Source organism: Ovis canadensis, chromosome 14, assembly GCF_042477335.2.
Source record: "Ovis canadensis isolate MfBH-ARS-UI-01 breed Bighorn chromosome 14, ARS-UI_OviCan_v2, whole genome shotgun sequence".
Lineage (NCBI taxonomy): Eukaryota > Metazoa > Chordata > Mammalia > Artiodactyla > Bovidae > Ovis > Ovis canadensis.
Window position 1 is genome coordinate 26581131 of NC_091258.1, and position 141877 is coordinate 26723007.

The window sequence follows — 141877 nt, forward strand, 5'->3', positions numbered from 1 at the left end:
GCAGAAACCAGCACAACATTGTAAAGTAATTATCATCCAATTAAAAATATATTTAAAAAATAGATCACAGATCTAAATGCAAATTCAAAGCTATGAAATTCCTAGCAGGAGGTAACATGGGAGAAAATCTAGATGACCTTGGACTTGATGATGATGCTGATGACTTTTTAGGTACAATATCCATGAAGGAAATAACCAACAAGCTGTCTTTTGTGTAACATCATATAGTTAGGGATTTTTAGGGCAGTGAAACTACTCTGTATGAGACTATAAAGGGGGACACACGTCATTGCATGTTTGTCCAGATCCATAGATTGCAGGACACCAACAGTGAGTCCTGATGTAGACTCAGGACTCCAGGCAGTGATGGTGTGTCTATGCAGGGTCATCAACTGTAACAAATATACCACTCTGGCTCTGGAAGGAATGCTGATATCAGGGGGAGGTTGGGGATGTGGCAGAGGGTATATGGGGAATCTGTACTTTTCTGTTCAATTTTGCTGTGAACTGAGAGCTTCCCTAAAAAATAAAGTTTAGTAATTAAAAAAAAAAGGAGGGATGCACTGACACAGGCTACAAGGATGAACCTTGAACACATTGTGCTGAATGGAAGAAACCAGTCAAAAAAGGCCACATACGTACGATGCTGTTTATATGAAACATCCAGACAGACAGCTGCCAGGAGCTGGGGGAGGAGGGGGGAGGGAGGCAGGTAACGGGGAAAGGTGATGAAAACATTCAGGAACCAGTCACAGACAGTTGCATACCACCGTGAATAATGCACTTGGTGCCACTGGGTTGTACACCTTTGAATGGTTAATGGTTAATTTTACGTTAAGCGAATTTTTACTGATGATACTTCCTTAAATTTCTTCATGGCTCAGAACACGCGGCAGTTGCCTGTCCTGGGTTGGGTGGAATTCCCCACCAGGTGGGGGTGGAGCTACAGGGCATGCTGGATCCTGCTCCTTCCCACTCCCCTGGATCGTCTCTGAGCTCTGTTCCCAGGACCCCAGTTCACCCCAAACCAGGTCTCTTCTTGCCAATGTCTGGCGAGGGGGAGGAACTACAGAAGGGGCCCCAGGGTGGCACTGCCCCGGGCAGGCTCCAGGAACAGCACAGCCATCCATCAAGTCTCACATCTGCAGGTCCAGGTGGCATTGAGCGCTCTACCCCCCTACCCTCACCCACCCGAGGGTCAGATCTGTGCTTGTGTCCTGTTGAATCACCCCTTGGAATCTTCTGATTCTGTCCCCCCTGCTTCTCTACCACCACTGTGACCGCCCTAGTCCAAGTCTCCATCATCTCTTGCCTGGACCCCTAATACAGCCTCCACTGCTCTCCCCAAGTCCACTCAGGACCCCTCTTCCCCACCCCAAACTCATTTTCCAGCACTCTAGCCAGAGTGAGTTTTGAAAATGCAAATCTCATCATACTCACCCTTGTCCCAAAATCTTATAAAGGCTTCGAGTTATCTTAGGACAAAGACAAAACTTGTCCCTTGGCAAGTTTTGACAGGGACCTCCACATCCCACATCCTAAGTACCTTTCCTGCCACAGCTCGCAAGCTTCCTCCTCGAAGCAATAGCACTGCCACGCTACGGTTAAGAATGTTGCTTAACCTCTCTGAAATTCACGTCCTGCACAATGAAATGGGATTATAATCATGTGCCTGGCCTAGGGGAGGTAACTCAACACACAGTAATATGCCCGTTTCCTGAGACAGACCCTCCGCTAAACCCTTGACAAACTCTGCTTCCCTGAATCCTCCCAACATGCCCGTGAGCTGTGGGTTTGAAATGCCATTTCCCAGAGGAGGCGGCTGACTTGTCACAGGAGAGCGAGGACTCCAAGCCCAGGTCGAGCCTGCTCTCACAGCCCTGCTCTGTGGACTTTATACTCTCTTCTAGGCTTTTCCTGGGTGACTGATAGCTTCATAAACAACTTACTTTTCTCCCTGATGGGTGCATCTTCAGGAACAGGATGCTTCCAAGGATTCCAGGGTGTGCCTGAAGTGGACCCTGCACAGTTTCAAACAAGGGAGATATTTGCAAACGCCTGGCACGTGTGCATTCACATGGGCCCCCATCTCTGGGGCCATCCAGGCCAGCGTGCACCTCCCTATCTTTCTGTAAAGCTCCCATCAATCTGTCTTCAGCCTAGTTAACTCTGGAAACTTGGATTGGATTCTTTCTATTTTACTTATTTATTTTTGGCCGAGAGACTTGTGGGATCTTAGTTTCCCAAACAGGAATTGAACCCTGGCCCCTGGCAGTGAAAGTTTGGAGTTCTAACCACTGGGCGGCCGGGTCGGGGGGAGTCCCTGGATCATTTTCTAGTAAGGCTTGATGGCAAGGAGAAGGGTCCCTTATGGTAGGGAAGTGAATTTCATTGGTAGGCAGTGGTCTTTGCTGATTTCTAGCTATTTGGTTTTTTAAAAACCATGGTAAATCAGTTAGGTGTCAATACTGCACACCTCTGTTTGTCTCAGTTCCCGGGCAGCAAGTGAAAATGAAAGTGAAAGTAGCTCAGCTCTGTCTGACTCATTGTGACCCCAAGGACCATAGAGTCCATGGAATTCTCCAGGCCAGAATACTGGAGTGGGTAGCCTTTTCCTTCTCCAGGGGATCTTCCCAACCCAGGAATCGAACCCAGGTCTCCCACATTGCAGATGGATTCTTTACCAGCTGAGGCACAAGGGAAGCCCAAGAATACTGGAGTGGGTAGCCTATCCCTTCTCCAGGGAATCTTCCTGACCCACGAATCGAACCAGTGTCTCCTGCATTGCAGGCAGATTCTTTACCAACTGAGCTATCAAGGAAGCCCAAATAAAAGTAAATGAAACAGAAACATCAAAAATAGAAAAGAGAAGTCTATCACTCCAGCCTAAGGACAATTACTGTTTTGCTCCACTTAAAAGTGACTCAGGATGACTGAGCAGTTTCCTGGAAAGGAAGGAGAAGGTAAGCCCACACCTGAAAGGGGGCTGCAGATGAGGACTTGGTGATATTTTAAAACAGTGGGAAAAAAATCATCTTACATTCATCTGCTTTCTAGTCAGATATACAAGTATCCTTGCAAGAATTTTAGAGTTAAGTGTTCAGGCTGGTTGTGACTGAAGAAGAGGTGGGGACAGAAGGCACAGCTCTCTTGGGATTTTTGTGGTTGGCTTCAGAAACCCTTTCCCCACTGTGAGCAGACCCTGGACTCCAGATTCAAGTGCTGTGGATTCAGGACCCTACTTTCATCTTTCCTCAGCTCTGTAACCTTGCAGAGCAACTTTCCAATCTCTTTGGACTCTTCCTCACTTCTGAATAGGACAGATCTCATTTCAATACCACGATCTTCCCTGCTCTAACTTTCTTTGGAATTTCTTGAGGGCACTTTTCCTGCAGAGGAATCTGGTGACCAGTCTCAGAAGATCCCTGAGGGCTAATTCTGGAAGAGCCCCAACAAGGTTGCCCAAGGCTCCAGAGCTGGTTACTGCCTTGAGTAGCGTTTTATTATCGGCAAAAGAGAGGTGGGCAGGAAACTCACAGTAAATCGTTTCTTTTCTGGAAAAAAAAATTAAAAAAATAGCGCCACCATTTCATGTTTGGAGGATCCAAGGAATTTTAGCTCTTTGTAAACATTACTTTGCCAACAAAGGTCCATCTAGTCAAGGCTATGGTTTTTTCCGTGGTCATGTATGGATGTGAAAGTTGGACTATGAAGAAAGGTTAGTGCTGAAGAATTGATGCTTTTGAATTGTGATGTTGGAGAAGACTCTTGAGAGTCCTTTGGACTGCAAGGAGATCCAATCAGTCCATTCTAAAGGAGATCAGTCCTGGGTGTTCATTGGAAGGACTGATGCTGAAGCTGGAACTCCAATACTTTGGCCACCTGATGTGAAGAGCTGACTCATTTGAAAAGACCCTGAGGCTGAGAAAGATTGAGGGCAGGAGGAGAAGGAGGTGACAGAGGATGAGATGGTTGGATGGCATCATTGACTTGATGGACATGGGTTTGGGTGTACTCCGGGAGTTGGTGATGGACAGGGAGGCCTGGTGTGCTGCAGTTCATGGGGTTGCAAAGAGTCAGACATGACTGAGCGACAGAACTGAACTGAACTGCAACAACTCAGGACACAGAGGCAAGCGTAAAGAAGAAAAATGAAAAGCAGTGATATTCCCAGCAATACCAGTAAGCAGGAATAACATTCCTGAGAATTGTCTATAGTTTGGGACTGATAGTACCCACAAACATGCTTTTATGCTCTTTAAATACAATACAACCATATTTATATTGTGTTTATAATCATATATAAATAACATTGCATCATTACATATGGACATTCTATACACAATACATTGTTGTTCAATGGCTCGTCCCGTCCAGCTCACTGCGACCCCATGGACTGCGGCACGCCAGGCTTCCCTGTCCATCACCATCTCCTGGCGCTTGCTCAAACTCACGTCCATTGAGTCAGTGATGCCATCCAACCATCTCGTTCTTGTCATCCCCTTCTCTTCCTGCCTTCAATATTTCCCAGGACCAGGGTCTTTTCCAATGAGTCAGGACTTTGCATCAGGTGGCCAAAGTATTGGAGCTTCAGCTTCAACACCAGTCCTTCCAGTGAATATTCAGGATTGATTTCCTTTAGGATTGACTGGTTTGATCTCCTTGCAGTCTGAGGGACTCTCACCAGTCTTCTCCAACACCAAAGTTCAAAAGCATCAGTTCTTCAGGGCTCAGCCTTCTTTATATCTAACTCTCACATCCACATATGACTACTGGAAAAACCATAGCTTTGACTAGACAGACCTTTGTTGGCAAAGTGATGTCTCTGCTTTTCAATATGCTGCCTAGGTTTGTCATAGCTTTTCTTTCAAGGCACAACTGTCTTTCAATTTCATGGCTACAATCACCATCTGCAGTGATTTTGGAGCCCAAGAAAATAGAATCTGTCACTGTTTCGATTGTTTTCCCATCTATATGCCATGAAGTGATGAGACTAGAGGACATGATCCTTTCTTGAATGCTGACTTTTAAGCCAGCTTTTTCACTTTCCTCTTTCACTTTCATCAAGAGGCTCTTTAGTTCCTCTTTGCTTTCTGCCATAAAGGTGGTGTCACCTACATGTCTGAAGTTATTGATATTTCTCCCAGGAATCTTGATTCCCACTTGTGCTTCATCCAGCCCAGCGTTTTGCACTATGTACTCTACATGTAAGTTAAATAAGCAGGGTAACAATATACAGGATTGACCACACTCCTTTCCAAATTTGGAACCAGTCCCATTGTTCCATGTCCTGTTCTAACTGTTGCTTCTTGATCTGCATATAGGTTTCTGAGGAGGCAGGTAAGTTGGTCTGGTATTTCCATCTCTTTAATAAGAATTTTATTGACCACTCTCCCCTTCCCTCTCTCTTTCGTCTCCTTAACCCTTCCTATCCTTCCCTGTTTTTCTACTCCCCCGGGCCTGGACACAGGAATCTGGTCAAAGGGCCCTCAGCCTGAGCTGAGGATTGGCGACTGATCACCCCCTCTTGGCAGAGAACTCGAATTCTGGTTCTGGTCTGGTCTGATTTCTGGTAGGGTCGAGTTTCAGTCCTCCCTTCTCTGGAGGCCAGGGAAAAGTCCCATAATACCTGGGCATCTGTAGGTGGCAGGAGATGTCTGTAAGGCCACCCCTTTCGTCCCCCCCTCTCCTGCCTCCTCCCCCTTCTTCTTTCAACCTGGCTTCCTTTCCTCCCTTGAAATCTTTGATGTTAGTACTTGGATCTGAAGTTCTGTGTCTCTATAGGAGGTTTTCTGAGAGACTGTATTCTTGTATTTAAGGGCTTCCCTGGTGGTGCAGAGGTTAAAGCGTCTACCGGCAATGTGGGAGAGCTGGGTTTCATCCCTGGGTTGGGAAGATCCCCTGGAGAAGGAAATGGCAACCCACTCCAGTATTCTTGCCTGGAGAATCCCATGGACGGAGGAGCTTGGTGGGCTACAGTCCACGGGTTGCAAAGAGTCGGACACGACTGAGGGACTTCACTGTCACTTAATAAGAATTTTCCAGTTTGTTGTGATCCACACAGTCAAAAGTTTTAGCATAGACAATGAAGGAGAAGTAGATATTCTTCTGGAATTCTCTTGCTTTTTGTATGATCCAACAGATGTTGGCAATTTGATCTCTGGTTCCTCTCTGCCTTTTCTAAGGATACATAACAAACATCACAATACATAACATCAATTACACATAAAATATATATCACATATAATTAATATATATTTTTCTAGGAGCGTGTCTTTGAACCTGTGACGAACCTGGGAACCCCTGAGCTCGCCTGCTACTCAGGGGAACCCCGCTGCAGCAGTGGCCAGAGCCGCGCCCGGTGCAGCGGCCTTGCACACCTCAACTACAAGTCCCAGCATTCCATGCGCTGGCACGGGTCGGGGGGGATGGGACCACAAGTACCAGCAGGCTTCGCGCAGACGCAGGAACCACGAGTCCCAGAATGCACTGCTCGAGGCTTGCGCAGGGCCCTCCGGGACATGTAGTCGTCTATGGCGCTAATTCCTATTCATTAGGCCTCAAAGAAAATGCAAATTCCCCGAACGGTCCACCAACGCGACTTTTCAGGGGCTAGTGAGAAGCCTGAACGCGTGACAGAGAAGTAAGAAGTTTGGAGGCCAATCTGTGGCGAGGATGCAGGACCCGTGCGCATGCCCGGCGGTCGTCGGCGCCAGCCCAGCGCGGGCGGGAGATTCCGAGCAGCAGGCCCCGCCCTCGCGCCCTGCCCCGTCCCCGTTCCTCCTCCCGGTGAGCCTGCGCAGATGGTGCAGGGCGGAGGGCCGCGGGGAGGGACTCGCGGCGCCTGCGCAGAGCGGCGGCTTCTCTCGCGAGGACGGACGCCATTATCGCATCTCCCCGACAAACACCACGAGAATTCCGCAGCCCACACGGTAATTGCAGCTCCCGCAGCCGGTCGCGTCTCCACCTCCCCCTTCCCGCGGGGCGAGAGCGAGAGCGAGATCTCCCCTCCTCCCTCCTCCCTGCGCCCTCCTCCGGCCGCGGCGCCCGCGCCGCCGCCCCCGCCCCCCCGACACGGCCACCGGCCCCAACGGCCCGCCGTCCTGTGCGCCCCCGTCTCAGCCCTGTCAAGCCGCCTGCCCGCCGCGCCTCAGCGCACCCGCACCTGGCTCCGGCCGCCCATCCCCCGGCCCGCCGCCCCCGCCGTCGCGGTGCGCGGGGTCCGTCGCGGAGCGGGCCTCCCTTCCGGGACCAGGCCCGCAAGAGCAGCGTCCGGCCGCGGGCGGGCGGGGTGGGGTCGCGCTGCTGTTGCTGCGGTGTAGCCGCTCCGGGTCGTGAGGCCACGGGCTGGCAGGCGGCTAGGCGGCTCCCCCCCGGGAGGCCGGCGGCCGCGGACGCGGGGACAGCGGCTGCGGGCGGAAGTGCGGGAGGCGGCTGTTCTCGCTGGGCGGGCGGCGGGCCCGAGTGAGGAGCGGCCCTGGGGACCCCTGCCCGGTGCTCGGAATCTTCGAGCCGCCGGTAACGTTAACTCCGTGTGTTTAAAGCTCCTTTGCCCCCCCTTGTCTGGCGATTAAAATAAGCGTTTACTCCTGGGACGTCGGGTCCTGTCACGGCTCCAATTTTGAGAAAGCTGATGCCGTGTGTGGGTCCAGTGCTGCGGCCAGTCCCGCCGGCGTTTCCAGCGCTTCTCATCGCGGCGGTCGGGTCAGGGGGACAGGGAGGTGGCTGCGGCCCACGGAGGGAAGGGGCTTCCCTGGGTCACACGGCCAGGTTTGAATGCGATCTGTCCCAAGTCCATGTTCTGAAAAAACTGCACACGTTTGATACTTTAATAAAGTAATGCCGCAAAGTGTCAATGGAAGACTATAAAACAACAGCCCCCACCCCACCTCCCAGTTCCACTCCTCCAAGACTTTATATTTTTGCTGTTTCATGAGGAAGTTCTTCGTAGCTATAAATAATAAGCTGGCACTTTACTGGTTTTATACATTCCTGACTTGCTGTTAACAGGATGACTGACTTTTTCATATCGCATCTCACCTCTATCCCCTGATCACTATGTTCAGTTCAGATTGTTTATAACTAAGCAGATATTCACAGCTAGGTAGTCTGTTTCCCCTGTTATACGGGTTTTTGCTTTTTTCTGTTGTTTGTGATGGCCTTTCTTTTTCTTTGCACTTTTTGTTCCTGTTGACTCTTTACCTTTTATTATTTTTTTAACTATTCCCCGAGGCATGTGGGATCTTAGTTCTCTGGGGATTGAACCTGTTCCCCCTGCAATGGAAGCATGGAGTCTCAACCACTGGACTGCTAGGGAAGTCCCACTTGACCTTGTTTTAGATTCTGAAGGATGGCACTAAATCTCTCTTACCATCCCCCTCTCCCCAGCCTTGTGGTGGTCTTTTTCTAATCTGGATTGTTTACTCCTTAGACCAGCACCAGTATCATCTTGACATTTTTTTTTTACTATATACAACTGAGTTTGTTCAGGTCTCGTGTTTTAATCTTGACTTCTTTATTTCAGTGAGAACCTACTGCCAAGTAGCCTTATTCCTTTTGGATAACTCTTCAGGATCCTCTTTGGTATTAAGACGTTTCCGGAATTCCCGAAAACTGTATAGAGTCCTACTCTGACTACTTTCTGACTCTGGGGACTTGTCCTTCAGCTCTGGAATCTGAAAGTCTTGTGTCATTTGAGAATGTCTTCTGCTCTGCTTTTGGTGGTGGTTTAGTCGCTAAGTTGTCCAACTCTTGTGACCCCACGGACTGTAGCCTACCAGGCTTCTCTGTCCGTGGGACTCTCCAGGCAAGAATACTGGAGTGGGTTGCTATTTCCTTCTCCAGCTCTGCTTTTACTCTTCTGTTTTAGGAGTTTCTGTTAGTTTGATGATGGACATCTTGGATTAACCCTCTGAATCTTCTGTCATTATCTTCTTCCTGTGTCATCTTATTCTTGTTTCTGGGATAGAAACATTTATCCTCCAGTCCTACTTAAAAATTTTTCATTTCCACAATCAAAGTTTAATTTCTAAGGATTTATAATGTTCTTTTTTCATAATAATGTATTGTTTGATGAATGCATTTTTCTCCTTGACTTTGGGGATACTAGTAAGGGTTTTTTCGGTTCCCTTTTGTTCTCTGATTTCTTGTGTTCTGTTGTGTCACTGTTCTTTTCCTCTTTTTAAAAAGACGGGCTTCTTGCTTTGTGTGGCAAGTACTCTTCAAATACTGGAATTATTGTTGTCTAAGGCCAGAGGAAGCAGGCAGAGAACTCATGAGTTTGGGGGGCTGATTTTTTGGTCACACTCACATGGTGGCTTATGGAATTTTTGTTCCTCAACCAGGGATTGAACCTGGGCCCACAGCAGTGAAAGCATGGTGTCCTGACCTCTGGACCACCAGGGAATTCCCCCGTGGGACTGCTTTTGAAAATGTGCAGGTTTCCTATTGGGTTTTGGGGAACTTTTTGTTGTGCTGGGACCTCAAATGCCAGAAGGCAGATTTTCTCTGGGCCTCTCTGCTTAAGGAAGATGCCTTTGACTGGGGCATGCTCCACTTGGTCTAGGGACGGCCCTTGTACAGCTCTTCGTACAGGGACCTGACTTCCATGTGCAGGCACAAACCTCACCCTCTCCTGGTTTGGAGTCCTAGCCTTTATAGGCTTGGAGGCCCCGTTTGTTGTGTCCACTCCTGTGTGCTCCGGTTACTGTTTCCTCTTCCCCCATTAATCCTCCTGGTCTGCCAGAAATTTGCAGAATCTCTTGCACATCTTATGTTCTTTCTTATGGATTTATTATATGATACTAAAAGTCACTTTAATGGGGTGAGCAGAGTTCACCTCTGAGGCCAGTCGCTCTGTGTGAGTAGCTATTCCAGCATCCCTTCTCATCACCCTGCTGTCTTGCCTCCCATTGACTGTGGTAACGGATGCCCAGTGGCAGCGGGATGACTGGCCAAATCTTGGTCCCCTTGGGCTCCTCCGCATTGCACTTGTGGGCGGATGGTGTGTGTTCCCACTGGATTTTCTCCTGGCTCCAGAGCCATGGAAGGGTGCCAGGCTTAGCTGGGGAATGCCAACCACAGACGGTGTTAGAGCAAAGATTGTGGTTTTAGCCTCTGCGGGGGGCTTGTCTTGTATCACTGGGCCAGAGTTTAAGGATTGCCTCTAGGCAAGCGGTGATTACTGTGCTTGAAGTGTAACCTTGATGCATTTTAGTTGGTTGTCCTTCGAAAGCTGTGAATAGTGAAATACACCAGTTGTGTTTGCCAGGGCCTTGCTAGTGGAGGCATTGCCATCGCTGGGCATTTGTGAGAAACATGGACTCTCAAGCCCTGTCCAGATGTATGGAATCAATCTGCAGCTTTATAAACTTACCCTTTTGAAGGAACTTTACAGAAAAGTCACAAGAATAGTTCAGGAGCTTCCCTGTGCCCTTTACCCACGTCTCTTTTAACATTGACGCCTTACATTATCAGATATTCTCATGAAAATCAGAAACTTAACATTGTCACAGTACCTTTAGCTGAAATGTGGACTTTGCTGAACTTCATCAGTTTTCTACTAATGTCCTTTTTCTGTTTCAGGATCTAATCCAGGATCTCACTCTGCATTTAGTTGTCATGTCTCCTTTAGTCTCTTCCAATTTGGGATGTTTACACATCTCTCCCCAAATGTTTATAAATTACAAAGGAAGAATTATAACCTCACAGTGGGAAAACCTGGCATCTCCAGTGATAAGACATAATGATATCACATTCCCTGATGATATGCATTGAGACAGAAATGCATACATGAAGTCTAATCATGAGAAAACCCAAATTGAGGCACGTGCGCCAGAATCTTGACTAGTGTGCCTCAGAAACGTTCCAGGTGTGGAAAGATAGCGAAAGATTCAGAATTTGCAAGTTAACAGATCGTCAGGTATAGTACATGCACTTGCTGAAGAAATACTCCTGTGCTCGATGGCCCACAAGGAGCTAAGAGAGAAAGACCCACCAGCCTTGTTTGGTGGGTGCTGAATGAGCCTGCTGCCGTCTATGGGGTCGCACAGAGTCGGACACAACAGCAGCAGCGCAGGCTCTAGGTGAGTCTGTGTAAACAGCTCATTGATAACACCCTTATAGCTTACTAGCCTTAGCTTTCCCTTATGATCTCATCTACACTATAAATCCTGAAGACTTTAGCTGTACAGTTAAATACATGATGTCATAATGCCAGACTGACTTTAAAATGTCCTGTGACTTTACCACTTTTAACTATTTAAATCTGGAAAAAATAAGCATTTTCTTATTTTAAAGAAAGGAGTTCTGTGGGTAATGTGTTTTAAGGTTCTTATTGAGAATGTCTTAGAAAAATGTGTAAAAAGCCCTCCCTTTCCAAGAGGAGGATAAAGATCATTATTGTGTCCTCTGATTTCACATACTTGATGGTCAGAAATACAAAAGCACATAGTGAATTGTTCACTGGAGGTGCCCTGAACTATTCTGAAATGTTCATGGGTGTTCAAAGGAATTGGACAGCAGCTGTTGGGTCCTGTGGTTGCAAGTTGCTTTTAAAAAGTGACATGTGCTTCTTATTTGGGGATAGAACCTGGAGCTCACTTAACTGCTCAGAAGAATAGACTCCTAGCATCAACCCTCCTTTCAGAGTACTTTTAAGAATTCTCAGCCCTTTGGTTTCTCAGTTTTGTGTAGTTTGTGAAACCAGTTTAAAATGAGAACTTTAGCTAATCATCTCATCTCATGCCATCTGCCTTTCTGTCGGCTCTGTCTGCCTGGCCTACCTCCTGGGAAGATGGGGCTGTCTTCAGATCTAGAGGGCGTGCTCTTGATCCCGTCTCATCCCCCACCCTGCTGCCCCAGCCAAGCGTCCCTTCACCATGATAGTACGTCTTCCGGGTATGTCTAAGAGGAGGCTGAGCTTGGGATGACCACCCAGAGCCTGCCCCTGCTTGAAACCTGTGGATGCTTTTGAATTAAACCACGATGGAAACCTTAATTTCCCAAGCAGATAGCACACCCGAAGCATTGTGGAAGTCACCTGAAATGATTCCATTTTTGAATTAAATTCTTTGTGTTTTTCACATCTACCCATTGTCAAGGACCGTCCAATTTGATTTTATGTTTTGGACCACCTGCCTTCATGGTGGGGTGAATAGTAAGATGGCCTTGTCTTTATAGTGACCCTCATACTGGGGTAGGGGGATGGTGATGGTGCTGACCACTGCCCCAGACAGGTGACCCATAAGTTTGGATTGCTGACAGTACATAGGTGGTGGACGAATGAAATCCATCAGCAAAGGCCAGAGAAAGTGAAGAGATGAGAACAGGTAGAGAGGTGAGGGGAGTGTCTGTGGAAGGTGACTACTTGCCTTGCGCTGAGTCTTTCTGTGTTAGCGTTTAGAGTAGTTGAGTGCGGGGAATGCTCTGAGTGGGCAGGAAGAGCCCAGGTAGGAGGGGTGGGTTGGGGTGGAGTGGTGTCAAGAAGCTGGGGACTGCGCTGAGTGGCTTGGGGCAGAGCCCTGTACTGACAAACCTTTTGTAATAAAGATTTACATTGTGTGCTGCAAAGAATGCCGCTTCTGGTCTCTAGTGATTTTTCCTTCCTCTTCACGATGGAAAGTCATCAAATAACTTGAAGCAGAATTACACTTTTCTAAAGTAGCAGTGGGTTTGGATAAACTGGCAGGGAAAACTTGGTGCTGGTATTTCCTTGTTGGTGTGAACTGTGTGTCCCTTGAGTGTGGCAAGAGCCCCGGGCACCTTGATCTTCCTGGATGGAGCGGGGACAACTCAGGCTGGGTGCCAGCTGTCACCGCCAGGTACACCCTGTGGTTGCACTGGCAGGTGGGCTGCAGGACGGGACTGCCTGCTGCTACACCGTCCTGGAAGTGCTCACGGCTGGAGCCAGGGTGGACCTCAGGATCAGGTGCTGTGGCAAGCTGCCTTCTCTGCTGGGATCTTCTGCAAACACACCGCGTAATTCACGACCTCTCCAACCACCATTTTGACTGAATCCGTCCTAGAAGGCTAGGTGTCCTGTTCACCAGCGAAGAGGTGCAAACACAGTTTGTAGTTATGTGGCCTTCTGGTTTTGAAATGAAACACTTGATGGATTTTTTTAAGGTTTGTGGGATTCAACTAACAACACTTTTTTTTGTTGAAAGAAAAAGGGCTTTAATATTTTTTACATTATTTTAAACTTGTGTGATTTAAGTCTGTGTAATTCAGATGTGTATAAAGTGCAGTCCTACTGTGTTAGGAGAGCAGAGGCTGAAGGGGTACAGGAGGATGAAAGCAGAGTGTTGCCTGGGCGCCCTCCATGCCAAGTGTCAGTAAAACACTCCAGTCCCCTGGTTTCACTGGTCCTCCCTGCTTCTCCTGGGATCATTCAAGAGCTCAGGAAGCCTGCTTTGCCTCCTTGGGATTTCTGTAGATGTGCTGTAAGCTGAAGCAGAAATCGCTCCTTCCAGCCAGTAGTAGGTGAAGCAGGCAGAGTCAGCTCAGGGTGGAGCACCCTCAGGAGGCCACCATCATTTTTCTGCTTCTCAGTAAAAGTTCCTGTTTGTTTATACCCCGTCTCAGTCTCCAGGCAGTTTCAAGAGTCTAGAGGTGCCACTGCTGATGTTAAACGCTCTGCTCCAGAGAAGTCCACAAACTTTCTGTAAGGGACTGGATGAGTAAACAGTTCTGGCTTTGGGGTCTATCCCAACCGCTCACCTCTGCCTTTGTAGAAGCCAAAGTAGACGTGGCTGTTTTCCAATAAAACTTTTCTACAAAAACTAACTGCTGGTGGGGGCCTGCCTCTCAGACTGTGGTCTGTGACTCCAGACACCGTGCTAATGCAAGTGGAAAATGTCCAGGTGGGGAGCCAGCAACACCGAGCTGATGGTGAAGGGTGCTCCCGCTGGGCCCCTCTCTGCACAGGCCACTCCTCCAGCAGCTGTGCCCGTCACCATTGACTTGGAGGGCCTGGAGGTTTTATTTTGGAAAAATCTACATGGAGAGGAAAGTCAGAGGCAGCCCTGTTGAAGTATAATTGGTGTCAGATGAGAATGCATCTTTCTGTCCTTAGCACTGTTCTTAAAAAAAAAAAAAAGCCTTAGCAACTCTTCATAGGAACTGGGTTTGGATTTTTTTCAGGCTTGAAAGCTGTAAGAATAGTACAAATGATTCTGATGTAGTCTTCTCTGAGGGCCTCAGATGCTACTACTTTATATTTGCCCTATCCTTTCTCTTCTCTGCAACTCTTCTGTGTTTGTGTGTGAGTGTTTTCCTTTTTTTCCCAAAACAGTTTAAGCTATAATGTCCCATTAACCTTAAACATTTAAGTGGTTGTTTCCTGCAAACAAGGACATTCTCTTATATAACCACAGTACAGTGTTCAAGGCTAACAGAGTCCTATCAAGAGAACGTGCTGGTCATAGTTAACACCCTTTTCCAAAAACCCAAGAGCGACTACACATAGACATCACCAGATGGTCAGTACCAAAATCAGATTGATTATGTTCTTTGGAACCGAAGATGGAGAAGCTCTATATGGTCAGTAAAAACAAGACCTGGAGCTGACTGTGGCTCAGATCATGAGCTCCTTATTGCAAAATTCAGGCTTAAATTGAAGTAGGGAAAACCACTAGGCCATTCGGATATGACCTAACTCAGATAGATTCAAGGGATTAGATCTGATAGAGTGCCTGAAGAACTATGGACAGAAGTATGTAACGTTGTACAGGAAGCAGATACGAAACCATCCCAAAGAAAAAGAAGTGCAACAAGGCAAAATGGTTGTCTGAGGAAGCCTTACAAATAGCTGAGGAAAGACGAGAAGCGAAAGGCAAGGGAGAAAGGGAAAGATAGAGGCATCTGAATGCAGAGTTCCAGAGAATAGCAAGGAGAGATAAGAAGTCCTTAAATGAACAATGCAAAGAAATACAGGAAAAACAGTAGGATGGAAAAGACTGGAGATCTCTTCAAGAAAACTAGAGATACCAAGGGAACATTTCATGCGAGGATGGGCACAGTAAAGGACAGAAATGGCAAGGACCTAACAGAAGCAGAAGAGATTAAGAAGAGGGGGTGAGAATACACAAGAACTATATAAAAAATGTCTTAATGACCTGGGTAATCACAATGGAGGTTAGACATCCTGGAGTGCAAAGTCAAGTGAGCCTTAGGAAGCATCACTATGAACAAAGCTAGTGGAGGTGATGAAATTCCAGCTGAGCTATTTCAAATCCTAAAAGATGATGCTGTTAAAGTGCTGCACTCAATATGCCAGCAAATTTGGGAAACTCATCAGTGGCCACAGGACTGGAGAAGGTCAGTTTTCATTCCAATCCCAAAGAAGAGCAATGCCAAAGAATTCTGACTACTCTGCGTTGGTGCTCATTTCACATCTAGCAAGATAATGCTCAAAATTCTCCACACTACATGAACTGAGAAATTCCAAATATACAGGCTGGGTTTATAAAAGGCAGAGGAGACAGATCAAATTGCCAACATTCATTGGATCATAGAGAAAGAAAGGGAATTCCAGAAAAACATCTACTTTTGTTTCATTGACTACATTAAAGCTTTAGACTGTGTGGATCACAACAAACTGTGGAGAATTCTTAAAGAGATAGGAGTACCAGACCACCTAACCTGTCTCCTGAAAAACCTGTATGCAGGTCAAGAAGCGATAGTTAGAACCAGACATGAAACAACAGAATGGTTCAAAATTGGGAAAGGAGTGCATCAAGGCTGTATATTGTCACCCTGCTTATGGAACTTATATGCAGGGTACATCGTGTGAAATGCTGGGCTGGATGAATCAACAAGCTGGAATCAAGATTGCCGAGAGAAATATCAATAACCTCAGATATGCTGATGATACTACTCTAATGGCAGAAAGTGAAGAACTTAGGAGCCTCTTGATGAGGGTGAAAGAGGAGAGTGAAAGAGCTGGTTGAAAACTCAGCATTCAAAATACTAAGATCATGGCATCCGATCCCATCACTTCATGGCAAATAGAAGGGGAAAGAGTGGAAACAGTGACAGATTTTGTTTTCTTGAGCTCCAGAGTCACTGCGGATGGTGACTGCAGCCACGAAATTAAGACACCTCTCGGAAGAAAAACTATGATAAACCTAGACAGCGAATTAAAAAAACAAAAAATCACTTGGCCGACAAAGGTCTGTATAGTCAAAGCTATGGTTTTTCCAGTAGTCATGTACAAATGTGAGAGTTGGACCATAAAGAAGGCTGAGCGCCAAAGAATTGATGCTTTGAGTCGTGCTGGAGAAGACTCTCGAGAGTTTCTTGGAGTGCGTGGAGATCAAGCCAGTCAGCCCTGAAGGAAATCAACTCTGAATATTCTTTGGAAAGACTGATGCTGAAGCTGATGTTGGGCACGACTTAGTGACTGAACAACAGCAACGGTTTTCAAAATTAGGAGCCTCATCGATGCAGCTGTGTTACCTAAACAACAGGTCTAGTTCAGATTTTGCTTTTTGTTAATTATCCCAGTAATGTCCACTCCTTTTTTTGTTGGCTGCACAGTGCAGCCCGTGGGATCTTATTTCCCCAACGGGGGGTAGAACCTGTGCCCCTTGACTGGGAGTGCACAGCCTTAACTGGACCACCAGGGATGTCCTGTTATGTCCTTTTTTTTTTTTTCCTTTTTAGCAAAGTTCTTTAGTAACTTCGGATATATTTTCCCCAAGAATATTTGCCCTGGCCAGTATGATCACAAATTAGGCACCATACTCCTTAGAAACTGCAAATTTACTGGCATCAAAAGTTTGCATGTTTATTGTTGACAGAAATCGCCTTGAATCATTTCCACCTGCTGCTCTGTTTGAGAGAGGGAGGGGAGACTGTGAGTAGAGGTAAGAGGCAGAATGCCAGGCTGTTTCTAAGGTCTCCACAGGCCACTGGTTGCACATGCATATGTGGTGGGATTGTGAAGTGCTAGAGTTGTGGACCCAGAGAAAAACAGTACCTTACTTGGGGGCATTTGCTAGGTTTATGAGAAGTTCTCTGAGGTCACTCACTAGTATATATAGTCCTGTTGGCTCGGGTAAGGGTTATTTTGGGGGGCTGCTTCTGTTCAGTGGTGGATCCTTGTATTTATCAAAGTGTGGTTGACCCTTAAACAATGTGCGGTTGGGGAGCCAGCCTCCATGTAGTGGAAAATCAGAGTGTAGCTTGCAGTAGGCTGTCCATATCCATGCCTCTACATCCTCGGATTCAACCACCTGCAGCTCCTGCAGTGCCGTAGGGTTTACTGTTGAAAAAAGTCATGAGGTTCAGGTGCTTAAGCCTGCAGATTCGGTATGTTGATACAGTCCTGCATCTTTGGCTGATGTCATATTTTATGTTATCAGAGTAATACTTCACAGTGTAAGCTGTTCAGTAGCTACCAGGGAAGAATTAAAATTTTAGGGCATTACGTATGTAGAAGCCAAAGCTTTTATTGCAAGATATGTGTAGACTTCTGTGGTGTATTTACATTTATTGTTGGCAGTTAGTGAATCAAGTAAGCGTTGCTTTTATGGTTTCCATTTTATAGCAGACATTACCTGAAATTCACTGTAACGTGTGTGTGGTTCTTAGGCTTTCTTTTTAGAGCTGTAATTCCTGAAGGCAGTAGTTGACAGAGTGTGGGCCCCAGAACCCTGGGGATGTCCTGGAGACCTTCCCAGCTGTGAGAGTAGTTTTCATAATGATTGTCAAGAGGTCATTTGCCTTTTTTTGCTGACATTTAGACCAAGTCGCCGAGCTGCAGGGATTCTTCACTGCTGTGCAATTCGGAAAAGCCATTCTCACCTAAGAATGTCCTTGATGAAGCAATAAAAATCATTCATTTTGTTCAGTCTCAACCCTGAGTAGAGCCCCTTTCAGTACTCTGTAACAAAACAGGGTGTGTGTGGAGAGTGCTTCTGTGTTTTGGAGTTGGAAAGTTGCTTGGAGGACAGGCCCTTCTGCCTGGGTTGTTAGCTGCACCGGCCGCTCTTTTTCATGGACCACTGGAACAGACTAGTTGACATGTTACCAGTATTTCTTACTAAATAGCCAGTTAGCCTGTGACTGCAAGGAAAGCAGCTAAGCCTACTGCCAGTGGTAACATTTGCGCTTCCAAGTGGAACTGGAATTTCGGAAAGCTTTGTCTGTCACTATGAGCCTGCAGCTTCCTAATATGTCAAGACTTTTCTGATGAGATCAGTGCTGATACTAAGGAATGTGATGCGTTAGATAATCTGTCATAAACAACATTTGGAAGATCTGCCTAACTCAGTGAGCCAGTATTTTCCAGATGACCAAATCAGACCTGGGTCAGTGTCCATTTCAAGTGCAAGACAGATCAGTGGATTTTGAAGTAATAACATAAAGAAAAGTTCACCAGTAAGGTTTTAGATTCCTCGCTGCAGCTTGCCTTCAGGGAGAAATAAAGCCCTTGATGAGTGTGTTGGGGTTGATTACAGAGCGTTTCTGCAGCTACCTGAACACGCTGCTCAGGTGCACCACCCTCTCCCAGCTGCGCCTCTGGTGGGGCCGGCTCTTTCTCTGCAGCAACAGATGGGAGAACCTAGTTGTTTTCCAGTAAGTCTGACATCGAAGAAATTTGTAGAAATGCAAAACTGGGTCTCTCTTCTTGCTAAGGTTTTGCTTTTATTATTTTGGGAACTCTAGTAATTTTTGGTTTAAAAAAAAAGTTTTTTGTGTTAAAATGTATTGATTTTTGTAATTTTTAGATGAATAAAGTGTTCACACATTTTCTGTTCCAATCTCTGAGATGGGGATGTTGTTAGACACACGTCCATGAGCACGAGCTCACCAGCTTTCAGAGGGGAGGGCCTGCTGAGAGCAGTGCGTCTTGACCGAGGACAGTGGTGCTGTGGGAGCAGCTTAAAGCCGGCCGCTTCCTTTCTTGCATTAGTGGTTTGTATTTGAGGAGGTTTATCCATTTTGGGAAGTGTGACTAGAAGTGGCCAGTTTAATAAAATATAATTGTAGGGGGAAGGACCTGCTGTCTGAGGCTAGTTTGACCTTCTTCTAATTTCAAACTTAAACATCTCTAGAGGGCCTATTTTGAAGAGCTAGTGTGGCCTGGATGTTCCTGTGAATCAGTGCTTCTTCCTGATGACCTAGTACCCGACTGGTCGTTTATAGTCACATTTTCTCTTTCTTCCCTACTTCTCCTTTGCGTCTTCCCCCTGCCAAAGCTGAGTCTTCTTCACATGTTTTGGTTTAATAAGAGTTGATTTCTTTGCTTACTTCATTCTGGTTTTTAATTAATTTTTATTACTACATCTGTATTCAGACAGGTCTGACTGAGTGGAATGGTCTTTATTCTCTTGGAGGGGCCCTATTTCTGAGCTTGTGGTTTTTAACTGGGCACCGCTGGGCCACTTTCTGGAGGAGATGGAGGTTGTTGCTCCGGTCTTCATGGCATGTGAACTTGGCCTTGCTGCTCAGGTGGGCAGAGCAGAGCTGGTGCCAGGGTGGGACAGTGGCTGGGGGACTGGGACCTGGGGGTGGGCTCGCTGTCGAGCCTGGGGGCTGGCGGATCCCACGACTCCTCCTCTCCAAGACTTGTCTTTGGGGTCTTCTGTCTCTTATACTCATCAGGGACACTCTTGCACCTCTGAGGATTGTTGTCCAAGTATTTGGCATCTGTAAAGGGAGGTCGGACTGGCATGGCGACTCCAGGGCCTCGCCAAGGGTACCCCACTTCCACCTGTGACTTCAGGGCATGCGGGCCGTGTCTCTTCACGGTTGTTCTGCAGGGAGCTGATGGCTGGGAAATGGTTCTGGTGGAGCAGGGCCAGGTCACCACCCAGGGGTCACAGCAGCTGCCTTGCGCGCCTCCCCAGATGTAGCCTCCTACGGACAGGATCCGCAGGTGCTTGTTAGGGACCAGTGGGAGAAACAGCTCTGCACAGTGTCTGCCCTAAAAACCCCAGATGTTGTGATGTCCCTGTTGGGATGACTGTGTGATGTAGTTCTCGTGGTGACTGGGGAAACCCAGGGTGGACGCAGCAGGCTCTGCCTGGCTGCTTTTTCTTGATGCCTTTTTGTCATGTGGCAAGTGCTGCTGGGCTGCAGACTTGCCTTTTCTCACCTTTACGCCTGACGCTCAGTCACGTGTTCAATGACAGTAGCTCTTCTTTTTTTCCCTGTTTCAGTGGCCTTGATGTTTTATTTTATACAGGTGTCCAAAATATTTAAAAACTAGAAAAATTGAAACTAAATGTACCATTCTGTGTTTCTGCTAATGAACAACTGCTCCTGTCTATTGCTGACAACCCGCGAGCAGCTTGTATTTCCACTCTGAAACCTAACATGTCGTTCGTGTGCAATTCACTGTTATAGCTAAACAGGTCTGTGACTTAGTTACACTTCAGTCATTGGAATGAGAGCCTAATGCCGAGAACTCTGCAGACCTTACTGCATGGTTTGTCAGCAGACATGCCGCCCTCCAGAGTTTTGTGCTGGGTGGGCAGCGGGGTGTCTCCCCAGGGCTCCCCCGCAGCCCCACCACACTGATGTACATGGCGGGCCAGGCCCCATCGGGGCACTGAGTAGGGTGGTGAGGTTCCTGCCCAGAGGAGCTTGTCTTCAGCAGGGGAGACAGATGCCAAACCAGACGGATGCCTCGCCGGTGTTGCAGGTTAGATGGCAGGGCTTTGTGATGAAGCAGGAACGGGCAGCTGGGAGATGGGTGCTGCTGGTAGGCGCGGCGGGTGGGGTGTGACTGGGCAGAAGGATAGGCAGACAGTGGAGGGTGAGGGCTGGGCTGGTGTGTGCCCACCCGGCTGGGGCAGCCTCCTCAGATGGCAGAGTGAGGAACCTCGGGTGGAGCCTGCGGGCACAGAGGGAGCCTAGCTGGTGCCAGGCACACACCTTGAATGAACAGGAAACCTTTGTTGGGCTTTGAGCAGACAGGGACGCTGAGATGGGCTTTCACGTGACCCATAGCCTTTAAACAGGTACTGGTGGCGATTCTGGGCGAAGGCAGAGCAGGGAGACCCAGGGAGGGCCAGCATGTGGGTCCAGATATGCGCTGGTGAGGCTGGAGCGAGGGCAGCGGGAAGTTCTGCCTGCAGGTCCGATGAGAGGAGGAGAACCACGCATGGGTGGGCAGTCTGGAGGTGTTGGCAGGGGCGGGTTCAGTTTGGCCTCTTCACACTGAGACTAGAGACCCAGAGGAGATGGCCCGGAGGCCATTTGGCACGAGGATGCAAAGTTCCAGGACAGGTTGGAGGTGAAGTTGATTGTGTGCTGTGGGCAGGGAGATGGTGTTTCAGCGCCAGTGAGAAGAGGCCCAGGGCCAAGCTGGAGGGAGAGAGAGCCTGACCTCCTAGCCTGGGAGGAGGAGTGCCCGCAGGGCAGGGGCAGGGGCACCAGCGGTCATGGCTGCAGAGGCACATGCGTGCAGGCCGGGAGGGGGATTTGAGGCAGGGTGGAAGAACGCGCCCTTGTTTTTATCCAGATTTGATGTGGTTGGCTTCATCTGTGTAGTTACTGCTTTGTTTTAGAGAAACTATTTCCAGTGTAATAAGCACAATAAATAGTATGTGCTTGTAGCAGGCTCAGCAGTCCAGAGGATAAAGGTTGAAGGTCAGCTGGTATTACCTGCCCTTCTTCCCTCGTGGGTTGCTTTGGTTCAATATGTGTCATCCCAGAGCATCTCGTGTGCATTCACACAGACAGACGCATGACTGTACATACCTGTGGTTTTCCTTTGATCCTTTTTTTCTGTTAGTGTTATGCTCTGGAGACCGTCCCATCCACATGGATGGCTGTGGTGCTCACGTCACTTACTGTACAGTCCCTGGTGACTGAGTGCTGGGCTGTTGACTTGGCTGGTGTGCACCCTGGAGGATGCTCTCTTCTCGTTGCCATTAGAGACGTTATTGAACATTAATCACAGTCCAGCTGCTTTATGATATTAAGACTGGACTATCTCCAGGACTTCTGAGAAATGGCAAATTTAATTTGCCAAAATGGCAACTGCATGCATTGTTCTGTTCCAGTTTTCTTGGGCTTGTTGCCGTAGTTTTTTTTTTTTTTTTTCTGTTGAAACCATCACAGTTAGCAGAATTTTAAATGACTCTATCCTGGCAGCAGAATCATTTTGAGTAAACACCCTGGATCATGTGTGGTGTCCTCATTTGGATGAGGGTCGGGTTCAGCATTTTATGGTTAATTTGGAGTGTTAAGCCACTCAGAGAGCCCCCAGAAACCAGGGAAGGCTCAAATCTGGCACGTGAACACTTTCCACTAGCTCTTTGTGAGAGACAGGTATTTAACCTGGGACCTGAGGCACCAGGCCATCGTGAATGAGCTTCAGGGTGGATCTCAGAGGTTAAGCCTGGCTGCATGCCACAGATTCCAGAATATGTTGTTTTTAGAGCAGGTGACTGGCAATTTTCCTTCAGATCAGGAAAGTCCTGGAGGCAAGTGGTCAGGGAGGCAGCAGCGGGAGGGCACGCGGAAAGGGTCTAGGGGCTGCCCCTGCACTGGCTCGCTCACGCTCCATTGGCCGGGGGCGGTCACGTGGCCGTGGCGCGCTACAGGAGGTGGCCACGTGCCCTTTGAATTCGCATTCCTACAGCACTGAGTGTAGTGGAGAAGCAGGTACTGGTTGGCTACCAGCTGTCTCTGTGATGTGACTGTGAGTTTCAGGAACTTGGCAGTGTCTGTGCTTTTTTCTTGGAAGAGGATCTGTAATTTAAAAAAAAAATTGATTCTGAAAGCAGTGTGTGACCCTAAAACATTTTAAACCCATCAGTTCAAAGACTGAGGTGAGAGGGTGTTACCTAATTGAGGACCACTGCCTGCTTGAAGGGGGCTCAGTGCATCCCTGACCGAGTCGACAGCATGAGTGGCTTTGGTGTTCGTGCTGACCAGTTAATCTGCTTAGAAATCCCTTTCAGCGGACACAGGTTCAGGGAGACAGACCCTGGTGGGCCCGCCAGGTCTCCCAGCTTGTTCCTTTGAGGCCTGGGGCTGCTGGTGAGGCAGCAGCGGTATGCACGAGGGGGTTGGAGTGACGGTTTCCCTGTGACAGATGCCTCAGTATTTAGTTGTCTGATCATTTTAAAAAGTACTTTTTGAGAAGGTGATACGTGTACATGGTAAAAGCAAATAGAATTTCCTTTTATCTTTATACCCCAGAGATAGTCTGTGCACATATAGCATATTTCTTGAAAAAAGCAAATTGAATGCATCCTCCTCCTACAAATGGTTGTGCCTAAGAAATTCTGGAGCTGCTGCCATTTAAGCTATAGAGTTTAAATCAGAATTAATAGGGTTTAAGAACATGTGTGGAACCTATGAATTTAATTTTATGCCTGTTGGAACTTGGCCACTTAAAGGAGCTGTCAGTAGACTCCTGGTTGGAAGTGGATGACCTAAGACTCTTGATTTGGCTACTCCTGCCTGGAGTCAGGGTAGACTTGCCTCAGGGCTGTGTGTCTGTGTGTGTGTGTCTATGTGTGTTGTTGTGTGTGTGTGTCTGTGGTATGTGGTGTGTGTGGTGTGTGTGTCTGTGTGTGGTGTGTGTTGTGTGGTGTGTGTGTCTGTGTGTGCGTGTCTGTGTGTGTTGTGTTGTGTGTTGTGTGTGTGTCTGTGTGTGTTGTGTGGTGTGTGGTGTGTGTGTGTGTGTTGTTTGGGTGTGTGTATGTGTGTGTGTGTGTGTGTGGCTGGGGCGGGGGGTGATGCTGTCCTGGAGAGTTGGGTGCTCAGTGTCCGCCCTAGGGAACGAGAAGTCTAGCTGGGCAGGATAGATTGCTTGTGTCATAAGCGTTTACTTACAGGTGATTAAAATACAAAGTGTAGGATGATACAAGTATTCCAGTGGCATTGGTTCCTGACCTCCAGGCACCCAGTGTGCAAGTACCTCATTTAGACCTGTGTCAGTGGGTTGTATCTGGAGTGGCATGGCCTCGTTTCTCTTTAGGGAAAGGTGTGTCCGGGCCTAATCGGAGAGTTTCAGGGCAGGAAAAAAGGAATGGACTGTGTTGCACACGCGATGCTGTCTCGGGGTGACAGCGGTGGGGCAGGCCCCGGCCCGGGCAGGGTGCTGGTGCCGCGGTCAGTCCTCCCAGGCACTGGCCCTCTGCTCTGCCTGCCTGAGGGGAGGGTGTGTGAGGAGTGGGAACCAGCAAGGGGACAGCTTTGATGGACAGGTCTGCTTGGGTAGGATCTGGAGGTGTGTTTGCCATGATTTTTGGAGTGTGGTGTATGTAGTGGAGCTGAGAGCTGGTAGGGGCAGGTGAGGGACAGGACGTGTTCTGTGGGCAGGAAGAGGGTCTGGGGACATCTGGCTTGGGGGTGACGTGTTGAGGCTGTCTTAGGAAGGTGACTTGGAAGGGGGTATGGGAAGGGGCTGGCTGGGTAGGGGCTCGTCTAGTAACAAGGGACATTTTGATGGTTTGAGGCAAGAAGAGCCTCATACTGGACATGTCCACAGGCTCCTGGTGAACCTGTAGACGCAGAGCATGGCCTAAGTTTCCATCATTTCAAGATCACGGTCATTCATCTCCCGCTTGGCTGTCTTGCTCTTGTTTCTAGGTGGCAGGAACGTCGTCCTACACGAGTCTGATTCCGGCTCAACCACCGGCCACTCTGCTCGCGTCCTGGATGATGTCAGAACAGGACCTGGCTGACGTGGTGCAGATCGCCGTCGAGGAGCTGAGTCCCGGCCACCCAGGTACAGAGTTGAGGGCAGTCTGGGGGAAAAACCCAAAGGATCTTCCACAAGCTTCCCTTCCTTTCCTTCAGTAAAGCAAGAGAAACATGAGGGCATCCTCAGAGCACGTGAGCCCGTCAGCCCCACGCCCGTCTCCGTGGTCCCTCAGCACCCCCCAAGTCCCCATGGTCCCGTCCGCGCCTCTTCTGCAGCTGCAGAGCATCTGTCGCGTGTGTGCACGCCTTCGAGGTGTCCCGTGCATGCTGCTCCCGCCTGCATCCGCTTCTTCCCTGGGAACGGCGTTCGCATGGTTTGCACTGTTTTTCTTCCGTGTACACCCTGCAGTAAAGGTCTTGCTGTGTATCGTGGCAGATATTAATATTTTTGTAGGGTGAGTTCCCAGAAGCAGAGCTGCTGTGTTTATTCAGAGTTTTGATACGATGTTGATGGGCGTCCCAGAAACACTACGCGGTTATTCTGAGAGAGGACTTTTTCCTGCACTTTCGCCAGTGCTGGTGATCTTCCTTAGTGACGGTCAAGGCGCTCAGCTACTTTGGAATCTTAACTAGATACTAGACCCTTTATAAGGGGAACTCTTGATTTCAAGAACTTTATGAAACACTTTGTCAGCACTTTTATTTTGTAAAAAGGTTTCTTAGCATTCTTTTCTTTTCCATAAAGTTTTATGTGTTTAATATGTCTGTTAAGTTTAAAACAATAAGCATACATAATTAAATCACAGAAATTGTTTTGGTTGCCCGGTTATTCTTCGTGGAATTGTTTAGTCATTAAGTCATGTCCGGCTCTTTTGTTGGACGTGGATTATAGCCTGCCAGGCTCCTCCGTCTGTGGATTTTCCAGGCAAGAGTCCTGGAGTGGGTTGCCGTTTCCTTCTCCAGGGGATCTTCCCGACCCAGGGCTTGAACCCGAGTCTCCGGCATTGGTGTGCACGCTCTTTACCACTGAGCACCTGGGAAGCCCTCTTCGTGGAATAGCAGTATCGAAATGCTGCCTGTTTTCCCTACAGAAAAGAAGATTTTCAGGGATCTCAAAGTGTGACGATGTCTATCTTGTATGATCTCTTAGTTGAAGAAGCTTAGTTGGGAAATTAGTTATGTATGGACGATGGGCAGCGCATGTAATTTTAGGTTTTAACAAGCAATCATGAAGATATGGAGGTACTCCTTCAGAAATGCTACTCTTTAGTCAGTTTTTTGGGTGATGGACAGGGAGGCCTGGTGTGCTGTGATTCATGGGGTCGCAAAGAGTCGGACACGACTGAGCGACTGAACTGAGTCCGTTTTTTTTCCCTAATTTTGCTTCTGAATTGTTTATAAGAAGTACTGTCACCTGGTAACTGAAACAGTCAAAAACTTGGCAGATCCTTGAGCAAAGTCAGGGCATCTGAAGTTAGCTGTTAACCCCAGATTTCTCTGTAAAAGGCGAACTGGTTTGTTTGGAGCAAGAACGTGAAGCCTTGACCTCATTTGTTGCTCTCCTCATATACCAGTGAACCGAAAACACAGCAGCACTGTCTCCAGGCATCACAGTTTTAATAACAGTTGGTCACATTTTGTTGGGTAGACAGTTTCTTTAGAAAGCACTCACACTGCAATACAATAATAAAAGAAAAATGGTCCAGTTATATAAATTTTAAGTGTTTTTAGAAACTACTAAAATTTTAACAGTTTACTTCCCAAGTAAATTCTCCCTCTGTTTAAAAAAAATTTTTTTTCTCCCTGTGTAGATTTCAGTCCAGAGAAGGATTAGAGGAGTCATTTTTGATCCTGGTTTTGTTCCATGTAGCTTCCTTAAATGGCTGCGAACTACAGCTCATGGCTGTGTAATGGGTACCTACTGTGTGCAGGGAGGGCTCTCTGAGGACAGGGGACCTGCCATCTCTGACCCCAGGGCCCCCTCTGCACCAGCAGGCACTGTGTTGTACCCCCACATTTACGTCTGGAGGGAGTTTAAGACTGATATATATTTTTTTCATCTCTGAAATGTAAACTTTGTAAAATTAAAAAATACTGTCAAGCAACTAGAAGTAGAAGTTTCCCATAACTCTAGCAAGAGAACTGCTTTTGAGTTTTTGGCGTATGCATCCTTCCATGTTTTCTTGGTTTCCTGTTGAAATCAGCGTGCTCAGTTAGGTTCCTGTGACTGTGTGTGTACCCCGTAGCCAGTCTATTTGCCCATCTGCATACACAGACACGATGGTAACCTTTGTTGGGTCTGCCATTCCAGGTGACCGTGATGGCTTTAAAATGAACATTGAGTTTTTTTGTTTAATTTCAAAAGAAGTGCATGCAGAATTGTAAAACTCAAGGACAAAGAAGAGAATGAACTAGGAGCCCCACGGCTCATAGAAAGTGGAACCGAGGTGTGTGCCCCTTTTGTCACCGCAGGCTTGTCTCCTTGTCCTCATGTGCTTTGCTGCCCCCAGCTTGTCACCTTGAGGTGCTTCACTCTGCCAAGGAAGAGGAAACCTGCTGTGTCCCTGGTCAAGTCACTTAACTTCTCTGGACTTGATGTCAGCAAATTAAAAGGATTAGATTAGTGGTTTCCAGAGCCTTTTCATCCTCCCAGTCCTGTTTTAATCACCAGCTTCCAGTGGGAGTAATCAGGCTTCAGCGAAGGTTTAAGAACCTGTGTTGCTACCACAACACGTGTAGGCTTGGATTTTTCCTTTCTCTTAACTTAATTAAGTGAGAGCTTGTTCCTGCATATCTTACGGAGGCGTGTGAGGTGTGAAGGCACAATACGAGGCGCAGAGCCCTCTGGCAAGCAGGTTGCTTCTGGCCTTGCGGGCCTGTGGCTGGTCTCTGTCAGGTAGAGCTTTAGGTGTAACTCCACCTCTGGAGAGCAGCTTAGTGCTCTCCCTGGGACTCCTGAAGGGTTCCTGCTAGTGTCTCAGGTCTGTTCAGTATCTTTACATTTTAGAGTTTTGAGACAAATCACCTGGTAAGTATAGATGTAAAGACATCAGGATTGGGACCATATTGTGTCAGCCCTGAACCTGGGCCAAGTGACTTATCAGTGGAGAAGTCGTGAAGCCCCCTGGGAAGGTGCTGGTGGGAGACCTCCATTTCAGACACACTTCGGGGGAGTGGCTTTCCCTGAAACTTAGTGTGTTACATTTGAGACTAGTTGGATGACCAACACTTGAGAAGATGTAGTATTCTGAGAGTGGTTTTGCTTTTGGAATGAGGTGGCTGGCTGACAAGACCTTATTTTAAAGTTGGGAAGAAGTCGTTATTAGCAATTGGTTTCTGTCGCAAAGGGTAGCTGGATAGAGCCTTGAGTAAGAAGCCTGCAGTCTCAGTGTTAGTATCAACTCATTGGCACATTAGGGAGATAATTTATCCAATATCTCAGTTTTTCTTGAGATTAAGGAGAGAGCCTATTTTCTGCCTGACTGATAATTTTAAGTTAAATCTGTAAATAGTAAAATATGAAACAGGTTGTGCTAATTCTCATTTAACCTTAGGTGACACCTTTATGTTTAAGGTGTTGGAATGGTTTACTGTCTTAACATGAAACAGCTCTGTTAAACCTTTAGTACTGAAGTGTTTTTTGTCTCTGATTTTCAGTTGTATTGGAGAATCATGTAGTGACAGATGAAGATGAACCAGCTTTGAAACGCCAGCGACTAGAGCTCAATTGCCAGGACCCTTCTATAAAGGTGAGAGTATTAATATATGTGGCTTTTTATATCTGACATGGTGCTGCCGTAACATTTTCACAATTTGGGGTGAGGAGGAGCTTAAATCAATACCAATTTACTTTCTCACGGTTCTGGAAGTCAGAAGTCTGAAATCAGGATTTCCCCAGGGCTGAGTTCCCTTCAGAGGCTCCGAGGAAGGGTCCCTCCTGCCTCTTCCAGCTCCGGGGGGGCCCAGGCATCTGTGGGCTCGAGGCCATGTCCCTCCAGTCTCCACCTCCATCTTCAATGGCCTCCTCCAAGTCTCCGTTGCTTTTCTGCTTCTTACAAGGACAGGGCCACCCTCATCTAGGATGACCTCATCTTATCTTGATTACATCTGCCCAGATCCTGTTTCCAAGAAAGACTTCATTTACAGGTCCTCAGGCTGAGGATGTGGACATATCGTTTCTCTGAGTCACTGTTCAATCCCCCACAAGGCGCGAACAGCCATGAATGTTTCCCCTTGAAGACTCACAGGGAATAAACCAGGACTGTGGCCTCTTCCTACACAGACCCATGGACCTCGCATGCTCGGAGGGAATGCACACCATTCCCCCAGTGATGAAGCACTTGTGTGTCTGTTGTTTAGGGTACCTAAACTCTACGATTTGCTAGATGGGGCCTTGGAAACCACTGGCTCAGTCAGTGGGCGATCGCTGTTTCTTGGCTTAATTTGTTGGGTCTGCTGTTTGCAGAGCCACAGAGATGAACGCCAGCTCCTGTGAGAAGTTAGGATTGTAGTGCAGAGGAAAACCCAAGGAACTTTTAGCTGATTTATGCAATATTGTGTTTGTTTCTGCTGTACAGCAAAGCGTACACATACATGTATCCACTTTTTTTTAGATTCTTTTTCCGTACAGCTCATTATGGAGTATTGAGTAAAGTTCCCTGTGCTGTACAGCTGTATTCTCTGTTTACCTGGGCCTTCTGTGTAAAAACGTCTGGGTCATCTTGTTAACATGGAGAAGCAGCATGACCTTAACCTAGTGGGTGAAGACACATCCGCTTAAAATTCTATTTCAGATAAATGTATAGAGGACCACTGGTTCAGTAACCCTACATTATATAGTTAAAAATAAAATGCAGTGAGAATCTCATCGCAGAAGAGGCTTGTGTGGTGAATAGCATACCAGTCAGACGTGGACAAGGTCAAGTGAGAGCGGTCCTGCCGCGTCCCTGGCCGGTGAGCAGGGCCTCGGGCTGCAGCTGGAACCTGCCCTCACGTCCTTGGGAAAGTGTGCTCGCCAGGTTGCCAGAGCTCTGCTAAAAGGATAGATTTGGATGATTCTTGGTTAATCTCACTTGTATCTAGAAGACTTATTTAAAAGTGCTATTCTCGGCCTTTCTTTGCTTTATTGATTTGTGAAGTTGTGTTACTGGTATGTAATAACTGATGTTCATCCAAACTCCAGGCGGAATCATTTCTAATTCAGGATTAAGACGATGAAGTTTTACTGTTTAGAGAATTGGGGAGCCGCACGGTTGATGTCTTCAAATTGTAAAAAATAGGGGGGTCATTAGTGATTTGACCTTGGGACTTCGGCTACCGGTGAGTGGTTGTCACGATGCTTACATCAGAGGAGCCTTGGACACTGCCTCTCTGCTGAGCTGAGCTGAGCCATCACGGGCTGGCTCCCGCCTGGCAGCCTCGTCCCTGTGTCAGCTGCGAGGCCAGCAGGGGCACACCCCACGTCGCTCCGTGTCCCTGTTGACCCACGGCAGGAGTGGCTGCTGGGGGAGGCGGCAGCTTCCCACCTGGTGTTTGAGCCGGTCCTTGGTCCCAGGCGGGACTTGGGTGACAGCGCTGGAAGGTGCGGCGGCTCTTCGAACAGCCACTAGGTGGCAGCTGTGCCGCTCTACACGCGGGAGCTGCGGCACCACCCCTCACCTTGGGGCGGTGGGTGTCCCGGGAGCAGGCAGGTTTCTGGGCTCTTTTGATGTTGGGTGTAATCTGTTTTCATAGATGCATTTGACTAGTTTTACGTGTAGGTTTACTGATTAATAAACTCACGTCATAAAGCCCACTTAGGTTCTGTGTTCTGTGGATCTCAGTGTAACTGAGAGTTGCAGCTGCTCCCAGCAGAGTCAGTCATGCTATGAGTGGACAGGGTCCAGCTTGTTTCCTGAGACGCTGCTGCTCACAAGTGGAGCTGGAGTGCCGGGCTCGTCCTGTGGGGACAGATGCAGCCGAGTGTGGGAGAGAGCTGCTCGGTGTTCTTGGAACTGTCTGCCTGGACTTCCAGAGGCCCTTCCTGAAGCTCTTCTGTTTTTCTCTTGCAGTCATTCCTGTATTCCATTAACCAGACAATCTGCTTGCGATTGGATAGCATTGAAGCCAAGCTGCAGGCTCTGGAGGCCACGTGTAAATCCCTGGAAGAGAAGCTGGACCTGGTTACCAACAAGCAGCACAGCCCCATCCAGGTGCCCATGGTGGCTGGCTCACCCCTCGGCGCCACTCAGACCTGCAACAAAGTGCGATGGTGAGAGCCCCCTCCCCAGGCTGTGCCCTCGGCATTCAGGGTGGGACGCTAGTCAGACCTGGACGAGACACGGCCTTTTCCGAGCAGCTGGGCCGTCCTCACAGCCTCTTCGTGGCATGAGCTGGGCATCTCTGCTTTGGAAGTGGCCCGCCAGGCTTTGAAGCTGGACGTGTGTTTCTTCTCTTTTCCTGTTCCATCTGGCTAGTCTTGAGAGATTGTTTTTCTTCAGAGATAGCTTTTTATAAATTTCACTTGAGAGTATCAGACTTTCCAGTCAAGCCTGTATTTTTTATTGTGCCTCTTAGTTTTCTTCTGTTTAGAGCCTAACTGTAGTGGGATGTGCAGTAGTTCAGGTACTGTTGGAATCAGAGACTTGGGAGCGTGTGGGCCGATGTGGGGGTGTCCCTGCCTTTGATCGGGGTGCCTGTGCTTGGTCCCGGGCACCATCAAGCCGCGGAGACGAGTGGAAGCCCCGGCCGGAGTGGCTGCATCCGTCCATCCTGCTGGTGTTGCTGTCCTTTCCCACGAGGGGCTGCGGAGAGGTCTTGTGGTGGTGGTGGTGACACCTGTCTGTGCTTGATGAGAGCTGGGACCTTTATCAAGAGTCTCTGGGCCACCTGCTGCCTCCCGCTGAGTGCGGAAGAGGCGGCGGGGGGGGAGCTGCTCAGGAGTAGGGGCCCCGGCCAGGGTTCTGCCTTGTCTGCGGGTCCCCCATCTGCCCCCTGGGGAAGGGGCAGTGCTTTTTGGGGCACGTGGGATTGGGGAAGGGCATTCATGGACGGGCCAGCGTCCAGTGGCTGCCTGTTGGTTTGCCTGGGATGGCTGTGGACAACACCTGCAGTGTGGGCCCTTGTAACTCTCAGAAGTGTCATGGTGTGTTGGGGACACAGAATGGCCCCGACACCTGCTCTCCAGCCAGGGTTGGGGAGGCCCCAGGGGTCTCTGTCCCCAGAGGAAGGCCAGGTGGTCTGTGCTGTTTCACCCAGTGTTTATACCATGTCCTGATGGTCAGTCGTGTCTTTTCTCCCCATGGACACTTGATGGAGCGTGTTTTCTCTGCAGAGAGACTCAGACTTGCCAGGACCAGTGCCGTTTTAAAGGAAAATTTTTTGTAATGACCCCTTACCCTAAGATGTAATGTCTAGAAAATAGAACTCGTAATTTAAAAAACTAAAGGATGGGAGCGTATAACGTATAATAATGTACCACATGTCATAATGCATAGAAGGCTGGGGGCTATGTCGGGAGGCCGTGGATAGGCCCACGTCAGCTGACGGCCGGGAGGCTGTCGCCCTGGAACTGGGATGCCAGTTGGTGGTGGAATATTACAGAAAGGGTGGTTCCTGTTAAAGTGACAAGTAAAACAACGTACAGTTCTTTCTAGACTCAAATGATAGTAAAATTTCTGGAAAATTCACATTATGTTAAAATTATACAGAAATATTTTGTGTGTGAATGTGAAACATGGTGAGTCTGGGCTCAGCGAGTTATAAGCCGGATTCTCGATCTGAATGTCTGGGATGTTGGCAGTGGGTGTGGGGAGAGAGGTGGTGTTAGGCTTCTCGTCTTCACAGGCTGTCAGCCCCTCGGTCTCTGCCCCTCAGGCCCCCCTTCAAGGATAGCTGCTCTGAGAGCTGAGGCAAGAGTGAAGGCAAGTTTCCTGCCCTGAGTGAGGACAGCCTGGTGGCTTGTCGCTTTGTCACCGTGTGGGGAAAGGTTGTCCCTGGGGACAGGGGCACGATGTTCAGGCTCCCCGTCTCTGGTCTGTGTGGTCCCATGGGACGGGACGGGGACGAGTCTGCGGGGTTGTAGGTACCACTGCGGCTGTGTGTGGATCCCGAGGCCACTGGTTTGGGCTGCCCTGGTCTCAGGTCCTGGGAGGAGGACAGGGCACCCCCCTCCACTTGCCATGGGCGACACAGGGGTGGCGGGGCGTGTTGTACAGTTGTGCTGAGTTGTGCTCGGCGTCCACACTGCCCAGCCTGGAAAGGAGGACTGCCCGCCCTGGCCCCTCCCACAGGCCAGTGAGGGACCGCCGTGGCCACGCCCGCCAGACTCGGGGAGGCATTTCCAGGCTTCTCTCCCCAGCGTTCCAGGAGACCCGCGAGCAGCCTTCCTGGTCAGAGCCTCCCGTGCTTTGCTCTGCGGGGAGGAGCTTTGATTGTGCAGAGGCCTGTGAGCTGCTCTCTGTGTGCATTCACAGTAACAAAAGAGTAGTTTCCTCATGCGGACTCAGGTGTGTAATCTAGTTCACACAACTCAGCTTTTCTTGTTTTAAAGAATCATATTGTCACATTAGCATATTATTGAATATACTTATTGGCAGGTCTATTAATATCATTAATACAACCATTACTTATACCTATTAATGTGAGATTGACAGAAGGAAAGGTCATTTCTCTGTTTTCTTAGGTATAGTTTAAAATAGGTTGCATATGAATGATTTTTTAAAGAATACATTAAATCTGGCACTTCCCTCCATGTAAGTTCTAAAAAGGAAAGAAAAAAAGAAAAAAAAAAAACTGCCAGTAGTTGAAAGCTGTTAACAAGAAAATTTGGAGAGAAGTAAAAGACAAGAGTTTAATCCTAGTACATCAATGAAAAAGAATAAATTTAAATTAGAGAGTGACTAATTTATAAACACATGAGTAAATGAGAAATGTAGTCTTAAGTGTGGGTAGTGGAGCGCAGAGAAGGAAGTCTCCAAAACCAATTAAAAATTGTTTAATGTTCTGAGTAATGAAGTACTTCTCCAAGTACTCTGGGCCTCAGATATTTAAAATAAAAGAAGTATGTAAATCCTGGATTATTTTATATCCAGATCGTGTATTTTAAAACATATCTGAAGTTTCCTTAGGCCCCTTGGCATGGTGGAGAGTGTGGCTGCGCAGGTCACCATCTTCCAGGACAAGTGAGGACACCCTGAGGAGTTGGGGGCAGGCTCTGGGTGGTGGGTGAGGAGGCGTCCACTGCAGTTGCACCGGCCCGTCCTCTTCGAGAGGCACGTGGGCCCAGAACAGCCCCAGGCCCACTCACCTGTGGGCTACTTCTAATGTAAGTGGGCCCAGACTAGACTGGTATCAGCTCTGAGAAGTATTTTTTTATTCTTTTGGGTCCCCGGAGCATAGAAACCAGTGGACTGCTGCCAACTCAGTTGGCATTTTTAGATTCAGATTTTTCAGATTCTATACCTGAATGAGATTCTTTAAATAAATTCAAGAAAAAAAGACAAAGAAAGAAAACCTTTTTCTTTGATGCTCAAGCTTAATATAAGAAACCCGCCTGTGAGGTTGCCTGGATGGTGTGTCATCCAGCAGTGCTGTTCTGTGAGGGAGAAGGAAAGTGGACTTGAATTCTTAGGTGGGTGCCTGTTTTCCTTTCTTGCGAGTGTACCACACATTGGGATTTTACTCATCGTGATTCTAGGCATAGCAGTGTGAGGCTTTAACACTGAGGCCGTGTTGTGCTGGCTTTGGAAGTGCTGGACCTGAGGCTTCCTTTGCTGAGCTGCGTGACTCAGTATGTGACAACTTATCCGTCCTTCACGTGCTGCCATGAGCATTTCAAGATTGGCCTCCGTTATGCTGTGAGACCTGGAGGGGTCAAGGGTGTGTTCAAGGATGTTTATGTGGACTAGTGTAAAACAACCTTTCTGCACTTGTTTGAAGCCAGACTTTGGGCTTCCTCTGTTGCTCAGATGGTAAAGAATCTGCCAGCAATGCAGAAGACCCATATTTGATCCCTGGGTCAGGAAGATCCCCTGGAGAAGGGAATGGCTGCCCACTCCAGTATTCTTGCCTGGAGAAACTCATGGACAGAGGAGCCTGGTGGACTGTATAGTCCGTGAGAGTTGCAAAGAGTCGGGCACAACTCAGTGACTTTGACTTAATGCCAGACACAGCCACTTGAAGGATGTGCAGTAGTTAGGACTGAGCTGAGCCTGGGGTGCAGGCCCACTTCGGGTGCTGTCCTGGTGGGTGCCCACTGAGGGGCCAGCATGAGTGCCCCTGTGCAGTACAGAACCCAGGGAGCATCCCTGGTGCCCAGCGATGTCCTGTGGAGCCAGACTCCTCGAGAATGACCCAAAGCCAGCTGGTTAGTGCTAGTCTGTTCTCTTGAACTGAACATACTGATTAACTAGAAAAATGCTTGTGTTTCCTTTAAAAGCAACCAACTTTTATTCTTTATTTCTTAATGTATAAATGGTTTATTTATGTTTATTGAGATGTAATGGACACATACCAGGTTTTTATTTTTAAAAGCTTAAGCATTTCTTATAAAGCTTTAATGTATTCCTCTAATTTTGAAACAATTGTAATGAATCAGAGGTTTCTTTGCATACTCAAAACTAAAAATAGAAGTGTTTTGTTTTTCTTTTTGCCACACTGCGTGGGTTGCAGGATCTTAGTTCCCAATCAGGGATTGAACTGGATGAGTGATTATTTTGAATTGCAGAAGGATCAGTGTCAGCAGAGTATAATGTAGATGGGAGGGAGGCAAGCACTGTTCCGGATATTTTTCAAGATTCTGCTGTAACTCCCCCCATCACAGTTGACAAAGTTGGGCATCACCGTGTGAGCAGAAATAATGCCTGACTTGACCGCCTCACCCGGGTGCTGATCACGATAATCAATCGACAATCTATAATAGGAAGAAAAGAAATCTTATCTGAACCAAACTGAGGACTGTAGCCCAGAAGACAGCCTCTCAGATTACTCTGAGGAACTGCTCTGAAGAAGAAAAGCGCAGTTTTAAATCTTATCAGAGCAGAGAGCATCAGACAAGTCAGGGATTCGCTCCTTCAAGGTTTTGGAGCAGCAGACCAGCATGCACACACACTCTGGCACTTGGGGGAGGAGGGAAGGTGGGCTTATCATGGAAGGAGACCTCTCGTCTTCAACATAGGTGTTCTCTACTGGCAGTCAGGGTGCCCTTTTATGAAGGATTAAAGCAGGCTGCTGCTGCTAAGTCGCTTCAGTCCTGTCCGACTCTGTATGACCCCATAGACTGCAGCCCACCAGGCTCCTCTGTCCTTGGGATTCTCCAGGCAAGAATACTGGAGTGGGTTGCCATTGCCTTCTCCAAGGCATGCACGCATGCTAAGTTGCTTCAGTCGTGTCCGACTGTGTGACCCCGTGGACAGCAGCCCACCAGGCTCTTCTGTCCACGGAATTCTCTAGGTAAGAGTACTGGAGTGGGCTGCCATTTCCTTCTCCAATTAAAGCAGGCAGTGGGCCACACACAGGCTAGTCACAGTGACTCGGGTATAAGCCAGAACAATTCCCGCAGCTGAGTGCGTGAGTGTTGCTTTCACCCCAGGCCGAGGGCAGCAGGTCCCTGCGAACCTTGGTGCCGAGTGTGGTTTCGGTCCTGAAGGTAGGGGGTGGGGTTTGAGGCAGACACTGCAGCCTGGGCTCCCCAGGCCTGTGTGGTGAGGACTCTCTGGAGGACTTGGCCTTTGGACACTGAAGTTACCTAGCTTATCTGTGGGAGGTATGAAGCTTCTGCCCAAACAGCAGTGCCCTCGGCCTGTGTGGAGGCGCAGCTGTGGACACTTGAGGATAGCCGCCTGTCCTGGGACTCAGCCCCACCCTAGAGCATCTGCTGTGGGTAGCAGCTGGACTCCTCTCCTGAGTGTTTGCTTGGAGAACGCGTTGTCAGGGCCTGCCTACTTTCTCCTCGCTCCCTGGAGACTGGAAATAAGGGGCAACTGTGCTGCTCACATAGACCTGATCTTCCCAGGGACCCCTAAGGAACGCTGGTGGGTTTAACCCCTGCCTCCCAACCCCAGCCATGCCCATGGCTGCTTGTCCCCTGATGGTGGCCACAGTGTCCATTCAAACGGTGGTCACTTGGTGGGACTGATGAGTTGTTTTAGGACAGCAGCTCAGGACCTTCTGACCTGCTCACAGAGCAGTTTCCTGACACTGAGGGAAAGTTGGGGGCCACTTTGTAAGTGTAATTGGAAAATGCTTGCCAGTACACCTCTGAAAGCTGAAGACATTTGGTTTCAAATCCATCAAAGCAAAGTGATTAAAATCCCCAATACTGCAAGGTGAGTGGTAGCAGTCATTGAAACGATTATTTCTCTTCTCCACCAGCAAGTGGCAAAGGACAGGAGAGATTCTCGGTTTTGAATCCGGGCTCCATTGCCTGTGAATGGTGAGACCTCGGGCAGGTTCTACCCTTTCTAAACATCAATTTCTTCAACAGTAAAAGGGGAATAAAAATCATAAGGGAGGGTTGCTATGAGGAGTAACCCAGGAGGCGAGAAGTCACTAGTATTAATGCTCGTCGTTCGGTGAGTGTCCCGCGTCAGCCAGCCTCACACTTGCTGAGGTGCCAGCTCAGGGCGCAGGCTGCCCTGAGTGAGGACAGTGTCCTGGCCTGTGCTGCAAGCCCTGCATCTCTGGACGCCTGCTCTGTTCTTTCCACTGTGCAGACCAGCCGCGTGAGCCTGGGAACACCACTGGGATCTGAGGGTGCCCCTCGACCACACAGGACTGCCGGTGTCCTGGGCGTCCCTCTGGGCGGCTGGGATAGTCACTGAACAGAGCAGACGCACAGCACGGAGGCTGTGGGGAGGCCCCGGCGGCCGCAGCAGGACCAGGGCTGTTGTGCTTGGGGTTGTTTGAAACCTGCACACCCATCAGAATCACCCAGAGAAGCTGTTAAAAAACGAGAATCTGAGGTTCAGGGAGTTGTGGGGTACAGTTCCCACTCCACAGACTTTGGTCAGGAAGGTTGGCTCTGCTGCTCAAGGACTTGGACTCGAACCTGACTTTACCACTAAGTAATCATGTGACCTTGGACTGGATGTCGGCCTGTGTGTGCATGGAAGGTACTGCAGTGTCTGCTGCTCGTCGAGGGTGAGGGTGAGGCCTCCTTTCGGGCGGGGTTCTGGGCCTCTCCTGCCCATGAGGTGCAGCCCTCGTGTGACTGCCCTGAAGAGCAGCGGGGGTCCTGCACTCACAGTCACTCTCCGGCAGGGTGGCGGCCTTCGGTCACATGCTGTGGGATGAATGAGAGTATACTTAGGCAAGAGTACTCAACTAGTAACTAGTGTAATCTTAAAACTGGGCGAGAATGTCCAGCTTGCAAATTAGCCTAATCTTAGAATTAAAACAATCAGGGTGGTCTTTGGGTCTAGCCATTTCCCTTTTGGTTAAGTTTTCATTTAACAGGAACTTTAAAGCAGACATACAGTTCTAGGTAAACATGTAGTAATGGTTTAAGACTGTGAGGGAATGAATTGAACACATAAAGATTTAAAACCAGAATAACCCAGGGACAGATAAATTGATCAATGAAACTGACTTGAGAGCCCAGAGTTAGACCAACACAAATATACCAGCTAGATTTTGACAAAGCTGCACAAGCAGTTTGATGGAGGAAGGACAGCTTTTTGAATAAATGGTATTGGAGCAGTTGGCGTCCACAGGAAAGATGAAAGAAATGTACCTTGGTGGAAACCTCACCGTGAACAAAAATTAATTCAGAGTGGGTTATAGCTTTCAAGGTAAAATGTAAAGCTCCAAAACTTTGGGATAAAGACACAGGAGGAAACCTTTGAGACCTGGGCCTGGGCAGAGAACTCTTGAGACTTCACCAAAAGAACCATCCATGAAAAAAAGAAGATAAATTAGATTTGATCAAGATTAAAAGTTTATGTTCCATGAAGGACCTGTTGGGAGCTGAAAAGACAGGCTACCAATTAGGAGAAGGTATTTTTAAACCACACATCTTATAAAAGATTAGTGGAATGTCCAGGGTAAAGACCTCTTGAAACTCCACAGTGAAAAGCCAGCCAATCCAGTTTGACAGTCGGGCAAAAAGCAGAAACCGGCATCTCACTAAAGAGGAGGTGTGGATGGTGAGTAAGCACATGGAGAGCCGCTGCGCAGTGTCTGCCAGCAGGGAAACGTGGCGAGGAGACCGCAGAGCTCCCCAGGGGCCCTCCCGACGCCAGTGAGTACAGCGCCCCTGGGCCTCCCACTGCCGCTGTGGGCATGTGGACGTGGCCACCACTCTGCTGCAGGGCGGCGGCGGGGGGGGTGTTCCACCAAGCTAACCTGTCCTCACCAAGTAGCCCAGCAAGCACATCCTCGGGTGCTTAGGCCAGGGAAGTGGAAACTCGTGTTCACGCAGAACCTCCACACAAGTGTCCATGGCAACTTATGTGTAATAACCAAGTCTGCGAAAGGTTAAACAAGCGTGCATGCCCTAGGCACACACTCGGGCCCAGGCTTATGCCCTACACGGCATTGGCTGACACAGCCATGGGGGTGGCCAGGCACGTGTGTGTGCAGTCTGGGGCAGGAGGACGGGGAAGGGGTTCATCTCCAGCAGGGACTCTGCGAGCAGGAGCTGTTTGGCATCTCCAAGACCAGGGAAAGCCTGAACTTCCTTTTATAGGTCTCTCCTGATCAGGGCAGGCCCACCCACGATGATCTGTTCCTTGGTTAATCTAATGCCAACAAGCTGGGCCTTTTAATCACCTCTGCAGCCCCCTTCCCAGTAGCCCCCCAGGTTGTGTCTGACTTGGTCTCTGGGGCTGTGACTCCTTGGCAGGACATTCACGTGCTGTGACACTCACTCCTCAGGATAACTACTGCTTCCTTGGTGTCATGTGGATGTTGCATAGTTTCTGAAAACCAAAGTATTATTTTGTACAACTTGAGGTTGACATAACTCCGTTAGTGGAAAGGGTATATTGTCTGGCATGTTAATGTTGATATTTAAAAACAGACTGATTCATTGCTTTCTTAAATGTTTCCATTATAATCTAAGTACAGTCATCCTTAAAAAAAAAAATCCCATGAATAACCTTTAGACAGTCAAATTTTACATTGTCCCTTTTGCTTTTTTGGACTTTCATTCCCATTTCATTTTCTTCACAAAATTTTATCCCGTGAACCAGGTTGTTACACGCCTTAGTAATGGAAATACAGATAGAACTTGAAGCTGAGAAATGTATTTCTTGTAACCATAAGTCCTGAGGGTTTTTTTTTTTAATCTCTTCTGGATTGAGAACTCTTTATAGTTATTAGTACCCAGTTGAGGAAAACCATGCAAGTTACTACTAGTTTACAACTAATTCTTAACAATGCAGTATTGTGAATGTACCCCCCACTGCCCCCCCCCCACCCCCCCCGAGATGGATGGGGCTTTAGTGTGAGTTAATTCCTGAATCTCTGGCTAGTGTGAGTAATCCGTCACTTACAATGAAGCAGGGCTCAGCACCGCTTCGGTTTCTGTCCTCAGATTTGACAGTTCTGAGTCCTAAGGAGCTTTGTTTGTGTAGATCAGGGTGTGGGGGGTGAAGGGCTCCTCACTGCCTCCCGTGCGTGCCGGCAGCCTCAGCAGTCCGTCACCACAGATTACGTTCAACTGTCTGGGCACTGAAACCCGCAGTCGTGGTTTCATGTGCACTTCGTGGAAGGCAGGTGGTGAGGAGTGTCCCCCGCAGGGCGCTTCCTATCTCACGTCTGGGTGGACAGGGCTTCTTGGTGTGGTTGAGGGGAGGCTTTGTGAGAGGGAGCAACCACGTTGGCCAGAGGTGCTGTCCTAGGGGTCATCTTTAGGACGCCGTACCTTCTGGAAGGAGGGCCTCAGGGGGTTGAGTCACTGAGGGCCCTGCACACCTACGGAGCCAGGTGCCCCTGGGCTGCCTCTGCTCCAGCTTGAAGCGGTTGCCTCAGACTAGTGTTCCCTCTACCTTGAGGTCTTGTGGGAAGCAGAGGCCCGTTTAGTAAACGATTCTACCAGACATTGGTGTGAGCCCGTTTTAACCTGTTGTTTGTGGCTCACCTCTCAGCCCGTGAAAGGGCTCACACGCCACTGGGGTGAGGAGATGGGTGTCTCTGTGTGGGGACCTGGGTGATAGCAGCCTTCCGGGAACACACTTGGGAAAATCCCATCTCCTGTTAGGACACATGCGTTGCTGAGGCCGTCACATAGGAGCCCGTACATGTCACCTCGGTACCTGGCCACCTATGATGCTGACCTGTGGGTGGGTTGTCAGGGCCTGGGGGATTACCTGGGTGTCACTGACAACTGAGTAGAATAACTGAGAAGATGGTAACGGCTGTGAATGGAGCACAGTGACTGTGGTTTATTTTAGGAAAACACCCCATGGTCCTGTGATTCATTGCGTCAAGTGGCAGGAAATGGCACCATCTGTACCTCTGATTTTGGGAGTGTTGACAGTATGTGTCTGGGACTGTGGGGTGGGGTTCTCATGGATGCTTTGGGGTATGTGAGTGCTCCGCCTGTAAAAACAGGGTCTTCCCAGCGCTGATCTTTTGGGGTGAGGTCTAGGGATGTCTTTCTTCCCGGGTGACATAGCTGTGCATCCTGACCACCTGTTCTTTCTGCACAAGGCGTGGCCAGAAGCACCGAGGATTGGAGGTCTCAGGAGCAAGAAGTCTCGACGACTGTGTCTCCCACGTGTTTAAACACACATTTCCCCTGAGGAACAGCCCCTGTCAGGGCACAGTTCTTTGAGCACGATTTTCTTCAAAGCACAGTCTCCAGCCTTGGGCTGTGGGTCCTGCACTGGCCTGGCAGAACCCTGTGGTCAGTGCTGTGCAGTCACCCGTGGCCCCTGCTACAAAGGTTTGTCCCTTTGCGCACAGCACTCTCACCTGGCAAGGGACTGAAAGCCTAGATTTCAGAAGGGAATTCCCTGACTGTAGAGTGACAGCTGTGACACCTGTCTCTTCTCCGTAAAGATGTGAACGTTCCTAAGCCACTTCTCCTGCTGGTACCAACTAGGAGCAGGCTTAGACTCTGTTAAGAAGCCCCCACCGCCCCAGCTGGCCCTCTGCCGGTGTTGCTCATGTACGTCGGGAGCCCTGCTGGGCCTCCCCTGCTTGGAGCAGGGCAGGGGCGCTGACTGTTGATGACTCTGCTCTCCATGAACGCTGTCGTGTTAAGGTCTTCTTTTCTCTGTGATTCTTTTGTTCCCTAGCGTCGTCCCCCAGACTACAGTAATTCTCAACAGTGATCGGCAGAACGCCGTTGTAGCCAAGATGGAAGACCCCCTGAGCGGCAGGGCACCGGAGCCCCTGGAAAATGTCGTTAGCAAGTCAGTAGCACGACCCCCACCTCTCACCACCACTGCCGGGCCCCGGGGACGGGGCGGCGTCCAGGTCGCCCATGTCTTCGGGCCCTGTGTGCTCACTGTGGTCCGCGCGCCCTGTCCTCTCACCTCACTCCCATCTGTCTGTCTGTCTGTCCGAGCATGTCGGGTCGGCGGACACCCCGTCTCATTGGCAAAGTGGTGGAGGCATGTAGAGGTGGTGCCTTCTCCACTCCTTTCTCTGGAGACGCTTTGGCTGTAACCTGAAGCTGAGGCGAGGGTGTGTGGCGGGCATCTTTGCCCCTCATGTACGGGGCCCCCCCTCCCCGTGGCATTGGCCCCGCCATGCTGCTTCCCAGCGAGTCTCGCAGGCCCTCCTGCAGCAGTCCTGCTGCTTCCTTGTGGCCCAGGCCCCCAGGAGCCCGGCCAAGGGAGGTGGGTGCAGACACGGGGCCAAGGCCACAGAGCAGACAGCCCATGAGACGGGCCTGGCGAGGGTGGCGGTCATGGCAGGTCCAGAGCATTTAGTGAGGTCCAGCCCCGGGATGGAGCCCCGACCCCCACCCCCGGGATGGAGCCCCCTCGAGCAGGGACCTCTCACTGCTTCCCCTCCCTGGGTGCAGCCGTCTCTTGAAGGAAGTCGAAGGGTCACATGTCTCCAGATAAATTTTTTTTTTATTTTGAGCATGTTTTGGAGCTGTGGTGGTCTGGTTTCCTGGTGGTGTCTCACTGCTCCACATCAGGGTCCCTTGTGGTGGTGAGAGGGTCCCCCAGGAGGCTCTTGACTGGCTTTGTTAGCCCGCTCGAGCGGCTTCTGTCAGCGGGGGACAGTTGGGAGCAAGAGCTGCGTCCTCCCGGGCCGTCTTGTTCAGAATGTCCCGGGACGGAGCAGTTCGGGGCTGTCATCTGAGTCTGCAGACGCTTTCCCAGAAGTCTCTATGACCCCGACAGCAGTGCTGTGCAGGGCCCGCTCCGTGATGGGAGGCCCGGCCTCAAGTCACAGCCTGTTGCGATTTCACTTCTTTAAACGTTTCAAGTTTCGTGCAGTTTCTTGGAGCCGCAGACTGCTTCCTGCTGTTACCGTGAGCAGGAAGAGCTGCGGGAAGGCTGGTGGCGCGGCGCGCGTGCCGGGATACGCCTCTCTGGGATGCGAGGGGGAGCGTGCGTGCAGAACTGTCTCCGCGTGCTGCCGTGCGTGCTCTCACCACGCTGCTGGTGTCTCTGTTTCCGCGCAGCGCGGTGCCCGGGCGTCGGCAGAACACCATCGTGGTGAAGGTGCCGGGTCAGGAGGACAGCCACAATGAGGACGGGGAGAGCGGGTCTGAGGCCAGCGACTCCGTCTCCAACTGCGGGCAGTCAGGAAGCCAGAACATCGGCAACAACGTCACCCTCATCACCCTGAACTCGGAAGGTGCGTCCTCTCCACACGTGAGGTAACGGGTGTGCAGTGGCCCTTGAACAGCATGGGCTGGAGCCGCAGGGCCCATGACACGTGGACTGCTCACTGGCGACCACGGAGAGGGATGACTGGCAGTGATGTGTGAATTTCTGACCACGTGGAGAGTGAAATGCCCACAGGGCTCAGGCTTTTTCCCCCCCGTTGTTTAGAAAAGTAATAGATATTTATTGCTTTTGAAAGATGATAAAATATAAAAATGACGAAGGAAGTGAGAATAACTGGAAACATTTCTGGCCCAGAGAGCTCTACAAATCACATGCTGTATTTACCATCCTATAACTTGCTTCTCCTCACTGCATGGTAGAAATCTCTCCATGTTAATACTGATTTACATAATCGTTTTCAATCAGTTTCACTAGCTGAATCTGGTTCTGGTGATGGGCAGTTGTGACTTGATAGCTGGTGGTCGGCTCACCTGTCTTACCACAGCTCTGTCCTGTGTCTCTGACAAGGGTCAGGCTTCCATTCAGAGGGACTGTGTGTCCAGGTCGAGGCCATGCTGGGAGCTGTGCCGCCCCTGCCCAATGTGATGTAGGGGGACCGTCCTCTCTCCTGTGGGGTCTGGGGTCCACTGTCACTTGGCCCTGGGTCTGGGAGGTGGCCTGGTTGTGCTCCAGAGAGTTCCTGCCGCCTGGCAGCTCTATCCTGCTCTCGAAGGTTGAGTTAATGTTTCCCAAACAGGCCTTATGACAGCGCCTGGAAAGAGATGTGATTACTCGGCAGATGTAGCATCGTGTCACCAAGTTCTTAAGTTGTAGTTTGTTAACTAGAGAGGGCTAGTGGGGTGTTTCTGCTCCTCTGTCCAAATTGTTGATTTTTTCCTAAAAGTGTAGATTTTTCTACAGACAAAGATTGTCCCATTTGAAAGACTTGTTACCACATTAAAATGTTGAAAACAAAGTTCTTTTTAACTCTAACAGAAGTTGCAGGATTGAGATGTCAGAGTGGGCACGGGCAGAAGGTTTCCATTCCATGAAACTGACCATCTTAAAGCAGACGTGCTGGCAGGCTTTAGTCCGTTCACAGAGTGCACAGCACCACGGTCTAAGTCCGGGGTGTTTTCCCCAGAGAGACCGCATGGCAGGACCCCGTGCCCCGTCCTCCGTCCCGCCGCCTCTGACCAGCCTCTTGTCTCGGGTTGCTGGTCGTGCAGGCTTCGCCTGAGGGAAGCACTGGCACCCTCCTGTGGCGCGCACCGGTGCTCCATTCTTCTTTTTGGCCGCATGACGGCCCATCACGGAGGCACGTGCTGTTTGTCCATCACCCGTCAGTGGGCACCGGGGCTGTGCCCACTTTCTGAGTGTCGTGAGCAGTGCTGCTTTGCACATCTGTGTGCAGGTTTTTGCGTGTGTTTTCATTTTTCTGGGGCTGATACCTGGGAGTGGAATTGCTGGGTCAGGGGTGCTACTCTATGACTTACTGAATGTGAGGAAGAGAGGTGCTCCTGACTTCATCCTGGTGGACGGCGAATGAAAATTACACTTGCAACAGCTGCAGAGAAAGTTCTTATTCTTCATCCATGTGGGTTTTGGGTAAATTAACCTCCCTAGATCTGGCTACTTACTTTAGACCTGATTTGTTTGGTTTAAATGGCATCGGCTCCAAACATGACATGGGGTCATTTGGGGGAGTCTGGGATTATCATAAAAACAGAAGATATTTTCTTTTGTTTCTTAATGTGGTATGATTAATGTGAGTCAGATGTGAATGTACATAAAAGAATCACAGTTTGAGCTTCTTAGTATTACTATCTATAGGGAAAAAGTACAGGTTTTCTGGGGGTCTGAGTAGGAGGTTACCACTGTCCTCTGGAAGGTCCCCCCGCAGTTGCAGTGTCCTGAGTGTCAGGTTGAGTGTCCTCGGTTGGCCTGGGGTTTGTGAAGACGGAGCAGAGATGGCGCGTGCGCCTAAGTGGCCGCCGTGCACGAGGACACAAAGAGAGGAGCTAACGCGAGGACGAGTCCTGTGGAGCTGCCACGGGCTGTCTGGTCAACATCCTGAGCGATTCAGATGCCCTGAGCAGGGGATTAGCTGTTTCCCTGCCACACCCTCCCTGGACTGACCCGCCAGGCCTGGAGAGTGCCTATCGGAGAAGTGGCATTAGCTCGTAGGCGCTGAGGGGCCAGAGTCCTCTTCCTTCTGATAAGAGCCCAGGGCTGCACTGGACATATGCTCTGATTTCTTACCAGAGTACTTCTGTGCCTCACTGCAGACAGCCACGGATTTTCATAATGGTTATTTCTTAGAAATCCCACGTGGTCTGTGTGGATTGGCATGCCGTGCTGTTCCCTGATAGATCTGGAGGTGTCAGGGGTCTCAGTTCAGTTCAGTTCAGTTCAGTCGCTCAGTCGTGTCCGACTCTTTGCGACCCCATGAATCACAGCACGCCTCCCTGTTCATCACCATTTCCCGGAGTTCACTGAGACTCACATTCATCGAGTCTGTGATGCCATCCAGCCATCTCATCCTCAGTCGTCCCCTTCTCCTCCTGCCCCCAATCCCTCCCAGCATCACAGTCTTTTCCAGTGAGTCAGCTCTTCTCATGAGGTGGCCAAAGTACTGGAGTTTCAGCTTCAGCATCATTCCTTCCAAAGAAATCCCAGGGTTGATCTCTTTGCAGTCCAAGGGACTCTCAAGAGTCTTCTCCAACACCACAGTTCAAACGCATCAATTCTTCGGCGCTCAGCCTTCTTCACAGTCCAACTCTCACATCTGTACATGACCACAGGAAAAACCATAGCCTTAACTAGACAGACCTTAGTCGGCAAAGTAATGTCTCTGCTTTTGAATATGCTATCTAGGTTGGTCATAACTTTTCTTCCAAGGAGTAAGCGTCTTTTAATTTCATGGCTGCAGTCACCATCTGCAGTGATTTTGGAGCCCCCCAAAATAAAGTCTGACACTGTTTCCACTGTTTCCCATCTATTTCCCATGAAGTGATGGGACCGGATGCCATGATCTTCATTTTCTGAATATTGAGCTTTAAGCCAACTTTTTTGCTCTCCTCTTTCACTTTCATCAAGAGATTTTTTAGCTCCTCTTCACTTTCTGCCATAAGGGTGGTGTCATCTTCATGTCTGAGGTTATTGATATTTCTCCCGGCAATCTTGATTCCAGCTTGTGTTTCTTCCAGTCCAGCGTTTCTCATGATGTACTCTGCATAGAAGTTAAATAAGCAGGGTGACAATATAGAGCCTTGACGTACTCCTTTTCCTATTTGGAACCATCTATTGTTGCATGTCCAGTTCTAACTGTTGCTTCCTGACCTGCATACAGATTTCTCAAGAGGTAGGTTAGGTGGTCTGGTATTCCCATCTCTTTCAGAATTTTCCACAGTTTATTGTGATCCACACAGTCAAAGGCTTTGGCATAGTCAATAAAGCAGAAGTAGATGTTTTTCTGGAACTCTCTTGCCTTTTCCATGATCCAGCGGATGTTGACAATTTGATCTCTGGTTCCTGTGCCTTTTCTAAAACCAGCTTGAACATCAGGAAGTTCACAGTTCACGTATTGCTGAAGCCTGGCTTGGAGAATTTTGAGCATTACTTTACTAGCATGTGAGATGAGTGCAATTGTGTGGTAGTTTGAGCATTCTTTGGCATTGCCTTTCTTTGGAATTGGAATGAAAACTGAACTTTTCCAGTCCTGTGGCCACTGCTGAGTTTTCCACATTTGCTGGCATATTGAGTGCAGCACTTTCACAGCATCATCTTTCAGGGTTTGAAACAGCTCAACTGGAATTCCATCACCTCCACTGCCTTTGTTCGTAGTGATGCTTTCCAAGGCCCGCCTGACTTCACTTTCCAAGATGTCTGGCTCTAGATTAGTGATCACACCATCGTGATTATCTAGGTCGTGAAGATCTTTTTTGTACAGTTCTTCTGTGTATTCTTGCCACCTCTTCTTAATATCTTCTGCTTCTGTTAGGTCCATACCATTTCTGTCCTTTATCGAGCCCATCTTTGCATGAAATGTTCCCTTGGTATCTCTAATTTTCTTGAAGAGATCTCTAATCTTTCCCATTCTGTTGTTTTCCTCGATTTCTTTGCATTGATCACTGAAGAAGGCTTTCTTGATCTCTTCTTGCTATTCTTTGGAACTCTTTATTCAGTCGCTTATATCTTTCTTTTTCTCCTTTGCTTTTCACCTCTCTTCTTTTCATAGCTATTTGTAAGGCCTCCCCAGACAGCCATTTTGCTTTTTTGCATTTCTTTTCCATGGGGATGGTCTTGATCCCTGTCTCCTGTACAATGTCACGAAGTCAGGGGTCTACTGTGTCTTAATTTGGCACTTCTGGCTGCCGCAGCTCCGGCTCCATTTGAATCAGAGGGAAGTGCTAGATGGGAAAGGGGTGGTGAGCGGTAGGCTTACTCCTTAGCTCCTGCCCTCCACCACCCCCCTGGCAGAGAGGTGTTCCCTCCTGTCTTTGGTTAAGTACTGACAGTGCGTGTACAGGTTTAGGTCTCTTAGTTCACAGACGAAGCAGGTGAGCTGAGGTAGGGAAACAGACTAGCCAGCATGGACTGAAAATGGGATCTCTTCTTTAATGAAGGGATTTCATTAGGTTCGTAATGATGAGTTTTAATTCTTGTTGTTTATGCATTTGATAATTCTTACAGAGCTGGACTAATCCTGCATATAAGATATTTGGAACTTGCTTTCAGTAGGGAAGTAGCTTGATGAAAACTGAATTATTGTCAGAAATCAGCCTGTGCATGTCGCAAAGCCCCAAGTCAGTGAAATGATTTTATGCACCTTCCTGGGGTATGCTGGGGCAGGGGTGTGGCAAGGAAATGAAGCCTGGGAGGAGCAGGTGGTTCGGGACCCTTGAAGAAAGGTGTAATACCTTCACTCAGAAGGACTTGGGTCGGCATAGGATACGAAGGGTAGTGTGTGGTTGTGCTGGGAAGCAGCCCATGAAGCAGGTTCTGGAAACCTCTCTGAGCCCCTTCCCAGGCCCCTCAGTGCCCCCACAGCCTACATGTAACACACAGAGAAATTCACAAGCAGCTGGGGCAGCCTGTCTGAAAGCCTGGTGGAAGTGCAGCCCAGCACCCACTCATGACACAGGGCGTCCTCTGAGGCTGGCCTGGAGAGGCGAGAGGCCTGCCTTGAGGACCTGACCTGCTGTGACCTTCCCCAGGTCCCACATGGGCACCCATGCACCCCGAAGCCTGTGGCGAATGGGGAAGGTTGCCCCCTCTCAGCTAGTTCACCATCGTTTAACTGGAGACTGAAATGTGTCCCTGGTCCCCTCTTGTGGCTGTAGAAGTTTGAGCCAGTCATCAGTGAGGGTTGAGGGGGACTGGAACCCAGGGTGTCTGGGGGATCTTGCTGTCTCATCACAGCCGCCTGCACAGGACTTAGAGGCTTCTGCAACCCCATGGGTGAACCCCTGGCGTCTTTGGAGAGAGTTCGGGCGACAGGCTGGGTTTGGCTGGGAGATGGCATCTGGAGTGGCTGGTGGCCTCCCAGCCTGCATGAGACATGGGAAGGGCATGCAGGTCACGGTCCACAGATTCGGGGGTGGCCCTTTGCTTTCGAGGCGGGGTGGCGCCTTGTGGGGCATTTTCTTGGAGTCCCTGAGTTGCAATAATGCATGTGAAGTCCTGGCTTGCAGGAGGCACAGGTTAGAGACCATCCTGTCCACCCCACGTGATCAGCTGTACACTTGAAGAAGAGGGATGCAGGGGTGTGCACGCCTCGGTCCAGGGACAGCCGGGCGGCTTGGAGTCACGTCTCCCTGGTGTTGGCAGACGTGTCGGGGTGTGCGCCACCGCCTCAGGAGGTGGGCCTTTGTATTCACATGATGTACACACGTGTATGCGTGAATATACACATGTATGTGTGCACGTCAGTGGGTGGGGACGTGGGGACACAGCTGGCTGCTTTCTCTGCTTCCACTTGATGCCCTTGAGAATGCAGTCATCCTCTTTATTTCATCACTTTCTCCTCATTTCATTTTCCTGGAACTAAAATAGAGCCTCGAAACACATATTTGTATTCTCAACTATTTGAGTGGTTAGAAAGTTCAAATTACTGCTGAAGGGTTTTCTTCAAATAGGTTTTTCAGATGTGTCAGTTAATTTAATTAAAGATTTAAATGATTGGAGTAGAAAGCAAGTTTATTTTTCTTAAAATCCAACTGGTAGTTTTTAAATAGAGCTACTAGAATCTATTGTTTCAGCTGCCAAAACTGGACCAAGCTATTTTAGCAAAATAAATATATTCTTTTTGAATTGTCAAAAGGCAGATTTCTCACATATTTATGTGGGCAGGTGCTCCATCTTGTTTTACATTTAAAAGGCACGGTTCACTGCCACTGTCAGGCTAGGGTCTGGCCTCGTGTCGGGCCAGAGGTGAGACAGGGCTGGGTCGACAGTTGTGACGGGTGACCCCGGGTGAGCACAGAGCATCTGGGCCAGGGAACGTGGAGGGTGCTGTGCACTCTACTCGTGGAGGAGCTTGGAGTGACGTCTTTCATCCTCCAGAGTGTGCTGGTAACTGCCCTGCGGCCCATGTGCCACCTCCGGGGCTGGGGCCACGTGTCAGCAGGGAGCTGGATGAGGAAACAGCCCTCGTGGGTCCGAGCATGCGGCCTCACGCCTGCGCTCACGGTGGCCGTTCGGTCACTTCCTCGCCATGTCCTCCCGTGCTCGCGTCGGCCACAGGGTTCCCAGAGCTCATCTGTGAAGCCTGGGTAGTTTCCATCAGGCAGTATGATGGGTGATTATTGTTTACATAGAAAACCAGGATTAGTTTTGGTTTGTAAATTTGTTCATTCACTGGACGTGGTGTTTTGCCTTCCTGAGAATTCAGTTTAATAGATGAGGTCACGTCCTCGTTTCTCCCTCTCAGGTCAGCTGGACAGTGTCTGCCTCTTGCCCTCTGTGTCCTGTGTCTGTGTGTGTGGGGGACGGTGTGGTGTGGCCCTGGCCTGTTTTCTCCGTCATCACTGGAGCCTGGTGGCTCCTGGTGGGTGGCGTCTGGAAGGAGGATGGCCCTTCCTCTGCTGCATCCCCACTGAGGCAGCAGGGCCAGGTCCGGGGCTTGGACAGGTGGGCGCTCCTAGCACCGGCCCAGGGCACCAGCGGACCTCTCGCTGGGGGCTTTCAGGACTGGTCCTCTCCCTTCCCCAGCCTCTGGTCTGCGGGTCCAGCAGGGACGTACACGGCGCGCACACAGGCTCTGGGGAGCCAAGTAGGGGTGTGTGTGCAGGCAGCCCCCAGGGAAGCTGATGTCATTTGGAGTCTGTGACGGAGAAGCTGAGTCAGAACCCCCCTGCCAGCGCCCCCTTCCAACTCCCCTGCTGTCCTGCCTCCTCTGTGCACAGGCGCAGCATCACTTTGACATGATGTTGACTCCGTTTGGAAAATGACACTGACATCTTGTCCAGTGTCTACTTTGCTTTAAAAATACTGTCTAAACATAGGAGCTGGCTACACAGAGTTCATAATACTTGTTCCTGAGAAAAACTGCAGGGTCTTTGGCGGTGTGGAGGTTGGGGTTGAAGCCTGCAGCCCGATGTCCTTGCACCGGCCTGCAGGGCGCCCTCTTGCAGTGACCCCTCCAGTTCTCTCCCCGCTTCCTTCCCCCGTCCTGCCCCTACTTGCTTTGTGGCTGGATGGCTGTGGGTGGAGGACAGTCCTGCTCTGGTGTTGTTAAGCCTGTCATTCTAGGTTCACTGAGGGTTTAAATCTTGAGCATTAGACCCAGTGCTGGGCATAGAGTTGCCACTCTCTGTAGATAAGTTAATAAACTCGCTAGGAGCTGGTGCCTTTTGGGCATTCCAGCAGTGCCTGAGCCAGTGCCTCTAGAAGTCCCTTCGCATCACATTTGGATCATGTGTCCACTTGCTTCTTCTGTGGTCAGGTAAATGCCGCAGGTGGCTGATGGCAGAAAGCTGCTCTTGGCTCCCCATCTTTGCCTCCAAACCAGCCTGTTCCTGAGAAGTGGTTCTTCTTACTCATCTCTTACTCTGAGTTCCAAAAGTCAGACATGTGATTTGTTTTCTGTCCTTAGCCATAGTCAAGAGCCAGCCTCCCTCACCCCTCTAGTGGCCGGCTGGCCCAGGGGTGACATGGTCGTCATGATGGGGCTGCTGAGCCTTGCCTGGTGTTGGAGGAAATTGCGTGATTCAGGAGCCTGGCCTGGAGAGGCCGCCCTCGCAGAGCAGAGCGTGCGAGTCCCAGACAGCCGGCCTCTTGGCCTGTGCTCTGTTCCAGGCCTGTGGCAAAGCCAGGCGAGCTGGCTGCCCTTTGTGGGGCCTTTTTTTGTGCATAGAGGCCAGAATGTAAATATCAGGACATTTCAAAATAAATCTCATGAGAAATCTTAAAACAGTGACAACCCTGGCTAGAACATGACTTAAAGGCCCCTGGCCTGGCGACCCTTTGCAGGAAGCCGGGTCCCCTGTGAGGTTTAACTCCCCCTCCTTTCACTCTGCCCCCAAGTGCGGGTGCTTTCAGGGGCCGCCTTGCGCCTCAACTTGCTTCCACATGAGGATCAGAAGGAGTGCTTGGAAAGTGGCCACCATGCGAGCAGCATCGAGCGTTCTCTTGATTTGCGTTCCCAAGTGGAGTTTCCTTCGGCCAGAAGATGAGGCTTTTTAAAGTTGATGTTTGTTTGACAGCGTTAAGCCCTTTCCCACACTTAGTCAATCCTGCAGCTCCCAGGAGGCTGTGACAGACAGGGGGAGGCGTGTTGGGGACACCGGCCCCTGTCAGGGTGTAGCGTCGTCCCTCATCACTGACGGAGCTGGTGGGGTGCTGCTGGGCTTGCAGACAGGTGGGCTCCTGCCGGGCGGAGGGGGTGCCATCCGCCCTGATGCCCCACCACCCCCTTTCCTCCTTTGGTTTCCTGCCCGTCCTGGGAGCATCCCAGGCTGCCTCACTGAGGTCGAGAGGGCAGGTCCTCCCCAGTGAACTGAGCTCCGGATGCTCGACCCCCAGGCTGCCCTCGAGGTAGCTGGGGGCGTGGGCTGCGGGGCTCACCCGGCCCCCTCTGTCTCCCAGAGGACTACCCCAACGGCACATGGCTGGGGGACGAGAATAACCCTGAGATGCGGGTGCGCTGCGCCATCATCCCCTCCGACATGCTGCACATCAGCACCAACTGCCGCACGGCCGAGAAGATGGCACTCACGCTGCTGGACTACCTCTTCCACCGCGAGGTGCAGGCCGTCTCCAACCTCTCGGGCCAGGGCAAGCATGGCAAGAAGCAGCTCGACCCCCTGACCATCTACGGCATCCGGTGTAAGTGCCACCCCTAGTCCCGTCGGGGGAGGGCTCTGTTGGGGGCGGGCACTGGGGGACCCCTAAAGGTGGGGTGGGGCGGCTCCGGGTCAGAGCTGGTCAGGAGCGGGGTGCCCTGTGCCTGGGAGAAGGGTGGACCCACGGGGCGGGCGGGGAGCTGTGCGGAGAGCTCCGGGTCAGAGCTGGTCAGGAGCGGGGTGCCCTGTGCCTGGGAGAAGGGCGGGCCTACGGGGCGGGCGGGGAGCTGTGCGGAGAGCTCCAGGGGTCAGAGCTGGTCAGGAGCAGGGTGCCCTGTGCCTGGGAGAAGGGCGGGCCCACGGGGCGGGCGGGGAGCTGTGCGGAGAGCTCCGGGTCAGAGCTGGTCAGGAGCGGGGTGTCCTGTGCCTGGGAGAAGGGTGGGCCCACGGGCGGGCGGGGAGCTGTGCAGAGAGCTCCGGGTCAGAGCTGGTCAGGAGCGGGTGCCCCACACATGCACACTTAGCTTAGCTTACACTTAGCTTTCTTTTTTTAATTCTATGGCCACACTTGGCATGTGGGGTTTTAGTTCCTTGATCAGGGATCGAACCCATGCCCCTTGCAGTGGAAGTGTGGAGTCTTAACCACTGGCCCACCGGGGAAGTTCCTGCAGTTTCTTTCTCAGACTTCTGACTTCGGCCATGCCAGCCACCTCCTGGGTCAGGAACCCACTGTCCCCACCACCAGCCACACCCGCCTCACTGTGGACAAGACTGGGTTTTACATTTTTTCTTTTTTCTGATTATCAGAAGTATTTTCCTTGCTTGGTTTCTTCCAGGGGCGGGGAGAAATCAGCATTTGAAACACAAGTGCTTCTTTGAGCTAGGGAGCAAGGTTACTGAGCGAGAAGCGTGCGAGATGCCAGCTTCTTCAGGCTTCCCAGGGTTAACGGGCTCCCAGAAGCTGGGATGACCAGCCATACAGTTCACGTGCTCTGTGCAAAAAGGAGCTCTTTATTGCAAAAGTACAGAAATTGGCCACGTTGTCGTGAGGCTTAGGATCTAAAGACAGAGCAGTTGCCTTTTCCCCACTGAACCGATAGCGCTGTGGCCTAGTTCTCAGGGCTTTACTGGTGAGTCACATAGGCATCTGCTCAGGCTGCGGGAGCCTTCTGGCTGATCTCATGAGACTAGAGATGAGGCTGGCATGCCCCCCGGGGCCCTGAGCTAACAGGTCTTTGAAGACGGCTGTGAGGGGGCCAACATGGAGAGACCCCAGCACCAGGAGATGTGATTTAGCAGCACAGATGGGAGTCACGTGTCCATGAGGACTGTCGTCAGGTTTTCCCGAGGCAGCCTGGGGCAGAGATGGTATTGCTGATGGTCCACAGGGACCCAGAGCCCCGCTGACACTGGCCTCTCTGGTGTGTGACAGGCTGGCCGTGTCTGGGGCCATGAGGTTGAGATCATGGTTCTAGCAGAGCCAGCCTCCCTGGGAGGGCTGGGGGTGGGTCTGTCTTGTCTGTGGTGGAGGCTCACAGCCTGTGACCCGTGGCCATCGTGGTTTGTAGCAGCACGAGTCAGTGTCTGTCATCACGCGGCCGTGTGATCCTGTGTGTGTCCCTCTCCTTTCCTCCTGGCGGCCCTGTCCTGCTGCACTCAGAGCCCACCGAACTCCAGTGTGACCGCTTCCGTGGTTAATTCCTCATGTCTGCAGCGACCTTGTGTCCAGGGAGCATCACCATGTTCTGGGTCCTGGGCGTGGACACGAACTTTGGGGCACGTTTCAGTACAGTGCTCAGGGCCTGGGTTCTTTGGAACCGTGGGAGATCAGGCTCCTCCAGGCCCAGCCCAGCATGCCTCTCTGGGGGCTGGGAGGAAGTCATGGTCAGTGTGGGCTGGTGGGGGGAGGGAGCCTGTGAGAAGCAGAGGCAGGTGGAGCCCTGGCTCTCAGGGCACCCTGGAGCAGGCTCTCCTCACACCCCAAGGTGCAGGGCGCCCGTGGCGGGGTGGGGCTGGCCTGCTGCAGTCCACCCCCCCCCCCCCACCACCAGCTGCTGAGGGGCTGGCTGGCTTGTCTGCAGCTGAGACCAAGCGCTGAGACAGAGTCCTGAGGTGCTGGGGTGGGGAGGGTCTGCTGGGCTGTCTGTGGCCATTTCTTCTCTACGTGGGTGGGCGCTGAAGGCTTGAATTTTCAGGCTGGTTCTCACTCCTCGCTGATAACTCAGCTTTGGAGCTGAAGTGAGGATAGTGGCGTTCTTATTTCATGAAGTTTTCTTAGGAGCATCAAATGACTTGAGATAAAATGCTTCAGCAAGTGTGAAAAGCAGTTAATTCAAAGTAATCTTTTTATCACTCATTATGGTAGCTTCCCTCCTCCTTTCACTCAGCTGAGGTTGCTCAGAGCTGTCAGAAAAGATGAGGGACGCCTTTGGCAAAGTGAGAGGAAGCCCTGCCGTGGCGCCAGCCATCGGTGTGCAGCACCTCCCCCCCGCCCCCGGCCCCGGCCCTGTTCGGTTCCCAGGGCAGAGCCAAGCCTCTGGGTGAGGGGGCATCAGTGCTGCTGGTTCCTTCATCAGTTTTTCTTGGCAGCCGTCATGGGGGCATCTGCCATAGAGCTGGAGTCTTGAGTCACTGTTGGAAGGAACTATGTAATAAGATGTCTTAGCAGCATTTTAAAATGGTTAATGCAGAGCTATGAGAATGTGTATTTTTTCTTTAAAGGACGTAAGCCAGGTTTTGAACTGGCAGGTTGGTTTTAACAAAGTCGAATTTAAGTATTAACGTTTTCGTCTGTTTCTTATATTTGTATACCCTCCTGTGTCTTGTGCATATTCTTTTCTGTTAGTAACAAGGTGTGAAAGTTTGCATAATCTTGTTAATCCTCGAGGCGTTTGGAAGGTGTTTTCCTTGTGTGGAAGGCATGAGGGGCCAGAGGGTGGTCTGCAGGGGCCCGTCGGTGTTGGAGCAGGCCCCTGACGAGGTGGTGGACATGTGTGCGGTCCTCAGTTCTTTGCCTGTGTTTGGGCTCCTCCGCGGCTGTAGTCAGTAGCTGGCTCTTTTTGTGACTGTATGACTGTATTTAGTGGTCAGTCCCCAGTGACTATACGATTGTAGTTCCAGTAGTTGGACTCGGTCACTGTTTGAGTTCTATTATAACTGCGGCCGGTACTTGGGTTCTCTTGTTGCTCAGGTGAATAACTGGCTGGGACTTGGTGAGCTTGCCCTGCACTTAGAGTCATCCCTTTGTAAACAGTGAGGGACGACTCTGGTTAGAGATGACCTGGAAACCAGCACGGAGGTGCTGCGGCCCTCGTGTGTCTCCTTCCCTGCAGGGTGACAGTGTGGGGCTGAGACCGCTGTGGTTCAGCTTCTCCCCGACCCCCTAAACCCAGCCCTCCTTAACCCCGTTACTCTTTATCAAGATTGCAGACATTTTGGTTGTCATTCTGTTTAGAGTTAAAAATGTCTTAGTTTGTGTTCACAAAGTCAAGAGGTGTTTTGACAAAAGAAAATATAGTTTACTTAAGAAAACAGACACTTCCTTTGTTTTGATTCTTTCTAGGTTGTGTGATTCCCATAGAGCAGATCTCAGATTTCAGGCATCAGTCTCTCTCTCAGCAGATACTCCAGACTTGGTGCTCTTAGTAGTCAAAACAGGAAGTTTTTCAGCTTAATCTTCTTATTAAATTTTTGGATTTCATCCACTCATTTTCTCTTTATTCAATGGAGCTTCATGACCAGCTAGACAGGAGGTCACCCTGGTGAAAAGCATTTCTTGTGGTTCGCACGTTCCTGACAGTTACTTTCTGTCAGTTGAGCACAAGGAAGAGATGAGGTGGTCCACGGAGAGGTGGGCAGGCTGGCAGGGCAGGATCTCCTGTGGGAAGGGGGTCTCAGATTCCCGTGTTGCACACTGAGAACTTGCCGTAATGTAGGGGCCACCAGCGAGGGTGCTGGTGGGCTGCAGCCTGATATCCCTGCCTACCTGGCCAGCGGTCAGTGGACGTGATGCCCACTAGGCTGGGTGTGTGAGGGCTCCAGGGAGGGGGCTGGTCTCTATCTTTAGGGAGTTCTGTTCTGACTGAGGAGGCAGACGGGGAGGCAGGGGAACTCCCATAAGCCTCAGACTCAAATAGCCGTAGAAGAATGTCTTCAGATGAATTGTAATCAGCGTTTGGTCAACAAACATTGATGTGTGTGTCCTTGCTTGGACGTTCTGGGTTCTCGGCAGGCATGGGTGAGCAGAACAAAGATCCCCTGTGTTTGTGGAGGAAACGAAGTGAATATCATCAATATCTAGGGGGTGGCAGTTGGGAGGGTTCTGGGGTCAAGTGGGCTGATTGAGGGGAGGATCGTTTAGATCACGTTGGAGCCGAGACGTGAGAGCAGGGAAGGAGGCGGCTGGGCAGCGCAATAGGGGTGACAAGCTGCAGTTTCGGTAAAGCTCTCAGGACCCTTGACTTCGTCTCAGGCTTGGGACCCAGAAAGCCGTGTATGAAATCTGGGTGGACAGTCGGAGCGTGGGCATCCAGGATGCTTGTGGGAACCCTCACCTCCAGCTTGTAGCTTGTCTCCCTCTGGTGTGAGGGGATCAGGGCAAAAAAGTTAAAGTTAAATGAATGGAAAGCTGTCGTCACCCATGACAGGCACGACCGAGGTGGCTCTTGCCCTTAAGGCTTTCTGTTCCCACTGCGCCTTGACCACAGCTGGGCGGGAGGCCGCGCCTCACTTTCCTCCCGTCGGGTGTGTTCTGCAGGTCACCTCTTCTATAAGTTTGGAATCACAGAATCCGACTGGTATCGAATCAAACAGAGTATCGACTCCAAGTGTCGGACAGCCTGGCGGCGAAAACAGCGAGGCCAGAGCCTGGCCGTCAAGAGCTTCTCCAGGAGGACGCCATCCTCGTCCTCGTACGGAGCCTCAGGTTTGTGGGCAGCCAGGCGGGTGGTCTGGGGCCATCAGAGGCAGCATGCGCCATGCCTGCTCATGCCCTGGGAGAGGCTCCGGTGCGAGTGCCAAGGAGCGGAGCCTCCTGGGCTCAGCAGCATCACGAGGGTCTCGTCCAGGACCTCCGGCGGGTTAGCCTGTGGCCAGCTCTCTGGCCACCCCTCGGGATGGTGTTGAGATCCCCCATCTGGGCAGCAGTCTTGGAACTCCGTGTTTCCAGCTAGCACCTGTGTGAGGCCCTGAGCCAGCCTGGACCAGGTCCGAGCCGGGGTGGGGGAGGCTGGGCTGGGTCCTAAAGCTCCATTTGCCCCTCAGGCTTGGTCTCCAGCAGGGGCTGGTGATGACATGCTTCATCTTTACTCTCGCTCACTTATTTAAATGTTTTTCTTCCAGTTAGTAGTGTTTCTTTCAGCTGAATGACAGTAATTTGGTTTAATGGCACTTTTGTGTCTTCGGTTCATTTGTTCTCTGTTTATAAACACGGTAGTGTTCCTCCTGAGAGGCTGTGGGTTTGAGCAGCTCAATGCGGCCGTTAGCCTTGTGTCCTCTTGTGGGTGGCGAACAGGCTCTTCAGTGCCGATGCTGGGCAGGCTCCGGTTCTCAGGACATGTCCTTTGGGATGGACTCTGGCCGGCCCTGGGAAGGTCTGCAGAGTCCAGCAGCACCTTCCGTGGCCGGGGTGACCGGAGCTTTCTCAGGGGCAGGGGACCCCCATCATCCTGCTGGGTCAGCTGTCCTCTGGGTCTCGGAGGCAGACTTCTTGGTGCTACAGGGCACGCTGCCACCTCCATCCACCCAGCTCTCCATGCTGTGCCTCTGGGGTGGGCTCGGGCTGCTCTCGGGAGGTTGGTCTCCTGGGAGCCAGAGGGGGCCCTTTCCTCAGGCACTGGAGCCCTTAGAGCTTTGAGAGAAACACAGAATAGCACGTTCTTCTTTTGTCAGTTTCTGTAACTTCCTGTTGACTTGATGTTTCTCTGTCTTAACTTACTGCCTACTTGGCTCAAACTTGATACGCACAGGGTGGTTGGTTGAAGGGCCTCTGGGATTTTGTACTGATCTTCCTGCGTACTCGAGGCCTGAGACAGCGAAGCTGGTACCTAAGGCTCTTCTGGTGACAGACATAATCCAGGAACATGTCATTCAGCCAGGATTCCATAAATTTGGGCTTCGTAGTAATTCCAGCTGGGGTTGTCTTGTTTACTTCTGAATTATCAGCACACAGAGAGGAACTGACAAGTAAATGCTGTCCGTGAGCATCTGAGCCAAGGCTACTCTATTTAAAGCTGGATTAGTACTGCCAGTTTGAGCACAAACCACATCACTAGTTTCAAGGGACTTTTAAAATATCGATTTATTAAAACATTTGTATTTCACACTCCTGTCTGGCCACACTGTGTGAATTTTTATACGTGCTTGAGTTTAAGGGGCTGCCCTTTATTGTGTAAACACCCCCAGCGCTTTCCCTGCATCTCTCATTGGGGAGCATGTGTGTAGGGCCCAGAACGTGAGGGTCTCAGGGAACCAGCTCCCGATCTTGTGTCTCTCCAGATGTGGAGGAGCGCCAGCCAGTGGGGGCAAGGCCTATGAGAGGCTGCCCTTTCTGTGTCTCTCTGTTGGGAGCAGCGGGGAGAGGTCTTCCCTCAGCAGGAAACCTTGTCTCCGGTCACTTGTTGTAGCTCTTGGATTGTTCTTGGATCGCAAGCAAGTAACTGAGGCCCATTTTTGCACTGGATTTTGATATCAATATAGATGATAAAACATGGATTTAAATGGGTTCTCAGAAGCTGCATGCTTGTGGGGAGCTATTGCTTGCATGGTTAGCTCAGTAACAGGTTTCTGATGTGTTGCGTGTGTTAACATTTTAATGCTGTTATATTGTAAGTTTTTAAAAGGTAATCAGTGGAGTCTATACCATGTCAGGTTGATATGCACCACTCAGCTATCAAAAGTGCATGAAAAGTCTGTTCTTCGAGAATCAGATGTTTTATATTTTTTGTGTCCTTCCATTCATGTCTGTATTCCACTTCTCAAGGAGTTTCACTCTGTCTTTATCTTTAGAAGTTTTTTGAGTAATCCATTCTTAGAAAGTGAAAGTTGCTCAGTCATGTCCAACTCTTTGCAACCCCATGGACTATCCAGTCCGTGGAATTCTCCAGGCCAGAATACTTGAGTGGATAGCCTTTCCCTTCCCCAGGGGATCTTCCCAACCCAGGAATCGAACCAGGGTCTCCCGCATTGCAGACAGATTCTTTACCAACTGAGCTATCAGGGAAGCCCTAATCCATTCTTTACAACAAAAATATGTGTGTACATTGATAATTAAAATTTTTTCTGAGTCCTAATGTTGTAAGTGTATAAGAAAATTTTCCTGGTTGAGATAGCATTGTGATTAAAAGTGATACACATGAAAACAAACATCTCATTTTGGGTTAAACGTGGAAAGTACACTATTATTGGGCTTCCCTGGTGGCTCAGCAGTAAAGAATCTGCCTGCGATACAGGAGACCTGGGTTCGATCCCTGGGCCAGGAAGATCCCCTGGAGGAGGAAATGGCAAGCCACTCTAGTATTCTTGCCTGGAGAATCTCATGGACAGAGGAGCCTGGCAGGCTATAGTACATGGCATTGCAAAGAGTTGGACACAACTGAGCAACTAAACAACAACAAAACTTTTATTGAGAAGTTTACCTTTAATTGAGCTGGTGAGACTTTTTCCCCAAATAATCCATGGACCAATCCTACTTTGGGCTGGTCTGAAACAGACTTTAGTGTCTACTTTCTTCCTGTTTTTCATTTTTGTTGCTTCATCTGAGGAGCTTCACTTATACCCAGTGGGTGGCTGGGAACCGTCCCTGTTCAGGGGTGGTCGGGTCTTCATCTCTGTCCACAGGTCAGAAATCTCTGCCATGTGAACAGCTGCTGCTCGTGACCCTGCACATCCAGGAGCTGCCAAGTCCAGGATGGCGGGCTCCCCCTTCCTCCCTGTGGGGGCAGGGGAAGGCAGAGGCGGGCTCAGCCTGGGCTGATCTCTCAGGCCCGTGTGTACCTCCCTGCAGAGACCATGATGAGCACGCCGCCGCCCGCCAGTGAGCTGCAGCAGCCGCCCCCACAGGCCCTGCACTACGCCCTGGCCAACGCCCAGCAGGTCCAGATCCACCAGATCGGGGAGGACGGGCAGGTCCAAGTAGTACGTACTTCTCGCCAGTCTGGCCTCGTGGGCGGGAGGGGAGGGGAGGGTTGGGGGCATGACCAGCTTTCCCTGCGGTTCTGGACCCCCCTGATAGCTTAGGGGAGGGGTCCAGTGCCAGATCAAAGCGGAAGCAGTCAGGGTAGGCCTCCTACAGCTCACAGATACCCACCCCTTGTGGTCCCTGCAACTCTGCACTTCTGCCCGTCCTCCTGGGGGCACCATGATGTGTCCTAGGTATTTCCTCAGTTCAGAAGCACGGGCACCCTGTACTGAGGGCCAGCGGAGGAAGCTGGAGGCCTTAGCGTGTAGCTTCTTTGGATTGGATGACAAGTGCCCCTCGGCGTGGTGCCCAGCTCACCCAGCCCGTCTGGCCCTGCCTCGTGCGCTGCTGGCCCAGGTGGACATCCCTCCCAAACCTTTGTGGGTCCTGTGGCCAAGGAGAGCGGGCAGGAACTCTCTGGGGATCCTGGGGGTGCTTCGTCACCCAGCCTTCTCACCGGCGGGTTCATGGCAGGGCAGCCTCCTGGACACCTGGTTAGATGCTGTGCTCCACGCACCATCCGGAGACGGAGAGCTTCCTGAGAGCACAGGGGGCACGTGTGAGGGGTGTGTCTTCTTCCAGGGGAGACAGAGCAGCTATAAACAGTAGTTCTTTGTTTAGCTGACGGTCCCAGAGGCAGTGACTCTTAGCTTGTTAGTGAGGAAGCTCTCTGAAAGAATTCCAGAGTAGATAACTGTGATTCAGGGTTTATATAGACGTGGCAACATGAACGCCACAGAGAAATCTTCAGTGGTTTATTTTCAGGCCCATTTTGATTAAGGTAGAATTTTAAATAAGATAATGGATATTCGTTTCATTGAGCAAAGTTAAGATTTACAGTAATTACTTGTCTGCCTGTACCTGCAAACATTTTAGTTGGATTCTTTGGAACTATATTTATTAATGTTTACTTCAGTTGTTTACATAGTCATTGATCTAAAGAGTTGACTGACCTGTTCTCTGTGTGGATACATGAACAACAGCCACTCACCTTTCTAGTCATGCTGCTGTGTGGCCTCGTGCACCTCCAGGTTACTAGCCTGAAAGTCCACAGTTTCTGGTTCCTCCCGGTTGATAGTACAATTAAAACAACAAAAAAAAAAACCAAAAACTTCAGTTTTCTGGAAAACTTTGGTTTCTCCTCTTTTTTGTGTGTCCTTCACATTCTTAAATTCGCTCGTTTAGTGATATTTAAAGATTCAGCAGAGTTTTCCTAGGCCTCATTGCCCCTTTAAGAATGACTGCAAAATGTTAGTGTCATGGTCTTAAAGTGGTCCTTTGGGAGGCGGGTCAGTAGCTCACACAGTGCTTTGTGACCCTGGCGGCTCCGGCCTCCACTGTCTTGTCCGGAGCTGTGAGGGTGAGTCAGGGGCGAGCATCTCCTGTCTGCCCTGATGCTTCCTGTGTCTTCTCTTCTGCGGATCCCACAGGGCCACCTACACATCGCCCAGGTGCCTCAGGGGGAGCAGGTGCAGATCACGCAGGACAGTGAGGTGAGTCCGCCAGCCCGCCCGGGGCCCACAGGCCCCCTGCACTCCGACCCCTGCAGTGTGCATGACCACTGGGCTGCCCTGGGCAACATGGGCGCCCGGCAGCAACCCCCTGATGCACGCTTCTGGGGCATAGACCTGAGGCCTGCCTGCCCTCCGGGCCTTCCTGCCCTGGCTGCTCTGGTGGCCGTCAGGGTTTGTTTCTGGACACTGTATGGAGGCTTTTGCTCCTGGTGAGCTGCACCCTGGACCGCTGTCTCGCCTGAGATACAGACCTTCCTGCACTCCAGCCCAGGGGTGGGAGGAGCATAAGAGGGTTGCCACAGACTGCGGCCTCACCGTCCTCCTCACTGGTCTCAGCTTCCTCTGCTCAGGGGGCTGGTGCCCGCCTTGAGGGGGAGGGAGTCCTGTGAGAGAGTACATGTAGGCCTGTGAGCCGCCTAGCAGCTTTCTCTGGCCTCTCCCCACTGGTGTCCTCCTTACTGCTACCCATAGTAAGGATGGAGGTGGGGGCTTCTGGGTGCACACCTGCCCTCTGTGTGTGTGGCGGCTGCCACGGGGCGCCTGGCTTGGGAAGGTCAGCTTGACTCCCACCTTCTTCCCAAAGGCAAGGCTGAAGGACTGGGGCTAGGGGCTGTCCACTCTGGCCAGTGTGGTTCCCAGCACCTTGTCCATGAGCTTGGACCCACACCCTGACGTTTGTGCCCAGTGTGGGTGGAGCTGAGGGATGGGCTTGCTTCCTGCCTGCTGGCTCAACATTCTTAAGGGGGCGTCTGTGATCTCACACACAGCAGCAGGTTGTGGGGGCTGGGGTGGGGGAGCAGGCTGCAGGCTAAGTGGGGGCACGCCCAGGCGTCTGGGGGCATCGCTTCACTGGGCACGGGTGAGGGGCCATGCCCACAGAGGGCCGGGCATCCACCAGCTCACCTGCCTTGCCCCTTCCCTCAATGGGGGCTCTTGAAGGAAATCTGCAAGGGTGGGAAAAGGAGGAAGCAACATGCATTGCTTTTAATACTGTCTGCTAAAACTTCACTAGAGTACTTCCAAATTGCAGTATTTATTATCAATTTTACTCACTTTTCCTCCAGTTTCCTTAACTGAATCCTTCGTCCATAGAACCTAGTGTCTTTTGCTTCCGTTAGGAATTGGGTGCACTGAATTAGAAGCAATTGCTGATAGTATAATGATTACTTTGTAATAAGTTACAGCATGCAGTTAGTCTTCTTATCACATTAAAACCTTACCTTGTTCATTTAAAAATTAGGTAATTATTTTGTCAAAATCAGGATATCCATAGAGAGATGTTTAGCAGAGCCTACCAGACTTAAAGCAGCTGTTTTTTTAAACCAGTGAAAATGGATCTCATCTGATGAGGTCCCGGCGTGCGTGTGGTCTGGTTAGCTGCATTGTGCCCCATAGGTTTCCCGGCTGCAGTGATGCCACGACGTGATGTCAGGTGTCTCACGGGGGAGTATGGGACCTCTCTGGGCCACTTTAAATTCTTCCTGTGAGTCTAAGATTGGTTCCAAGTAAAAAGTTGGAAGAAAATAACATTTTCATTTGGAGTCAGGGTTGGGGGTTAGGTACAATGTTTTCTAATTGGTTTGCTTTGTTTTTGTAAGAAAAAATAGTATTTGTAAATGTAGCTTAAACATTTTGAGGTTTTTATGGCTATGGAGGATTGTGTTTTTGTAGAATGGATGTTAACAGTCCTGCTGATTCTCACAAACGGCCTGGGGACATTCCTGCCTCTGTCTCTTGAGTCTTGAAGCATTGTCGTTGATTGCCTTTTTTTTCCATCTGTTTTACAGGGCAATCTGCAGATACACCACGTGGGACAGGATGGGCAGGTAAGTGCTCACTTGTGGTGGGTCCCAGCTCTTGTTGCTGCAGGCAGGGAGGGGCTTGTGGACGGCGGGGCCCTGGGCTGCTGTGCAGTCTCTGTCTGCAATATAAGGCAGGTTTTGTTCCCGTTTATTTCTGTCAAACTCTAACTGCTGCGATTTTCTTCTGGTCCTGAGAAAAAGACACAGAAACCCTCACTGAGCTCACCTGATGTGAACTATGCAGAGCTGTGGAGTCCGCAGGCCATCTAGAGGCCCCGGGGCCTGCTCTGTCTAGGGCTTCTGGGGCTGGAGCTGGGCTGTCCCCCCAACCCCTTGGTCCTCATGCAGGCTCCCCGCGTGGCCTGGGGCCTCACAGCATGGTGGCCAGGCCCCCAGGGGATGTGGCCAGCTTTTGAGAGCTGGGACGCAGACACACAGGCCCTGAGGTAACCACCCTCCAGAGGCCAGTGTGGGCTGTCCGTGTCCTGCTCTGAATCAGGAGGACGAGCTGTGAGGTGGTTGGCAGGGAGGCATGCAGCATCTCTCAGCATCCACGCTGGGCCCCGTGCAGCTTGACCGTGAGCTGCTGAAGGGCAGGGCCGTTTCCTTCCTATAGAGGCAGGGTCCTGCCCGAGCACCAGGAGAGGCCTGGCAGATTCCCATGGAGACGGTTGCTGGGTGATTCACGCACCATAAGCCCTGAAAGTGAGCTTCCTGCTCAGGCAGGTGGGTTGGTGGTTATCCTGTCAGCCCTAGTGTCAACCTCAGCCCACCCACCCGAGTGGCATAAAATCCACATTGAGAAACTTGACACGACTATTAACTGTGTGCTTTGTTGTTGGGGCAACTTGGCTGATGGTGAAGTTGGGTGCGTTTTTTATTATTAGAGTGTATCGTTAAGAGTTTCTTGAACTGCTGTTGTTCAGTCGCTCAGTTGTGTCCAGCTCTTTGCGACCCCATGGACTGCAGCACGCCAGGTTTCTCTGTCCTGCACCATCTCTGGGAGCTTGCTCAAACTCACGTCCGTTGAGTTGGTGATGCCATCCAACCATCTCATCTTCTGTCATCCCCTTCTTTTCCTGTCTTCATTCTTTGCCAGCATCAGGGTCTTTTCTAATGAGTTGGCTCTTTGCATCAGTGGCCAAAGTGTTGGAGCTTCAGCTTTAGCATCAGTCCTTCCAGTGAATATTCAGGATTGATTTCCTTTAGGGTTGACTGTTTAATCTCCTTGCTGTCCACGGGACTCGCAAGTGTCTTCTCTAGCACCACTGTTCAAAAGCATCAGTTCTTTGGTGCTCAGCCTTCTTTATGGTCCAGCTCTCACATCCATACATGACTACTGGAAAAACCATAACTTTGACTAGATGGACCTTTGTTGACAAAGTAATGTCTCTGCTTTTCAATACGTTGTCTAGGTTTCTTATAGCTTTTCTTCCAAGGAGCAAGCGTCTTTTAATTTCATGGCTGCAGTCACCATCTGCAGTGATTTTGGAGCCCAAGAAAATAAAGTCTCTCACTGTTTCCATTGATTCCCCATCTATTTGCCATGAGGTGATGGGACTGGATGCCATGATCTTAGTTTTTTGAATGTTGAGTTTTAAGCCAGCTTTTTCACTCTCGTCTCACCTTCATCAAGAGTCTCTTTAGTTCCTCTTTGCTTTAGTCTTAAGATGTCCTTTTCTGCATTAAAAAATTGAGATTTAAAAAAATCTAGGGTTACACAATTTCTGGGGTGTGTTTTGCATTCTGTTCATCTTGGTTTGGGGGGAGTTTTAAGAAAACAAAGCAAAGACCCCAGCATTTATTCATGTGACTAAAGGTTGTGCTCCTGAGCAGACTGTTGGGAAGAGGCGCCTCTGTTTGCAGGGCTCGTCAGCGCCCAAGGACCGTGTGCTCCTGGGAGGGCGCTGGCGCCTTTGTCGTGTCAGTCAGCCCCCTTGTTGACTGTGGGTGTGTGAGGAAGGTGAGAGCAGATCCGTAGGCTGTTTCCCGCCTGTGGCTCCATGCATTCAGCAGGCGCCTGGTTATGGAGCTGGGGTATTTGTGGGTCAGGCGATTATAACCTAGTGGGATGTCTCTACTCTGTCATCAGGCAGCATCGTATCTGTTGGAACATTTGAATCGGGCCCAATTTTGTCTATATTTTGGAGATTTTTGCCACATGAGAAATCTTTAAAGACTGCAGTGTTAGTCATGCTTTTTATATTGGGAACAATGAAATGGTTTGATACTGTTTCAACTAGATGCGTATTTTGGTAGAAGATTTTTATTTTTTTTTACAGTGTGGTTAATGTAATCTAAAATGTGTATGAAAAAGGTTTATGTGTGTCTGCAGGCTGAATGAATGACATCAGGACACTTGGAAACCTGGGAGATGGGTATGTTCTGGTAAGCCCATCTCTGTAGTGATGAATATGCCAGACACACACAAACATGTATACACACACACGCACGGTTCACGTGGCTTACAGAAAATCAGGCCGCATGGTGATGTGTCCACGTTCCTCTTGTCTTGCACCTGTGAGATGTTTCCTCAGGATCTAGATAAACAGCTCTGGCTTTCTTGAGACTCTAAAGCCTCTCTCGACACCTTTGGCTTTTGTGTGCGTCCTTATACTTAACTTAAAATTGAATTTCAGTAACTTTCAGAATTTTTTCCGTAAAACGAGGCCTTATACACCCAGCTGGGAAAAAGATTAGAAGAGATGGGAAGTATCCAACATTTTATGTGTAGATCTTTTTTGGAGTGGATGAGAGGAAGGGCTGTGTGTGTGTGGGTGGGGGGGTGAGGGGGTGGTATGGTGTGTGTGCAGGGTCCTTTATCTGTGGCGTTGGATCAGTCTCTGCCATCCCTGGGGCTCCAGTCCACTGTTAATGGTCTGTGACACCTTGTCACCAGCACACACTGTCACTTCACTTCTAAGAAAAGTGTTTCCTTCAAGAAAATATGTTCCTGCCAAAATGCAGACACACATCTTGGAGAACCTAGGTAGCTTGGGGTTAATCCCTCTTGGAAAAGCCTTCTCTACCAGAAACGGTGGAAAATATAGTTTAATCTATAAAAGGTCAGATGCAGAGAAAGTTTGGTGTTGACTGCTTCCCAGAAATATCCTGGAGAAGTCAGAGAAGCAGCCCTGTGTCTTCTGTCTCGCTGAGTGTGGCGCTGTGGGCCGTCACCCTGCTTGAGGCAGCTGGCACCGTCGGCCCTGGTCTCCTGGTCCCAGTTCCATTCCTCAGAAATCCTGGTCCCCAAGGAGGCTTGGGGCTGTGGGAGGGTACCCAGCGCCTAGGATTCACGTTCAGTGTCTCCTGGGCCTGTGGGCAGCAGGGAAGGCAGCTTCAGGCTGAGAGTAACTAGTTAGTGCCACGGGCACGTCAGTCTAGGCCTGTCACCTGTCCCTGGAGTTGTGCTGAACAAGATGGTTTCAGGCTGGACAAGGCCAGAAAGAAGTTGATTGAGATTTGGGCTGGAAATGTATGGTAATGCTTTTAAGAGGAAGTTGCGTGTTGTAGTTACTTGTGTACATGCTTCCGGTATTGTAGGTTGTTGGAATCACGTTGTCATTGGAGGCTCATGTTGGTTGAGACCAAGTAGCTAAAACCGCCAAGGCACTTCCTGTTGTTGGATGATCACCCACGGCCCTGAACCCCTTTGGTCAAGTCTCACCTCAAAGGCTTTGACTCCAGCCGGTCAAGGGAGGAGAGACAGGCCTTCAAATTGGAGAATCGTTTCTGACCCATTTTATCATTTTCAAATATATGTTTGAAATGTTCAATTAAATAGCGTTGATTCCATTAGATCGAAACTTTATTTATTCATTTCTATTCTTCACCCACCCACTGTAGTGTGACTTTTCAGCACTCAGTAATTCCTTGTTGGTGAGTGAGTGTAGTAGCATTAGTTAACTGTAAGATACCTGTTGGTTGAAGGCATTTTGCTGCACTTTTGTTTTTAAGCCATTTAAAAACGTATCATATATCCATTGATGATTTTAGACATGAGTTATTAACTGGAAACGTACAGAGGAGAGCTTACCTGAAACTCACAGCTCAGTAGGCTGAAAAATGGTGACTTCTGAGTCATTCCAAATTTGTTTTCAGTGCGGCCCAAGTTATAAAGCTTTTTCTACACAGGAAGGCTTGGTGATTTCTCTGGAGTCTTCTGAAGCTCTTCTGTCCCTGCCTGTTTTCCGAGAGGGGCCTGCTGGCAATTTGGAGCCGCGCCAGTGCTGGGCCAGTGTCCTGGTGTTTGGGTGATGGCACAGAGCAGCTAAGGATGCTTCCCCAAGAATTTTGCTTCAGATGCCGTCAGGGAGCTGCTGTCCTCCAGGACGAAGCGAGATTCCCCTCCTGCTCCACAGGCTGACTCTGTCCATTTCTGGTTTGGCGGAGGGTGGATGGAAGCCAAGCCCTCTGATGGAGCTGCCCCATGAAGTGCTGGCTGTCTCTCCAGATGGTTCACTTCTTTACAGTCAAGGGGACGGGAGATGGGAGATGCCATGGGGACGTGTCCCTCCTGTCTGCCTGGCCCCAGCTTTTTCCCCAGCAGACTCCAGGCACCGTGACCATCCATGAGGTAGACACTGGAGGACGGTTCTCTATCCTCTTAGCGCTGGTGTGTCTGGACTTGGGGGCTGCAGTCTCAAGGGGGATGGCTGCCCTGCGCGCAGCATCGAGGTTAGACAGTGGACTCGGGCACACGGGGTCTGGAGTTGGCACTGGGCTGCTGCATGCCAGGGGAAACAGGAGCACCCGAGGACCTGTGGAGTGGGAGCCGAGTTCTCACAGGGCCGGGGCATGAGGGTGCCCTCGGGCCACGTGGCAGCAGAGCCACTGCATAGAGCGGCCTTCCAAGCACAGCGACACTTCCCACTTTTTCCCTCACTTTGTGAGCGAACCTCGGAGTTCTCTTGAGGTTAACTTCACTGTGGGTGTGAGGAATCGCACCCCTAGAAATCAGGGCGCAGTGTGATCAGGGTGCCTGGGCATGAGACTAAAGCCGCTGCTCTCATGGGGCTGGAGTCTGAGGTTGGTGGGCGGGATCCCAGTCTGGGCCCTGGGGAAGTCGTGTTCAGAATCTGGCAGAGCCTCCACAGTAGAGGTCGACTTCTGGCCCAGAAGGTTCCGAGGAATCAGGGTGGCTTCTCCTGCTGCATTTCCTCTAGTCAGGTACTGAGATGAATGTCCTGCCCCCAAGTAAAGTGAAATTGGTGTGACGTGCCACTGGGTTGGAGAGTGTCTGGCACACTTGGCAGGTATTGTGTGTGAGAGATGAGGGAGGGAGGGGTGGAAGGACCCTTGAACTGACAGGTGCCTGAGCGTTCAGGGTAGAAAACTGATCTAGAATTATTTTGACGTGTAGACAGACACAGTCACTGATGTCAAGAGTGCAGGCTGACGTTTCACGTTGACCCCCACAGTGAACCGAGCAGACGGTTCACTGAGCGGCCCCGCAGTGAGCGTCAGTGCTGCCTCCCGTCTGCCCCTGAGCTGGCCCAGGTGCTGTCAGCCGTGTCCCCATAATGTTCCCATGTGACCTGTGCTTGCATGGACACACACATACCTGTGCTGACCAGCAAAGGCCCGCCCAGACTCTGAGGGTGGCTGTCTTGTGGTGAGTGGTATGGCTTTGAGTGGACGTGGACTCTGGAGCAGACACCTCTGACAGAGGCTTGACCTGTGGAGGGTGGCAGGAACTCCTAGCTGCACAGGCCTTCTAGACACGGCTCCGAGAGGCTGGGGAGCCACCCAGGGACACTGGCACAGCAGTCGGAGTTTGGCTGAAACAGAAAGGAAAGCGGGGGCTCCTTACAAGTCAGCGTTAAGGATGTGACTGCTTGGGGGGTCTTACATTTGGGGCACCGCTGTACTAGCATCTGAGTAGAGCTCCCCAGAGCTAGAGGGTAACCCCAGGTAGATGGGGACAGATGGGCAGGTGTTTGGCCAGGAGAGAAGCCAAAGAGCTAGAGAGAAAGGCTCAAACCCCTTTCTTCACGGAGGCTGGTGGAGAGAGCGTACCCTTTAGAGGGAGAGTTCTCTAGAGTCACCTGGTGTGCTGAGGTTCCCACTGTCTGATCTGTGTTCTCCTGCTTGACCCTTCCTAATGCTTCCGCCCTCCTGACTGGCTCTGGCCTAGTGGTGTGCCCGGCGGCCTCAAGGGGTCGCCCAGTGCCTTCAAAGCCTCTTGTGTTTGCTTGTTTTCTCTGGCTTGTGGTCCTGGGCCTGTGAGTTAGCCTGAGTCCCCACTTTCTCCCAGGCCAAGGGGTGCGCGGGGTAACAAACAAGGACACCTGTGCCCTGTGTCCAGGTTGCAGCTCTTGAACTGCGGCTCCAGGACCCCTACAGGCCCTGCTCCCCTGCAAGCCCACTGGCCTGGTGGTCTCAGCGGCGTGCAGGGCCTGTCTGCTCACAGCAAGCTGGATGACGGCCACAGTCGTGTGCGTGTCATCCTGACGCCAGCAGCAGGGCGGCGTCTGTGCTCAATGTGCAGACAGACACGTCGTTGGTAGTCGGCTGCACTCTCGTGTGAGCCTGCTATTTCCAGTGGCACCCCTGCCTCAACGCAGCCCCCAGTTCCCTGTGCAGGACGTGGGAAGGCCTGGGGCGTTTGTCTCCTGCCACCCATCTGGATTGGGCGGCTGTAGCCGGGTACCGTTGGGGAGGTGCAGATGTGTGTACCACGGGGCTGAAGGCTGGGAGCCCGACACCAGGGTGCTGGCAAGGGCCATCTTGCTGGTTATGTCTCCACGTGATTCCTCGATGTGTCTCACCTCCTCCTGGGGAGCGTTGAGCCCTCACGGGCCCCGTCCCATGGCCTCATCTAACCCGTCTCCACATGCTGGCATGGTGGATCATTGGGCTTCTGGGATCGAAGGACTCCAGAGCACCTGTCTGCCTCAGGAGGGATGTGGGACCCAGGACAGTGCTGCTCAGGGGCAGAACGGGGTGCAGGCCGCTTTGGCCCAGAGACTTGCTTGACTGTGTGTGTCAAATCAGACGTCAGACGTGGCCTCTGGTGGGCAGGCTCCTCCTGGGGGGCGGGGGCAGGTGACTGGGGGGTGTTGAGCAGACTCCTGAGGGGTTGGGCAGTCTTCTGGCAGGGTGGGGCAGGCTCCTGGGGCGCCACAGCCAGGGCGGAGCTGGACCGAGTGGCCATCGCTCAGTGGGTATTTGCTGGGTGCTCCCTGCTGACTTAAACTTGGTAGGAAGACTGCGCCACGTCTTTGAGAAGTTCTTTTTTGTCCCATCACAGTAAACCCAACAGTAATTTTCGTGGTTCTGCGCAGTGAGTTTTCCAAACTAAAGAAGGAAATGGTAGGAGCCGAGTACACAGTTGCAGAGCAGGGGAGCGAGGGAGGCCTGAGCTCTGCTTCCTGGGTGTCCGCATCCTCGGTGGGCATTTTAGCCATGAGGGTGACAGTGGGCACCCTCTCCCTTCCCCAGGGACAGGGTGGATCACTTACATGTGTAATTAAAGCCTGTCTTGTTTTCCTGCTCCATCTCACCCACTCCCTACCCACCCCACCTGCCCCTTCTAGAAGCCTGACTGAGGCCTGGCGCCCATGGGGAGGTGGCGGCTGTGGACTTGACTCTGGCTGAGTTGTTCCACCCTCTTCCCCCTCGACCCCCCACTTGACCAGACAGTCTTCAGTCTCATGGTTAAGAGTTGTTCCCAAGGACGCCGCCTCTGAAGTGGTGGGCTGGATACCACGTGTCTGCAGACTTGTGTTTTTGCTTTCTTGTGTTTTTCTAGGCTTTGTGTTCCTGCCCCCAGACTGTGTCTGCAGCTCAGGCTCCGATGCTGCAAGGAGGCATGGAGCAGAGGGCACAGGCTGCTTGTCCTGCCGCCTGCCCTGTGGTGTCAAGACCGGGTCCCCGGGGCATCTCCCGTCGCCCGGGCTATAAATCTGGTTTCTGCTGCTGGCCTGTCAGCTATGGAAGCGCCCGCTTGGCAGCTGGCTGTAGCATCTTTCCTAAAGCATTGGATCTATGGTCTGGAGCCCCGACTCCTCCTGTGAGGAACCTCCAGGCTGGGCCTCGTGCTGTGGGCCCCAGGAGCATGTAGGAAGTACTGTTTGCTCAGCTCTCTTCGGTTCTGTCTGTGTCTACTGGGGTTCCTTGGAGGTTGTGGTGGTGTCTGACCACCCTGGGCAGGAACTCAAAGTAGGATCCACGGTAGGGGCTTCGCGTTCTCATCCTCAGGTTTAGAGGCTTAGGAATCGTTACTTATTTTTGGCATTTGCTGTACGAACATTTGAAATAGATTTTGTGCTGCTGGGTCTCCTGGCCAGTTGTCAGTTTGGGGCATCTTCCTCTCGCCTCCTCGTCTTTCTGTCATGGGAGAAGCTGCTCTTTGAATTAACATCCAGATTTGGAGAAGTCCACTGGTTGAGTTGATTGCATTACCTTAACCAGAGGGGTTCAAGCAGAAACGCAGACACCGGTCGGCGACCTTGGCTCCTCTAGGCAGCCTCAGGTGTGGGGTCTGGGCCTATTTCTGGCCACACATCTAAGCTGAAAGCCTGTCTTCTGAGTGCTTGAGGGTTTTATGGTTGGTTTGTGTTTTGGGGTTGGGTGTGTGTCTGTCTGGGTGGGTTCTTGGTTGGGTTCAGAATTTTGTTTCTAAATATTACTGAAAAGTCCTTGGGTTCCTTGCATTTATTTTAGGTTTTGCACCAGTTTCGCATTATCTTCGTTGGGTATTAAACAGAGTTTCAGAATTGGCAGAATAGAGAGGAGAACCAGATGTGCGCACTCCAGAAAAGCAGTGCTGGTAGATCCAGGGATCCCTCGGTCGGCTGTTCCACATCCAAGCCCCATGCCATTTGTCTTTGGTCTGAAAGTAACGGGCTATGCTCCAGAAACACGCAGGAAGCTTGCAACCGAGGCCAGTCAGGTGGTGTGAGCCGCACCCGAGTCCACATAGATGTGTCTCCGCAGCCCCGGGGCTCCCACTCCAGTCCTGCGAGCCTGGCGTGCTGCTCCTGGCTGCTGTCCTGGGAGTTCGCTGCTGCCCAGTTAGATGTTCCTGAGGGCCCAGCCCCCACCCCTCCCCACCCTACAGCCTGCAAGCAGGAAGGAGTCACAGCTCGCTGTTGGGAGACGTGGGAGCCGGGCCAGGTGTGCTGGGCCCTCGCCATCCGGCAGGACCTCTGGCTGCGGGCTGGTCCCCTGCCAGAGCGAGGCCCCTGGCTGGTGTCCAGTGGGCTCATGGCCTTGGGTGCTGCGGGGACCCTGCTGCTTTGAGCTAAAGACTTGACGTCAGCAGGCGTCCTCGTCACCCATTAGGATCCAGGTCAGCACGTCCCGTCCCCGCTGGACCAAGTTTCAGGAGGCTGCACGGCCCAGCCCGCGGTGTCTGTGCAGTTGGCCTGTGAAGCATTTTGCTCTGTTTATCCTCCCAGGAGAAGCGCCCTGCTCCCGGTGCTGTGACTGTTGGTGGGGTATCCACCCCTACCCCTCCCTCCCGGAGAGGCCCGGGCTGCAGAACTCCCTGAGGCCCTTTGGGTTGTCTTTAGTGGGATTGTGCAGGCCCCATGCTGGGCTGGGTGCGCTTCCTGGCAGAGCTGTGGTATCCTAGCTTCCAGCTGGGGGCTCCTGCCAGAGCCTCAGGGCCAGTGGGGGTGGGGAGCATCGCAGAGCCAGCTTCCTGACCACTCCCCACAGCCTGCTCCTGTCCCAGACCTGTCCAGCTTTGAGAAGACATGTTCTTAAGTCAGGGGCGGGTGGCACAGCTGGGCTCCTCATGGGGCCATCCTCCCTGCGGGAGGCACTGTCGTCGCCCCTCTTTACCTGCAGGGGTGTGTGTCACGTGACCCCTAGAGCATGCCCACAACCGTAGATAGTACCTAACCCGTGCTGTGTTCTTCCTGTGCGTGCACACCTGTGTGACGTCTAATCTGTAAATCAGGTCCAGTGAGATAACCTCATGTGGCCAGCATTGCTGCTCTGGGGCTTCGGGGCCCTCATGAAGTAGGGGAAGCCTGTGACCCCTCGACAGTTGAGACACCACTGAGGGCTCACGAGGCGGGGGGTGGAGGCACAAAGTCAAAGGTCAGGATGGTGCAGGGTGTCCTCTCGCAGCCCAAAACAGCAAACCTTAGGACACGTTTATTTCTGGAATTTCCCCTTTAATATTTCTGAACTGCGGTTGATCGCGGGTAACTGAAACCTGGGATGAGAAGGCGGCTTGGTGGGCGGAGCAGCCCTGGAGGCTGGGACACTGGGCGTTTCCTGGTAGAGCATCGGAGGCCGGCCTGGTTGGTGCCTTTGCTCTAGGCTCGCTCGTCTTAGGTGAGAAGCAGGTCCTCCTTCTCAAGGAAGTCAGAGCCGCTATTCCGGAGGAGACGCTTGTCTCCATCGCTGGGCTCGCCCCCCAACCTGGGTAACAGACCCCTCCCTGAACTTTTTGGGGGTGGAGGATGGTGCCGAGAGTGGCTTTCTTGGAAGAGTCTGGAGGGCCCACAAGGTAAGGGTTCAGCTCATTCCTGAGTTGCTTATCAAGACCAAACCAGCGTGGGAATGTTCAAGGGCATGGTATTTGGAATGAATTCCCAGTTGAGAACATTTTACTATTTTTATTTTTATTTACCCTCTAGGCTGGTAATGGGCCTGCCTTCCTTATTATAAATGTTGCATGTTTAGATCCTGGGGTTTCTGACTTTGTAATTCTTAAGATTTAATCAGCTTTGCAGATCGTGTGAAAAGTCACTTTATTGGCAGTGCCAAGAGGAAGAGCTCTCTGTTAGAGTACCATAGATGCCTTTCGTTTGTAGGGGTGGCAGCTCGTCACCAGGACCAGAGTGCCATGATTTCATAAGTTTCATTAAAAGATAGTTTTTGACTTGACTTTAAATTCATCTATTAAGGGATCTTTCACCAGGACAACAACAACAAAACCAGGACAATGACGTAGCACCTAACGCGTGTGGTTGAGTCCAGGACCCACAGGGGGCAAGGTCAGGGCAGGAGACTTACAGGGGTGGCAGCCAGGGGGACCGGCTCACAGAGTATCCCTGCACAGGGCGAGTGCCAGCTGAGCGATGCCAGCGCGGTACGTCTGCACTGCCTGACTTGTGCCCACTCGGCAGCTTGTCGGTCCCCCACACCTCAGGCAGGTTGCTGTGGGATTTGGGGCCTGGCGATCGCATGTCGTTCTGCCCTAGCTCCTGCCAGGGTGACTCCAGACTGGGGGTCTAGAAGTCTCCAGGTTGCCAGGATGCGGCTGCACGTTTGAATCATTGTTCCGTCGTTCAGTCCTGTCCTCTGTGCTGACGTGCGTCTTCTCTGTGTCTCAAGGTGCTCCAGGGGGCCCAGCTGATAGCAGTGGCTTCTTCGGACCCGGCTGCCACAGGGGTGGACGGCTCGCCGCTCCAGGGCAGCGACATCCAGGTCCAGTACGTCCAGCTGGCGCCGGTGACCGACCACACCGCTGCGGCCCAGGTGGGTCCTCCCTTCGGGAAGTGCACAGGGCCCGGGGCTCCTGCAGGTGTGGACACGCTTGGGCCTTTCTACCTCGGACCTTCTTCCGTGAGGAAGGTAAGTGACCGTGAGAGGTGCCCGTGTGGACCTAGGTGCTCACTTGGGATTCTGTCTCTCGTAAGTGCCTGGAAGTGTGAAGGTGAGAAGTCGGTTCCTGGCCCAGGGACCAGCTTGAAACCAGTTCTTGAGATGCTCTCAGGCACATGTTTACCTATGAGTTTAGAGACCAAATCAAGTACACCTGAGGCCTTGCTGCTCCTCGTGTCGGGGCAGGGCCAGCCCAGGGTCTGAGGTTCTGCAGGCCCGCGTGTGGGTTTGTAACCCCCAGTGATGGTGCTTGGTCAGGAGACCATCATGACCTCCCCTGGGTCTGGGGGAGCCAGACCTGGACTCCCGTGTGGTGCCCAAACCCGTAGGACAGGCAGAATCATCGGGGTCTGTCAGGGTGTGGTCAGGCTCAGACTGCTGGGGCGGGGGTGACATGGGTATGCGCTCCTGAGCGTCCTCAAACCCAGCCCCTCTGGAGGAGCCCTCTGCTGAGCCCTCAGACTGGCGGGCAGACACCCTGACTCCCGCCACCCCCACTATCGGGAAACGCTATTATGTCCATGGGATGTTTGCACTGAGAGAGCAAAGTCTTGAGCCACAGTCGGAGGAGCAGCACCAGCCCCACTGGGGCCTCTGCCTCCCCTGCGTGGCCCCAGGAGCCACCCAGCTAAACTTCCTGCCAGGGGAGCCCACCTCCACTACCTTTGGCCAGTGGCTTAGGGAGTCCCCAAAACCGCCAGACCGTCTCTCTCTGGGGGCCCCATTCTTGGTGGCTGAGACGCATGGTCAGTGACTTACTCTAAGACTGTATTTTTCCCTTTGACTTATCGTAAACCTGTGAATATGCTGACGACTTGGAGGGTGCCCCCAGTGAGAAGCAGGGTGGGAATGGAACCCAGTGCTGGTGGCGGGGGAGGGTGCTGGGGCACTTGTGAGAGGGGTGAGTGGGTGGGCCGGTGGGGGTAAAGCGGAGGCCCTGCAGAGGGACCTTGGCGTCCCCGGGTCTGTCAGTGCCTGGGCCACCAGCCCAGGTGTGTGTTCTACTCTGTGCCTGAAAACCACACATGTCTGTGACCGGGCGTGGCCTGGGCCCTTTGATGGAAAGCCCTCTCCCCTCTTGCAGGCGGCTGACGCCCTGCAGCCCACCCTGCAGCCTGAGATGCAGCTGGAGCACGGGGCCATCCAGATCCAGTGAGGCTGCTGACCCGCCCAGACCCGAGCCACGCTGCCGCTGCGTGCTGACCCCTGCACGCTGGCCCCTGCCACCTACACCGTTCACACGCGCCCGCCCCTAGGCTTTGCAAGGGAGGGGCCTGCCCGCGTGCTGCTGAAGTGCATCCGAGCACCCGTCCATGGGGAGAGTGCCCTGGGAAACGAAGACAATGGTAGCCCCTGCCACCCCCGCCCGGAGACCCTGTTTCTTTTGATCTCCTGGAACGTCCAGGGAAGGAGCGGGAAGCACAGTGCGGTTGCGTCAAGTGCACGCTGGAAATCAAGAACTGCGATATTTTTCTCTGTTCAAACAGCTTTTTTTAATTTGCTATGGTGTTTATAACAAAAAAGAAAATCGAAAAAAAAAATGGAGTAGCAGAAACCTTTTGCTGTGTGATCTGTTCAGTGTAACAAGGATAGATGTTCACAGGAGACGACTGATGATTTTGACGGAGACGTTGCTTACCTACTTTTTTAGGGGGATGGATGCGCTCAGCGCTATAATTGTGCGTTTCTAATGGAGTACATGAAATAAATGTATTTATGACCACGGCAGCTGTCGCAGTCTTTCCTCCTGGGAGCTGCCTCCTCCCCAGCACCGCCCCCACACACTGGCGGCACGCCCCCCCACACCGCCCCCTCCACACACCGGCCGCAACCCCCAGCACCGCCCCGCACACTGCCCCCCCCAACCCCCAGCACCACCCCCCACACACCAGCGGCACACCAGCCCCCAGCACCGCCCCCCAGCACCGCCCCCCAGCACCACCCCCCACACACCGGCCCCCCCCAGCACCACCCCGACCCCCAGCACCACCCCCACACACACTGGTGCCCCCCGTTCCCCGCCCTGCACACCGGCCCCCCCCAGCGCCATACCCCATACACCGCCCCCCCGACCCCCGACCCCCCAGCACCATCCCCCCACACACCGGCATTCTGCTCCCCGACCCCCTCCACCCCTCAACCAAGCCAGCCTTGCTTCTTCCTCCTCTGGGCGCTCAGCATCACCCCAGGCCTGACATGGCCTCCTCCAGCCCCAGAATGTTCCATCTCTGGGGGGTCCTTGGAGGAAGTCGTGTCTGAAGGAGCCATGTTGTGTATAAACAGGAAAGAGAAGGGCAGGAAAGGAAAGGAGTTCCACACAGAAGCCCATGAGGGGGTTGGTGTTAACCATGGCCAGCGGGTCTGGCCTGCTCTGCCCCTGTCGTCTGTTAGCTGGCGAAGTCCCCACAGCAGCTGTGCTCACTGACTCGGAACATGGCCACGGCGCTGCTGCCGGGGAGCCTTCCTGGGTGTCCCCTCAGACCTGCCTTCTCCACCCAACCCCGTCCTGGGCTTGATGATGCCGAGGCTTGCCGTGGGCTGTGGGTGGTCCGGGGCGGCGCCCGCTGTGGCACAGCACCCCTGTCTTCCCCCTCCCCATCTGCCCTCCAGGGACGGGCACTCGGAGGCCAGGCCTGAGGGGTGAAGTGGGAGGAAGGAGCTGGTGCAGGTAACGTGTCTGATCCCAGAGGAAAGAACAGAAGGAGGTGACGGTGAGGGGATTCGGGAAGCAGAGCAGATCCCGAGCAGAAACACAGACAAAGCCACACCTGGACGTGCAGAACCTCGAAGACTGAGACGACGCAGAAGCAGCCAGAGAGGAAGGTGGGGGAGCGAACGTCCGAAGCAGAGGCGTAGAGGGACGATCCACGCGGAGCTGGGCCTTCAGTAGGACAGCTGCTGAGCAACGCAGGTGACAGTGCCCGTCTGGCCAGAGTTCCACCCCGAGGGGCACACCCGGGAGAGTGGACACCATGCATTGTACATGGGCACACGTGCACAGCAGCGCTAGTCACAGTGGCCAGAGGCTGGGAGCTGCTGAGCATCCCTCAGCAGAGGTCCACCCGCGCGGCAGCACCATCACTCGGCCATAAAGGGAAGGAAGGAAGCACCAACAATGGGCTGTGAAGTGGAGGAGTCGTGAAGGAACGCTGAGAGGGCAGCCGGGCCCAACGCACTGCACGTGCTGTAGGCCTCCTTATTACCATTTTTCTAACGGTAGCAGCTGTTTTGTATACGCCGTTTTGGGCTGCACCGGGTCTTCATTGCTTTCTCTAGTTGTGGTGAGCAGGGGCCACTCGCTAGTCGTGGTGCTCGGGCTTCTCATTGCAGTGGCTTCCCTTGTTTCGGCTCCTGAGCTCCAGGGTGCTGGCCTGGTAGTCGCGGAGCACAGGCTTAGTTGCTCTGCGGCACGTGGGATCTTCGTGGACCAGAGATGGAACCCATGTCTCCTACACTGGCAGGTGGATTCTTAACCAGTGTTAAGTGTTTAAAGTGTTGTTGTTGTTTTAAAAATAATAAAGCACACAGAGGACCAAAATGTGCTGTCAGTAGGCCTGCACTAAAACATTTTAAAACCTGCACTTCTGGCAGAAGGAAAGTGGGCCCGGATGGAAGACCTGAGATGCGGGGAAGAAAGTGGTAAAATGTGTTGAGTTGTCCATAAAATGGACTGCACAGGAGAAAGTAATGTCTGTGGGGCTTAAAAGGAAAAGAAAGAAGTAGCGTGTGTATAGGAAGAAGTCTTCAGAGGATGAGATGGTCGGATGGCATCACTGGTTCAGTGGACATAAACTTGGGCAAACTCTGGGAGATAGTGAGGGACAGGAAAGCCTGGTGTGCTGCAGTCCACGGGATCACAAAGAGTTGGACACAACTGGGTGACTGAACAATAACAAGAGTGTGCTGGAGAGAGTTTTCAGAAAGATGGCAGGAAGTTAATAAATTCAATCCATTACGTTGTAATTCCCCATCCATTAAAAGACCAGGGGCAGTAGCTACAGCTTCCAAACTAATAGGGAGGGAGTTGCCGTGAGGAAAAGTACCAGGTGGATCCAAAAGAAGGCAGGGAAGGAAGGGGGTGCAGGGTGGGGCCTCCTCTTGGAGAGCGGGGCTGCCCAGGTCTTGAGTTGCTGGGTCCCCAATGCCTACTGAAGCAAACACGATCCTAGAGAAAGGAAGGTAACGTGGAGTTCCATCCACAAGCAGTTCTGCACACTCACTGCCCCGCACACTATCAGATAAAAGCAGCCCAGACAAAACCAACACAGCGGGCCGTGAGTGTGGCCCTCAGCCCAGGCTTGCCACCTGCTTACCTGTTCAGAGGGAGGATTCAAACTGACCTGGGGACTGTCTCAAAGTACAAAACGGTCATTCTACAACTTTAATAGAAAAATCAAAGTTGAGAATTCACTGTGTAGGTATCAGGCAGAGCTGTGAAGATCACTGGCGAACTGGAAAATAAAGTGGGAGAAAACAGCCAAAATGAAGAATGTTATACCAAACGCTCAAAGAAGGCCTTATCCAATCCTTTCTCAGACTCTTCCAGAAAATAAGATGGGACATTTCCCAGCTCATTTTATGAGGCTCATATATCTTTGGCATCAAACCTCGGAAGATAAAGTAGAGACAGAAAATCACAGAACAATCTTACTCAGAGAAAAAAAATGTATGCAGAATACTAGCAGGTCAAACCCAGCAACCCACAGGCAGGAGATCATTTGCTCCCCGACTCGCTGGGACCGAGAGACACGTCGGCTTGAGATTTTATTTTATATCCAGGAAACGTGGCCAGGGGTACGCTGGTTACACAATCTTCCCTGAAAGGTCCCCCCAACCCTTGCTTTCTCTCACCCCCACACACCCTCTGGTTGCAGCACAAATGAACATGCCAGGAAATTCTGAGGCCTCTGCTCAGACCCGCCTGGGTGGGCTCGAAACTCAGACCCCCTGCTCACCTGGGTAGGCCTCCTTGGGCCCCAGCGAGTCTCATTTCAGAAGGGCCTTTCTCCTGCCATCCCACAGGGCCCAGTGTTTGAAGTCGCTGGGCAGTAACCCTGGCACGGGTTCCACTTTCCAAACTGCGCCAGGCAGGGGGTAATAAAGGGCCCAGATCCACACAGGGGCCGGAGGGAGCCCCTCCCTCTGTGTCCAGAGGTGGCTAACTCGGGAACTCTGTTTTGTCCTTGACCTTGGGCACCGGGAGGCGGGGCGTGGCCTCCATGCCAGGCAGGATGGAGCAGAACCCCCAGCACCACCGTTCGGGACCCAGCTGCCCTATTAGCCTTGCGGTTTCCCGTGGGCCCAGGGGCTGTTGAGAAGCTTGGCGACCCTCTTGAGGAAGCTGGGGACAGCGGAGCTGATGGTTTAGAGGAGGGAGTCGGCGGCAATGGTATCCATTGTTCAGGACAAGAGGCAGAGTGGGGCGTCCCTGAGCCATGCCTCCTCTTTGCCCTTTTCCTCCTCTGCCCATTTCTCTGCAAGAAAACTGGGAGGTGGGTCAGGCTGTGGCTCCCACTCCAGTGGCATCAAAGACCCCTTACCCCACTGCCCTGTTCTAAGACAGCGCCAGATGACACGGCTCGCACTCCACCCGCCCTCGCTTATGCCTTCCTGCAAATGCACACCCTGCAAATGCACACCCAAAGCCCTGGGGCAGCGAGCTGGTGGGCTCTGCAAGGAGTGAGGTTCACCTGGAGCGTTTCTGGCTCAGGCCTGGCTCCTCCTCTTCCTCATGGCTGCGGGAGGAGGAGGTGAGGCAGAGGGTCCCGGGCGCTGCACCAGCAGGAGGGAGCGTCATTGCTGTGAGCACAGCTGCTGGGTGCCCAGGCCGGGTCTCTAGGTCAGCTGCCCTCTCATTGGATGGAGGGGCAGAGGGTCAAGGGTTGGCGGGGGGTCTGTGATGCCCAGAGGAGGCCAGGGGTGGGGTAGGGAAGGGAAGAGAGAACTGGACAAGCCTGGCTCGCCTGCACAGCTGGATGGCAGCCTGGGGTTCCAGGAGGACTCGGCTGTCACCCTGGAACCAGACTGCAAACCCAGGTGGGCAGAGCTGGGAGGACTGGCTGCAGACAGCCCTGCTGCCCAGCTGGACCTGAGCCCCTGCTGACCCCGGGAGGTGCCCGCAGGGGCTCCTGTCCCCCACCCCCACCCTGCCCCGGCCTCTGAGGCTGCACTCCCCTGGCCGTGACCGTCCGCAAAGTGTGCTCGGCGATGTCTCAGCTACATTTGGTTATGATCACCATTCCACCCCCCACATCACCTCCCTTCCTGGCACCGTCAGAGCAGCAGCTCCGGCTCGTCTGGGGCCTGCCCCAGGGCAGCAGGCTGGGGAGAGGGAGCATCTGGGTTTGGTGGGACGTGCTGATGGGGGTTTGCTGTCTCTTCTGGTAGTACTGAGCACTGCTAGCTGTGCTGGGTGTGGGGGCAGCGGCCAGGGAGGGTCTGAGCGCCCAGGCCTGACTCACCAGTGGCTCTCTGGGACATCTCCAGCATCAGGTGTGCACTGCCGTGCCAGCCTGGGTTCAGGGTGCCCACTGCTGTGCCAGTCTGGGCTCCGGGACTGCTTTTCCTGAGAAGGACCCCAGAGTTACGTAAGCTGTTGCCTCACAAAACCAGAGTTTGTCCTCCATCTAGTCATCAACTCCGCGATTTGTGGGCACTGGTGGCTGAAGGGCCAGGCGGGAGGGATGGGGGCTCTGGCCTGGGATGTGGGCGGCAGGGGCTGGTCTTCAGCACACTCCGTGTGCTGTCCCCCGGACGAGGTGAGCCTCGGGGCCCGGCGCCCTGGCCGCCCCAGCACCAGCCCTGCTCCCTGCGAGGGCCTCCGGGTGTGGCCACACAGGGGGCCCTGGCTCCTGGCCAGGTGCGTGGGCGTGGGGCAAGGCCTCTCGGTGGAGTCCCAGGCTCTCTCCGCCCACCCGCGGGCGGCCTGCCTAGTGAGGACTCATGCCGGCCAGGCCGGAAAGCCTGGGGCTGCTCCAGGACCCCAAAGCCCAGACCCAGCTTATCACTGCCGTGCTTCCCCCCTCGAGTACTGGAGGATGATCTCAGCGCCGTGGGCGTAGCTGACTGTAGGCCTGGGTCTGGTCTTCGTTGGGTTTATCACAAGCTCTGCAGGCGGATCCCTGTGCACTTGGTGCAGCTTGCTTTGTTCCCAAGCTTCTCTACAGCCGGGACTAGGCCCCAGGGCCCAGGATCACCCGAGTGCCGGCCCAGTCCCTGGCTCCTCCCTGGCTCACAGTGGGGCTGGTGGAGTCCTCTCACTCACAAGCCACGGGTGCCAGAGCCTTACTGGCGAATGGAGGGACAAGGGTGGGTCACAGGAGGACCTCATGATTCTCAACGAGATGGTTCTGCACCCTCCAGGGGACGTTGGTCAGTGTCTGAACACTGGGGAGATGGAAGCTGGCTGGGGGTGGGCAGGGATGCTACTGATATCTAGTGGGTGGAGGATGCAGGGCCATCTGGGGGACCAGGAGTGAGGACTAGGGAGCGGGTGGGAGAGCAGAAAGCACCAGAAGCCCTGTCCTGTTTCCCTCGAGGCTGGGAGCCTCCCCCAACCCTGGGCACTGCTGGCTTCCCACCACGGGCATCCCTTCCTTTCCTCGGCCAGGAAAAGTGTAGGGACCAGTAGAACAAACTTAACCCCAAGCTTCATGCTTCCGTGTACCTCCAGGGGCAAGAAGTTCCCTACAGAGCCACTTTAACTGGTATTTCTCTTCAGGCCTGAAAATACCTGCTCAGGTGTCGAATGTCCACTTGAGTCTCGTGGTGATGGCAGACCCAGACCACTGAACCACACGTACAGTGTGTGAGTTTATCACAGCAAAGCTGCACATGTTTAAAGGGCCTTGTCACTCACTACAGTAAGTAAATGACAACAGCATCACCCTTTGGCACTCTGCTGTTCTGTCACCCCTTCCATCTCCAAAACATAGGAGTAGAAGGGGGTCAGGCACCGTGTGGTCCCCATTTTGCTGCCAAGGGAGTTCTGTGGTGCTCACAACCCACCCCACACGGTAAGTGGGAGGGCTAAGACTGGCTCGTGGAGTCTGAGTTAGGCTCTGCAAGCTCACTGTTATCTGACCTTTCATGATTCAACACCGATCACCCTCGTGTCTAATTTGGTCACTTTCAGGTTGGTCAGTGTGATTCCCTGGACCCTCCCGTTGCTTTCTCGCAACCCACCCTCCACGACGGCACTGTGGTGGTTGGCCTCCATGGTGGTCCCATGGACCCCACCTGTTGGTCAGCATCCCCGTCCCATGCAGAATCAGGGCTGGTCTGTATGACCGAGAGCACACGGTGGAGCTGACTGAAGCTCTAAAAGGCTCAGCAGCCTCCACCTTGGCCTCCTGAATGGTGGCAGCCCCACAGAGAGGGCCATTTGCAGAGACACCACATGCCAGCATGCGCTGGAGCCACATGGGAAGTGACCCTCCCAGCCCAGTCCAGCCGTGGCCCCAGCTGACATGGGACCACGACTTCATATCCCAGCCCAAGTGAAAACTGCCCAGCTGAGCCCTCCCCAGAGGCCTGGCCAGCTGACAGCATGAGAGAAGCCGCCGAGTGTGGCAGTGACCAGACTCAGCAGGAGTGACTGGAACACGCACACAGACCTGCACAGACCATAGACATGGGGGTGCGCCCAGGACAGACAAAACCGTCTCATCTCCCTGCCTAGGGCCCCTCTTACTCACCCTGGGGTAACGGCACTCCCACCAGCATTGGTGACCTGCTTGGGGGGGCCACTCCTGCCCGCAGGGCCTTGAGCCAGCTAGCACCTGACAACAAGACTAGCAGCTTCACAGCTTGGGAGCCCATGTTTGGGTCTCAGCTCCTCCCCGAGATAGGGCAAGCTGTTAGCAGGGGGCCTGCTTGTGTCTGCCCCATGAAGGAAAAGCCTTCATTGAGAACGCCTAAATCAGAGTTCTTATGGGTAGACCAGAGGTTCTGAGCCTCTGCCACACATTGGAAGTGGCGCATAGAGCCGGAAGCCCCCAGTGCCCGCCCCAGCCAGATACCCGCTCAGCTTCTGGGACACATCCCATGTGGAGGCTCAGACCTACTCGGATGTTCAGAATGCGGCCGCGGCTGAAACCGCTGGCTCACACTGGCCAGTCTGATGCTTGTAAAGTGTTTTCAGGCCTTGTTTACAACATAGAGCACTTGGTTAAAAAGGAGATTCCCACACATCAGGCAGTCCACATCTTAGGAAATGGTTTTCCTGGACACAGCGGTCTAACCTGAAATGGTTTATGTTTAATCACATTTTGCCACAGGAAAAAGTGCCCCAGGAAACACTGTGCAGAGGGCAGGGTGCCCGGCTAGGCTCTTAAAATAGAAGCAGCCACAAACAGGGCAGTTCACTGATTCTGTAAACGACCACAGAGGCTCTACCTGCCCAGAGCGCAGCTGCCCAGCTGGACGGAAGTCATGAGGAAGGAACCCCCAAGGGGACCACTGCGCTTTATTAACTCACGAGGTCCCTTCACACAGTAGCAACTCACAGACTGGTCCGGTCTGGCACTGGGCAGGGCTCTCCCAGGGATGGAAGCTGTGTGCCGTTTTTATACAGAAAGAGACTGCAGGGCCCGGTGCACACAGCTGTGGGCTGGCACCTGGGAACAGCCAGGTGTTCTAGCTGCTCCTAACAACCCTAGCCCCAAAGGTGGGATTTCTCCTCCCTTGAGGAAACCCCCCTTTTTCTCCAAAAGCCATTCAGCCACGTGGCTGAGCCTCGCCCCATCCTGGAGGGGGATCTCCACCTCAAGTCAGCTGATGGCAGGGCCACCCACGTCCCCCAGGGGCCTCCACCCAGCCCCCAGGTGAACGCTTGACTGAATCACGACAGCAGCCCCGGGCAGGTGCCTCGCCAACCTGACCAGGTGCCACACTCAGCCTGCTATGTCCCAGCTCCCTCCTGGCCACTCCTTGGAGGGGCCTTCCCTGGACACTCCACCCGAAATAGCTGCTGTCTTGGGATTCAGTCCTGCTCACTGTACAGAGCTTTAGCAATACAGAACAGCAGGAAGAACAAGGAGGGTAAAGACCACCTGTAATTCTGCCACCCAGACACCAAGATTAAAGTTTGGGGGGTATTTTATTCAGTCTTCTCCCCGCCCCCCCCCAACCAGTTCAGGACTGAATGTCTTAGACATCAGTTAAGATGATTTAAAACCTCTACTCATTTTAATGCATTGTTCCTCTATTCTGGACAATAGACTAAATAGACAATTGTCTATTCTAGGTAGAATTCTGAATATATGTATTAATGTATATTACATCTATTAATTTTATATCTAAAACATATATTCAGATACAAACCTGGCAAGGTAACAACAGCCACTCAAGCATCACCCCATGAGCACCATGCTACCCATGTCCTGATGTTTCCTAATTTACCCACCCGCCCCCCACCACCGCTCCGATTTGGGGACCCTTCATTTCCAGTTATTTACCATCCTTGTAACATGTTTCCTGGATCTGGGATTCCTCCCCTAGAGGAGTGCCTGTGGTGTGACTGCAGCAAATGTCTGAAACATTTTCAGGGCTGCAGACATGTCAGCAGGTTGACTGTCATCATATGTCTGAGTGCCCAGGGCCAGCTCTTTCGTGTTCAAACTATAGGGCTTCTCAGGGAGCATCAGTACCAGGAGATGAGGGAATCTCTCCTTTGAATACCAGTGATATTAATAGCACTTCCAAGAATGTTCCGTGTGCTACAAGTCATTTAACCCCGAACATAATCCCCACGAAAGAGGTACCATTATCAACTGAATTTCGTGTATTTGTACATTGAAGCTCAGAGAGGTTAAGCAACTTGCCTTAAGCGGCACAGCCAGCAAATGGTGGAATCAGGTTTGAACCAGGCAGCTGGCTGCAGAGTCAGGGTCTGACCTGACATGGTGGCCATCCCTAGTCCAACCAGTGCCAGCTTTACCTGCTCCCTATGCACAGGCCTGAGCTTCCTGCATACTTGCCCCAGGTCCCAGAAGGTGATTGTTCTAATGCCCCTCTGCAGGTAACCAATAAGCCCATCAGTTCCCCCTATGACTGCTAACCTCCCCTTCTCCCTGGGAGTGAAGCCTGCCACCTGGTCCTGCCGCCCTCTGCCCACATGCTGGGGTGTCTCCCGGACCCTGATTAGACATGTAAGCGCCCCCTACTCATTAAACCAGTGATGTCTGTTGCTGACTCTCGATTCTTTCTTGGGTCTCAAGACTGAACAAGCACAAGGCTTGCAGGCCTGTAGGTGGCAGTCCAACAGACCTCTATGCAGGGCTGCCTCTCAGGCGCCAGGGGGTGGGTCTCACCCCTTTCTTCCACTTGGGAGCAGGGCAAGCCACTGTAGGAGACCTCAGGGGCCTCGCCCTGTGGACTGGAGCTCTCCACCTAAGGAGAGCTCTGGAACCAGGAATCAGAACCATGATTGGGGAGGCGTCTTTTCAGGCTTCCAGTCTAATGGCTGCCGAGGGTCCTTATGGAATCTTAGTCAAGAAGGGAGGGTTCCTGAGACTGTTCGGAAGGATCACGGGACCCTTGTGTGACCAGGAATTATAACCACCACTCTCACAGGGTCCTCGCGGTCAGAAGGGAGTAAGAACGTGAGCGCCTGTGGTGCCTTAGCGCGTGTGAATGGGCATGCGTGAGCAAACGTGTCACGCGTCTCGCCTGTGCGTAAACACGATGCGTGCGTGGGCACGTCTGTGGCGGACATGCGTGCCCGTGCGTGTTATGCGTGCGTGAGCACGTCTGAAGCGGACGTGCGTGCCCCTGCGTGTCATGCGTGCGTGGGCACGTCTGTGGCAGACGTGCGTGTCATGCGTGCGTGGGCACGCCCGGTCCCCTGAGGGCGGGGTGTTCTCCCCCGGGGCTGCTGTCCCCTGAGGGCTGTAGTTGACGGCTTCCACTCCTGCTCCGGCTGGGAAGCCTCGCCTGGCGGGCAGTGGGGGCTCAGGACCCGTCTCGGGTCAGCAATGGCCCTGTTAAGCTCTCGGAGTCAGTTTCCGTGGTGGCTGACGACAGCGGCGGACACTGTGGTGAAAGGACAGAACGGGCAGCTCGGGACGCCGCGGGGTGGGCAGCTCGGAGGAGAGGCGACCCTCGCCCTCTCCCCCGCAGCGGGCACGTACAGTCCCCCCAGGGGATTACTGGCTGGGGCTGCCACTGACTTCTGACAGGACGAGGTCGGGCCTGAAGCAGCGTGACAGCCGAACATCTGAGGGGAACGGGAGGAGGCTGGGGGCCGACGGGCCGCGCTTCTCCCACCCTTCCGCGCCCAGGGGCGGGTCTGAACCGCCACACGCTCCAAGGGAAGCCCCCACAGAAGCCCTGCCAAAGACAGCGCCCCCTCCCCCCGCCCCCCAGACCTGCGGGCCGGAACCCAGGCGGCAGGTGCGCCCTCGCCGCCCAGGGGCCAGTCTAGAGAGTGGAGAGACCGGCCAGCTCTGCGGAGGAGCATCTTCCGGCTGCTTGCACAGGGTTCAGTTGACGAAGCAGGAGCGGGAGGGAAGCCCGGCCCGGCTCGTGCGACCCGCCAGGCACGAGCAGGGTTAAGTGTGTGTGGGGGGCGGAGAGGGAATCCCAGACCGCCGGAACTGGAGACTTCCCAGCCGAGGGCGAAGCGGCCGCGAGAGGCAGCGCCGGCCACCCCGTGGCTTCCGTCGGCACCTGGGCGCGCGGAGTCGTGAGGACACGTCGACAGCCGCCCGCAGGACACGCGGCAGACCCGCCACGGCCGCCGCCAGGGTAAGTGCCGCCGGGGGGGCCCAGGGGCCGGCAGGGGCGTCCGAAACGCAGCGCTTTCATGAGGAGTTGGTGTGTACTGCTCTGAGATCCATCCCTGTCTTCTTATTACTCATGCGTTCAGACTTGCAACCAAGTCGTGGCAACAAATGCAGTCTGGAAACATCTTTACGGCGAAACAAAGAATTCTGCTTTCCTGTTGACAACTCAGAGTGCTGGCCGGAAAGCCAGAGCCCAGAGGCAGATTCGTCTGGTGGGTAGAGGTCCGCCTGCTGTCTCTGCTCTGACCACACAGTCAGGGCTCCCTCCTTCCTTAAGGCCTTCTATTCGCTGCCAGATTTCTTCTTCTGTCGCGTCCCTGGTAACTGTCTTCTGTCTCGGCACCCAGGCTTGGATGTGCTGCAGACAAGCCTAGTTAGTGACACTTTATGCTCAATGTGCATCTCATTATGGCTGTTGTGAGAAAGTGTGGAGACGGGGCTGGGTCCCCCAACCCACAGTGGGGAGAATGGGGTCCTCTCAGTCAGTGGCATATAACCTGTCACCAGTCTGCACTGTGGATAACAAACCATGCTATGATACATGGGGGGACCCGTCTTCTGGTAATGGCTTCATTTGAGCAAGTTTCAAAACATTTCGCTTCCTGGTGCTTCTTGATGTGTCTGTTTCCCATTACACAGTCAGCCACCAGTGAAAGTGACAGTCGCGGTTTCCATGCGGAGTTTTTGAACCACCTGGAGGGGCACCTCCACACATGCAGCGGCACCCACCACCCTCACTGACAGGCTTCCATAGCAGGGAAGGGTGCCTCCCCCCCCTCCCTCTCTCCCCCCTCCCTCTCTCCCCCCTCCCTCTCTCCCCCCTCCCTCTCTCCCCCACTCCCTCTCTCCCCCACTCCCTCTCCCCACCCCCCCGCCCCCCCCGCCCCCCCCTGCTGTGGGTTTGGGGGGTTTTCTGTTAGTTTTTAAATTAAAATACAAAACCCCACCTCTTAAATGGTAAAGAGATGAAAGAGAAGATTTGAAAATACTGTTGCCTGCAGAGCTGGAATGGTAACAGTTGATAATAACATAGTAACAATATTAGTGACTTAGTAACAGTAATAGTAATGATGACAGTAATAATAGTACACAGTGTTCCTGCAGCTTTTTAAGTATGTTATGCTTTTATTTCTTCTTATCTCATTTGATTTTGCAACTACTATTTTCAGATGAGGAAACTGAGGCTCAGAGAGGTTAAGATCCTGACCAAGGACACATACCTAGTGAGTGACAGGATTATTAACTGCAGGGCTCTGAACATTAAGTCCCACATTTTGTGCTTAAGTCATTTACCCCTTCTTGTTGTTCTCCAGTATAACTGAATGCCGCCCAGGAAAATAGAAGGTGAGGCCTGGCTGGAGGTCTTTTAAGATGTCAGAACTTGTTATGTGTTTAAGATCCAGCAGTTAACAGGGTTAGATATTTATCTACCATCTACTATGTAGGTAATGCAAAGAGCCTAGGATGTTGATGAATCTGCACTGATGTGATCTACTGGGGAAATAGATGGAAATGTGAGCCTCTAGGAAGCCTTTCTTAGTCCATCTCCCACATACTGTGTGTGTGTCCGCAGAAACCTGCATCCACTGAGCGCTAGCTAGGCAGAGATGGTCCTGGATTGTTTGTGGGAATTCTGGGAGGGGACTTTCTGTTAGGGGGAGGGTCCATGAAGGGTTCATTTGAGCAAGTTTCAAAGCCACCCTCACTTCTCTCTTGGGGACCAGCTTTAACCTCCTTGCTGGGTGTTCTCTACCCATGTTTGGGGCACTGTTCCTCCTCCCCAGAGCCCCCACCACACATACTGCATTGGCTTCTTGTGGATGGGGGTATAGGAGCCTGCTTCCCTTTCTCTGCAGAGAGCTGCTCTCCCACCATGGGAGCCATGGACCCTGCCCCATGGGGGGCGAGGGGTGGGCACAGCCCTTAGGAGTGGTCAGAGGGGCCTTCCCTCTGACTCTGGGATCAGGCCTGCTCCTGAGCACCAGGTTGTTGCTGTTGTGGTTTCTCATCCTCATCAGAGGCCCCATAGTTCCACAGGGAGAGTTATCTTAGCCCCCTCAATGGTCACAGAAGCTGGACCTCAGGGCAGTTAAGACACTTGCCAAGGCCACCTGGCCAGAAGTTCTGAGCCTGCTGGCAACCTGGCTGTGCTGGAGAGGGGTCATCTGCCTCCCAGATGTAATTGTAAAGAAAAACAAAATCAGATTGCTTGAGCTGTAACTCACGTACCATACAGTTCACTCATTTAAAGAGTACAGTTCTCTGGTTTCCGTCAGTCTGTGGAGTGATGCAGTAGCCTCACTAACAATTTCAGAATATGTTCATCAACCCATCAGCAGTCACTGTATCTCCCCAGTGGCTGGAGCCCCTAACCCTCTCAATGTCTCTGTGGATTTACCAGTCTGGGCCTTCCCCCTGAACAGAATCAGACAGTATTTGGCTTTTGTGTCTCTCCGCCTCCTTCAGCATCACATCCTCAAGGCACATCTATGTGGCAGCCTGTGTCTCTGGGTGAGACCCCTGGCCTTTCCCACCAGAGCCCCTGAAGGCATCCAGAAACTTAGGAGGAGCCTCCAGCTTCATCTAGGGCACCGCTTCATGTTTTCTCACGGAGACCTCATGTTTTGCCCTGTTCTCCGTGTTGTGACAAATGAACACAGAAGGCTCAGGACCCGTGGCCATCTCCGCCAGATTTGCTAAGTTAACAGCCCAGCCAGCTTTCACCATTAACCATGGGACTCTGCTGGCTTCCCTCAGCACTTGGACATGGAGAGGGATTTCCACTTCTGAAAGTGCAAAAGGGATTTCCAGGGGACCCTGGGGAACTTTTTCAAAATAGTATATGAAGTGTGCATTCAAAAGCAAACTGCAACCTCAGGCAAGATAAGTGAATATGTGTCATTTCAGCTGGACCTGCCTAAAGCACTATGTTATAAAAGATTCCAAAGCCCTGACTGGGATTTGGTGATTGATTGATGATGTCTGCTGTGGGCTAGGTAAGGGATGATAGTGAGCTGTGTGGTGGCAGATTTAGTTGAAAGGGAGAAGTGGATCCTGGAAGCTAAGGCCAGGCACACTCAGAAGGCAAGACTTGCACCAATCTGTGTGTGTGTGTGTGTGTGTGTATGTGTATGTGTATGTGTATGTGTATGTGTATGTGTATGGAAAGACACGTCCTCAGGCCCAGCTGTGCTGACCAGGCCAAGTTTCAGGCAGGCGGGGTCTGGACCCAGGCCCAGCAGGCTGGTTTCAGGGAGTCTGTGAGGAAGTCATCTCCCAGGTCAGCCCCCTCTGAGTAATCGAGGATTTAATAACCAGAATCTCTTGCCTCCCCACATCTGGTGACTTTCGGGCCAGCACAGTGCATTTCCTTCTTGGCCGGTGGGTCCCTACAGAGGGAGCATCGTGGATGGGTGCCAGTGCCGGGCTGGGATCCAGCCCCCGCCAGCCCCCACCATGTGCCCTCGCACCTCTGAAGTCAGCGCATTGCAGAGGAATTACGAGCCCGTCCCCCACCGCCCTGCCCCCGGCGCCTCCCCTGCTCACAACTAACGAACAGTCCTTGGCAGTTGGGGCTTCTAAGGAGTGTCCCTCTGTTGGAGGGACAGCAAGTACAGTGAGCGCCCATGGAGGAGGCTGGATGAGAAGGCCAGGTGCCTTCTCGGGGGAGTCAGGTGTCTGAGGCCCACTGCCAGGTCCCCATACTCATGCATGCATTTGTTTGTGACCTCCTGCTTAACTCATTTCTCTTGGAAAGTCAGTTTTTCCCGTTAAAAAGAAACCCAGCTAGCAGACAACCAGAGCAGGGAGTGCACGGTCAGTCTGCTCCCGTCTGGGCTAATGAGGACGTCACCCCCACCTCTGACTCTACTGCGGCTGCTTCTGTTCTGCAGTGGGCAGGCAGGCAGGGCTGGCCTGAGGCTCTTCCCCATCCTGCTTAAGTGCCCGGGGGCCATTTATCCTGAGCAGACCCAGAGAGAGTGCCCTACCAGCCAGGAGAGTGGACACCAGGTGGCCACTGCTCTCTATCTGGCAGTGGTCCCTACTACTGCTGCTGTGTTCACCTTGCCAGGCCCACAGAGTGTGCATGTCCTGTGCGCCTCTGCCCCCTTGGGCCTTTGAGGGCAGGTCTCATGTTTTAAGGTCTGGTGTTTTAAGATGAGGTGACTGGGGGGCCCCCAAAAGTGGCCCCCAAAGATGCCCCCATCCTGATCCCCAGAACTGCAGATATGTGACCTGACATGGCAGAAGGACTTTGCAGGTGTGATTAGATAAAGGATTGGAGATGGAGATGGATGGATTGTCCAGGTGGGCCACGCATAACCTCTGGGTCTTCATACAAGGCAGGGGACTAAGCCTCTGATGTTGGACCTATCAGGTCATGTGGGTGTTGTGTTCACATTCCTGACCCCTAAGTTGGGGGCTTTATCAGTGAGTTCCCATCTTACCTGCATACACTTGGTGGATGTGAACAGGTGTCCTGAGAGGTGGCCACCCATGTGGGGGTGAATCCAGAAAACCCTCTGCCATAATACAGTGTCCCCAAGGCACACATCACATGGCCTCGATCCTCTTGTTAGTGATCTTGATTTGTCCTCCCCACTCAGCTATGAAATACACACCCTCCGAGGAAGAAACCACGTGGAACATTAACGTTTTAGGGTGGGAAGTAGCTCTCACAGGATGTCTGAGCCCAGCCCCTTGTGAAATCACCCAGTGGGATGCCACTCAGCCCTGGTACATGAGAACTGCTGGTGGCGGGGAACAGAGCAGGAGCCCCTTCCGGGTGTCTTGTCCTGCTGGCATGCATGGGCCTAGGAACCTGCATGTTTCACACGTTCCCAGGCAGTCCTGCTCCTGCTGGTCTGGGATCTACACTCTGAGAGCCCCTCTGGTTCATGCATTCCTTGTAGTAAACACAAGGTGAGTCACGGACTTGAAGGTAAAACGGGTAATGACACAACTTTAGAAAAAAGGAACAGGAGAAGATCTTCAGGACCTGGGCCAGGTGAAGTTCTGAGACCTGATGTTGCAAAGCACAGCCCCTCGAAGAGTTGTCATAAAGGTACTGACCCCGATCAAACGGGCTTGGTCAGAGTATTGACAGATGCTGTGGAGAGAATGGACAGACAAGGCCCAGGCTGAGGAAAGATTGTAAATCACAGCGCTGACAAAGGATCTGGGTCCAGAATATACAGAGAACTCGCAAAAGTCAACAGTAAGAAACAACCCAATTTGAAATGGGCAAAAGACATGAACAGACACCTCATCCGAGAGATGTGGCAAATGGGACACAAAAAGACGTTTAATATCATGAGTCCCTGGGAAAATGCATGTTAGGCCTGCAGTGAGACATGCCGCACACCTGGCAGTACAGCTGCGTCCTCACGTTGGTAACACCGGGTTCCGGCAGCATGGGGAAGAACCAAGTCTCGGCCGTTGCTGGGAGCGTGCCGCATGGCACAGCCCTTGTAAAAATGGTTTGGCGCTTTCCTCTAAAAGTGAAAATGCAGTCCAGTAACGACACAGGGCATTTATATCCCCAAGAAATGAAGACCTGTCTTCACAGGAGAACATGCACAGCAGTTGTACTTCTAGCAGCCCAAGCTGGAAACCACAGCTGTGTCCTTCACCTCCATGGAAAACCACTTGGCAGTGAAAAGGAATGATCTCTGTGAGTAGAGAGCTGCTCACACACAAGCACACAAATGCGCACATGCACCCACACACATGTGCTTGCTGAGCTGACGGAATCCAAACACGTGTGAGACCTAGGCCAGCCTGGTAGCAACGACGCCTCCTAGGTGTGTACAGGTTGTTAACGCAGGGGAGCTGGGAGTGGGAGAGGAGACATGGGCCCTCCTGCACATGTCAGTTTCCTGTGAATTTGTCATTATTGAAAGAGTAAAGTTTTAAATAAGGGGAAAACCAAAGAAAAAGCACCATGAATTCTTGTTTTCTCCCTTTAATCTTTTTCACTTGGAGAGTGACTAAGTCCATCTGAGTCACGAGGCGGCTCTGGGAACTCAGGCTGGTCAGACCCCAGGGGAGGCGGGGCTTTTCCAGGAAGACCTCGACCTAGCTGGAGCCGGGGACCCCGTCTCGCTAAGCCTTGATAACGGATGAGTAACCTACCCAGTCATAATGCGGACTGTGTGGGCGAGTGTTCTGAAGGTTGTGTAGCATAGTAACATTCGTGGCTGTTCCCATCAATGGTGCACACTTAGCATCCAGCCAGCAGATACTGAGCACCTAATGTGTTCCAGACACAGAAGATGGAAGGGAAGCACAGAGAGGTAAAGCTGCTGGCCTCAGGTCACACAGCCAGTGAGTGGCAGAGCAGGGATTTGAACCTGACACTGATTCTGGAGGCCACACACTTACCCACTCCCCATGACTAGACCGGCTGCCACACGTTCTGGGGGCCTTCATCACCCTTCTTCCTCAGCACAGGCGAGTTGGGGTCCACCCTGGGTCATCCGGAAGATGGCTGGGGTGAGGTGTGTCCCCGCCATGGTGGGTCAGCCGTGAAGCCCTTGGTGGGGAGTAGCCTGTTGTCTTTCCTGAATTCTGACGCAGCCCGGGCCCCCCGGGCAGCGGAGGCCAAGAGAGGCAGAGCCAGTCTGGCCAGAGGGCGCAGCTATGCCTTGGTGGCCAGAGCAGGTCTCCCGGCCTTGGGGAACCCTATTGCTGGGAGCACTGACAGGTGTCAAAGGGAGGGAAGCTGCAGGCTCTGAGTGCATGTCCTGCTCTGTGACCTACAGTAAGACCCTTGACCTCTCTGGTTGGGCCCCAGTCTCCGGCTGACAGGCTCTGACAGGCTATGCTTGGGGATGCAGAGGCCTTTGCCCTCCTTTGCAGCCAGGTCAGAGGTGAGTTCTGGTATGTCTTCTGAAGCTACCAGCCCTTGTGGATGATGTCGTGCTACCTGGTGGCCTGTCCCAGCAACACAGTTGAGAGACTGGTCACGTGTTCAGGGCCAGTTTCCCCACACCCATCTCTGAGCTGCCATGTTCCTGTGGGGAAGAGGCCTTCTCTGCCCCTACACGAGTAGTTCCACCCAAGGTGGGGGTTTCATTCCCTCATCAGGAGCTCAGTTCCTGGGCTGTGCTGTGGGTGGTCCCGGCCCAGATAAGGGCCCCTGACTGCTAGGGTGCTGGACCCTTTCTCATTGTAAAGACTTTTAAACATATAAAGTAAAAACCTCTTCTGGACATACCAAGGAGCCTAGCTCTATCACAGCACAGATTCCCAGTAGAGCAAACCCAGTGATTCATAAGTTCTTACAGGGCCGAGTGGTACCCAGCAGCCCCTGGGCCCAGATGCCATGCTGAGCACACCCTGCCCCACTGGCACCGTGGGCTCTACTGCACGTGGAGACCGATGTTCATACTTGAAGGAAACACTCTAGTTCACTAAAGGGTAGAAAAAAATGAAGATTTTAGTGTTTTTCCCACTCAATGTCATGGAGTCCTTTATCCATCCTGGGGATGGCAGATTTACCTTAGCTAGTTTCATCAAAAATGCAGATTGCTGGGCCCCCAAGAAGATCAGATCTGGTATCCCTATGGGCAGAACCTGGGAGTCTGCACTGTAAGCTGTAGCCCTAGAGGATGTCTATAGCATTAAAGTCTAGAACTTTCTTGAGGGTGCAGGGCGGGTTCTAGTAACTAAAGTCTCAGTGTGTTTCAGCTGCACACCAGGAGCCAGATCCCCAGGCCACTGATGGACAGTCACTAGGGGTCCTCCCTCCCCCTCCCTCCCCTTCCCTCCCAGCCTAGCTCACCCCTCTTCTTCCTTTTTCCTTGTTTTCTAGGAAACCACACCTGTAGATGTGTTTTTCTCTGTGGCTGGCTAGTTAGTTACTGACCGGCATCTCTATATTAAAGTTGCTTTAGGGCTTTTGGAGGTGGTGTGTTTCTTCTAGGGGGTCTTCTCTAGAGTGCTGGGCAGTCCTTTGGGCCTTTGGACTTTCCTTGAGGGCCATTCACAGCAGGGCCCAGAGGCGTGAAGGCCTTGGGGATGGGGCCCCATATCAGCTGCCACAGGCACAGGCAGCAGGGAGGACCCAGTGTCTGGCTGTGCTGGGTGGAGGGCTTGCTTTGGGGCCAGTAATGGATTTAGGAGCAGAGTCTGCATTTGGTTCACTTTCCAGTTAATCTCTATATACAGCTGAGCCTAAGCTTCCTCGTCTGAGGAATGAGGATGAAATGAAATGCAGATGGTCGGCACATTACCGATGCACCAGACCGGTTCATTGTCCTCTTCTGTGCCAAGTGGGCCAATCTGGGCTCAGGGCTGCACTGGCCATTTCCTGACAGTAAGACCCCAGTGGGTAAGGGTCATTTTAAAAAGAAGATAAATATCTGACTGTAACCAGTACAAAATGCACACATCAGAGATTTTATTTCACTCATTAACTAATGAGAGAACCAGGGAGACATTGCCCATGTTTCAAAGGTTTCAGAGAACCACGCATGCAGGCAATGGGGATTTACAGAGGGGCTGAGCCGCCTGGCACTGCACCTGCCTTTCTGCGGCTAGAGGTCACGCTGCAGGGCTGGCAGCGAGGGCAGAGAGGCAGAAGGAGTTTGTCCATTCCCGTCTATGCAGGTTTTCCTGATGCTTGTAGCTGTTGAATGGTGGTGACATTCCCCCAGTCTCCAAGTTGTCGAGAAAGTAAAGGAAAGATGGAGGAGGAAAGGCGTTGCAGAGGCTTATGTGTATCAGGTTCATGGAAGCTAAGGGGCTTGGGGGATGCGGTGCAGCCACGCCTTCATGTCAGTTCTTCGCTCGGCTGGAGCCTGGTTCAAACTCACCGCTCCATTTCCTGTGTCCCCCGCCCCCTCCCTTCAGCACAGGCTCCCTTGGCCCAGAACCCTGGCACCTGACTGAGCAGCCCGCAGCACGTTCGTCTCTGTAAAGCGGAGTGAGAGTGCCTTCGGGCTGTGGGAATCAGCTTTTCTCCCAGTCACTTTTCCTTTCCAAGCAAATGGCTCAAAACAACCAAACACCCCGTGTGCAGAGATGAAGGACACCTGCCCCTGCCAGGGGCCAGGACCCAGGCTTAGATGTGATTTCCACAGAGGGCAGGACACAGAAATGGAGACACAAGTGCAGGGAGCTGTCGCCTGCTGAGCATGCAGCCTCCACCCACCAGGGAAGATGCTGGCCAGCCAGAGGAGCTGGACGTGGGAGCGGGTGCTCTGTTCCCAGCATCTCCCCACAATTGGAGAGCACTTTGAGGAAGGCAGTTTTGCCCCAGTCACTAAACTCTGGTCTTGGTTAATTCAGAAACATCAGAGTGGTCGCGGGTGAGGGAAGACAGCTCACCACGGGTGGTGGGTGTGGACACCCCTAGTTGTTCTAACTGAGCTTGTGGGGGGATGCTGGAGCAGGGATGCTGAGATCAGCTTGAAGAACAGCTTGCCTGTCCTGACCAAGCCTCTCACAGCTTGGGAAGCAGTCCTTTCTGGGGAGGCCGCTCAGCAACAGGGACCTGGATCTCCCACCAACAGAGCTGAGAAGCCCCTTAACCACATGGGGTTCTGGAGGGAGAAGACATTGGCTGCATGTGGGTGATGAGCCCTGGGAAGGTGGGTGGGGCGTGCACCCCCACTCCCCCTCCCTTCTCCAGCCTTCCCACCTCCAGGGAGCACTAGGTTGGCCTTATGGTCTCTGAGGATGAACATCCTCGAGGGGGTGGAGCAGGCCTGGGCGTCCCTTCTTGGCGGTGCCTCCAGGGTTTGAGACGGGGCTCAAGGCCCCCTCCTCTGCCTTGCACAAGTCATAGAAAAGGCAGATGATAAATTCATTTGTGCCTCTGAGCTTTGCTTCCATTTCATGAGTGATGTCATCAGCCCTTTTGGGAGGCATTACTAGCTACAGGGCTGGGAAAGTAAGCCAAGGGGGCTCCCCCAAACCCCAGGCAGCTGGGGAAGGCAGTCAGGTGTCAGTTATTAGGGTCACCTGAAAACACATCAGTGGCAGAAGGCTGGGCATTCCCAGCTGCTCCAGTGTGAGCAGCTGAGTGGAGGCATCTCCCCCCACCCCCCAAGGGCAGGCGCCGCCCTGTGTCCATGGAGCGCTCAGCTGGGCTGGCGGGGCTGGCGGCATCCAATCCGCCAGAAATCGTGAGTCACCACGGCTCCGGGTGGACCTCACGGATGAGGACAGAAGGTTCCCACGCACCCTCTGTACTTGGCTCTGGGTGGGCAGAAGGTACAGGGAGAGGAAATGGAAGGCGGATGCTCGGCCATGTCTCCTGGGGGATCTGGGGACAGGGACCTCTTCCAGGGAGAAAGAGGCCAGGCTGAAGTGCCAAGGCAGTCTCCCGTGGCAACCACGTGGCTGTAGCATGGGCTGGCCTTCCTGGGACCTTTTGAGGTTCTGGAGAAGCCCTAGGATAAGGTGTGGATGCTTTGTCCCCGCCCTTTGTTGACCAGATGCCTCTTGTGTGCCCCACATTGATCTGTGCTAAGTGTCAAATTCAGAGAGTTTAATAAAGAGATTTGTAAAAAGTCAGAGAATAGAAGCTAAGTTGATGCATCCAAAGCCACCTCACAGGCTGAATATTTTGAAACTATTGATCATGGCCATTGGGTGGGTGCATGCACTTAGCTCAGGGATCTGCTAGCAGAGGATGGATTTGTGCTTGAGAGGGATTTGGTTTTGGCCGCATGGCCCTTGCCGTCTGGCTGTGGATCGTGGTGCTGGCCTGTCTGTTCCAGTCTGGCCCTGGGCCTGTGTGAGAGTGAGTAGGTGAAATTCCAGAAATGTTTAAGTATATCTATACTTTATTCCAGTGACCTCAGAATAATAAATCATTTTGTCTGTTGTTCGGTAACCTTTAAGTCCTGCCTTCCTAATCCCTAATTGGCAAAGCAGTTGCAACACCAAATTGCATAGTTCTGATGTAACTATGTAAATATTAACATGCTAGGTCCTGGCTTTGGTCAAGGTTACTCTTTATAATTTGGGTTTTATTCTGTCAAAATACGCCTTTTCTTTCTTATTCCATGGGGTGCTAGAGTTTCCTTAAAACGTGTAGAGCTATGGTGAGCCTCTTGTCCCCACCAGAGCTGTTTCCTGCCCTGTTTTCAGTTGCACACAGTAATGAAACAAACAGTGTGAAAGAACCCCCAGCCCTGTGGCCAGCCACAGCAATTATCCACGTTGTGTGGTTTTGCTTCTTCAGTTCCTCCCACCCGTGCCACGCCATGCCCACCACCTGAGTGCTTAAAGCAGACCTCAGCATGGATTGCCCAGCGGGCTGCGATGTTGGGGTCCCTCTGTCCTCTGGAAGAACTACTTGCCTTCTGCCTGGCACTTCAGCGCTGGTGAGCAAGCCCAGGTCCAAGGCTTCATCTGGGATTGACTGAGTCTAGCATTGGTTCCTTGCTTCTAGGACTTTCCTGCTTCACACAGGACCCTGTAAAGCAGGTTGAGAGGAACCAAGCATTCATCCTGATGAGTGAGCAGCTTCCAAAAGCTAGGCACATGCATCAGTGTGATGATCACGCCAGGGTTGTGCGTGTTCTGCTTCACTTGAATCCATGCATCTTCATATTTTTGGTACTACAATCCATCCTTGCCTAATGGGAACCCTCCGAGGTACTTCTGAGTCCTTTCAAATTCTTAGTTTTTATTTTTCATGTTAAATGCTTTTAATCATTTGAATGTTACATGTTGATGAGTTCGGACAAATTTATACATGCATGTAACCTGCATCACAATCGAGATAAATCGCTTTCATCAGCCCAGTCTACTGCCCCACCTAACCTGGGTCCTCTGGGTCTTTTCTAAACTGTCAAGTAATCGGGACCATCCACTACGTACTTTATGTCCATTCAGCTTCGTTCACAAGCTTCATGTTACTGATACTTATCTGCATAGTGTTGTTTAGCAGAGGCTGATCCCCCATCATCACCGGCAGCATCCGGTGTTTGGCTCTTTGCATGTCCCCATGTTGATGGATGAGCTTCCCTGGTGGCTCATACATAGAGAGTCCACCTGCCAATGCAGGAGACTCTGGTTCAGTCCCTGGGTTGGGAAGAACCCCTGGAGAGGGTATGGCAATCCACTCCAGTAGCCTGGCAGGCTGCAGTCCATGCTGTAGTTAGTCCAGTTGGACACGATTGAGCAACTAACACCTTAATGTTGACGGACATTTGTTTTTTTTGTTGTCCTTTGGGGCTGTCATGAATGAAGCTCCTGTGAGCCTCCAGGTACAAGCCCCTGTGTGCACTTGTCATTTTCATCTTTTGGGTGAGTACCTAGGAATGGAATTGCTGGGTCTTAGACAAGTGTAAGCTGAGGTGTTAGTCGCTCAGTCATGTCCGACTCTCTGCAACCCCATGGACTGTAGACTGCCAGGCCTCTCTGTCCATGGGATTCTCCAGGCAAGAATACTGGAGTGAGTTGCCCTATCCTTTTGCAGGGGATCTTCCCAACCCAGGGATCGAACCCAAGTCTCCTCTATTGGCAGGCAGACTCTTTACTGTCTGAGCCACCAGGGAAGCCCGTCCAAGTGTAGGCTTAACTTCATACGCAGCTGCCGAGGTGTTTTCCAACGTGGCTGCCCGCTATGAACTCCAACCAGGAAGGTTCCCGAGATTGGGTGTCAGAGCTGGGAGGAAGTTGAGGTGAGTGAGCCCACTCCTGGGGTCCCCGTTGACCAGACCTGCATGAGCCTGGGGAGGGCACCCCTCACAGTGTCACCTGGGTGCCTCATTGTCCCCCATCCTCATCAGCACTTGGTACTGTCAGACATTTTAAACATTTTTTTAGCCATTTTACACATTATGGTTTTAATTTTCATTTTCCTAGTGACTAATAATTTTGAACATTTTTTTCATGTGCTTATCTGCAGTCTTTGATGAAGTATCTACTTTAATCTGTTACTTATTTTTTATTGGGGTATTTTTCTTCTTATTAACGAGTTTTGAGAGCTTTTATCTGTAGTCTGGACACAAATCCTTGATGAGATATGTGTTTTGTGAATATTTTTCTCCCAGTCTTGGCCCTGCTTTTTCATTTTCTTCATAATATCTTTTGAAGAACAGAAGTTTATGATGGTTAATTTATCAATTTTTGTTATGGTTCATGCCTTTTTGTGTCCTCTTCAAGGACTGTTTGTCTGTCCCAAGGTCATGAATAATTTTTCTTATGTTTTCTTCTAAATTTTTGTTAATTTAGCTTTTATATTTAGATTTGTGGTCCATTTCAAGATAATCTCTGTATATGCTCTGAAGTAAAGGTTGTGATTCATATATTTTCATATGGATATGTATTTGTGTCACCAGTGATGGTGAAAGGACTATTCTCCCCACCCCCACCCTTCAAATTACTTTGGTACCTTTTTGAACATGAATCAACTGCTTACCTTTGAGTCTATTTCTGAGTCTCTCCCTTTGACCTGGATATCTGTTTTCACACTAACACTGTCCTGATTATTTCAGCTTCATAGTATGCCTTAAATACCGTCTTCTAAATCTGTTCTTCTTTTTCAAAGTTATTTTGGCTATTACAGATTCTTTGTATTTCCATGTAAATTTTAGAGTTGGCCTGTCAGTTTCTGCAAAAACAATCTGCTTGTCCTTGTTTGGGACTGGGATGAATCTATGGACCAGTTTGGGAAGAGTTGCCATCTTGCTGTGTTGACTTTTCCGATTGGTGAACACAGTCTGCTGCTGCTTCTGTAATGCCTAGTTCTCCTGTAGCGGCTCTCAGTAGTGCTTTGTAGTTCTCATTGTCAGGGCTAGCACGCAGTTAAATGTTTCTCTAAGCATTTGAAGATTCAATTGTAAGTGATATTTAAGTTTTTTCTTCAATTTCCAATCAGTTGTGCTTATACAGACCTTATACAGAGGAGCGTGATTGATATTCAGTATTGACCTTTATCGTGACACCAGCTCCGTTCTTGTTCTAGTCTCTTTTCTTTTAATTCCTTGGGGTTATCTAGGTAGACATTCACATTGCTTCAGAATAGAAGGTTTTTTTTTTTTTTTTAATTGAAGTGTAGGTGATGTGCAATGTTGTGTTAACTTCTGCTATACAGCAAAGTGGTTCAGTTTATACATATATATTCTTTTTATATTTGTTTCCATTATGGTTTATCACAGGATTTTGAATAACGTTCTCTGTGCTCTACATTAGGACCCTGTTGTTTATGAGAATAGAAGTTTTACTTCTTCCTTTCTGACCTGTGTTTCTGCGTTGTCTGTTTCTGCCTTTCTTTCTGTCTGTCTGTTTCTGGCCTGGACCTCCAGCATTAAAGTAAAATTGAGACAAGTGGCCATTCTTGCCTTGTACCTCACATTAACGAGGAAAGCCCAATATCTAATCATTAGGGCCTGTGTGTTCTCTGGATTTTTCACAGATGCCCTTTATTGGACTGAGGAAATTCTATTCTATTTCTGATTGACTTGGAGTTTGTTTTTTTTTTTTAATCATAATCAGTTGCTCAGTTTTGTCCAAAGCTTTCACTGCATCTTTTGAGAGGATCTTATTGTCTCTTTTTTTCTGCCTGAAATGGGGAAATTTGTTGATTGATTTTAAAAATGTTCAATGAACCTGCATTCCTGGGATAAATCCCACTCGGTAATAATGTACTATTATTTTCATACATCTCTGAAAATGGTTTGCTTATATTTTGCTAAGGAATTTTGTGTCTGTGCTCATGAGGGGTCTTCATCTGGTTTTGGTGTCAGAGTAACAGGCCTCATAATGTGGGTAAGAGAACATTCCCTTTCCCTTTCTCTGTATTTTCTGAATGAGTTTGTATGATTTTGGTGTTACTTTTTTCCTTGAATTTCTAGTAGACTTTGGTGATGACTCCACGAGGATCTCTGAATCCAGTTAGAATGTAATTGTTTCACCTGTTTTCAGTGTTTTTTTTTTCTGATTGCTTTCTATTCAGTCAGTTGATTCTGATTTTTTCACATCAAGTTGATTTTTCAATATTTGTATTTGAGCTTACAACTAAAGATAGAAGTGAGATATATAGTCCAGGGATATTCAGACATGACAGTAATTGTGGTTAATATTAGAAAGACTGAAGTGTGTAAAACAGTACATGCTAGGCTACAAGTGGGAGAGGCCTTGGGGTCACCCTGTCCCCCTCACCAAGTTTCTGTGTGTATTGAGAGTGCCAGATGGATTCAGGCTGTGGGTGAGGGTGGGTCTCCTTTTGATTCGGATTCTATACTTGAGACGAAGACGATGAGATTTGGTGACAATCAAAACTGTGTTTAGGTGGAAAATTTTGTTACTTGAAGCAATGCTTACTCCTAAGCTGCTGCTAAGTCACTTTAGTCGTGTCCAACTCTTTGACCTTATGGAGCCTGCTAGCGTCCTCCGTCCATGGGATTCTCCAGGCAAGAATTCTGAAGTGGGTTGCCATGCCCTCCTCCAGGGGGTCTTCCCCACCCAGGGATCGAACCCGTGTCCCTCATGTCCCCTGCTTTGCCAAGCAGGTTCTTTACCACTAGTGCCAGCTGGGAAGCCCTGCCAGCTCCAGGGGGCTGGGCAGACTGCCCACGAAGGAGTCAGGACCCGCACCAGGGCCTATCAGAGGCCTCTGCCTCCCCGTTTCCCTGACTGTCCCTGCTCTGCTCACCCAGGCTGCAGGGAAACACGGCTGAGGGCAGTGAGCTGGGGGCACAGGGGCGGTCGGCAGGCTGTCTGCTGTCAGGGCATCACTGCGCTCTGACCAAACTCAGGCTTCAGTCAGGGTCACAAGGTGGTGGAATAAAGAATGGAGAGAGCCCCTCTCTTTGCTGGAGGCCTTGCACCAAGATGAGTAAGTGACACACACACCTTTGCTCCTAAAACTGGCAGTGTGCTCACATCTGTCATCTAAATGGTTAACAGTGAGGAACGTGAGTTAATACAAACAATTTGTAATAAACCACTAGAGTATGAAATCCCCAACAATCCAAAGGCACTGGCACTCCTTCCAAGGAGACCTCCTTGGGAGCAAGAGATGCCTCCACTTGCTGGTCGCATTTGTGCAAGTCACCAGCCCTCTCTGAGCCTAGGAGTCCTTGAATTAAACGATGGGATTAACCTCAGGCTGCCTTGTCAGAGCTGTGGGCAGCGTCTGGTTGGCAGAAGGCCCCCCTCTGACCTGCAGCTGCTCTCTCTTCTGTGTTCCTGTGCTGAGCTGTGAGCCTGTGACTCAGCAGGGAAGGTGGGCTCATCCCTGACTTGAATTTACTGTTGAGGGTGCTGTGTTGTATTATAGCAGCTTATCAAGCTTCTGTTGCTCAGTCTAGAGCCTTGTTTGGTTTAATGGCCAGTGCTTAGCACTCAGATGATAAGTAGTAAACTCTTGTTCAGTTGAAAGGTTTGCTTAACCAGCCACTGAAGTACTCTGAGGGAAGCCTTAAGTTCTTTGGTTTGAAAAAGTTACCAATTTGGTAGCTGAATTCTTGTACTCAAAACCCTGTTGTGCTGCAGGAGGACATTTTTGTAGCTTTCTCTTTAGTGAGAAACAGTTGTCCATCTGATTTTAAAGGATTGTTACAGTCATGGGATAAGGAGTTGATGCTCTGAGACTCGCCACAGTCCAGTCCTTGCCTTGTGGCAGTCATATGTGATCCAAATCTGGGCAGTAGGCAAAGGTGTTCTTTGGAAAAACTGCACATCACACATAACATGGATGATTCTGCTATAATGTAACGTGTGCATTCCTAAAAATCAACACATCCTGTAAAATCACACAGTAAAAACCACAGGGTTTGTGGGAAAGCTGGCACTGGGGACACAGCCCTCAAAACTCTTATCAGTGACAAGTAAAGATGGAAGCCCAATAAAAGGGCACCGCTTCCTGGGTTCAGTGGGTGAACACGTTGCCACCGTGGTGACCCTGCGTGTGTCAAGGCAAGAGTTTGCAGGGGACATGAGTGGAAGGGGGTCCTAGAGGGGCCGGAGGGGTCTGGCTGGGGTAGGAGTGGGTATGCCCAGTGAGGGGCCCTAGGCGTGGGGTGTGTGCAGCTCTGTTCAGTGGCGTATCTGAGTTCCCCAGTGTTTCTTGGCAGATGAAATTACACATAAGAAGACAAGCAATTTGTCTTATATTCAGACTGTTCCCTAATACATCAGTCGAGTTGAACAAATTCATGTTTTCACAACAGGCGTTGCAACAGGGCTTGCTGGGGAGCTGTCTGGGTCATCCTGGGTTGAGTCTTTGTAAAGTGAAAAGTTGACACACGTCATCCTACACTGTTGAATAAATTAAAAAATGACCACTTTTCTCAGCCAGAGACTGTTGAAAAAATGAAAAGCAAAACAAAAGAAGGCAAAACAAAACAAAGGCTTGGAGTGTCTGCTAAGCCTGTGACCCGTCCAGAGGCAGACGGGGGCCAGCTAGTGCCCCCAGCCCTCCCCTCCGGGGGCAGGCTTTCCCTAACCACCCTTCCTGGGCCTTCTGGCCCTTGGGCAAGGAAGGAAGTGTGGTTTCACGTTTCCACAGTTCCATGGATAACACCACGCGCACCCCCATGCGAGTGTTGTGCAGATGCTGGGAGATGAAGCTGGCGAGGCTCGATGTGGCTGGCGGGGCGCCGGTGCTGGGTGCAGATGTGGCTGGCAGGGTGGGAGAAAGTGGACTAGGAAGGCAGAGCTGTGTCCAGCGGGCATCTCGGTGGACATTCCATTCAGGAGGGACGCGTGGAACAGGGCTCAACCGTTGCCCTGTCCACTGCTGACGGGCACATGTGCTGCCCTTGGACATAGCCGAGGTCAGGATTCACTTCTGTGACCTCCTGGGGGTGGGTCCTTTCCTCATGGGTGGCTGGGAGTCCCCAGCTGCCCACACATGGCACATCTGGGCCAGGCAGGACACGGTGCCCACTGGCTCCTGTCCGTCTTCAGGGGAGCTGAGGACAGTGGAGCTTGACCTCAGCCCTGCAGGGCCCGGTCAGCTGGGAGAACACATCCAGCCTCTCCATCTGCTTTGCATCGTGGCCCGGAGTTCCGATGCTTCGCAATCACTCTCCGCCACATGTTTTGGAAATTACCCTCCACAGCACAGCCTTGCCGATGACTTCAGCTGGCTCGTGCTCCCTCGCTGTAATGTCACAGGACTCGGCCTGCCTGCCATTCCAGCTTAGAACTGGGAGGCTCTCGGGGACCCGGGGTACCTCTGTGCTCCCCTCTCCCTGACCATGGGCCTCCCCGGCCACAGCAGTTGCCACCTCTCAATCATTTCTTCACCAGTGCTCGGCCGGCCTGCACTCCACACAGGGTAAGGGTTCCAGAGGTGCTGCCTCGGTGGTTGGCGGGGTAGCAGACCCCAAGGATGTCCACATCCAGACCCCCAGCATTCATGGATATGAGATGGGGTCTTTGCAGGTGTGACTAGATTAAGGGCCTTGAGGTGGAGTATCCAGGTGGGTCTGTGTCATCACAGGCCCTTACAAGGGGGAGGCAGGAGGTCTGAGAGCAGGACAGATGTGGTCACAGGGGCAGGGGTGGGGCCAGAGAGGCTGGTGGCCTGTGTGCTGCTGCTGTGAGGATGGAGGGAGGGGCCCCGAGCCTCTGGAAGCTGCAAAGGGGCAGGAGCACAGACTCCCCAACCTCTCCCCCCAGAACCTCCAGAGGGAGCTGGCCCCCAGCCCCTCACCAGAGCTCCATGAGGCCTGGGTTTGGCTTGGGACCCCCTGACTTCAGGTCAACTTGTGTGGCTCTAAGTCACCAAGTCCATGGTTGGTTGTTCCCAGCAGTCACCTCTCTGCCCTGCTCAGCTCCCTTCCTGGCTGTAAATGTGAACCAAAGGACAGGGCTGTGGATGGTGGGTTCTGGTGCTCTTAGCCAGGGCCAGTAGGCTCGGCTAACACCCGCTGCCCACAGGTCTGCTCTGTGCTGAGCTCCGTGACGTCTCTGTGCCTGGAGCTGGGATAATGTCCAGGCCACCTAAGCTGTGCCCGCCCAGTGTCACAAACTCGTCAGGACTCACACGACCCAGGACGGCAGTGAGTCAGCCTGCATTCCGCACGCTCACCCACCCAAGCTCCGCTGCCACTTATCAAAGCATTTTTTGAATAGTTTAAAACATCTGTACCTCCTTCCTTTGGATGTTCTTGCTGGTGACAAACCTTTATCTTGCAAGAATGGATTCAAATTTCAGGACAAATGGAAGTGGCTGGAACACAGACTCACTGGTGTCCTGGTCCTCTGTAAGTGAGGTTGGAAGGCTGCCCGGCGGCTCAGCAAGGAAGGATTAAGTGAATTAAGACACGTCGTCAGCAGGTCTGCAGGGCCCCCGCAAAGCAGACACCCGGTGGACAGAGGTGCCCTGGGGTGGATGGGGGCTTTATGAGGCAATGGGCGCGGTGGGCTCCCTGGGGAGAAAGCCCATGGATGTTTCAGCCAGGGCTCCCAGGGATCTGCGCGTCGGTGGCGTCAAAGGAGGGCCCCTCCCTCTGTGTTCCTTCTCTCAGCAAACCTTGATGGAGGGAGGTTGCTCCTCTGTGCTGGGTGGGCTTGGGGTACAGAGTGAAGAAGAAACATATCTGCTTGAATGCATCAGCATTTATTTAATAAATCCCTAATTGATGGGTTTAAGTAGTTTGGATTTTTTTCTACTACAAACCACATGGCAGTGAGCATCTTTATTTATCCATCCTTGTGTAAACATCTTATTAATGCCTTAGGATCTACTTAACATTCAGACAGGAATCCAAGTAATTCCTACAATGCTTGCTGCCCCAGCTTCCATTCTGCTGACCCAGGGGTCCCCCACGCCTCTGCTCCAGGGGTCAGGCCTGATGGCTGCTAGGCTGATGTGGCTTCAAGGAGGTGCAGGTGGTCAGGGCTCCCTGCCCCCATGGGAGGTGGAAGTCAGCTGGCTGGGGCAGGGCTCCTGGGCAGCATCCCCATTTCTCCCCCTCTTTCACTTCCCAAAGCCTCCTTATCCCTAATTCATATCTGCTAAGGAATTTCCCTGGCACCTTTGCTTGCCGGCCACTCTGTGTGGGGTTCCAGCCCATTCCGATGGCATCTGGCTAGAAGAATTTGAGGCGGGTCTGGTTGTGTCAGTGATGCCCCCGGAGAGTTCACCCCAGGTGGTGTGGAGCTGGGAGGTCTATCCCGAGGCCACCTCAGGGCCTGCTGTTGACAGGAGCTCCCTGCACAGCGTGGCACCACCTTGCCAGGGAACAGAGTTGGGCTCTCTTGGTGCAGGTCTGCATGTCCCTGGTAATCAGGGTGCCCACAACCCGTGCACCTATAGCCGCACATGTTCTAGGGTTGCTGGGGTAAAAGATGGAGCCCTCCCATGAAGCTCAAAGGAGACATGGATTGAAAACCTTTGCCCTTGGCCTGGGGACATGAGGAAAAACGTGACCAGAGCTGCCAACACCCTTTTACACAAGTTCAGTGCTGGAGAGGAACAGTTCACACAGATTAGAACGTGGGACTGTTAAACACTGTTGAGATTCAGGCCTACAGTTGTCTTCACATATCTGAACTCAAATTCAAAAGTTGATTTTTGTTGAATTATGTCTGTAAATTTTTTTTCAGCTTTTATTAGTTTGGTGTGGAGCGAGATATGTAAAACTTAACCATTGTTTAATACTTTATAACAGACAAGTGAAGTTCGCAGTGAGGAAGAAGCTCCCTTTCTGCCCAGGGGTTTGAATAGAACAGGAAGTTTGTCCCCCAAAATGAGCTCAAACCTTACCAGCAGTGGGCCTGGGAACTGTGTTTATACTATCTCCATGGCACGGAGTCAAGCAGATGAGACTTTGGGTAAAATGGAGGCCAGGGGGCTAGTGAATGCAGGGTCTCCAGACACCCCCAGAAAAAAAACAACTTATGCCCAAGATGAGCACATAGTGAAAAAAACCACACTAGGAAATGAACTCTCCTGAGGAATAACTAACCAACCTAGAATTAGCACTCTGTCAACTAGAAATAACAGAACAAAATGAAATAAATATATTTACTTAAAATTATGAAATATAAAGGGAGGACTTAGAATGAAAGACCAGAACAGGAGAAGTGGATTTGGAATTGAACCTGAGGATCTTATTTAAATGAAAAAATATAGCCTTTAAAATAAATGAACTCATTGGGTAAGTTACACAGAAAAAACTCTAGCAAAGTCAGTGAGAAGGAAGGATCTAAGGACACAAACGAGAGAAACAGATGTGAGGAGAAGACAGAACCATTTAGAAGACAGAGCTGGAGTGGGGAAGTCCAGTGACAACTCCTGGGATTTACAAGTGGTGAATGGGGTATGAGAGAGGCATTAGAAGATACTGGGGAAAAAGTCAGGGAAAAAATCTTGCCCTTCCAGTTATTAAAATAACCCCAGCCCTCTTACACTATTGGTTGGAATGTAAATTGGTGCAGTCATTATGGAGAACAATATGGAGTTTCCTTAAAAAACTAAGACTAGAGCGACCCTATGATCCAGCAATCCCACTCCTGGGCACATATGCAGAGGAAAATCATGGCCTGAAGGGATACATGCACCCCAGCATTCGCTGCAGCACTGTTTAGAGCAGCTAAAGCGTGGAAGCAGCCAAGATGTCCATCGGCAGAGGAATGGGCAAAGGAGATGTGGTCCATGTATGCACAATGGAATATTACTCAGCCATTGAAAAGAATGGAAGAATGCCATTTGCGGCCACATGGGTGACCCTAGAGATTGTCATACTGAGTAAAGTAAACCAGACAGAGAAGGAGAAATATCGTATGACATCCCTTATATGTGGAATCTAAAAAAAATGATATAGATGAACTTATCTATAAAACAGAAACAGACTCAGAGATTTAGGGAATGAGCTTAGGGTTGCCAGAGGGGAAGGGATTGTTAGAGAGTTTAGAATGAACATGTACACACTGCTGTATTTAAAATGGATAACCAACAAGGACTTGCTGTATAGCACAGGGAACTCTGCTCAATGTTATGGGATGGGAGGGGAGTTTGGGGGAGAATGGTTACATGTATATGTGTGGCTGAATCCCACTGCTGTCCGTCTGAGACTGTCACAACATTGTTAAGCAGCTGTACTCCAGTATAAAGTTAAAGATTTAAAAAAGATACACTCCAAAGCAATGGTACTTCAAAAGCATGGTGCAGAGACAGGTAAATGGATGTAGAAAATAGAGTCTAACATGTGGCCCTTTAAATGAGAATTTAGGAATTTGTAAACACTTCAAACAGAGGAAAAGATCATTCAGAAATACTGATAGTACAATTAATTCACCTTTTGGAAGAAAAAAACGCTGGAGCCTTACCTCATGTGCAAAATAAAGCCTGTATGGTTGAAATGGCAAAAATATAAAAACAAAATATAAAATCTATAGAAGAAAATATAATATATTCATAATTCTACTGTAGGAAAGGCTTACTACCCCCAGTTCCAAGTCCATAAAGGACAAGATGAATGCATCCAGCAGTGTAAAAAATTAAGCTGTTGTGTAGCAAAGACATGAAGGCAGAAGTTGCAAGATGTGCATCAGGCTAGGAGGCAGTACTGCATGTGGAGAAGGTAGTCCTCCCCCCCAGAGATGCCTGCGTTTGAATGCCCGGGACACCTCCTTGCCAAAGGGACCTGGACATGTGATGAAGTTAAGGCTCCTGAGATGAGCTGTTCCTGGAAAGGGTGGACCAGTGTCATCATAAGTTCCTTACAGGAGGGAGGCAGGAAGGTTGGAATCAGAGGAGACGTGACCATGGAAGTGAAGGTCAGGTTGAGCCCTGAACCAAGGGTTGTGGCACCTCTAGAAGCTGGAAATGGTAGGAGATGGATTCTCCTGTGGAGCCTCCAGAGAGAACCTGCCCCACCACCCATGAGTTCAGCCAATGAGACCTGATTCAGATGTCTGCCCTTCAGAACCATGAGAGAATCGGCTCCTGTCATCTTAATATATTTGATGAATTTGTTACAGCAGCACTGGGATGATTATACAGACGTAGATATTCAGGTCAAGTCTGGTGCACAGATACCTGATGTATATATTCAGACCAAAACTTTTATAGATTATGCAGAAATAAAGGGCCAAGGATCTGAAGAGTTTCCAGAAGAAATACAAATGGGTCTGAAGGCTGCTTCTCAGAAGATGATGAGGAATCTGTCATCAAGAGTCAGAGACCCAGGCTGGGGCAGGGCTGGGGGCACCGTCAGGGGGTGGGGGAAAACCATGTCCATCAGGACTGAGGGACTCCCTGGCCAGCCGGCCAGCTGTCCTGGCAGATGTCAGCAACCCAGCCTCCTGGGCCATCTCCTCACGGCTCCCTGCTCCTGGGATGTGCTGGGAAATGGCTTGGGAATGGCCATCCATTCCGTACCTGACTGCTAAAAGCAGTTCCCCATCTGAATGGAGGTCAGGTTTCCAGGCCCCTCTTCCTCTCCTCCCTTCTGCCCCAACCGCCACATCACGAGGCACTGACTCTGGGCTCTCCCTTTCGTTACTGATGGAAGTGCAACTCCAGAACATTTCTGTAAACCAGCCTCACTGTTCCCCCTGTGACCCAGAGCAGGGCTGCTCTGTGCCATGGCTTCAAATCTTCTCCTCTACTTGAGGCCTGGCAGGTGTCACCAGGCTAGGTTTCCACCCCTGTTTACCTCATGGGCTGCCTGGAGAGGATACTGGCTGTGTTGGGGGGCATGCATGATGGTGTCAAGGGTGCTTGCTCTGACTCCATCAGCTGGGTGCTCCATTTGTTCTTTAAGTGGGGATTGTGTACCCTGGAGGGTGTGAAGCCTTGTTCCTTTCTGGAATATCCCGATGGTCACTGAGCTGCATCACGTGCTGCGTGCAGACAGAGCCAGTGTCCCGAATGCAAGGCGTGACTCAGTTGGGAAAACACTCCTGGTAATCATCTCCAGGCCTGGGCAGCCTTTGATCAGGAAAATCTCTGTTTATTCTATGATATAAATATGGAAGAAATCCGTTTGTTCCAAAGTGGATGCAAATAAATCCCAGCGGATATGCCTGCCCTGCCAAGCTGCCAAGAGCTGGGAGGGGAGGGGGGCAGAGAGCCGGCCAGGAGCGAGGGCTCTCCCCGCAGCCCACATATCCTCCAGGCGGTGCTCACACCAATGGCCCACGGCCGTCCCTGAGCTGTGGCACCTGTGCTGGCTCATGGTCCCAGTCCTCCTTATGCAGTTTGGCGTCAGTGAGACAGTCTGGATCCTTAGCCAGAGCAAGGGTGCTGCTGTTTCTGTGTGTGTTAGCTGTCTAACTTCCTGAAGCCTCTGATAGCATCTGGCCCTGGGCCTCTGCCTTGCCTGCCTCCCTTCTTTCCCTCGCAGACATTTACCAGAAGCCAGGCATGTGCTAGGCATGGGAGAAGCAGGAGAGGGTTCCAAGAAGAACCAGTGTATTTGGGGAGAGAGGCATGGAGAGCTGATTGCATACAGTGGGAGGGAGATGGCAGAGATGGGGCAGGTGGGAGCAGAGGAGAAGCAGAGGGGAGCCGAGGGGGTACATATGGGGGTGCAGAGGCAAAGTGGGGAGACAAGAGGCAGGAGCAGTTCAACCCAAAGTGCAAAGTGAAGAACAGAGCAGGGAAGGGTTGGAAGAGGCCCTGAAGGCCTTAACAGAAAGAGAAGCTCAGACTTTGTTGAGCTGTGAGGAGTCTACTACCCGTCATTTACACTTTAGTTTGAAGTTAAGCCAAGGTGTTGCTTTCTGTGGGTGGATTCTCATTTTATGTTTGGTTTCTGATTGTGGAATGAAAGCTCTGTGCTCCCAGAAAGGATTCCAAACACCTTGGGTCAAGAGGAGTGGTGTTTGGAAGAAGGCAAGGGGTGGATGATGCACAGTCTGGACCATAGGGCTCAGGCCATGCACCTGGGCTTGCACCTCCTGTGTGGGGGAGGCTAGACCCCTGAGTGTCCAGCCGGGGTGCTCTCTGGGGTGGTCTAGGATGGGTTCCACCCCTGGGGAACTACCTTGTGCTACCACCTACAGCTGTGTCTGTCTGTCGATTAGGCTGTGAGTAACTTTGATAACCAGGCACAATATTGCCATAAATAGACTAAACTGTGACTAAGTATTTATTAGTGTATAAGGCTCTCTGAGGTCCTGGGGAAGCAGTGAGAAGAAAAAGGAGAGCACGTGTTGAATCCAGCTGCCTTGGCTCTGATGAGGGGGCTTAAACCTCTGTCTCCCCTCCTCTACTCTGGCCATTTATCCATTACATGTCAAGTCCCGTCTTGTACATTTTCCGACCTGTTTTCAGGATCAGATGCAGCAGTGCGACAGGTTAGTTTTGCCTCTGAGCCCAGACTCTAAGCTCTGAGCCTCACGTGTGTGCCTGTGTGGCCCAGCAAGGCCATTCCTGCTGATGGGAGACGGGGTTGAGATGATGAAAGCAGGAGTCCCCACGCTGGACTTGGTGGCTGTCTTCACATGGTTTCCTGTCGGTGACCCTAAATTCCAGGCTAGAGCCTGTCTCCTCCGGCATTGGTGAAATGCCATTGTTGCCTTTTTAAAGATTAAAGAAAAAAAAAAGTTAACCCTTAAGTGACCTGAACCCCTGGGGGAGCAGTGAGTCACGTTGTAGGGGAGTGGCCTGACTGTACAGTCAAGCTGATTGTACTGATCACTGGTTGCAGTTAGGAGGCAGTGATTCGGGAAGTTTCAAACTAGAACTCATAATGCGTGCACTCACTCCTCTGCTGTGCAGGTACCCCTCACTCCCCTCAGAGCCCACTCCCCTCACTCCCCCACTAGTCTGTGTGGAGGCAAATCCCAGGCAGTCTTCCCAAAATAGCAGGCTGCAGGAGATCCTGGCTTCTTTTGCCTTCTACCTCTGTGGTCACGTGCTGCTAATGCCCCTCTTCCCCGGGGACCTGCTGTCTTCTGGGTCTGTGTTGCTCTGTTGAAGCCCTGGGAGAGCCCCGAGGGCTGGGGGCTCCAGCTGCGGCCTTATCTTCAAAATGAAGGAAGAGGCCATAGTTGCTCCCAAGTCCTCCCCTCTGGGTCCCCTAGGGAGCCCACAGAGCAGCACACTGGGCTGGCCTTGGCACACCCCTCTCCCAGGAGGATGGCTCCTGAAGCAGGACTTGGGCCTGTGACTGCACTCCCTGCCCCCGACAGGCCCACCACCCGGCCTGGTGTTGGGAGGCTCCGGGCCCTCCTGCATTTCCTCTGAGTCTGCTCCTAGTTCTGGCCTCATCGCCGCCTACCACTGCCCCACCTCATCCCCCAGGGTTTGGAACCCAGGGCCTGCTTGCTGTCTTCTGGACTTCGGGTTCTGGGTGGGAGACTCTGTCCCTGGTCAAGTGTCTGCTTGGATGGCATCCGCAGGCCTGGCCATGGCCCTTGAGGCTGGTTCCATTGGCTGACCACCTCTCAGCTGTTCACCTACCATTTCCTCCTCCTCCCGGCAGATGCCCTGTCAGCTCATTCCTGATCAGGCAGAACTCAACACCTCACAACCTGGCAGCAAGCTTCCCGGGGAGGAGCTGGGGCTTGGGGCCAGCATGGGAGCCTGGGGGCAGCACATGGGTCCCCCAGGGACCAGGATTCTCAGGGCCTTTGCCGACCCCAACTTTGCACCAGCTGCCTGGGCAGCCTCCCAGCAAGTGTGAAGGCAAGGTTTATTGGTCCTGCTTGTCAGGCTCCATGCTTCTGTAAATTATCTGGATTTGTGGCTATTTGTGGATCACCTCTAGACTAACACCTTTTACACAGGTTGTTACAGTGTGGAGATCTGGGGGCATGAAATATTATAAGAAATGCTTGTGAAAATCAATTTCAAGTGGCTTTCCTCTCTGGAATTCAGCCGGAGCTTTCTGCTGTGTTTTGGTTTCTGAATCAACGTTCTGAAGCACGATCCACGGCCTCCGGGTGAAGGACTGACCTGCCCTCTGTGCTGTTTTCACGTCCATGTTGCCACAAGAATCTAAAATACAAGTAATTGCACCCCTCTTACCCTGAGATCTATTCAGAGCCTGGAACAGTGCCCAGGAATCTGCATTGTAAATCGGCCCCCAGACAACTCTGCTATAGGTGGTCCTCTGACCACACAGCGGAAATTCTGCCCAGATCCCCACGTGAGCAGGTTCATGACAGCAGGGTGGGGCCTGTGTGGGAGCTGTGGCTTCCGGGTTTGGAACCTGAAGTCCTCAGGAGAGGCCAGTGAACTGTGCTGAGGTGGGAGGGCTCTGTCTGGGCTCTTGGTTTATTTATGTTTTCATTTTTACTGTAGTGAAATACACACAGCATAAAATTTGCCTGAGGTATCAGGTACATTTACCTTGCTGTGCACCCACCACCACCGTCCACAGAACTTTGTCATCTTCCCCAAACAATGCTCTGTTTCCCAGTAAACACACACTCACAGCCCCCTCCCCCAGCTGCAGAAGCTACTCTCAGTCTCTGTGAATTTGCCTATATAAGTGGAATCATACAGAATTTGTCCTTGTAAGACTGGTTTATTTCGTTAAGTGTAATGTCAGGGTTTGTCCATGTTGTAACATGTGTCAGAATTTCCTTCGTTTTTGAAGCTGAATAATACTCCACTGCGTGGATGGACCATGATTTTTTTATCGTCACCCATCAATGGACACTTGGCTTCTTTCACTTCTTGGCTATTATGAATAATGCTGCTATGAACAGGGGTGTTCAAACCTCTCTTTGACACCCTGCTTTCAGTTCTTTTGGGTGTATACCTAGAAATGAAATGCTGGATCATATGGAAATTCTTATTTAATTTTTTTGATGGATCTGAATTCTTGGCTTAACTGATAGTTAACGTGCTCTGTGACCCTGGGGAACGCTCTCCTTGTCCTCTCAGTGGGGTTCTTCCAGAATTCACTTCTAATTCGTCATGTGCCCTCCTGCCTCCCAGCCCCAGAAGAAGCTGCTTTACTCTCCTGGATTTTAGGACTCTGAGTCCAGCCAGGGCTCCCCTGGGGGCTTTCTGGGCCTGGGATTCCCCCACCCCACTCAGTAGATGTCCCCATGGTGGGTCACACACCCGGCCCAGCCCCCACTGGTCTGTGGACATGAGTCCAGTGTGGGGCACACCAGCACACACAGATACACAGAGCCCTCAACTGCATGCTGTCACAGTGCAGAGCAGGGACAAAGGATACAGCGGAGCGGGGTGGCGGTGGGGAGGGAGGGCATTAATTGGGTGGAAGCCAAACTTAGGCAACAGCATAAACTGGCCCCACTGCAGAAGTGCCAGCTCTGGGAGGGAGTGCTGGACTCTTGCTCCATGGGGCCGTGGGGGCACCATGGGCAGATGTGCAGGGTCTGGGTCCCGCAGTCCCCAAGGCAGCCACAGCCAGCAGGTGGGTGTCAGACACAGGGGCAGAGTGCTTTACTAAGTGCTCATGACTCACTGTGGAGAAGGCGATGGCACCCCACTCCAGTACTCTTGCCTGGAAAATCCCATGGAGAAGCCTGGTGGGCTTCAGTCCATGGGGTCTCGAAGAGTCGGACACGACTGAGCGACTTCACTTTCACTTTTCACTTTCATGCTTTAGAGAAGGCAATGGCAACCCACTCCAGTGTTCTTGCCTGGAGAATCCCAGGGACGGGGGAGCCTGGTGGGCTGCCGTCTATGGGGTCGCATAGAGTCGGACACGACTGAAGCGACTTAGCAGCAGCAGCAGCAGCATGACTCACTGATGTCTGGAGCACAGACCTGATGTTTCATCGCTGAACCAGCGTCCTTCAGAGTGAAGCCTGCAGGGCGAAGCTCCCAGAACCCAGAGCACAATGCAGCTGGCCGGTCCCGGGCAGACCCTCCGGGCAAGCTGTGCTAGGGGCCGTGGCATGTGGGTTACCCAGCCTCTGTGCCACCTCCACCACCCATGGCTGATACCACATGGCAGGCTGAGTGAGGACATGCCACCCGTGCCTCACTGCCAGCCTTACCTTCCTGAGTAAGATAAAGGGAATTCATGGAGCAAAAAAGTCACCTAATTGTCATGATATTTATAACAGTGATGGATGTTAGTCTGGAGATTTCTTGTTATTCAACAACAAAACAAAGAAGGAAGGAGAGATCTATTTTGCCCCCAGTAACTTCAGCCATGTCTTTGCCCCCACCCTTTAGAGTGGTTCTGACAGCTGGCTCAGGGAACCCTGATCAGTCTAGAAAAGTTCACATGTCATGCAGCCTGATGTATTCGGTAACTTAGCAACAACTCAGCACACAGAAGTGAAGTGCACACTGCAGGTGTGTGAGTGTCCCCCCTGGAGCCCTGAGGCAGAGCTGGCCACAGGCTGTCCTGCTTTGAACCGGCTGCACATTGGGTGCCACACTCTGTGTGGTAGTGGGGGTTGGAAAGTCCCTGGGGACACAGACTCTGGACAAGACCCCTCCCCCAGGACAAGAGTTGAATCTGCCTCTGCTGAAGTCATTTGTTACAACCAAGTGTGTCTGTCAGCCCAGAGCTCCAGTGTCCTCCATGTCATCACTGGCACTGACGTGGAGCACCCTCATCCTTCACGGGATTGTCCTTCAACAGCAGCAGATGTGCTCTGTGTGGCCACTCGAGTTCTGTCAAACATTCTCAGGGGCTCCCTCGTTAGGGCTACTTGAGAATCAGAAACTGCAGTTCACAGGAAATGGGTCCGACGCTGGGCAGGAGGCATCATGTCACTTTAGGCACTTGAGTATGGGCATCCCTGGGTTCACCACAGCAAAAGCATAGACGCTTCTTCTCGGGACAAAGCTGAGGGACCCTGGTCACCCAGGAGACACATCCTTGGCTCAGGGGCACTTCTGCACTGCAGGGTGTGTTTCCTGCACCAACCATGCATGCTCTACTCTACTCTCGGTGCCCTCGTGCTGTGAAAAATGAAAACTGCTTGCCCAGCTCTCAGGGGCAGGGGTAGGGAATGGGGTAAACCCAGTGGAGAACTGACTTTAGAGAAAACCAGGACTGAGTGGGCGAGGTAGTAGGTGGGAGAGGGCAGGCAGCTTAGGCTGTTGATGACAAAACAGTTCTGAGAAATGAGCAAGAGAAGGGTTTCATTTTAAATGTGTTAAAAAAAAAAGTTACCATTTGGCTAAAATTCCACACCAGGCTCTGCTTTGCTCTGGAGCTAATATACAACCTCTCGGCCGGCTCCCCAGTCTTGGTAAGGTCTCCGAGGGTCCTGGCCCTCTCCATTGTTTTCCCCTCCTGGTGCTGCGGTGGCCGGGGCCTGGGCAGCTGTGGGGATCTGCTGGCCAGCCTCCTCCGGGCCTCCTCCCGGCCTGTGGCAGTGCCAGCCCCGACTGAGTCACAGGAAAGCCAGGCACCCTCCAAATGCTTTATTCCAACTGTCCATGCTACTTGGGAAAAACCATTAACTTCTACCTGGATCTCTGTATGGAATTTTGGGTTTTGGAATTTTTTAAAAACCAGAGTACTTAGCAATCACTAAATCCCTCCCCTTCCTCGAAAATAACCTCACTTCCAGCGAAGCCGTCACTTTCCGGGAATCTGGAGACCCGCACGCAGCTCTGGGAACAGTCTTACTGTGAACACTCACTGCACGTTTCCTGCACAAACAGCCATCTGACGAGTGGCCAGACTTACACCATTTGGGTTTTCACTGATGATTTTGGACCCAGGGCAAGTTTCTGTCAAGAGGATTTGCTCCAAATGCCACCTCCTGCATTTCACACTCTGGGGAGGCACCCGGTGCTATGGGTGCCCCTGCTACCCTGGCCCAACCGGTACCTGCAGCCAAACCATCATCCCGCTCGGGGCTGGGGAGCCTGGGGAGTCCAGGCCATCCCACCAGAGGGGCTTCGTTCTGGAGCTCCTGCCAGCCCAATTGTAGAGGAACTGTACCAGTCAGCCAGCACCGTTTCCGGAACCCCAGGTGAGGGCACCAATCTACCCCAAACGGGACCTCTCTCACCATATCATGGGCAGGCAGGGAGGGGAGACTGGAGCCTGCACCTTGGATGCACTGAAGCCTTTCCCCAGAGCCCCTTGGTTGTAATCATGTCTGACTAGGTTTCCAACAACATCTGCACCCAGGAGTGCGATTGCTGTGCCGAAGTGCCCTGTAAATGTTGGCGTGTGCGTTTAGATGTCTACTTTCAAGGTGGTGTACACTTCGGCTGACGCTGTATGTCCAAGTTCCTTCTGATCCTATTAATCTGATGGACTCACACGGCCCCTCCTGGCTCTAGTTTGCTTACTAGCAGCTCTAATGCCAAGAGAAGGGGAGACTGCCTGTCCTGGCTGTGTGGTGTGGTGCATTTTCTGCACGGCAGGTGGTCTGCTGGCTGGCAGATCTGACTCCTGACCCTCCAGGCCTGGGTGACTCTCTAGGAGGGCGAGTCTGACCCCTTGTTGGGCCAATGGGCTGGCCATGCGGGAGGCCCCCCACCTCCCCTGTGCTGTTGACCCAGGGTGTAGGGGTGCTGTGGGTTCTGCTCAGGAGGGGGGGTGGTCAGAGGCACCTGGGCACCTTCATGGGACAACCTCCTTTTCCAGTAAGAGAGGGGCTAAGAGAGAGCTGCCTAGGGCTTGTGACATTTCAAGGTCCAGAGTGTGACAGTGAGTACTGTGGCTGACCGAGGGTGGCTCAGGGCACCACAGATGCACAGAGTGCCTTTCCTGCGTGCGTGGACATGGAAGAGGCCGCCAGGGCCGTTTCTGACCATGATGTTCCCCAAGTGGAGGTGAGGTCCAGAACAACAGGAGGCAGGCGTGTCTTCAGAGGTGGGCATGTGTGCTCCTGTGATCTCACTGTGGGCAGGTATGCTCTCTCCTTTCCTTAGCCACTTGCATGGGCCACACACATGGATGAGCCTCTGCACGAGCTAGGCACAGAGGGTGGAGAGACCTCTCCCCGGAAGCATCCACTCCCCACTGGTTTTCAGGGAAGATAGTGGAATCTACTGGATGAAACAGACCATCTGATCCACACAGTGTTTTCAGGATTGTTCAATGCCTGACACAAAGCAGGGCCCCCATGGTCATCTGCACGGCAGCCTCCCCCACGCACGCCTAGCTGAGTCCCAGGAGGGGCTCCTCCCCTCGTAGGATGCAGCTCCGCTTCTCCCTGTCCTCTCCTTGAGCGCCACCCTGCTTGTGCCACCAGACTGGAAGGGTGTCAGGGACAGAGCAAAGTAAGTCATGCTACCTTGGGCTTCTCGCCCCTACATTTGGGCTCTCGTTCCCTGCTGCTGCCAGTGTTGCTTCTTGGGGTTGACTGGTGCCCCCGCAAAAGCGAGCACCTCGAAAGCCCACAGGTTGGTGTGTAGACTTTTCCTCTGGTCCGTTCTTTGCCTGGCCCTGTGGGTCTCCACCTTTGGTGGGCAAGACCTGGTGCCGGGGTGTGTATACCAAACGTGTGTCAAGGGACACTTTGACTACCCAGCTGTGACTTGACTTTACGATTGCATGTGTAAGATGTGACTCCATGGCACTGATTCAAGGGAAGAGGAACATATATCATCCCTTTCTTACCCTTGTGGGCCTTTTGCTTCCAATGTGAGTGAATTATATTCCTCTAGACACTCGTCTGCAGCACAGGATTATGAGGGTCGAGCTGTCATTTGTGTGTGCATGAGGTGGGGTGATTGGCCGGGCAGGGGTCACTGGGAGGAGTAGTTTCTCATTTATTTTTTTGGCCATGTGGCTTGTGGGATCTTAGTTCTAGGACCTGGGATTGAATCTATACCCCCTTCAGTAAAAGGCTGGAGTCCTAACCTCTGACCTGCCAGGGAATTCCCAGTAGTTTCTGAGCGGAACCTTGACAGGAGATGGGGAGGAAATGACCAGATCAGGAAGGGGAGAGGGTAGCACTAATAAAATGACCACATTATAGTTAATAATTACTGTGTTCATTAAGTGTGATGTGTGCTTTTGGTTATTTAATCCACTCTGTGACCCTTTGAAGTAGGGACCATTATCCCATTTTACAGATGAGGAAACAGAGGTCCAGGGGGATGAAATGAATTCTTCAACCTGAGCTGAGTCCCACATCTGGACTAAGTGTCAGGACTCAAACTCAGGCAGAACTTGAGACATTAACCACTATTCCAGAGGCAAGGATAGACTAAGGTGTGGGAACTGTAGAGGGAAATTGCAAGGAGGTCAGGTCTCATTTTAAAACCACATTATTTAAATGATCTTGACAAGTAGAAGCGATAACCTTCCTTTTAGAAAGGGAATTTGTCTAGCTGAATGAACTAACTTTTTAGTAGCAAAGGAAAACAGTCTATCAGTGACAATCATCAGACGTTCCCAGCTAAATGAGAGCGCATTTGCAGATAGGTTGCTTCTCCCTGTGTGGTGACAGAGAGATGGACAAAGACCAAAAACATGCTTGTAAGAAAGTCATTTATTTGGATGAAAAGTTATATTTTTCCACTGACAAGAGATACCATCTTTGTCTTTCAATTTGACCATTTAGTCTGTGTACATTTCATGTGATAACTGATATATTAGGGGTTTCATCTAACATTCCAATCTATCTAAGTTACTGTGTGTTTTTAATTTGTCCTGATTATCCTGTGTTGTTTTTTCTCTCCTTTCTTGCCTTTTTAAACTTTGTAATATTTTTATACTCCCCTTTGTTAGCTTGATAAGCACCTCTGTTGTTCTTTTAGGTTATCATAGAAATTAAAATACTTTTTTAGAGTTGTCAAACTCTAATAAATACTAGTATTTCTAAAAAAGACAGATAACCTAATTTTTTAAATACCCAAAGTTTTGAATAGGCACTGCATTAAAACAATCTCGAGATGGCCAATAAACATATGAAAAAGGTGCTCAACATCATTAGCTATTAGGGAAATGCAAATGTTAACCATAGAGTACCAGTATACATTCACTAGAATAGCTAAAATAATTATTTTCATCTGCAAAGTTTCTTTTGATTTATCTTCCAGCTTACTAATTCTTTCTTTAGTTAGAGCTAATTATTAAGTTCTAAATTCCAGTTATTATATTTCTTAGTTCTAGAACTTTTCTTTGATTCTTTACTATAGTTTCTACCCTACCAAAATTCTCAATCTTGTCTTTTATTTCCTTCAATATTTTAAGGGATTATTGAAAGTTCATTCTTTGAATAACGCATTTTCCATCTTCTGTGGCTCTGTTTCTATTGTCTGTAGTTTCTCTTGATTTTTTATCATGTTCCATCTCCTTAAATGCCAGATTATTTTTGATGATGTGCTGGTTATTGTAAATGAAACAATATAGAGATAACTCAAGGCGTAGGACAATGTTATCTTCCTCCGTGAGAGGATTTACGTCAGCTTCTGGCAGGCAGCTAGAGTGTTTGGAATGCCATTGTCATTGCCGCCTCATCAGCGTTTGAGTTCCAGAATGACTGGTCCTGCTAAACAATGCAACCTGGTGGCAAGTGAGGTGGAGGGCTTACCTCATGGGATGGTGGATGATCCCACTGAGGATACAAAGAGAGCAAGTCCAGGAGAAGATGGGAAGCTGACTCAGTGATTTTTAAAAACCCTTTCAGGACAGTGCCCCTGAGTTTCTGTGGCTGTGACCCCCTACAGCTCACACGTAGACCGCGCATGTGGACCATGGATTGAATAGCATGTGGGGCTAGATGATTGGTGTTGAGGAAGTCCAGAGTTAGACCTTACTCAAAGGCATAAGTCTGCAGGAGGCAACAGTCAGGCGGTGAAGAGCTTTGACCTGAAGGGCCTGAGTTCAAGTCCTGCCTCTGCCCTTTGTGTGGAACATGGTCTGTTGATTACTGTACTGGGCCTCCATTGTTCTTGATACAGCCTTATGGAGATATAATTCATGCACTGTACAATTCACCTGTTTCAAGTATACCATTAAATGGTTCGTTGTGCATTCACAGAGCTATGCAGCCATCACCACAGTCAATTTCAGAAGCATTTTGTCATCCAAAAAGGAAACCTTGTCCCCATCAGCAATCCTGCCCGGGCTCTTGGCAACCATGAGTCTACTTTCTCTCTCTATGAATTTGCCTGTTTTGGACCTTTCATCTAAATGGAATCGAATCATATGTGGTCTTTTGTATGTGTGTCATTCACTTAGCATGCTTTTCTCAAGGTGCACCGTGCTGAATGAAGCCTGTGTCATTCTTTTGTATGGCTGAGTGAAATTCCATGGTGCAGGTGGGCCCCATTTTGCTTATCCATTAATTTGGTGGACATTTTTATTATTTTGGTTATTCATCTATTATGAATAATGCTGCAACAGACATTACATATTTTTGGCGTGGAGGTGTTTTCACTTCTCCTGGGTATATATCCAGGAGTGGAATTGCTTGGGTCAGAGGGTAACTCTGTGTTTAATCTTTTGAGGAGCTTCTGGAACAGCAATGTATGAGGTTTCTGATTTTCCCCCATTCTCACCAATACTCTGGTTCTCTATCTTTTTGACTGTAACCATTACAAAGAGAATGAAGTGGTATCTTGCTGCACTTCCCTGACAGCTAGTGAAAGAAGACATCTTTTTCATGTGCTTCTTGCCCATTTGTATATTTTCTTTGTCTTTTTATTATTTGAATTTAGGAGTTCTTTATATATTCTAGATCAGGTATATGATTTGCAAGTATTTCCTCTCATGCCTTGCCTTTCACATTCTTGATGATGTCCTTTGTATCACAAAATTATTAATTTTGATTACTTAATTTTTAATTTGCTTGCTGTGCTTTTGGTGTCATATCTAAGAAATTGTTGTCTAATCCAAGGTCACAAAGATTCGCGTCTTCTTTCTAAGACTTACAGTTTTAACTCTCCCATTTAGGTCTTTGAGTCTTTTACAGTTAATTTTTATATATGCTATTTCGTAGGGGTCTGACTTCATCCTTTTGCATGTGGGTGTTTGGTTGGAAGCATCATTTGTTGAAAAGGCTGTCCATTCCTCATTGAATGATCTTGGCATCCTTGTTAAAAACCAATTGAACATACATGCAAAGGTCTAGTGTCAGATTTGAATCTTTAAACTCAGGATGAAATGAATGCCTGGGGCTTCCCTGGTGGCTCAGTGGTAAAGAATCCCCCCATCAAGGCAGGAGACATGGATTTGATCCCTGATCTTGGAAGATCCCACATGCTGCAGAGCAGCTAAGCCCATGCACCACAACTACCGAAGCCTGCGTGCCGAGAGCCGATGCTCTGTAACAAGCCTCCGCAGTGAGAAGCTTGGATATTACGACTAGAGAGCAGCCCTCTACTTGCCACAACTAGAGAAAAGCCCTCGCAGCAGCGAAGACCCAGCACAACCAGAAGTAAATGAATGCATTAAAAAAGGAATGCCTGCAGCATATTGAGATCACGAAGGTTCAGGGAAGGACCTTCCCATATGTGGCCTGGCACCCAGCAGGCACGCAGAGCATCGACGACAGTGTGGACACAGGAGCCGGGCGTTCACCCCTGGAAGAGGCCCAGGCTGGGAGGAGGGGGCCGCATGGTCATTGCTGAGCATTGAGGTAGCGCTTCCCTCCTCCCGGCCTGTCTTGTTGTCATGCCAACATGACCTGGCCTGCATACACCCAACCTGGCCAGCGGGGATGGAAAGAATTACTCTGACTTTTCGCAAAGATGGACGATGATCTCAGGTGAGGGGTAGGGAGCTGGAACAGCACGTCCCTGGTAACAAAGCAACAAAGGCTCAGAGAAAACATGGCCCCCGCAGTGGTTTCCAGGGAGGCCGCTTCGCCCAGATTTCCCTGCTGGGCCCCCGTTGCCCACACAGACTCTCCTACCCCTGCAGGGCTGGCTCATCCTCCAGCTCCTTGATTCCCTGAGAAGTTGCTGGGGCACCAGGCAGCCAGCCCACGGGTGTTGTCTGCAGTCAGCTCCAGCTCAGGGGCACACTCAAATCGCTCTGCCTTGGGCTGTGGGCTGAAGCTGAGACCACCACCTCACAGTCCATTCTCTCTACCAGCCTGTTCTGAAGCTGAGGCCAGCACCTCACGGCCCCTTCTTTCTCCCAGTCTGTTCTGTGTCCCCAGGTCCATGGAGCACTTGGGAGCTTGGGTGCATACTGGGGCTCATTATCTCATGAGGGCACATCATACCTCTGGGTGCTTCTCTTACTCCACACTTGATGCCAAATTTCACTATCTGAGCAAAACCCCAGCGACATCCTTAGATTGTGTCCTGCTGGGATGTACTCTTCCAACTCAGCTGCTGCTATGGGGCAACTGAGACTTGTCCCCTACACTGCCCTTCCCGTCAAGGTCAGTGCTGTCCCCTCAAAGGTGGGTATTGCCCACCTCTCGGTCTCCCCCTCCCTCATCCCCATCCTAAGGTCCCCCAAACCTCTGTCAGCGACCACACCATGCAACCCTCTTGGGGATCAGAAATGGCTCAGTGGGTGGGTGCTTCAGGAAAGTCTGATTTGGTTTGAAGTGGGGCTAGTGAAGAAGAGCCCAGGTCCTCCCTGTGGGTAGCCCTCCCTGACCAGAGACCCCAGCGCCAGAGATGGAGTACCATTCCTGGCTGCTCACACCTCGCTCCCCCACAGCCCCCAAGTCAGCAGCATCATTCTGTGACTGTAGGTCCCTGCAGGGCGGGGACTGGCCATCCTGGTCAGGGCTGAATCTGGGCCCAGTTCCCCTGCTGCTCTGATCCCCCTCCCTCCCTCTGCCACGAAGGACTTCTCCAGCCCCAGCCTCGCCCGCTTGGGGTGCCGGCTCCTTCCTCCTCCAGGATAAGACGCGAGGCCATCTGCTGCCTCCGCAGCCTAACCTCGTCCAAGGGAGCTGGTCCTGTCGGCCATCCACGCAGTCATCCCGCTCCTCTGCAGGTGCCCTGCCCTTGCCCTGCCTGCCGGGAGTTGTCTCTGGAGCTCGCAGCCTGGTCCTCGGGCCGCCCTGGACCACTCGGGCTGGAGCCGAGGGAAGGATGCTGTGCTTTCCAGTGTGACGCTGGGCTGGGCACTTACGTTGTCTGGCCACACCCTGTGGACACTTGCAGAAGGAGGGACCAGCCATCCCTGGCCGGGGGCAGGGTGCTGGCCTCCGAGAGGCCTGTTCCAGTCATGTGAGGGGCGTGGGTGTCTGCCCCATTGTTCTTGGAGCTCCTGGGTGACAGGCTGGTGCCTCAAGGGGGTGGAAGAGAGGCCAAGGAAGGAGGGGTGAGTCTTCAATGTGGAACTGTGATCTGGGGCACAGGAAGCAGGAGAACATCTCCACGTGGTTCCTGCATCCAGCGAGGCTTCTGGGAATGAAAACAGCAGTTGAGCCGGTTTTTCTGACATTTAATTTTCCTTTGAAACAGAGTTGTATTCCATCAAAACTTCTAAATATTTATCTTAACATATTATTTGCCATATTCCAGGGGCTGTTTCGTGTCTCCCGTTGTGCAAGAGCTCTCTTGTCGTCACAGACATGAGCCCAGCAGGCTCTGCCCCTGGTCACAGACAGCGGTGTAACCAGGAGGGAGCCTGGGCCAGGCACTAGCTAGTCCTGTCTCAACACTCGCTAACCCTCCTCTGAAGCAAAGACAGGGAACATCATGCTGGAGATTTGGGTGGTAAGACAATCTAGCAAGGGTTTAAAGATTTAAAAAATGAATGCATTTTTAAGACATGGAACTGACCTGCCAGCCTCTGGTTCCTGGCTGCTGTGTCATCCTCACCAGTGGCCCGAGGATGCCTGAAGCCCCAGACAGCCAGCCGGCGGGGCAGCGTGCAACATAAGAAATAATGCAAAGGCTTTCTCTGATTCAGTTTAAAAGTTCAACGTTGAAAGTACAGTGATTTATTTTTGCAGTAATAACACAAATTCAAATTCTGGTGGAGCACACATCGTTCTGAAAACAAGGCTTTGGCCAAATTGAGACATCTATGGTGCATAAATATGCTTGGAATCAACGATGCTGCCCAGCAAGTGATAACTGCCTCAGGAAATCCTCCACATCGTGAGAGGAGCTCAGCCTGTCACGATGCACGAGTGAGAAGTGGAGGGGCTGGACCACAAAGCCCTAGGACAGAGTTGATGCTGAATTAAAACGAAAGCGGAGGCAGCAGGGCCTCATTCCTCTCCCTGGGGTTAATTGCCATCCTTATCTGCCAGGTGCAGGAGGGGATCCTTTGTAAATAAAGTGCGCACAGTGGCATTTAATTGTTCTGTAAGTGAGCCCTTTAAATTCGTTATGCCGTTCATTCAAAATCCACTGGGAACTTCCAAATTTTTTAGTGAAGGTTGTGCCAGAAATCTTCAGTTCAGGAAGCTTTTAGTGAAGCACAATGGCCGCAGAGCAAATTTGCCCACAGAAAGGTGCTGACGTGTTAAAGATCCTGATGGGAGGGCTGGGGGAGTCGCATGCTTGGTCCTGCTGTGGGATCTTTGGGAACAGTGCTGTCACTTCACTGTGGAATGTTCTGGGCCAGTGGAAGAATCTCTGATGAGGTCCACATTTTAAAGTTGGATATATTTACATTCTGTACCGAAATGGAATGCAGTTGAGATAGCTAAGATTTTTGAAGCATTTAAATTTGGTGAAACATTGAAAAGTATCATAAATAGAGACAATTTGATGAATTTAGACTTGTGAAATACTTGTTGATGAGAGGTTCTCTGACTAGAGTCAAAACAGACCCTGACCACATATCCAGGCTGAAATAGACTCATCTTCCCACATGGAAAAATTAGAACTGAGGAAATCTTCCACTTGGCCAGATTTGTGCTGAGTTTCCAGGTCTGTCAGCACCTGTAGAAAGAGAATTTTCTCAATAAAATATTATACTTTACAGCCAGTCAAGAGTGTCAACAATCTTGAATTTATCAATCACGAAGTTTAACACTGAGGAAGATTGAGGGTAATTTATGAAAAAATTAAACTAGTAAATAATTTTAAAAGATATTCTTAAAAAAGTATTAAACAGCCCAGATAAACTTTAAAAAGAAATCAAAGTTTGTGAGTATGGAGCAAGAGTAATTACTCTGCCTGTTTTTTCAAATGTCCAGATAATCAGTGCAAAGAATATTTTTAAAAGTTTTCCTTTAATATATATGGATATAGACTTGGAATAATTTATTTTGGATAATAGATTTTAAATAGAACTATTTCATAGGCCTGCCAGCAAAGAAAACAGAAATGTCAGACAATAGATAGATATTTCAAAAAAGTATATATTTAAGAAATTATTTTCCACACCTTTTCCTCTCACCAGTGTCTTCATCGGCTCAGTAGGTTGAACTGTCAGCCTCATGGTATTTCATAGCTCCCCATTTGCGGCATAACTAATTTGTTTCACTTGCTCCTTAAGGATACATATGATATCTTATAATCCAACTACACAAGAAATAGTACTTCCTCTATGCCAAATACTATAATAAACCAAGCATGTAGCAAGGGTATAGCAGTGTAAGACTCTAGAGTTGGATGGATGATGGATGAATGGATAGATGGGTGGATGGGTTAAACTTAGCTGTTAATAAGGCCATCACTGATACTTTGGAGGTGAGTGTCCTTCCTTTCTGAGTCTGAACCATGTTCTCCTGGCTCGTTACAACACAGTCTCCTTATTGGCCATATCATCTCACATTATTTCATTGCCTTCTGAGCCCTTGGTCTTCAGGGAAAGTGACAAGAAAATAGGACTGGGTCAGGATAAACCTTCCAAGTCCTTGCCTTCTGCTTCCAGATGGGGATCTGTGGAATTCTTTCTGACTGAACAGAGCATTTGCTCACTGAAAGCTGAGATGGGCCAGGGGCCCTTTCAACAAGGCAGGATCTTGTTCTGCAGCAAGTGTGGCTTCCAGTTTGGCTCAAGGCAAGTGGCAGGTAAATGGGACCCTCTGTATCTATAGTCTTGTGGAAGGGCAGAACCACCATGGACCAGAATCTTGAATCACAGGACATCTTTTATGCAATCGGACCATGTCTAGCCACTGAAGTCTCACTTACCTTGAATGCCTCCCTCAAGAGGCAGCCCATCCCCTGTCAACATGACACACACACCCCTGCTAGTCTGGGTTCCCCCAGCCCTTGGCTTGCACTGCCCCAGGTGACTGTAACTTGTCTAGATCATCCTGGTGTCAAAGAGGCCTCCAACTTGATGTCCCTGATGCTTGTTGAAGGTCATGGACTGAGGATGTTGCTGCTGAGGTCTGCTTCCCCGTCCTGTCACCATCTCAGTGAGGTACTCAGGAGTCCAGCATTCAGAAGCAGGACTTCGAGCTGTCTGACCATATCACACCTCAGCTGCTTGGTCCGTGGTACCACAAGTACCCATGTAGCCACCACTTGATTCCACCATTGACACTGAGCTGTAGTCTCTTTATCAGCTGTCTGTCCAGCTCTCCACGCCTATCTCCATCTGTAGATCCACCTTTTGTATGCATTTCATACAGCCACTGCAGACACCAGTATACTTGGCCCCTAAGCAGTTGAGTGCATGTTCTGCCAACTAGAGTTCAATATTTGTGTTTTTAAGTAAACTTCCCATGCAGTGAAATGCACAAATGTTAGGTATACCTTTTGCTGAGTTTTAACACAAGCAAACTCCTGTAAACCCCTCCCCATCAGCACGTGGAATTTCCCACCCCCTGCAGAAAGTACCCTCTACCCAGTCAGTCCTTGCCCACACCCTACTGAGGCAGCCACTGTCCTTATTTTTGTCATCACTGATTAGTTTTGCCTGTTCCAGAACTTCATGTAAACCAGAGGTGCCATTTTAACCACCAGTCTGTACTGCCATGTGGGTGAGGGGTTTTCAAGGGCTAGCCCTGGGGGACTGACAGATCACCCAGGGTTCCCCAGAAAAGTGGAACCAAGAGGATATCTGTCATCTATTGATGTCCATCAGTTATATAGTCTGTCTACCTATCTATCTATCTATTCTATCTGCAGAAAGAGCAACAGATTCATTTTATCATAAGGACCATGGGGTTCACAGGCCAAAATCTAGGAGCGGTCAGCAGGCTGGATGTCCTAGAAGGGTGTCTGTTCTGTCTGGTAGTGAGGCAGAATTTTTTCTTCTCCAGGAAACCTCAGTTTTTGCTCACAAGAACTCCAACTGGTGGGGCCAACCCGCCTTACAAAGAGTAACCTCCCTTACTTGGAGCTGGCTGGTTGCAGGTAGTCACCACATCTACCCCATCCACGCAGCGTCAATGCTGGCATTTGACCAGGCAACACACATCACGGCCCTCACATAGCACAATGTCCCTCAGTTGAGAGCGCCTGATCAGGACCTGGTGGAGAATCAGGAAGGCGGCTTCCAGCAAGAGGGCAGCCCAGAAACCCAGCTGGAAGGGCGGAGCCGGGACCCTGGTTGCTCGCTGGCTGGCGAAGGGAGCCTTGCTGGGCAGGGACCAGACTAGGGGCGATGGTGGCGCCGGGGCCTCCATTCCCCGCTCTGCTCACTAAGCACGGCCGCATATAACCAAAGGGGTTCTCTGTGCTGCCCTCCACATCAGCTCCTCCCAACGGGTGATCTGTGTTTTAATGAGAATAATATTTGCTTCAAGGAAGTATGATTCCAGCCGTGTTTTATATCAGCCAAATGTGTTCAACTGTTCACCCCCTCCCTCCACCAAGAATCTGGCAAAACCTGTACTGCAGTGGGGCCCCCATCTCTCCCCACCACCCGCCTTCATTCTCAGGCCCAAGGGTGTTCCTAGGGGAAGGGAGCCACGTGGAGCTGATTCATCAGCACGGTGCTCATCAAAACACTGTTTTGTAAGAGCTAATTGGCGTGCGGGGAGCCTCTCAAATCCTTTTCATAAGCCTCTCAGTGACCCTGTTGTTTGAGCCAGGCCTTAACAGAACCTCAGCTTCAAAAGACTGATGTTTGGTCCGAAACTCAGACACCCTGGTGTTGAAGCAGGCACCAGGCTTGAGCATACACTTTCTGCTGGTTTTAGGCTGAGCAGAGCCAGGCAGTTGGGAAAGACTGGACTCCAGCAAAGCAGTTAATGGTTTTTTTTTTCCCTCCTACTTTTCAGGCTGACAACAAACTCCGAGCTGGGAACCTGGGACCTGTGCTGTGACAGGTAGGACTCTGTGTCACCTGCCCTTCCGCTGGTCTGTGACAGCCCAGGAGGGGTGGCTGTGTTACCTTGCCCAGTGTCCTTTTCAATAGAATATTCTTTCACCAGAGAATGGAGTGCAGAGAAGTTACTCTGTGTGTTTCCTTTCTCCAGAACTTAGTTGTTCACTCATCCTCTTATTTGGGAACTTATTGAACATGAGCTGTGTGACGAGCTCTGTAGCAAGGGTCAGCATCAGTGATGAGACAGAAATGTCGTGTCCTTCATGGGGAGATAGTTACCCATCAGGCACGCAGCTGAGTGGGGGTGTGATTGCGACTTGTGATGGAGAAGAAGACCCATGAATACAAGACCGGAGCCTCTTCTGGTGGGTGGTGGGGATGAGGGTCTGAAGCTTGGAAAGGAAGGATGTGGGAAGGGTGTAGGCAGAGCATTTGGGACGGGGAACAGAGTGTGCAGGAGCCCTGAGGACCAGGAGGAGAGGGAAGAGGAGGCCAGACCCCCACAGCTCAGAGGCTGAGGAGGGGAGCTGCCTTTTATCCCAAGAGTAATGAAGAGATGTTAACACATCTGCAGCAGGAGATGGCTTTTGTCTGATGTATGTTGCTGTTTAAGCCAGGCTTATTGGGATATAACCTACATCAGTAAAATCCACCCTTTTCACTGCCCCATCCTGAGTAACAAATGCGTCCAGTTGTTTAACTGCCGCTGTCAACGCACAGAAAGTCCCGTCGCCCCTGAGAATTCCCGTCATGGTCGACCAGCCCCCGGCAGCCCCCACCTGATTTCTGTCCCTGGAGATCAGTTTTGTCTTTTCTGGAATGTCACGAGATGGAATGCTTCCCTGTCCCCTTTAGGTCTGTCTGCTTTCACAGGTCACAGTGCATCCACAGCCACCTTTTCTTGCCGCGGGCGTTAGGTCTGTGCCCTCGTGACAGCCGGGTGATTTTCTGTGTATGGACGTGCTTGTCCACCTGATGCAGACCTCCGGGCAATTCTGGTTCTCAGGCCACACTTAGTACGGCCAGGAGCCCTTGCCATCAGGCTGGCGTGTCTGTCCATCTCAGCCTCGTGCCCAACTACTCCGGACAGATTTGTGGGGATTTCTGGTTGTACAGTGAGGAGGATGCCAGAACATGTTCCACAGTGGCTGCACCACGAGGCACTCCCACCTCAGCCCACACTGCCAGCCACCACAAGGCACCCCCCACTTCAGCCACACCTCAGCCCACACTGCCCCCCTGGGGACTCTGGGGTCTTGCTTCCTGAGCCAGTGGAAGTCCTCGATTTGAACAGGGGCTCCCTCCCTCTTGCTCAGGCCCCTCAGCTCTGCTGTCTGTTGCTTGGTCCTCTGCCTTCTCTCTGCTTGGGTTTCACCTTCCATCTGATGACAGCCACATTTAACTGGGCGCTGCAGAATCTTTTTCAAAGTTTCCAGTCATATCTAAGAGAAAGTCTTAGGCAATTTTAAAAAAATTTTTATTTTTGATTGTACTGGGTCTTCGTTGCTGTGCACAGGCTTTCTCTGGCTGTGGTGAGCGGGGGCTACTCTCTAACCGCTATTCATGGGCTTCTTACCTTCTCAACAAGGGTGGCCTCTCACTGCAGAGCACAGACTCTAGGGTGCTTAGGCTTCAGTAGCTGCAGCTTGCAGGCTCTAGAGCGCAGGCTCAGTAGTTGGGGCGCTGGGGCATAGTTGCTCCGTGGCATGTGGTATCTTAGTTCCTAGACCAGGTATTGAACCCATGTCCTCTGCATTGGCAGGTGGATTCTTAACCACTGGACCCTTAGGGAAGCCCTCTGAGTTAGGTATTATTATGACCCAGTACCTCTCTAGAAGTTGCTGGTCTCTCTTCTTAATAAAGAAAGAAAGCCTCCAGAAAGCAGGAGCATCTGGCTAGAATTTAATGAGAGTGTACTATTTTCATGGGGCCCTGAGGGTTGTATTCAGGAACCACTCTGCCCAGGTGCTGGGCAGGCCCAGTTCACCCTGGCTCCATCTCTCCCGGCTGTGGGCCCACCTGCCACCTGCTCCAGGATCCCTCTGAGAATTCACTATGACGTTGATGTGAAGTTCTGACCTGGAGACACCTAGAAGGGTGTGGAGGGAGCTGTGGAGATCGCTGCCCCGGGAGCTCAGTGACGAGCACCTGTCCCTCTGTCACCCCGGCTCCCCAAGCAGGACATCTGCCCTTGATTCTGCTGGGACGATGCACAGGAAGGTCAGGCTACAATTTCTGTTTCAGATACACACACTAATAAATAATAGCCACGTTCCCAACTCCTATTCCCAGCATGATATCTCCATCATCTCTAATCAGTGCTGTCCTCAGTGTCAGCCTAGGAAAACGCTCAAGTCTGTGGTTAAATAAGGAAACTGAAGAAAGTTTAGTAGCTGGTGTAAGACCACAGCTGTCCTGCTTTGGGGAGAAATGCCCTTTATTCTGAGACTGTGTCCTTTTTATTATTTGATGAACTGATAATGACCGTGGAGGGGAATGGATTTTAGGGGTTCTACTTAAAATGTGGAAATAAAAAACATTAGACTAGAAACATCTTCTGAAAATGTTACTGACTTTTGGTTTTTGACATCTGATTCTGGCCAATGTGAAGTAACAGGCGTGGGAATTACCCTCCTGCCATAAACGACCAGAAAGCTGGATGGAATACACCAAGCACAGCTGTCACACATTGACAACAGGCAGTGAAAGGGAGAAACAGGGCTTATGACTGCACCAGCTCACTGCAGGGAGGGAAGGTGTGAGAGAGGGTGGTCTCATTGCATGGAGGAGAGAGAAGGCAGATTAGCAAGACCCGGGGGGCAGAGGGCTGAGTGGAGGGAGCTCCAGAGAGGCTCCACCAGGGCATGGCTAACACGTGCATGTATGTGAGGGAAGGAAAGGAGGCTGGGGACATTGCTGCCCAGAGAGGCAGGCAGAACAGTCCTTGGAGCTTACACAGGGCTGAAGATAGCTTGTGTTTATACCAGCTGGGGTGGGAAGATCTTAGGATACACTGGGCATTAGTGGAATCCTCGTGAGCATTTTCTGCATAATGGTAGTAAATTAGTTTTAGCCTAAGTCTGTCCTGGACCCACCCTAACAACATTTTAAAAGAGGCCTCATAAGAGTCTAACTAATTCCAAATAACTCAGAACTTCACACCAGAATAAAATCCAAGACTTTTTTAAGGAGCACTTTAAAAGCCAGAAAGCAATAGTGAACATTGACAATGTCTGGCGTTTGATCAAAATTAACCATGCATGCAGAAAAAGCAGAAAATTCACCCAAAATCTTGGGGAAAAGTCAATCAGTAAAAAGATACCCAGATGTGACGTAGATGATGGAATTCACAGACAAGGATGTTGAAACAGCAACTAAAAATATGTTCCATACATTCAAGAGGGAAGAACAACAAATAATGAGAAGCAAAATGAAAGATACAAAAAAGTCACAGTGGAACTTTCAGTTGAAAATTCAATATCTGAAATGAAAAATATGCTGGATAGAATTCACAGCAGAGTGAACACTATAGAATTAAAGATCAGCAAGTTTGAAGCCATAAAACAACTTAAATTTGAGCAGAGAGAAAAAAGACTTTAAAAACAAAATAAGAGAACTGTGGTGACCCGCTGGCTAATATCCAGTCATCTTGCATGTTTGTAATTGGAGTTCTAGAAACAAGAGAGAGGCAGGGACAAAACCTGTTTTGAAGAAATAACAGCCAAAAGCTTTCTAAACTCAGTGGAAACTAGAAACTCACAGATCCAAGGAGCCAAACAAACCCTATGTGGAGTAAACACTGAGAAAGCCACATCAAGACACATTACAAACAAATTGCCGAAAACCAATAATAAAAAGAAATCTTAGAAGCAGCCAGATAAAAAGGACACATTGTGGACAGAGGAGCAGAACCGTATGAGGGACAGCAGACCCCTTGCCAGAAACCATGCCAGCCAGAAAACAGTGGAGAAGCGTCTTTTAAGTACTAAATGCTGATGGAGGTGGGGACCATTAACAGTGATTTTATTAGCCAGTGAAAATATGATTCAAAATTGGAAATAAAATGACTATTTCAGACAAACAAAAACCAATAAAATTAACTGTCAGCAAATCTGATTTCAGCAAGTGTTAAAGGAGGTTCTTCTAGCAGAAAAAAAAATCCAAATGGAAATTTAGATCTACACAAAGCAGTGAAGTGGACCGGTAATAGTAATTCAGTAATTTGTCATTGTTTAATTGCTAAGTCGTGTCTCTTTTGCACCCCCATGGACTATAGGCACCTGCCAGGCTCCTCTGTCCATGGGATTTCCCAGACAGGAAAACTGGAGTGGGTTGCCATATTCTTCTCCAGGGGATCTTCCCAACCCAGGGATTGAGCCCATGTTTCCTGCATTGGCAGGTGGATTCTTACCACTGAGCCACCTGGGAAGCCCAGTAATTAAATAGATAAATGTAAAATATATTTTTCTTATTTTTACATGTCTTGCAATGATATTTCACCATTTAAATAAAGAATAATAGCAGTGTATTTTGGGGTTTATAGTTTGCAAGGAAGTAAAATGTCTAACAATAATAGCACAAAGAATGGGAGGGAGGCATAGAAGTATATTGTTCAGTGATTCTTACACCATACGTGATACGGAATAATAGTATATGAAGGGAGGTTGTGATAAGTTAAAGAGGTATATTATAAACTCTAGAATATCCAGTAAAAATTACAAATTACTGTATAACTAATAAGCTGATAGTGGGGATAAAGGAGAATCATTAAAACCCTCAATCAATCTCAAAGAAGGCATGGGAATAAGAAAGAGATGGGACAAGTAGAAACCCAAAACAAAAAGATTTAAACCCAACTGTATCACAATTACATTAAACATAAATTGTCTAGCATTTAAAATGAAGACAGAAATTGCAAGATAGGATACAGAAGCAAGAAGGACCCAAATAAATGCTGCCTGCAGAGAAATACAGCAAAGGAAGTGCAAAGGAAGCCACAAATAGGTTAAAAGTAAGAGGATGGGAAAAGATGTACCTTGCTACCACTAACCAGCAGAAAGCTGCAGTGGCCGTACTAGCACCAGACAAGGTAGGTTTCATATCAGAGTATTTCCAGGCACATAGAAGTCCATCACCAAGATAAAGGCGTCAGTTCATCAGGACACAAATGTTGAATGTGTATACTAACAGTTTCAAGACATATGATGTGAAAACTGATAGAGCTGCAAGGAGAAATAGAAGAATCACAATTATCACCAGCAATTTCAGTACCCTGGGCTCAGTGCCCTGGGCTCAGTCAGGGTTCAGCCAGAGGAGCAGAACCCGCAGAAAGTGTGTCTGTATCAAGCAGATGAGAAGTCCGTCATGCAGTTGTGGCGGCTGCAAAGCAAGTGTGACTTGATATGTGTGCAGACACAGCCAATGCTATTGTTCACAGGAGGCATTTCTTCTTTCCCTGGGGAAGCCTCAGCCTAGCTATTAAGGTCCTCTGACCAGTTAAGTCAGGCCCACCCAGAATCATCTCCTCTACTTAAAGTTCAACTGATTAGGGTCTGTAGTCACATCTGCAAAGTCTGTTCTGAGCAGCACCCAGATGAGCATCTGACTGGGAGGTTGGAGACTGCACCCCAGCAAAGCAGACACGTCCGGGAGCATCACAGCGCCCTCCCCCAACAAGCAGAAAGTCAGTGACAACACAGAGCACTTGGAAAACATCATCATTAACTTTACCTGATTGGCATTTACAGAACATTCCACCCAACAACAGTAGAACACATGGGAAATTCATCCAGATGGACTAGATTCTGGACCATAAAACAAACCTCATAAATATAAGAAGATTAAAACCATTCAAAGTTTGTTTCCTGATCACGAGGGGACCAGGCAGTTGGGAAGTGGTGGAGTTAGGAGTGGAGCAGAGCGTCTTCCTTTGAGAGATGCACCCCCTTCCTGCTACTCAGGCTGCCTCCCTGATGCCTGGGGTTGAGCAGGCCTGTGCCTGGTGGGCTGGGAATGTCTGGCACCCGGCATCAGGTGCGACTTGCTCACAGTTGCTGGTGGTCCTGTTTTGAGGACCAGGCTGCACGAGCACTTGTGTCATCATGAAGGGCCGCCTGTGCTCCACCCCAGGTGTACTTGTCTTCAGGTGAACTGACACAGCTGGCATTTCTCTCTGAGGACCCAGAGATGCAGTAGAGAGAACATGATGAGTGGACCCAGGCCATCGAGGGAGCCGGCTAGCGAGCTGGTGTCCTGTCATTCAAGGTGCAGAAGCACTGGTGAAGGAGGTTTGTTCTGGCACGCCGAGGGGCAGGCCCAGGCACATGAAGTACCCTCCAAACACTCCCCAAACTCTCTCCTACAGAACCTGGGGCAGTGAAGGCAGTGTGCCCTGAGTCAGTGCAGGGGGTCCACACGTCACTCTCTCACCCACACACTAGGAGAGCAGGTCCTGCTACAAACTGTCTTGAACTTGGAACTTAAGACAATAGCTGAGGGGAATATTAAGGTGGGGACATGTTATACAGCTATCACTGTGTCTCTGACCCCTGGTGGGCTTCTGAGCTGCCTGCTGGAGGTCATTCCATGACCTGCCAGCCCAAAGGCCATCTGAGCATCTATCAAAACTCGCAAATGACCAGCACATTGTCTTGCTTACTCATCTGTTTTTGTAGTAAGTTTGGGTAGAAAGTGGTTTTGGAAAAAGAGAGTCAGATCCAAACAGATGTTACATGAGATATGTTATGTGAACCATGGATGATGAAATGATGGGTTCTCATGCATGGCCCTAAAAGCTCTGGCAGAATGGGGAGTGGCTCGTTCCCATGTGGCATGTGGCAAAGAAGGTCTAATTTTGGAACTGGGTGAGCTTTTTCGAGGCCATAGGAATGGTAAAGCAAAAGAGAGGCCTTCCCTGTACTTATCTGGTGATTGACAGGTGATAATGTTTTATTGGAGCAGAAACATTTCCGGACTAATTTATTCCTTCACTCATCTGGGTTAAAAGGAGAGGGGGTGCTGGGGAGAGAAGGAGAAAGTAGGAGTGGATTAAGAGGGGGCTAAGCTAAATGCATTTGCCAAACCACACATACCGTGTGCCCAACTTTCATAACTAAACGAAACGTTGCATTAATCACAACAAATTAAAACACTATTTATTGAGGGATGGAGGGGTCCAACTTTTTGTAACTTGTGGAATTTCCTTTTCCCCTATTTTCCTCTCCCTTCTCCCCAGCCTCATTCCCCATTGGCAGATGAACTTGTTTTTCTTGCCACGTGAGTCCATGGAAATCAGAATACTAGCTTGACAGGAAGTGCCATGTTCTACAGTTTCCCTGGGAGCGGGGAGGTCAGTTCTTCATCCTGGCACTCGGCGCCCCAGGCAGCCCAGGCATATGCCCTCATACCCTGCTTCCACTCCTCCCGCCAAGGCCAGTCACCATCAGGACGCAGCCAGGCTTCTTTATTGCAGCGAAGTGAAACTTGCTTACCGAATTCTTTCCACAGTTGAACCACTGCCTGGCTCACTTCTTATGGGTGGGTTGACTCTTGTGATCCACAGCTTCTGGAAGCTCCTCGGTCTGTAATGTAGGCCACAAGGGAATGTGACACTTTTTTGTCTCTCCTAGGAGTTTTGTGACTTTTCAGTCCTGTTCCATTGACTGATCCGCCGAGACTGCCCTGTTGCCCCCTCCCTCTATCCCAAGATGCAGAATTGGAGCTGGGAGGGAAAGACTATCCCCAGATGTGGGGGAGTGACAGCTGCAAGAAGGGAGAGGGAAGGTTTGGGGGGCTCTGGAACAAAGGACTTGGGGTGAGCTATGAGAATTGGGGGAGGGAGACGGTGCAGCAGGTTATGGACTGGGCTCTGAAGGCAGGAGTGAGAGGAGCTGTGCCATCTGAGAGGCACCTGCTCAGATGATGGGCCAGGCCCTTCCCAAGGTGTTGATGCCTGCTTCTTACCCTCAAGGGGACTCCTCAGTTTGCCACCAAACAGTAGTGTGTGAGATGAATTTCTGTCACCATGCTGCCTGTCTTCAGTATACCCTGGAATCTGTTTTTAAAGGAAGTGTTTAGACTTGCTATGTTGGTAAGGCTAAAAAAAAAAAAAAGTTTGGAAAAACTGATATTCATTGGCTAACTAATATTTTGGGTAGACTTAGCTTTCCCCATGTCAGGTTTGCTTGAAGAGAAGATGGACCACATCAGGGGAAAAGGAGGAGGAAGATGCATTCATTCATTAAAAGTAATTGTTGGGTTAGAATTGCAGGCTTGCCTTGGCCAAACAGATGGTGCTGACTGCTGTCACTGGAGCATGCCATTTCTCTGTCACAGTCAAGTGTCGGGTTCCCACAGACCCACTGGATCGGACCACTTACTGGCCATCAGGATTTTCCCTTTAAACTTCAGCCTGTCTCTCCCCATCTTCCCAATATGGATGATATATCATCATTCAAGTTAGGGTGATAACCTGTGTTTGTAATTTTGTTTGTAGCAGTGATTCTCACAGGATGGGTGGGTGGCCCCAGGCCAAGAGCATCAGCATCCCTGGGAACTTGTTAGAAATGCAGAGTCTCAGGCCCCACCCCAGATTTGCTGGATCAGAAACTCTAGGGTGAGGGAGGGGCCCGCCCATCTGCTTTTAATGAGCCCTCCATGTGATTCTGACATGGTTTGAGAACCTCTGGCCTTTGGAACTCTGTGTGCACTTTAAAAGGGTGAATCTTATGCAGGTGAATTACATCTCAGTAAAGATTACAAACAGACCATGTGAAGCAAAGATTATAACACTGTTTTGTGGGGTTTATAGCATGTCAAAGTAAATGTATAACAACGAAGCACAAAGGATAGAAAGAGGAAATGAGAGCGTGTATACTGTTGTAAAGTTATTTTACCATATGTGAAGTATGAAGACAGACATACATTAAAGTTAGATATTTTAAGCCCTGTTTTAAGCAACCACTGAAAACTAAAAGGAGAGATATAATCAATAAGACTACAGCAGAGGTAAGATGGAATCATAAAAAAATACTCAATCCAATAGAGGGACGAAAATAGTGACAACATTTTAAAAAGAACAGATAACACAAATTGAAAAATTATTAGTAAGATGATAGATTTAAATTCAACTTCCCAATGAAAAGATAGAGATGATAAGATTGTGTAAGAAAATATTTCCCAACTATGTGGACACAACTGAGCAACTGAACTGAACTGAACTGATGTGCTCTCTCAAGAAAAATTATTTAACACAAACACATAGGTAGATTGAAAGTAAACAGAGAAAGCTATACCATGAAAATGCAAATCAAAAGAAAGCTGGGGCAAAGATATTAACATATAAAGTAAACATCAGAACAAGGAAAATTGCCAGAGATGAACAGGGACATTTTATAGTAATAAAAGTGTTATTCTACAAGAAAACGTAACACTATAAATGTGCCCACACCCACACATGGAACAAAAAGTAAAGTAGAAATAGAAAAATCAACAAACATAGTTGGCGACTTCAATATGCCTCTCTGTAAGTTATGAAACAAGTAGACTGAAAATCAGGAAGGATATATTAATAGAAATCTTAATCACAATATCATCCAAGTTGATCTACTTGACATTTATTGGACAACCTTCCCAATATCAGCAGAGTACACATTTTTTACAAGTACACATGGAACATTCACAGAGTATGCTGGGCCATGAAACAAATATTAACAAATTTAAAAGAAGTTAAAGTTATGTGAAGTATATTGTCTGGCCAGAATTAAACTAAAAATCACTAATACATAACTCCAAACATTGGAAATTAAACAATAAACTTTCAAGTAACGTGTGGGTCAAAAAATCAAAAGAGAAATTAGAAAAAAATTTAATTGAACAGAAAAGAAAGTACAACGTGTCACAGTTTATAGGATACTGGTAAGGCAGTGCTTAGAGGGAAATTTATAGCATTAGGCATACACATTGGTAAAGAAGAAGGGTCTTGAAGCAATAATCTAAGCAATAAGCTACCCATTTAGAGCCTAGAAAAAAGAACACAATAAATTCAAAGTAAGCAGAAGAAAGGAAACTATAAAAATAAGAACAGAAACCAGTGAACTTGGAAACAGAAAAATAATAGAGGAAAATCAACAAGATCAAAAGCTGGTTCTTTGAGCAAAACAGCAATTGAAAAGCCTTAGCCAGACTGATCAAGGCCAAAAAGAGAGCAGTCACAATCACCAATATCCAAAATGAAAGAGGGACATCGCTACAGATCCTACAGACATAAACTGTAGTAATAAGGACAATAAGAGAATATTAACCTTTACGACAGTGAATTTATGAAATCAATGAACAAGTTTCTTGAATCACACTCACTACTGAAGTTCACTAAAAGGGAATTGATAACACAAACAGCTTTGTATAGTTTTAATTCCTACTTAAACATTTTCCTACAAAAATAAACTCTAGGACTAGGTAGTTAGTAGCTGGTGAGTTCTACCAAACATTTAAGATATAAGCAATTCCACTTCTACACAAACTCTT

At 50.8% G+C, this 141877-nt stretch overlaps 1 protein-coding gene across 4 annotated transcripts; it reads left to right on the forward strand.

The window, feature by feature from the left end:
* The first annotated feature begins 4269 nt into the window (after nt 1-4269).
* BANP (BTG3 associated nuclear protein) lies at nt 4270-77406 on the forward strand. 4 transcript variants are annotated; one of them, XM_069549698.1, is made up of 13 exons: nt 4270-6932; nt 24562-24700; nt 28273-28364; nt 30666-30865; nt 41838-41954; nt 43184-43359; nt 52422-52661; nt 57375-57542; nt 60621-60751; nt 62225-62287; nt 64096-64134; nt 75409-75648; nt 76763-77406. In XM_069549698.1, the coding sequence occupies exons 1-13, from the start codon at nt 6693-6695 to the stop codon at nt 76832-76834; spliced, it is 1917 nt and encodes a 638-aa protein (XP_069405799.1). In that variant the 5' UTR covers nt 4270-6692; the 3' UTR covers nt 76835-77406. The 4 variants fall into 4 exon arrangements, with proteins under 4 accessions (XP_069405799.1, XP_069405800.1, XP_069405801.1 ...); XM_069549699.1 differs by having other exon boundaries at nt 75409-75552; XM_069549700.1 differs by lacking the exon at nt 41838-41954.
* The last annotated feature ends 64471 nt before the right edge of the window (nt 77407-141877 follow it).

Bases quoted from the DNA above. Each gene is read 5' to 3' on its own strand.
- BANP (XM_069549698.1), top strand. From the start codon at position 6,693: ATGCCCGGCGGTCGTCGGCGCCAGCCCAGCGCGGGCGGGAGATTCCGA. The intron at 28,365-30,665 runs GTGAGAGTATTA...TTTCTCTTGCAG, and splicing joins GCCAGGACCCTTCTATAAAG to TCATTCCTGTATTCCATTAA. The intron at 43,360-52,421 runs GTGCGTCCTCTC...TCTGTCTCCCAG, and splicing joins CATCACCCTGAACTCGGAAG to AGGACTACCCCAACGGCACA.